The sequence below is a fragment of the Eublepharis macularius genome, chromosome 4 (genome assembly GCF_028583425.1).
Source record: "Eublepharis macularius isolate TG4126 chromosome 4, MPM_Emac_v1.0, whole genome shotgun sequence".
Taxonomy (NCBI): domain Eukaryota; kingdom Metazoa; phylum Chordata; class Lepidosauria; order Squamata; family Eublepharidae; genus Eublepharis; species Eublepharis macularius.
Window position 1 is genome coordinate 62,599,593 of NC_072793.1, and position 144,179 is coordinate 62,743,771.

General features: G+C 42.8%; 1 protein-coding gene across 1 annotated transcript; it reads left to right on the plus strand.

Moving 5' to 3' along the window:
• Positions 1-8,702: 8,702 nt before the first annotated feature.
• Positions 8,703-103,105, plus strand: CPEB4 (cytoplasmic polyadenylation element binding protein 4). Its single transcript, XM_054975216.1, has 10 exons — positions 8,703-9,160; positions 9,483-9,828; positions 10,357-11,508; positions 39,746-39,827; positions 85,229-85,402; positions 89,664-89,753; positions 90,491-90,609; positions 95,055-95,169; positions 95,424-95,605; positions 98,640-103,105. Exons 3-10 carry the CDS (start codon positions 10,384-10,386, stop codon positions 98,865-98,867), a joined length of 2,115 nt encoding a protein of 704 aa, XP_054831191.1. The 5' UTR covers positions 8,703-9,160; positions 9,483-9,828; positions 10,357-10,383; the 3' UTR covers positions 98,868-103,105.
• The last annotated feature ends 41,074 nt before the right edge of the window (positions 103,106-144,179 follow it).

Genomic DNA, 144,179 nt, shown 5'->3' on the forward strand with positions numbered 1-144,179 from the left:
CGCCGGCCCGGCCCACACTGCAGCTCATAAGTGGTGGGACCCAGCACCCTCCGAATTTGGTAAGGGCCCCTCCATGGGTCCCCCTCCTCCCGTGGGAACACCGAGTGGTGTACTAGGACCTTTTCTCCGACTTGGAAGGTCCTCATCCTTGCACCCCGGTCGTAGGCAGCTTTCTGCTGCGCCTGGGTGTGTGTTAGCCGGCGGTTTGCCTCTGCCTGGGACTTCTGCACCCGCTCGCGGAGCTGGCTCACATACTCCTGTATGAGGGGAGCAGGGCTGCTGGCGCAGGGACTCCACCGTTCTGCCAACCGAGAGAGCATCCCCCGTGGCTTGCGCCCATATAGCAGTTCAAAGGGGCTATAGCCGGTGGATGCCTGTGGAGTCTCCCGGAGGGCGAACATGAGGGGGTCAATGTACAGATCCCACTGGTGGGGCTTGTCCCGGGTCATCTTCCTCAGGGCTTCCTTGACGGTCTGGTTCAGACGCTCTGCCAAACCATCCGTCTGAGGGTGGTAAGCCGAGGTGAATACCTGCCGGATCCCCAAATTCTGGCAGAGTTGACGCATGGCTTTGGCACGGAACGGCCCCCCCCCCCGGTCCGTCAAGATTTCGTCCGGCAGGCCCACCATTGCAAACAGCTTGGACAGGGCCCGTATCATCCCCGGGGTCTGCATTGTCTTTAGTGGGATGACCTCCGGAAACCGCGTAGCATAGTCCACGATCACCAGGGCAAAGCGGTGGCCCCGGAGTGTGCGCGGCAGCGGGCCGATAAAGTCCATTGCGATGCGTTGGAAGGGTGTCTCCATGACGGGCAATGGGGAGAGGGGGGCCTTTGAGGGGCGTCGTGCAGCCACCCGCTGACAGGTGGGGCATGAGCGGCAGTGGGCCTTCACGTCCGCATTCACGGAGGGCCAGAAGAACCGCTCGAGGACCTTCTTCAGGGTCTTGTGGTGCCCCAGGTGCCCGGCCCAAGCATGCTCATGGGCCATGCGGAGAACTTCCGCCCGGTAGGCTGCCGGCACCAGTAGCTGGCGGACCTCTCCCTGGCCATTTGGGGCACGGGCCAGACGGACCCAAACCTCTCCTTGCTTCTCGATGCGGGGGAGCCGCTGGGCCCTTCTCTCATCCCGCACTTGCTCCTCCTCACGAGCTGCCGTATCTCGCAGGCGCTGCAAGGACTCGTCTGCACCTTGGGCATTGCGGAACCGGCGGTCTGCTGGAGGACCTGCGGGGTCCTCGGCCTGTGGTTCGGCCACTGGTCCAGGGGAAGGGCCCTCGCTGGGGTCAGCTGCCTCCTCTACCTGCAGAGCCACGGCAGCTTGGGGGGTTGCCAACGCCCCCATCGCCTCCCTGAGTAACCGGGAAAACTCAGGGGCATCTCTCCCTAGCAGCATGGGGAGGGGTAAGTGGGCCACCTTGACGACCTCTATGCGGCGGATCGCCCCCAGGTATTCCACCGTGACCCAGACCGCAGGATACAGCAGGGTGCGGCCCATCACATCTGTCACCGGGATCCAGCGGTGCACTGGGGTGGCAGCTGGGACAAGTTGGGTGTGGATCGCCGAGACTGCGCTCCCTGAGTCCAACAGGGCCTGCAGGCTCTGCCGGCCTATCCTCACGGTGGCGCGCAAACTCTCTATCCCCTTGCCAGCTGGCGGGTTAATTTCCCAAGCCAACGCACATACCACTGGTGAGGAGGCTGTGGGGGTACAGGCTTGCATCCGCTGCTCCACGGCCTGCATTAGCTCTGCCTGAGCTGTTTGGAAGGCTGCCTCCAGCTTCCTCCACATCCTGTCCAAGCATTCCTCTAGCCACAGTCTGAGGTCTGCTGGGGCTACAGCATTGGGATACATCCCTTCGACTGGCACCTGGTCGGAACGACTTTCCCCGTACGGGCCACCAACTTGTCAGGGCTTGCCACCGCTGCCGCTGGGTGTGGCCCTGGGCGGTCTGCTCCTGACGTCATAGGGGGGCCAGGGATGCTGCAGGACCCTGCTCTGTGGAAGGAGGGGCGGTATACCTCACCCAGACTCCCTCTCAGTCCACTCGCTGGCCTGCTCAACCTGGCCTGCTTGCCCCCTGTGTCCTTCTTCATCCCCTCCTTCCAGAACTCTCCTCCAAACCTCCACTCTTGCATTGCACCATTCTCACTCCACATCATCACTCCTCACTCACACCCACCACCTCAGGGCTCTTCCCAGCCAGCTTTTATAGGGCTTCCTTCTACTGTCCCACCCCTCTTCCAGCCTGGTCTTGGGCTGCACCAAGCAGCTGCAGCTGGGGTAGCTGATCTGGCCCCACTGACCAGCACCAGCTGTGCCTTGTTCCCTGGCTGCCCAGCCTCCCTGCCTTGGCTGATTGCTGAAGGCCTGTCCAGCTGCAGTTCCCTGGCTAGCAGCCCAGCCTCCCTGGCTGAGCTGATGGCTGAAGGTGGGTCCAGCTGCGGCTCCTTGGCTGGTTGCCCAGGGCTTCATGCCGAGTGCCTCCACTAGCCCCACCTGGAGCAGCTTGGCTTTTGGCAACTCCTGGGCCAGGCTACTATTTTCTAGCTGGGGCGTGGCTTTGGGTTGTTGGGGCTGCTGCTGCTTCTCCTCCTCAGGTAAGGCCTTTGGGTGGGTGACTGCTGGGCCCCCAATCTCTCTGCCCTTGCCCCCTTCCGCCTTGCTTAGTCCCCTTTCTTTTCCTAGGGGAGTGGGACTCGCTGGCCTCTCTCTGTCTCCCCCTGCCTCCTGAGGCCCTGGGCCTTTGCCCCTTGCCCCTGGCACTGGCAGGTTCTGGCCCCATTTGCCCATGGGAGGGGTTGGCCTGCTGTCCCCCAGCTGCCCCCTCTGCCTGCCAGTCAGACCGGTTGACCTGCTGTCAGCCGGCCGACCAGTTGACCTGCTGTCTGCTGGTTGACCAGTTGACCTGCTGGCTGCTGGCTGCCCCCTCTGTATGCCTGTCCGCCCCGTTGACCTGCTGTTCCCTCCTACCAAGTCTGGGGGCTGGGACCCAGACCCCGGACATTTAGCACTAATCCTATGAACCTAATACTTCTCAGTCCATACTTTACTATACGTGTTCCATTTTGACTGTACCTTTCCCCTATTACTAGCTATTTGACATTGCTAATTTATTTTCAGCTGGCTGCAAATAGGCATTGCGGTACAATAATCATAATTTTGGATAAATAGTTTAATGCTGCTTGACAATAATAAATATATGCACCTGTCAGTGTTCCTACTATTATTGGCATTTAAGAAGACACTGGATTGTTTGCAATGCTCTTTGCTGAATGGCAGGTTGAAGGCTTGGCTTTCTGGTCAGATGATACTCTGACAGTAGTAATCCACAAAGATATTCAAGTTTTCTGTTCCTTGGTGTAAAAGAAAAGCATGTCTTCCTTTGGAGAGTCTCTGTATTGGTTATTAAAACTGCACCTGCTGGATATTGCAATTGGATTTTCCTGCGTGGAAATGCCAACCCAGTTGTGAATTATTGCTTTAGTGCAACAATAGCATAATATCCGGTGATGTGTGGATGCAGCAGAGGTTTACAAGGAGACTGGAATCCTGAAAGGCCTAGTAAATGATGGCAGGGGCTTAGCAGCCAATTTACTATCAAGATGGACTTTTTGGTAAACATAATTATATGAATGCTTTGAAACAGAGAAGGCAATGTGGTAGACCTCCTAAGAATGTGATTGCTCTGCCTTTGAATCTCTCATAATAGCTGCCTCCTCAGAGAATATACACTATTCCAAAAAATGCTTAAAAACCAGAATCATCACAACTTGTTCGCACCTGGGAAACAATGACATGTGCAATGAGTGAGATAACCTGCCAGAATACTGTTGGTAGGCCACTAAGGACCTGTGGAAGCAGCCAAGGTCGGGCTCTTTCATCACCATCGCCCATCTCCCTTTCAAAAATTTTTAAAGCTCTGCACATGCGTGATCGCATGCAGAGAGCTTGTGGGGAGGAGCCAGTCACGGTTGGAGGTTTCCTTGGAGCGCTTTTGCCATTCACATGCCCAGGAATGAAGAAAAGGTGCTCTGTCAAGCCACGCCAAAAGTGTTTTTGTGGAAGAAACACCTAAAAATGGTTGGTAAATGCCCTGCACCAGTTTTGCTAATGGAGACATTTGAAGTGGAAAAGCCATCCATGTTATGTGAGTATGCTGTCCCTTTAAGGACACGGGGAAGTGGCCCATTTCTCCTGTTTTTGTTAAAACTAGTGCTAAAATGAGACAATAAACTGAACCTAGATTCATATTGAACTCTGCATTTCCCCAGATACACCATCCATCTATTTAGCCAACAAATCTCAGAAATCTGGTAGGTGTTCTGGTTTGAATGATTCTAGAATTGGACCTGGCATTCTCGTTAAACAATAAGTAACAACCCCGCTCCCATTAACAGTTAAGCCTCAGTTAGAACAGCAAGATTCAAGTTATTCTAGCCTCTTTCCTCCAAGGCTGCACCCCAGTTCTAGATACATTCTTGACTTTCTCATCTCCAAACTCAAACTGTGTGCTGATCTCAGGCACCATTTCTACAAGTGAACTGGCCATTCAGGAAACCATCCACCGGCAAAGAGAACCATTAGGTTATTTAGTCAAGTCCTTGTCTCCCAGTTTTGGAAAACCATTGTGAATGATCAATTCAAATAAATCAAGACAGCCCAACCAACAATATTATACATTTTATCAATACTGAAGAAAATGAATTGAAGGGATGCAGTGGACTGGAAAATTCCAGAGAATAAGGTTATAATAAAAATGTTTTAGTTTTCAGTTTATTTTACTCTTAATTTTAAAAAGTATTTTATCATCGTTATTATACATATTTTGTTTTCCCATCCGCTACCCCTACAGCCTTGGGGAGGGGTAGCAGAGCACATGCATTGCATGCATAAAGTCCCAAATTCAGTCCCTAACATCTCCAGTTAAAGGATCTCAGCAAGCATCTCTTCCTGATACAATGGAGAACAACTGCCAGCCAGAGTGGATGATACAAAGCTAGATGGACCAATTATCTGAATTGGTATAACGGAGCTTCAAGTATTCAGCTTAGACCTGCCAGCCCTTCTCCCTTTCACTGTCAGTCTGGAATTTATTACTTTTCCAGCCTCTTATGGTCTTAGCCTGAAATCATGAACACAGTTACTCGTAAATAAGCTTCATCACGTAGATAGGACCAGGGCTTTTTTTTCAGGGGGAACGTGGTGGAACGGAGTTCTGGAACCTCTGGAAAATACTTGGTAATAGTGCTCGAAAATGATATTATTTCAAAGAATCCCATGTATTTTTTCCTCATTTCCCTCTTGAGAGTTCCGCCACCTCTTTTTCCAGAAAAGACTCACCTCTAAGTAATTAATATCCAGAATATATTGCCATTTTTTAAAAAAAAATTACAGTTTGATGAAAAACTCAGTGCCATTAAATGCAGAAGCTGAATTGTTATCCAGCAATTGTCCATATAAAGGATCACTGCAACAGTATCTTCCAGCATGACTTTGAGTTAAGTGGTGATCTCTGGATACTGGAGAATTCTGTTTCTGAATTTATAAGAAAAGAGAAACTTAAAAATTGTCTGACAATCAAGGTAAAATCAAAAAGAGTCCAGTAGCACCTTTAAGACTAACCAATTTTATTGTAGCATAAGCTTTCGAGAAAGCTTATGCTACAATAAAATTGGTTAGTCTTAAAGGTGCTACTGGACTTTTTTTGATTTTGCTACTACAGACTAACACGGCTAACTCCTCTGAATCAAGGTAAAGTTTCAGTTTTGTTACATGTTTTTAAATTGATAATTGATAATTTAAAAGAGGAAAAAATCTAACAAGTGTATATGACAAATTACATATAGATCATATGCTTATTTGTAAGTCATACTATATTCAATGAGGTTGACTCTTAAAGAACTGTGCACAGAAATGCAATCTTACATGATCTTTTTTGTGCAGTGTAAGCTGATATGCAGGTTTTGAAAGCTTTTCTTAATTCTATGATTGTTAAACGCTCCTCTTTGAAGAGTCTCCTAATTTTCTTTAAGGTGAAATAAACTCTTTCATACAATTAGAAATAGTGAGCGATTCTTGGGTTGAATTCTCACATGCTATTTAAAACATTTTCAGTGCAATCCTATGAAGAGTTACTCCAGTCTAAACCCACTGAAGTCAGTGAGCTTGGACTGGGGTAACTTGAATTGGATTGCAGTGTAAGCAGTCTTTCTGCTATACTATTGGCAAGCACAGGTGAACAAAAAGCATTCCTAATGTGTGAATATTTATTTATTTAATTATTTATTTATAGTCCACCTTTCTCACTAGGACTCAAGGTGGATTACACGGTGTAAGTCAATATAATCAACAGCTGAGACATTCAATAAACAAAGGACTAGTGTATGCAAATGCAAAGTTACCAAAGTCAGAAGTAGGCAGAAATCCAATACGAAGCTCAAAACAATGCTGAAACAAGCACAAGCAATCAAACATGGCATATTAAACAATGCAGTATGCTCCTACAACAGTCAGTACCCAGCAGTACAGTCTACAGTCCCTGTTAGGGTTGCCAGGTCCCTTTACCCTCCCAGCAGCAGTGGGAGGACCCGGCACTCACCTTTAGAAAGTCTTCACATGCGTGCTTTGTGTATAGGGTTTCCAGATGCCTGCTGGTTGTGGGCAAACTTCTGGGGGTTGCCTCCTTGCTGTTGATCTGCCAGTGATTGGCGGAAGATGGCAAGCCTCCCTGAGGTCACCCACCACCAGCAGGCACCCCAGGAACATGCGCAGTATGCCCGCTCCTGAGGGACATGACAACATCACTTTTGGAAGTGATGTCATTGCACTGACCACAGGAGTGCTCCCACTCTTCATTTGGGGACAATTTTGGCCCACATGGACCAAAGGCCCACCCAGAGCGCAGAAGTGCTCATGCAGCCAGCACAATGATGTCACTTTCAGAAATGATATTGTGCATGCATCAGGAGCGCGTGTGTGGAAAGAGTGCACTTGCACACGACTAGAGACATGCTGGAGGTACAAGGTAAGTGCTAGGTCCCACCCCCCTCCCACCAGGAGGGTGGTTGGACTTGGCAACTCTATTTGTGCATGTGTGTTCCCAGTGTCAGCATAATGATGTCACTTCTGGGAGTGATGTCATTGCACAGGCTGTGGGAGGGCGGAATATGCAGAAACACAGGGATCCTCTGCTCTCAGCGGGGGACCAGCACCCTTAGTCCCTGTCCCTTTACCAAATGCATCTCTTTGACCTATTTCCTTACAGTATATCAGGGCCATTTTCACATGCCCATAGCCTCTGGAAAATTGTGCAAAACTCATGGCATAAAGGTCTTCCTAGCACAATTGCCTATCATGATCCCATTTAAAGGCACGATTTCTGACATCATCACACCATTATACAGGAAAACGCACTAGGAATCATGCTAGATGGTTGATTTCCAACTGCATTTCAATGTGTCTTTCAATGCACATGTGATTTTGGTCTTAGATATTTTAATAATCTAACTATTACAGAAAGGGCTCATTTGGATGACATAAATGCCAGTGACCAGAAAAGTGCCAGGAAACTGCTTGGTAAGTTCAGAGGCTGGAAGTTCAGTTGTTAACACACTTGCTGATATTTGATTGCCCTAATGGACTGTAAAAAGTGCCAAAATTTAAATGAGGAGCATTGGCACACATCATTTACAATTCCAAACCATTTCCCCACCAATCTCATCACGTCTTAACAGAGCTGTTTGTTAACTCTGAATCTATGATGGGTAATAATAATAGTGGCTAGAACGTCAGGAAAATATTTAAAATTCAGATAGGCTTGACTAGATGGCACAACAGTAAACAGAAGTGGAATTGCGAAGCAACTGTTAAGCCAGCCAGGGTACTTTCTACGGTGTGTCAACAGATACATTTTCATATGTGGAAACACATGGGTGTAGGCCATTGCTAGCGCCATACTTTTAATATTGTGTTCTCTGAAAAATATATCTCCATTTGACAAATAGACCCTTGCACAGGGTAAGTTCTCCCATGAGAACCATAGACATCCCTCCTCTCCTCACCAATAGATAAGAAGTGTTTTCTCGATCCTTTCTACGCTTCCTTAGAAAGGGTAATATTCTAGTTTTTTTTAAAAAAAGCAAGACTTGCCAAGGCCACTGATCTATATAATTCGTGTAAAAATGTCTGTATTTTAAATTGGCTGTCCTGTCTACACTGTAGAAAAGCCAAGCGGAAGAGATGAAAAATTAAAGCTTGATTGAACAAATGGAAGCGCGACTTTTTAAATCTCATACATTTAGCAACTTCTTAACAAGCATCTATCTGAAAGTAAGTCGTACACTGCTTTAATACCCCTCACGTGATCCCTTTACGAAGTCTTGCAATCAGCGAAAAACTCTCGCCTGCCATATTCAAAGATGGCCGTTTAAGTAAAGTCAACGAAAATGTCACCACTTCTCGCATCTTCTAGACCTAAACCAACATGTCCACCCAGGGAGAAGGGGGGATGCCCGAAACAAAAATGGAGAACACAGCGCCGGAGACCAACTTGCCCTTATGTAAAAGAGCCGCCAACTTGGCTGGCGAGGAAGAGGCTACCTAGCGGGCGGAGGGGAGGGGCAGGGCCACTGCCAGAAGAGGGAGGCGGGGTTTCCCCCGAACCGGAAGTGCCGCGCTGCTTCTCTCCAGCTGGTTGTCATTTCGATCCGAGGCTCGGTCCTGTGGAGACGGCGGCGGCGGCTGAGGCGGCCGGGCCGGAGTGGCGAAGTGATAGTACAGCCCAACGCCTCGCGACCTAATAGGAGCTTCCTCCCGCCAGATAAACGATTGTTTTACATGAGGGGCAAAGAACGACGCCGGGAGGAGCCGAGGCGGAGGAGAAGAAGTAGACGCAGCAGCGGCAGCAGCAGGCTAAACAACCCCGGAGCATCGGCAGCGGGAGGCAAGGCAGGACCCCTGGGAGCCGCCACCACCACCACCACCACCTCTTCCTCCTTCTCCTCAGAAGCCAGGCTCGGTACCGCCCCTCCCTGCTGTGTCGCCACCAAGCGATCCCTGTGACCCTCCTCCCTTGAGAAACCGGCTCCCATGGGGGAGAGAGGAGCCCGGGCCCCCGCCAGCGCCGTCCCCTCCCCGACGGAGACTGTTCCCCTCCTGAGGTAAAGTCCTTCCTATCTTTCCCTCTACGATCGAAGGCGAAACCCTTTCCCTGTCCTGCGTCCTTCTCTCCCCAAGAGAACAGGGGCGGTACCGCCCACATCTCCCCCCCCCCTTTGGAAAAAGACTCATCTGAAGAAAGCTCTCCCCCCATTTTCTCCGTACAAGGAGTTGCGCACCCCCCCTCCCGCTAAACAATACATTATTTTTGCGGTGGTTTAAAAAAATAAGCCTAATCCGTGCTTCCCAGGTATCCTGATTCTCTCCCTCTGCCCTCTAGACACTTGACTGCTGATTTTCTGAGGTGAAAATTTTCCTCTGCAGGCAGCCAGGATTCATCTGAAGGACACACAAATATCGGATCATAATAGGAGGCGAGCCTGGAAAAGCAGCAACGCAGCAACCAGGAACCCACCCTACAGCAGCAGCAAGAATCCACCCTCCTACTGCACAACTCAGTCCGTACACATACATGCAATACGTACTGAATGCTGATGTCTAGAGATTAAAAAAGAGAAAATATTCACCCTCCCTCCTGTTTATATAGAAAGGACTTGTCAGACATCCGCATAGAACATATTATACACATAATATAGTACAAGGCAAAGGCAGCAACACAGGTTGGGGGGGAAAGCTTCCTGTACAACTCGTTCCCTGTTGAAATTCTGAGGTAAAATCTTTCCATTCTCAGCAGCAAAGACTGTTAGAATAGAACACAGATATATATTAGATTATATAGAATTTATTAAATTATTCCAGATTTAAATATATTTTTTGGAACTGTGAAGGAGTGTCATGATATTGTTTTTCCATTAACCCTTACATGGACAGAGGTTGAGGCTGTTGATAAGGCAAAATCAGAATAGTTAAAAAAAAAAGGAAACTTAATTTTGTTCCCAAGAGCTTTCTTTCATCCCTATTTCATTCTTGTGCATTTCCTTTTAGGAAAAGGAAACCTCTTATTTTGTTAACCAAAGATTTACTTTCTATTCCTTCTAGCTAAAGGAAGGAAAAAAACACAGATTGACCCATGTCAATATTTTAAGTGATCTCACTTGTAAGAAACCAGGAATAACATCCAAATATTTGTGGGTGGAAAAGAAAAACAGCAGAAGATCTATAAACAAAGATATTTTCTGTTCTTTTGCTTTAGTAAAGGGAGGAAGAAACATCTATAAGAGTTTTTTTTTCTTTCCAGGTGGAATTCAAATCCTAAATATAATAAATGGGGGATTACGGGTTTGGAGTGTTAGTGCAAAACAACACCGGGAATAAGTCAGCTTTTCCAGTCAGATTTCATCCTCATCTGCAGCCTCCACACCATCATCAAAATGCAACCCCCAGTCCTGCTGCTTTTATAAATAACACAGCTGCCAATGGCAGTAGTGCTGGGTCAGCTTGGCTCTTTCCTGCTCCAGCTGCCCATAACATTCAGGATGAGATCCTGGGATCAGAAAAATCTAAAACTCAGCAACAGGAAAAGCAAGACTCTCTAGAAAAACAGCAGCTTTCCCCTAGTCAAAGCCAGGAAGCAGGCATGCTGCCCGAATCTGAGAAAGTTAAATCTGAAGAAAACCAGGGGGATAACTCTTCCGAGAATGGCAGTGGGAAAGAGAAAATAAGAATAGAGTCACCAGTGTTAACGGGATTTGATTATCAAGAAGCCACAGGGCTAGGTACTTCAAGCCAACCCTTGACATCTACTGCATCTTCTCTGACTGGTTTCAGTAACTGGTCAGCAGCTATAGCTCCTTCTTCTTCAACGATAATCAATGAAGATGCAAGTTTCTTCCACCAGGGAGGGGTACCTCCTGCTTCAGCTAATAACGGTGCTCTGCTGTTTCAGAATTTTCCACATCATGTCAGTCCTGGCTTTGGAGGTAGCTTTTCCCCTCAGATTGGACCCCTCTCTCAACACCACCCTCATCACCCCCATTTTCAGCATCATCACAATCAGCATCAACAACAAAGGAGGTCTCCTGCAAGCCCTCATCCACCACCATTTACACATAGAAATGCTGCTTTTAATCAACTGCCTCATCTTGCTAATAATCTTAACAAACCACCTTCTCCATGGAGTAGCTACCAAAGCCCATCACCTACACCATCTTCTTCATGGAGTCCTGGTGGTGGTGGTGGATATGGTGGGTGGGGAGGGTCCCAAGGCCGAGACCACCGCAGGGGACTAAATGGAGGAATAACACCCCTGAACTCCATCTCACCTTTAAAGAAGAATTTCCCAAGTAATCATATCCAGTTGCAGAAGTATGCACGACCCAGCTCTGCTTTTGCTCCAAAATCTTGGATGGAAGAGAGTTTGAACAGAACTGACAATATCTTTCCTTTTCAGGTGAGATTACTAATCTTAGATAGGAAATATAAGTGAATATGTTAAAGATTGCATAAATTTCAGGGATGTGTCTTTTACAATGTTTCCATTTTTAGAACTACGTGGGTGAGGGTTTAATTTTAAAAATGGCCATTAATATGTAGGTCATTCTTGTGACTTTTCAAGCTTCATGATTGTTCATCTGTGAATCATAGATGTTCTCTATAACATTTGTCAGAGAAAAAAAATTATAGTCAAGTAGTTCATCTGGTATTCATATAGCTCTTTTGATGTTGAATTAATGCACCTGATAAATAAAACAGTTCCAACAGCAGTTATTGCAACTATATAAGTGACGAGAATAATATACATTCCAAAACACTGAACAGCTGAAAATTTTAGACTTTTAAAAAATATTGAACCTACTGTAATTACTAGACCCTAAAAACTAGTTTATTAATACACATACGTGGCTCTGTTACAGAATTTCTCTTTGATCTAATCAGAATAAATTGGTACAATTTTCTAGTCTATTTGACATTATTGTTCTCATTACTAAATATTGAGCTGGTGTCCTCTAGCAAGGGCAGTAGATTTTGGTGGTAGATTATAAATCATTACTAAAAATAGATGTCGACTAACTTAGATGTTGGCCTGTTCTAGTTTAATCTGGCTTTATGCTTTCTGGAAATAGGTTGTTCACATCAAATTATATTGGAAGTTTTCTTCCAATTTTGTAAATAGTAATTAGGGTTAAAAATGCAAGCCAGATACAATGAAAATATTGGCAATAGCAGTGTTTGTATTTGTCAGGTGTGGTCAAGCTTGGTAGATTTAGCTGTTTATAGACAGGAACTCGAAACTCAAGGATTCATGGGTGGGGTATATAAAAGGGAAAGATTGCAAAATGATTGTTGTATTTCTAGTCATGATATAAGTGGAAACACAATGACCCAGTTTTGTTGTAATTTGGGATAGAAAAACAGGTGGATCAGAAGCAACCCATACATGTCTTAAACATTATCTTAAAGATCTAAAAATATTTTATAATCTAGTTATATGGCTCAGAGAACTGCCATTTCTTGTACTATTTGGCATGCACAGCCTATGCAGCTATCTGTTAGTGAGGTTTTTAAAGTTCATGCTGCATAGCCAGAAATCTTGAAATAATTTTAAAGACTGGAAGTCACCATGTAAAAGGTTTGTGTAGAATACCAAATGTGCTCAAACCATTAGTATGAGAAATCAATGAATTATTCTTTTTGAATTTCACTGTAGCAAGACGTAGGCTTCCTTTTAATTCATTTTGTCCTATGTAGCAGAAGTACATTATGTGACTGTGTCCTTGCCTCCCATCATTAAGGCTTCAGGTCTATGGATGTCAGTGGTAGATATTTTTTCTTGGCATATGGGAACTTAAGAATTAAACATAAATGGAACAGAGTTTCTTGTGGTTGTGATATTAGAGACTGTGCCTCTGTTCTTGATGCACAGTGCCAAACAAAAGTAAAGTATTTTAATGAAATATTTTTAAGTCGGTCAACAATTGCTTGTGTTTTGTGATGAACAAGAAAAATGCAGGGCGTCAAATGTGGAGTCTAGCATTGCCGATGAAGGAAAAATAATGAACTCCAGAATTAATTTGTGCATCTGCCTTTTGCAGAATGAGATTCATAATACCATTTTTCTTCGTACAACAGAGATGATTGTTTCACAAATACTTAAAAGCAAATGTATTTTCCTGGATTATATCTCATTGCTCAAGCAAGCATTCAACATCTATATGTAATTTGAAGCAAAATGTACAAACAAAATGTGTGTGTGAAGCTTCATGAAAAGAAGGATCCTAGGGACAGCAGTGCTATTCTGTCTCAGGAACTCTAATTGCGAGAATCTTTCTGGGTCCATATTTAGTATCATTTCGCAAGCTATCTTGGCAGCCATAATAACAGAATGGCTCACATACATGGCAATGTTACTTACTCCTGATTAACCTCTTTCTCTGATTGACCTTCTATTTTAATGTATCTCTATACAAGTAACTTTATAGGTAGCCATCTCTTCCCCTGCAGCCTTCTCTAAAAGGGGATATTTTAATGTTTATATTGATGTTACATAATCATCCTTTAGAGAAGTGATCCACCTCAAAGGATTGCATCTTGTGGCAAACGACCCCTTGCTAGCGATAGACAATATTGCATAGTGTTAATGCAAATGTTTTGTAAGAACTGATGTTACATTTATGTGCTTCTGTTTGTTATAGCATGATATATAAGATTAGAGCCTGCAGTTGCAAAGATGATGATAATTGATAAGATTATTTGTAAGTAAATGTCTGGAGGCTAGAGCATTAGACTTGGATCTTGGAGATATAGCTTCATATTATTAACTGATCCTATGAAAGTGCCAATGGATGATTGCCTGTATCATACAGAAATTATGATGATTCCATGCCTAAAAGATTGCATGAGGATAAATTGTAATCTAGTGTTAACCCAGGCACAGCAGTACATAGGATTAGTGCTAGACTACTGATATTGTGATGCTCTGTCCTACCCTAGTAGCAACTATTGGTTCTACTGCACCACTGTTTTCCCCTGGTGGGATGCTGCAGTGCTGCATGAGAGATTTTGTACTGTGTTGCTACATAGGAAACAGGATTTCCACCAGCATCTTTTCATAGTACTTGCTGGACCTTTTGGACTTGGTACAGATTTGATAGTTAGCACAATCTGATGTGAGATTGTTGGGATAAAGTGCACTGTAGTTGTTGCTGTACAAGCCAGTGTTCGGAGTGCTACATCTAAAGTACATCTGTAGGTCCAGACAAGAAAAAATGCCGTAAAACAGTTATACAGGTTCCTGCTGATCTATGTAGCTAACTGTGTAAAGGCATGAAAGACAATAATATCAGTTATTCCACTATAGATTCCCAGGCTGAAATACAACATACTGTAATAAGTACTGTACTTGTAATTCTTTTTTAAAAACGTTGTCTTAAAAAGATTAAAAAGTAGATGCTAAAGGGAGAAGAGAGCTCCAACTAGAGCTAGCGTAATCTTTATTATAGTTCACAATTGGAGATGGGCACAAACCAAAATATGAACCAAACTTCATGATGAACCGGGCCAGTTCGTGGTTCGCGAACTGGCAGTTCATCAGAGCTCATTTCTGAAGAACCACCATGAACTTTAGGCTGGTTCGTTTGGTTCATTTTTTGGTTTGTCACTGCAGACAGCCCAGCGCTGATCAATCGGTTTCCTAGGCAACTGGGGATGGACTTCCTGCAGAGCTTCTGCTGACCTGGAAGTAACCTTCTGCTGACCCAGAAGTGACGATTTGCTGACCTGGATGTGACATTTTCATGAACCAAATGAACCGGTTCGCAAACTGGGGCAGGTTCGTGAAAGTTCATGGTTTGTGGTTCATGAAATGTGATGAACCGTGAACTGCATGGTTCGTTTTTTTGCAGTTTGTGCCCATCTCTATTCACAATCAAATCTAGAAAGACAGAACAGAGCTGTGGAAGCTGAGCATATAGCTTCCTCTCTCTCTTTTGCCTTAAAGGGTCGGTGGTCCTTAAAATTTCCCAGAGCACTCATGTTGTCTAATGGAAGGTTGTTAATATTGCCAGGCCTCACTTCAGATACTAGGGCCAAGTCTTGGGATAGTACAGAGTGGCACAATGGGAGCCCATAACTATTTCTTAGCCTGTTATAAAAACAAAATTTTACTACAACAGCTCTTATGATTTGCTTGTAGATCCCCAAATATTGATACATTTACTGAGGGAAGATAGTCACATTGCTTTGAATATTTGCAAGTGCTAAGATATTTTGCATTTTTCTGTAACTTTTTAAAAAAGATGTACCAGATCAAACCAGTTAGTTGGCAGAACTTGAAACAATCATCTACTGGTTCAGCTTCATATTAGTTTCAGTTTACGTAGATTTGAAAACCTTAAATCGTTTTTAAAGTCTGATATCAGTTAGAGGTGCTGTCATTTGCTCTCCCAGGGTACAGATAATAAATCAATGAGGCAAAGGGGGAAAAAGATTGTTAAAAATAGAATTCTTCATATTTCACAATAACTATCTTTTTAGATGTCTGAGGTGGGGAGACGTTGGGATTTCTATAATAATTAGGGTTTTTAAAATCCTTATTTCCACTGTATCGCTGTTGGAGAGCAGTAGGAATTGGGATTTACTGAAGTACTGCCTTAATGATTGTGAAGACTTGCTTCCTGCTATGTACTTCCTTGTATAAGCAGAATACCCTATTATGTAATAAAGGAGGTTAAGGCTGAGAGAGGCTAGGAGGATAAGTCTGAACTGTAAATCTAGAAGTCGTTTACTTGTTACAGCACCTTGATTAAGGGTGAGTTAACTATGATGGAATCCATTAATTAAAAGATGCATCTCTTAAATGCACTCATTAATCCTTTCCTTTTAAAAAACATTATAAGTAAACTGGTGCCACTGAAATCAGTAGGACTGCTTGCATGTTAGTGGCTTTTCAGTAGTGACCAAAGCATTCACTGTGTTGTCAGTGAGGCTTTAAGATTTCCTGCTTTATCATTGAGAAACTTACTGATAAGCTTTTAATGATTTTCAGTGCAATCTTAAGCAGACCAGAGTAACTGTTTAGGATTGCACTTTCAGTGTACTAAATAATTGAATTTTAATTAGGTATTTTAAATGTTTTTTCTAAAATTTATTTTATTTGTCCTAAATCTTGTGTATACGGCCATAAATTTAAAAATCACAAAAAGGTTAATCTTATTTTGTGTTACAATTTGCAAAAATAGTAAGCAGAGGCTGGTTGAATGAAATTTATTTTCGACTGTTTTAAATTCCTATTTTGCCAACTGCTGGAAGGAAATTATACTTGGAGAGCAGATTGTATTCTGTATACCATTTCAAACCTGGTCAGGATTTCATCTACTTGTGAAATTAAAATGCTGCATAGTTTGGATTATAAATTGTGAGGACGGTTTTGTTTTAAAAGTGTGGATGTCTAATTATGACCTTTTTGCCCTGCAACATATTCTTTACTTTAGGGATTATTTTATTTTTATTTAAAACTTTTCTATGCTACTTTTCCTCTCAAGCATTCAAGTCAGTGAACATCAAAACATTAAAGCATGTCAACATTACAAGAGCGTTTAAAATGAAGTATATATAAAATAATTCACTAAAAACTTATAAACATATTACACCAAAACCCGGTGGAGGGCCGATAACAATTATTGGAGGTATGCCAAACAAAAGTCTTCACTTGCTGGCAGAAGGCAATGGTGGGGGGAGACAGATGTATCTCCCTAAGATGCATCTCTCCTAAGAAGGCCCTTTCTCAGGTTGCCACTTGTTTAGCATTAGGTATGGGGGCACCTGAAGTAGGATCTCTGAAGATGAATGGAGTGGACAGGAGGAGGTCCTGAAGATATGCTAGCCCCAAGCCATATAGAGCTTTAAAGGTCAATACCAGCACCTTGAATTGGGTCCTGATGGGAGCCAGCATAAATGCAACAAGATTGGAATGATAGGGACCCTGTTACCGACTCCAGTCAGTGTTCTGGCCATGTTCTGTACTAGGGCTGTTTTCACATGTCTTTACATAACGCAAAACTCATGGAACGAGGGCCACGATTCTGTCAGAAAATCATCAGAAATCGTGCCATGAAGACACCCTTGTTCTTTGAATTTTACACTATGTAAAGATGTGTGAAACTGGCCCAGCTGTAGTTTCTGGATAGTCTTCAAGCACAGCCCACTGTAGAACGTGTGGTAGTAGTTTAATCGATGTGGGGATACGAGGGACTGCCTTACTGTGGCTTGTCTTTTCTCCACAGTCGGGGACAGAGGGTGGCACTTGGGGAGACATAACCCCGTCACCCATTGGTGTACAGGGTCCCGCAAGGGGCAATACTCTCCCCTTTACTGTTTAACATCTACATGTGCCCGCTTGCCCAGTTGGTGCGAAGTTTTGGGCTTGGGTGTCATCAATATGCAGATGACACCCAGCTTTATCTGATGATGGGCGGCTGGCCCGGCTCAGCTCCAGATGTCCTGGAATATGTGTTTGCAGCCGTGACTGATTGGTTGAAACAGAGTTGACTGAAACTGAACCCAACAAAGATGGAGGTCCTGTACTTGAGCCACGGAGACCTGGATTTGGGACTCTGGCTCCCAGCCCTCGATGGGGCACAGCTTGTGCCAATTCCGAGGGTTAAGAGCCTGGGAGTGATCCTAGTTGCCTCCCTGAAAATGGAGGCACAGGTCACAGCGGTTGTCAGGTCTTCTTTTTTCCACCTGCGGCAGACCAGGCAACTTGTCCCTTACCTGTCTACCTGTTACTTAACTACAGTGATCCAGGAAATGGTAATCTCTAGGCTAGATTACTGTAACTTGCTCTACGCGGGCCTACCCTTGAGCCTGACCCGAAGATTACAGCTGGTGCAGAATGCAGCGGCGCACATCATTATGAAAGCACCAAATAGGATGCATATTACACCAATATTGCGCAATCTGCATTGGTTGCCAGTGGAGTATCAGATCAGATTCAAGGTCTTGGTATTGACCTATAAGGCCCTGTCCGGACTGGGGCCAGCATACCTGAGGGACCGTATCTCCCTGTATATTCCCCAGAGGACCCTCCGATCAGGAGGAAAGCAATTGTTTTCAGTCCCTGGCTCCAGGGAGGCCTGCTTGGCCTTGACTAGAGCCAGAGCTTTTTCAGTCCTGGCTCCTACCTGGTGGAACGCTCTGTCTACCGAGACCAGGGCCTGGCAGAATCTACTATCCACCGGGCCGTAAGACAAGAGTTGTTCCACCAGGCTTATGGCTGAGGCTGGGCCTCTGCTGGCTGGAGGATACAACATCCACCCCCCTCCCTTTGAAAGCTGCCCACCACTGTTTTTAAGCTGCTGCTATATTCAGTTGTACTGTTGTATTATTTGTTATTAATTGTATTGCCGCCATCAGGAAAAAGAGTGCTGCTATTTTGTATGATATTTTTGTATGATGTTTTAAATGTTTTAATATGGAATGTTTTAAATGTTCTTAATGTTGTTTTCTGCCCTGAGCCTGCTCGCGCGGAGGGCGGAATACAAATATGATATATATAAATAAACTAAATCTAACCAGGACATGCACCACAATGGCAAGATCTTTCGTACTTGGGAAGGGCCACAATTGGCTCATGAGGGGTGCTCAGGCACCCCTGGCCATTGCTGCCACATTTTTATTCAACAGGAAGCTTGAATTCAGCAGCACTCTCAAGCTATGAACCTGCTTGTTTGGGGAGAGGGGTGCAACTCCCCCCAGAACAGGACACATCCCATTTCCTGGATCACACTTCCCTCTACCAAGATTCAAGTCCAGTGGCACCTTAAAGACCAACAGGATTTCCAGGGTATACCTTCATCAGATAAAAGTAGAATGGAGATCCCTGAGTCCTTATATCCCAGTCAATGTTTCTCCCAGGGAGAACATTTTAATCTTCCAGGACACTTCATTGCTGACCTAAGAGCAGGAGTTGTCAAGCAGAGAAGCTTCAAGGGGTGATTACAATGTGAGATTATTAGAGACATAGGATTCTTATCTCCTCCCCTGCTCTAATCAAGCTAATTACATTTTGCATTGTACCTTTGCATCCTGACTTCCTTCTTTGCAACACACCCCCAACTTCTGATTGGGATATAAAGGCTCAAGGATCTCTATTTGTGCTTGACTTTTGAAAGCTAAAAATCATGTTGATTTTTAAGGTGCTACTGGACTCGAATCTTGCTTTTCTACTACAGTCCAGCATGGCTACCCGCCTGAAAATTCCCCCCACCAGTAGCACCTCTGTTTTGTCAGGATTTAAGTTTCAGTTTGTTATCCCATCTATTTCAAAACTGCCTCCAGGCAGTTTCTACAGCCTTCCTGAAATCTGTTGGAAACATGAAATAGAGCTGAGTATCACCTAAATATTGGTGACAACTCAACCCAGATCTCTGGAAAACCAATGGCTTTATGTTGATGATGAAAAGCATGGGGGGGGGGAGACACCAAGACCCTTGTGGGATACCCTAGGCTAGAGGCCAAAGGGTGGAGTAGCAGTCTCCCAGCACCCTACTCTGAAACCTACCTTCAAGATAAGAACAAAATTACCACCGAACAATGCCACCCAGTCCCAGTCTCACAAGGTTGTGTGGAAGAATACCATGATTGATTAGATCAAAAGCTGCCAAGAGGTCCCAGAGAATTAACAGGGTCATATTCCCCCTGTCATCTCCCAGTGCAGGTCATCCACCAGTGCAACGAAGGCTGTTTCAGTCCCATGACTTGGTTGGAAACCAGATTGGAACTGATCCAACAATTCACTTCTTTCCTGAAGTTGCCCAGCCACCAATAGTTTAATCATCTTGTTCAAGAATGGTACATTTGAGACTGGATGTTAGTTATTTAACTCTCCTGCCAAAGGTTTTCTGTGATAGAAGGATTTTCATCAGGGGAGCGCATCTTCTACTGGACCCCGAGAAACAGCATGATGGGGCACTCAGAGGTTTGCTGTAAGAAGGGGGAACTAGTACCCCCCCCCCCCTTTTGATCAGTGGAAATCATTTGCAAGATCCAGCCCAGACTGTGCTCAAACATACTATTCTGAGAGTGGATAAAGTTTTTCTGCTGTCTATAAAGATGTATATGCATCTTAAAATTCTTATAATTCTGCAAAGTTTTCAGCATAACAGATTGAATAAGGGAGATATGGGTAGGGGGTGCTTGTTCCCTGGCAGCTCTTATATCACCAGCCCCACTAATTTTTGGAATAGTATTACAGCTTCCTTTTAAATATGTGCAGTTGTTCTGATAAGGCTGCTGATAAATGCACATATATGAATGTTGTGTGATACTTCAAAAAACTGACAGTGCTATCTCAAGAAATGGTTGATAATTGGTATCCTGATGTATATGAGAGCCAATTTGGTGTAGTGGTTAAGAGTGACAGAGCTGGGTTTGATTCCCCACTCCGCTACTTGAAGCCAGCTGGGTGACCTTTGGTCAGTCACAGCTTCTTGGAGCTCACTCAGCCCCACCCACCTCAGCGGGTGATAGTTGTAAGGATAATAACATATGCTCTGAGTGGGCGGTATATAAATCGAACATTGTTGTTATTATGCACATTACTCAGTTTGTGATACTGGACATGAGCCATGGTCGTACTTTGGGAGAAGCACCTGCAGCTGACAGCTCTGTACATCTGCCATATATGGCCAGTGTGCTTATGAGGAAAGCAAACCATTTAACCTCAGAATAGTAGTTGCAGATAGAATCCCCGAGTTTATGCAGTAGGGAATTTCACTAAGAATTAATAGAAAGGAAAAAGAGGTTTAAATCATAATAATGAATGCTATTGCTGCAATAAGTAGGTCTGGAAAAATCTTGGCTCCTGGATGGTCTTGTCATATTTACATTTGAAGTGTTTTTTCCCCCTCCCAGCTGTTGCTATAGGGGTTCTTTAAACAATGGCAATAATTTCTAAAGTTAGTTCTTGCATATATAAGTGTAAGAGAATATAAGAGCAACATGTGATATAGTGCATAAAATGTAGTGGATGAATCCTATAAACAATGCTTCAGTTTAATTGCTTGCATCATCAGTAAACTTGATGACTGATGCTGTAAACTTCAAAGAATTCTCAGTGTAAAAGAATGGCCGCAACCTTTGCTACAAGCAAGTTTGTCACACCCAGAAAAGTGCTGTTGATTCTACAGCATTTGGCTTTTAAGTTGCCAATTTATGGGTGAAATTGCCACACCTTGGGAAATATGATGTAGAACAAGAAGGACCTTTAAATTGTAACTATTCCAGTGAGTTGGATAAAAACTGTAATGCATGCATCTTGTTTCTCTCTCTCTCTGCATGTTGCCTAAATGGAAATGGAGGAAAATAAGTTTTAGCACAGGAAGAAGAAATAGATATTGTTAGGAAGTGGGGTGCCTTGAACAACTGCAAAATCTAATGGCTGTGTTCTTGTATTATCATAGGTAATGGGAAAAATGGAAACATATACAATACGTTCCTATCATATCTGATGTATTTTATAGTTTAACACAAAATATACCATTTATAATTTAGCATATAAAATGTTACTGTTAAGTGTATTGACAGAGTTATAACCTTCTAACTTAGCCAACTTCAATGTGTGTAACTCTTACTTAGGAGCACACTGTTTTCTATAAGCAGAATTGCAAATACAGTATCCTTGTATATTGTTCTTCTAGACATTAGTGCCCAACTCAGATTGGTGAACAAAGTCAGTGTCATTATCATATATATACCCAATAATTGAGACATAGCCACAAACTGTTGCATTCTATGTTATCTTAGCACCTGTATCTTAATTTTTGCTACCTGAGAGACAGGGAAAAAGTTGAAATTGGAGAACAGTTTTCATAGTGAACAAATAAAAGTGGCCAGAAACAGTCTCATATTGTCAACCGGACTATCGGTATATTTGGATATTGTTAAAACCTTTAACATTGAACACACTGAGTTCTTTAATAATTGTTGAACATTATAGCATATTAATTGCTGCTGAAATTATTTACATTTAAACAATTTTATTTTATTTATTTCAAATTTGTATTCCGCCCTCCCTGCAGGTGGGCTCAGGGTGGATACCAACATATTAAAAATACAATTAAAATACAATAAAAATGCATGTTCATTAAAAACAACATATTTAAAACAAGATGGTGGACAGCCTTCACGGGAAGGGTTTTATACAACCCTTTTTTTCCAGGCTGGTGGAGGCCCAGCCTCAGCCATATGCCTAGCGGAACAACTCTGCCTTGCAGGCCCAGCGAAAAGATAGTAAGTCCTGCCGGGCGCTGATTTCAGCAGACAGAGCATTCCACCAGGTGGAATGCTCTAGTCGAGGCTAGGCGGGCGTCCTTGGGGCCAGGGACCACCAACAGCTGTTTGTCCCCTGATCGGAGTGTCCTCTGGGGAATATATGGGGAGAGACGGTCCCGTAGGTACGCTGGTCCCAGTCCGCACAGGGCCTTACAGGTCAATACCAGAACCTTGAATCTGATCCGGTACTCCACTGGCAACCAATGCAGCTCGCGTAAGAATGGTGTTATATGCACCTTATTTGGCACTCTCATAATAACACGTGCTGCTGCATTTTGTACCAGCTGTAACCTCCAGGTCAGGCTCAAAGGCAGCCGTGCGTAGAGTGAGCATATCCTCAAAATATGTTGTATGTCTTCAGTGTACATAGGAATTATCTTTGCTGTAATTGATGCAAAAATGTTCATACTGCACATTTTGGGAGAGTAAAACTTTATCTTAAAAAGCATTTCACTCATTCCAAAAGAGAATTTTTCATAGGAGCCTTTTTTTTTTCAGTGCTCCGAACTTTTCCCTTTTTTTTTCCAGCAGAAAATTTGGGGGCAGAAATCCTTGAGGAGGGAAAAAATGAACCCAGCTGTATTGTGGGGATAATGATAACACTGACTTTGTTAACCACTCTGAGTGGGGCACTAGTCTGAGGCACTGTTGTTATTATTTTCCATTTCTCCCCCACCTCCATCCTTTACATATCTAAAATAGGTCTTCTAATCTAAATATTTTTGTGCTTATGTGGTGCTACTGATGAAAAGATTAGAATTTTCAGATTGCAACGGGCAAGAGTCTGTAATGGGCAACCATGCCTCCTTATTCTATTTTGATATAGGCACAAACAAAGCAATCTGTCTGCTTTTTGCTGCAACTGTTAATGTTTACAATTTTGAAAGCTAAGGTGTATTATTTTTGCCTTTGTTTCTAAAATGTTCAAGAGTGTCACAACATGTTTTCTATACATTGAATCTAAGAGGTATACATTCAGAAAAAGAATCCCTTCAGGTTCCTTAACTTTCGTCTCTTTTCTAATGAGACTTTGTGCAATTTAAAATATGGTTTAGCTGATTTGTCTGGGTTTTAATATAGCTATACTCAACATGAAAAATTAGGTTTTTACCAGATTGGTGTTGTGAGTGAAACACACTCGTGCAAATTTGAGCCAGAATGAGTTGTTCAATCCATGAGTTAAAATATCTTTATCCAGGTAAGCAATGGTTACATGTTTTGAAATTTATTTATCTTAAAATGGATTGTAGTGTAGTACAGAATACTAACCATAACACCTTGCTATCTAATAAAAAGCTGCTTGTTTGTTACTACCTTAGTAGAGCTATGATCATTTCATTTTATGAAATTATTTTGAAATAGAAAAGGTTTAATGAATTTCTCTAAGGCTTTTTGTGTTGTGACTAATATACAGAGCAGCAGGATGATACTGGCGTGTCTCTGAGAAGCAGCTGCCATTTCCTTATCTGTCAGCAGCGTTCTATTCTCTAATGGGAGAATGCATTTATTTAGTAATGCATCTTTATTGGCCAGGCTCTCATTAGCACAATTACTTGCTTGTTCTTTTGTAGACTTTCCAAATCAGTATCTTTTGAATCTTCTGTTAAAGCAAAGCTTCAGATATGCTGTAGCAAACTGCTGACTATCCAAGGACTTATACTGGTATAATCATCAGACTTTAGTTCACTCATATATTTTGCAACCAGTAAAATTCAGAATAAGTTCATACACTTCTTGAGATTTTGGGTGTGTGCATGATAGAATACAAAATGAATGTACAATCTGTCAACTATAAAGAAAACATCTTTTATTTCCAGGGGGGGGGGCTGTTTACATGTAATTTAAATGGAAGAGCACCCCAAAACACACATTCACCATACTTGGTATGGTTACACAAGTATAGCACAAGTACAAACAATATTGTGAAAAGTGCCCCTAAGACTTGAGATACTTGGTTTAATTTCCAGCCTGTGCAGTTGTTCCTGGGCTGCATAGTTCCTTGTCTATAAAAAGAAATTAAACTATACCTTCAGGAACGGTCAACTGGTACCTCGTGGTACTATACTACTTTAGATTGAGTGTATGAAGCTACATTATATTGGATTGTTCTGCTTGTTTGTACTATAACTGGCAGCAGTTCTCTGTGACCTTGGCCGGGAGTTTCTCCCAATCTAAAGTAGCTGCCTTGAGCCAAGAGGAACGGCTATATTTTAATAACTAAAATAAATAATCTAAAAAGGGCTTATTGAACAAAGTATTTATTCCACCTATGATCCAAACATGGCTCAGCCCCTCCCCCCAAGAGTCTGTTTAGTATATTAACAGTGTGCAATAGAAAGTCAAAATGTGACTTGCTCATCTGTCCCCCCCCATTTTTGTTTTTGTGCAAAAAAAGCCACCCCAAGATTATTCCTGGTCCCTCCATTTTGTGCAAAAAAGCGACCCAAGGTTATTCCTGGTCCCTCTATTTTATGAGTATAGTTTTTAAAAGACATAGGGCAGTGCAATCTTCTACAGAGTAACTCTTCATAGGATTGGACATTTCCCCAAATGGAAACGTTTGTTGCATTTTGGACCTTTGTTCTTATGGCCTTCAGTGAACATTTTAAATAATAGGTTGCTTCTGTCCAAAGTACAAATTGATTTCTGTATTATTCATTTATTTAGGAAACATCTATGCCATGACTCCAGAGAACCAGCTCCAGGAAATTTACAAAGAAAAATATCATAAAAACATAACATAAAAATAATTATGTTAACAAACTATTAAAAACCCAGCCAGAGCAAAAATAGTTTTGGGGGCATGAGTTGGGTTTGTGGCTCTATGATAGAACTTCTGCTTTGTATTTAGAAGGTCCAAAAGTTCAAACCGCGGCATCTCCAGTTGAAAGGGCTGGGGTAGTAGGAGATGTGAAAGACCTTGACCTGAGAGCCTGGAGTGCAATTGCCAGTCTGAGTAGACAGTACTGATCTTCATAGACCAATGGTTCCACTTGATATAAGACAGCATTATATTAATAAAATATTTCATAACTTACAGGTCTCATAAAACTGTTCAGGCTAAAACAGTATTGTAAAAGCAAATTTAAAATATCAATCCCTTCTTAATTAAAGGCTTGGGTAAAAATAAATATCTTGTCCTGGTGTCTAAATTAGAGTAAGGTAGGCACTAGATGAGCCTTAAGGGGAAGGGTATTCCATAGGCAAGGTTTCTCCATTTGCTGAGAACTTCTGGTGCTCTAACTAAAACAATGTAAGGGTTACTTATTGTATTTTCCTTAGATTGCCTTTGTATATCATCTCCTGCCTTGGAAAGGGCTGGTTTGCTGTATAGTGCTGTTTGTCCTGTCACAATTAGTAAAATATTTTTCTGCCATTTGGAGAGAATGGTGAAACCTCCTTCAGGACAAGATAATAATATTGGTATTTATGTAGCTTTTTAAAAATTACTTAAAGCAACTCTCTAAGATAGGCCAGCATGTTTAATGCCCCCACTCCCTGTTATGACTCTGAAGCTGACAGATAAGGTGCTGTCAATGAGTTTAAGACATAGCTTGTGACTTTAACTAAAGAATTTCAAACTTTGACAAAAAGTTTAAGTTCGTGAGAAAGGAAAAGACTGCAAGAGGCTAAGAACCCTCAGGGTTGTTGTTGTTTTTTGCCATTTATTTAATTTAAGAAAGGCTTTAGATTTGCAGGAAATGTACTAATACTAAAACCAAAGAACAAACTTGAAAACTGTTAGTTTAAACCACTTCAAAGATTTCATTTTTTATCACTGGTATTTAAGCACCTTCTTGCTATGGAAGCACATGTAGAAGAACGGTTAATAATGATACTACTAGCCGCCACTGCTGTGTTCAGTCATGCAAATATTCTCTTAAGTCGTGATCTTCAGCACGCAAGTCAGAGAGTACCAGCTGGTGGCATCATCATGAACCTCCCATTTTTGCTGCTTGAAAATGTGCATGAATAGAAAGCAAGAGTATAACACTTGTTTCTGTTAATGTGCATGCCAATGAGAACCACAGGACAGTTAAGTGAGATTACTCTGCAGTGGAGAGGATTCCTCCATGACTCTGACCCTTGACTTGTTCCTCACTATAGTGGTTCTCTTAGATTGTGCTCCCTTTCCATGACTCTCTTGCAGTGCTGCCTCTGCTGGCTTATTGTTATAACACTAGTAATAACCCAACTCTGGCCTCTTTCTTTATGTTACATGATTGTGATGTCACATGGCTTCCTGTCATGTGCTTGCAGCTCAGCAGATCAATGCTGCTGCCTGCGAGTTTAAAGGTGGGTCTTGGGTCTGGAAAAGTTGAAAATCATTGCATTGTTATAGAATAGTCCCATTGTTTGAAACTAGCAATAATGGTTAAATGTTTAGGCAAGTTGTTATTCAGAATGGACATCAGAGGGCTTATTCCAGTACCCTGTATGTAGGAGGTGGTGGCCAAAGACTTCTGATGCAACTGAAGTTCATTGTAGTAATCAGGGCTTTTTTTTTCCTGGTAAAAGAGGTGATGGAACTCAGTGGTGTAGTGTGGGTTGCCAGCACCTGGGGAAACTCCTGGCAGGAGGTGGCACCCTGGTACCACATGCGTGCACAAAGTAGATGATGTCACTTCCAGGAAGTGATGTTATTGGGCAGGGTGCGGCTGCCCCCTTGGCAACGCTTCCATGCTTCAGGCCCACTCGTTTCCCCACTCCTTACCTGGCAGCCCTCCAGCACAGCCGCCCGCACCACCACTGCCACTTGGCATGCTCCTCAGCCAGCAGCCACTGCAGGAGGGCCACCTCGGTGCCCAGTAAGCGGCAGCCTCCCATGGACCAGTGCAGGCTTTCATAGGGTTGCTGGCTTCCAGGTGGTGGCTGGAGATCTTCTGGAATTATAACTGATCTCCAGACCAAAGAGATTAGTTCCCCTGGAGAAAATGGCTGCTTTGGAGTGTGGACTCCATGGCATTATACCCTGCTGTGGTCCCTCCCTTCCCCAAATCCTGTCCTCTCCATGCTCCACCCCTCAAATCCCAGGAATTTCCCATCTTGGAGCTGGCAACCTTTACTCTATGGCATGATACCTTGCTGAAGTTCCTCTCCTCCCCAAACCCCACCCTCTCCAGGCTCCCCCACCCCAACATCTCCAGGAATTTCCAGCTGGCGACCTTAACTCTATGGCATGATACCTTGCTGAAAACCCTCTCCTCCCCAAATCCCACCCTCTCCAGGCTCCTCCCCACATCTCCAGGAATTTCTCATCCTGGAGCTGGCAACCTTAACTCTATGACATTATACCTTGCTGAAGTCCCACTCCTCCTCGGACCCCACCCTTGCCCACAGGACGAGCGAGCGGGATAGAAGGCAGGCAAGCCACAGCCGGAGCAACGCCTCCAAGTGAGACCTGTGGGGAGCGCAGGAAACAAGGAAGGGATGGGTGGATTCACCATCTGACTGGCCAGGGACAGTGTCTAAAATGTCAGTTGCGCTCTGGCCCGAGCAAGCCGATAAGCTTGGGTTCATCTTCGTTCTTCTGTGCCTCCACACATGGGGACTGCGCAGGCGCAGGCCAGCCGCCGGAGAATTTTCTAGAGCTTCCATGGCTCCGAAGGGGCCGTTTGTCGCGCGCCTCAGCGACCGTTTTCCCGCCCAAACGGTCACGTGATCCTCCAGCGACCAACGCCCCCTTCCCTCAGTTCTCTTCTTGCCGCCGCTTGGAGAGAACGTGAGCTTCGTTGCTCTGTGCTTTGTGCTTTTTTCTGACTTCTGATTGATCTTTGGCTTTTGACTTTGGACTTCGGACCTCGACTACTCTTCGGCTTACTGATTTGGACTTTGACTGGACTCGGTAAATACGACCCGGATTGTTTGACCTCTCTCTAGCGTGCCCCTGAAGATGGCCTCAAAGGCTCTCTTTAAGCATTGCCTCCAATGCCACACGAAAATGGCCAAGACCGATGGCCATGAACTGTGCCTCTTTTGTTTGGGGGAGACACACAATGTGTCGGCCTGTAGGATTTGCCAGGGCTTCACCAGCAAGGCCCGGCAGGAGCGCAAGGCACGACTGAACTCCTCCCTGTGGCAGAAGGTCATGTCCGGAGGCGCCCCGTTACCTTCCCCCAAGGCCGGCCCTAGCCCCTCTGCCGAACGGCAATCAAGAGCTGGCTCAGTGGCCTCCGCGAGGTCGGGGTCGAAACCGCGTCCCCCGAGTGCCTCGGCGTCGAGAGCGGCCTCTCCAGCGCAGGGACCGGTGCGGCCGCCCCGTAGCGCATCTTCCACCAGGTCGGATCCGAGACCGACGTCGGAACCGAGGATCCGGGTACCGAGTCCCCGATCGGAACCGACGACCGGGTCGATTCCGATGAAGTCTAAGAGGTCGAAGCCGAGGTCCCCTTCGAAGGCGAGGAGCGCGTTGGTTCCGAGGTCTTCTTCGGAACCAGCGAAGAAGAAGAAGAAGACCAAGCATCATCGGTCGCCGCATCCCGCTCCCCAGGAGGAGGTCATCGTGCTTCCTCACACGCCTTCCCCTCATCTGGGTTCCCCCGAACCAGAGGACCTCGCCATGCCGGTGCCGGATCCGATGGCCTTCGAGACGGTGCCCGCAGAGTTCTCGTCGGGGCCGGAGCCGAGCCCGCGCCGTCGGAGCCGACCATCGCCTGCTCTTTGGTCGCCGAGGCTGGAACCGAGCCCGTCTCCTCGTCGGAGCCGTCCTTCCCCTGCCCGTCCATCTCCACCAGCTGCCGGTCGTGAGCGACGTCGGTCTGGGGACAGTGTCCGATCGGCCCGGTCCACTGCGTCCCAACATCGACAGGCCTCCTACCTCCCCTCGCCATACCGTTGTCAGTGGGAAGGGGCACCTGCCGGCTTCTCCATGTCGGAACCGGGGCCATCGACGTCGAGGCCGGCGTGGGCTCCCCCTCCACTCCAGGTTCCGGAATCCCAGCTCGGTTCCGATGAGGAGGATGTGGAGAGCTTTGGCGGCTACCAGTCGGAGTCCTGGTCCGAACCGTCGCCGGCTGAGGAGCTAGTGCCATCTGCGGACTCGCCATTCGAGGACCTCCGCATCTACGCCGACCAGATGGCAAGGATGGCCAAGGCTCTCGAGATGGACATCTCTTCAGCAGCCCCGAAGACCAAGGACAAGCTCCTCAAGCGTATCTATGGGGATAATCCGGCGTCCGTTGGCTTCCCCATGCTCGAGGGTATTGAGGAGATTGTGGAGAAGGTGTGGCAGGTGCCCTGTGATCAGCCTCCAACATCCAAGCGCATCGAGCAGCTTTACAAGATCAAGCAGGGTACCTGGCCGGCACTGGTGAAGCACCCTCCACCTTCCTCCTTGGTCACGGAGGAATTCAACCCCCGACGGTCGGGTCACTCCTCGGTGCCTGCCGATAAAGAGGGCAAGAAGCTGGATGCCATGGGCAGGCGCCAGTACATCGTCGCTTCGCTGGGTCTGAGGATCGCCAACTACCAGACCATCATGGCAGGGTACCAATTGTACCTCTGGGAGAAGTTGGCATCCTACACTCGAGACCTCCCACCTGAGCAGAAGGCTGTCGTCTCCCTGTTGCAGACAGAGGCTGTCCGGCTGTCTAAACAGCAAATGAATGCTGGGAGTCACGCTGCCGACACTGCTGCTCGGGGAATGGCTTCGGCGGTGGTCCTCAGGCGCCACTCCTGGTTGCGGTCTACGGCCCTGTCCCAGGAGGTGCGTTCCAGGGTGGAGAGCATGCCCTTTGAAGGGGACTCGCTGTTCTCCAAATCGACCGACGAGACCCTGAAAAAGAAAAAAGAGGACAGGCAGACGGCGCGGTCCTTGGGTCTGGCTCCAGCGGACAAGCCCTCCTCCAGGCCACGGTACGCTCCCCGGTCCGGCCCTTACCACTACCAGGGCAGATACCAACAGCAGCGACCGGGCTACCAACAGTATCCTGCCTACCAGCAGCGGCCTTACCCTCCCGCACAACAGCAGAGGAGGTGTCGGCCCTTCAAGCCTCGTCCGGCACAGCAACCGGCCCAGCAGAAAGATCAGCAGGGCGCTGGGAGGCAGTACTGACGGGTCACGCCAGCCGTATCCCCGAACTTTTCGGACAGACTGAGTCCACTCCTCTCTGAGTGGGAGTCAATAACATCTGACTCATGGGTCTTAACTATTGTTGAACTGGGATACGGGCTGGAGTTTGTTGAGCTGCCTAGATGCAGTTCACCCCTGACAGCTGTCAATAACACTATGGCCGAGCTGGATGCGGAGATCGTGTCGCTCTTGGCCAAGGGTGCTGTGGAAGAATTGCCCTATGAGGACTCTGTAAAGGGTTTCTTCTCTAGGTTCTTCCTGGTCCCTAAGAAGGATGGGGGCTTACGTCCCATTTTAGATCTGAGGGGCCTTAATGCCTTCCTCAAGGTGACCAAATTCAAAATGGTTACGTTGGCGGCTGTGATCGCCTTGCTGAAACAGGGGGATTGGTTTGCGGTTCTTGACTTAAAAGACGCATACTTTCACGTGGGCATACGGAAGGAGCACAGGAAGTACCTGAGCTTTGTTTACCGGCAAAGGGTTTTCCGGTATAAGGTGCTCCCCTTTGGCCTGTCCACTGCCCCACGAGTGTTCACTAAATGTGTGGCCCCTGTGGTTTCCTTCCTACGGGAAGAAGGCTGTACCATCTTTCCGTACCTCGATGACTGGCTCATCGTGGCTGAATCGGAGTCTAGGCTGGTGCAGGACATTGGCTTGGTACTTAGCACTTGCCAACGCCTGGGGCTCCTGGTGAACTTGGAGAAATCCAAGCTGGTGCCCAACTGCAAGGTGTCCTACATTGGTGCACTTTTAGACTCTGTGGAGGGTAAGGCCCTGCTCCCCTTGGAGAGGGCTCGGTCCCTAAGGGGTCTAGTGTCCATGTTTAAAAGGAACCGGTTCCAGTCTGTGCGCACTATCCAGTGCTTACTAGGGCATATGGCAGCGGCCACCTCTGTGGTGCCTTTCGCTAGGCTGCGTATGCGCCCTCTCCAGAACTGGTTTGTGCGGAGGTACGATGCTCTACTGCACCCTCCGTCCCTCAAATTCTCTATCCCGAGGGTCATCCTCTCCTCCTTGGACTGGTGGCTGTCTGATGACAACTTGTTTAGAGGGACCCCTTTTGGGTATCAACACCATGACATCACGGTTACCACTGATGCCTCTCTGTTGGGATGGGGGGCTTACTGTGGTGATGTGTCTGTGCAAGATGTCTGGTCTGAGAGGGAAAAGACCCTCCATATCAATGTGCTTGAACTAAGGGCCATTCGTTTCGCACTTGTGTCTCTTACAGCACTGCTGAGCAATCGTCAGGTCTTGGTGCAGACGGACAACACGACTGCCATGTACTACGTGAATCAGCAGGGGGGCACAGTGTCCATGGCCCTGTGCCGGGAAGCCACACTCACTTGGCAGTGGGCTATCAAGAACGGCATGTCGCTCCGTGCTATACACGTGGCTGGGTCAGACAATGCCCGGGCAGATGCCCTCAGCAGGGCCCCTTTACTAGACCACGAGTGGGAACTGAACGGAGAGTGCGTTGGGCCGATCTTCCAGATGTGGGGTCATCCAGTGATAGACGTGTTCGCCACTGCGGCGACCACCAAGGCCCACATGTTCTGTTCCAGGGCAGGGAGCGACCCCCTCTCTATTGGGGATGCCTTCCAGTTTACGTGGACGCAGGGCTTGCACTACATGTTTCCTCCGTTCCCCTTGATTCCCAGGGTCCTGTGCAAGATAGAGGAGGACGGGACGGACTGCATCCTAGTGGCCCCCTTCTGGCCACGGCAGGTTTGGTTCCCGAAGCTCCTGCGGATGTCCCAACGGACATATGTCAGTCTGCCCCCTCGGCAAGACCTTCTCCTGAATGGGAGCCTAGTCCACCACGATCCCAGGAAGCTGCACCTAACGGCTTGGCGGATCGTTCCTCCCCGATAGGCTTTACTGACGAGGTACAGAGGGTCCTCCTGAATGCTCGTCGGCCATCCACTAGGCGCGCTTATGCGGCCAAGTGGCGCAGGTTTGAGCTCTGGGCACTTGCCAGAGGAGTGGTGCCCGAAAGCAGTCCCTTGGGGGTTGTGTTCGAGTATTTGTGCCACTTGCGTGGCCTGGGCTTGAAGGTGTCCTCCCTCAAGGTACACTTGGCAGCGATATCAGCTGCTCACGCCCGAGTTGAGGGTGCTACGGTGTTTTCTCACCCACAATCCCGCCGGTTCCTTAAGGGCATGTACAATCTTTACCCACCTGTGTCGGCGCCAGTGCCTCAGTGGTCGCTGTCCTTGGTGCTCTCACGTCTCATGTTGCCTCCATTTGAACCTATGGCTACATGCCCCTTGGATATGCTATCCTACAAGGTAGCATTCTTGGTGGCCGTCACATCGGCCAGGAGGGTCAGTGAGCTGTCTGCACTGCGGTCTGACCCTCCCTTTCTTGTGTTTCATCCCAACAAGGTGGTCCTGCGTCCCTGCCTCGGGTTCCTGCCCAAGGTGGTGTCCGCCTTCCACCTCTCGCAGGATATCTCACTGCCTGCGTTCTTTCCTCAACCTTCCTCTAAGGGGGAAAAGGCCCTCCATTCCCTAGACTTGAAGAGGGCCCTAGCCTATTACCTGGATAGGACGAAGGAATTCCGCTCAAGTCCTCACCTGTTTGTATGTTTTGGGGCCAAGGACAGGGGTAACAGGGCTTCCTCACAGACCCTGTCTAGGTGGATTGTGACGGCCATTAGCAAGGCCTATTCCCTGGCAGGGGTGGCTTGCCCGCTTCATGTCAGAGCCCACTCCACGCGGTCCCAAGCATCCTCTTCGGCACTCCTCAGGGGGGTGCCCCTGGTTAACATTTGTAAAGCAGCCACATGGTCCTCTGCAGACACCTTTGTCAGGCATTACGCCGTTGATGTCAATGCGGAGCAGGATGTATCTGTGGCCAAGGCTGTCTTACACTCCCTTTTTTCCTGAGGGAGTTTTGGAATGACTTTCTTGGCGTACCTGCTGGGTACCCTTGAGTGAAAGTGTATATATGTACCTGGGGGTGTGTATATATGTAAATATTGAGTATTTATGTGTCCTTACACAGTATTTTTACATAGATGTATATATGCATATCTATTTATTGTTGTTCTTGTTTGCTTAATAAAATTGTGTTGGACTTCACCCCCGCCTTCCTTATTGTGTGAAGCTTGGTACACTCCCATGTGTGGAGGCACAGAAGAACGAAGATGAAAACAGGGTTAACATACCTGTAACTTATGTTCATCGAGTTCTTCTGTGCTGACACACAACCCTCCCTCCTACCCCGCTGTGAACTCCAATGCACGATTTTGTGATGGCTGTAACGGAAATTGGTGTTTTTAAGGTGTTATGGCTGAAGTGTGTTGGTCAAGTGGCGGCAAGGGAGAACTGAGGGAAGGGGCCGTTGGTCGCTGGAGGATCACGTGACCGTTTGGGCGGGAAAACGGTCGCTGAGGCGCGCGACAAACGGCCCCTTCGGAGCCATGGAAGCTCTAGAAAATTCTCCGGCGGCTGGCCTGCGCCTGCGCAGTCCCCATGTGTGTCAGCACAGAAGAACTCGATGAACATAAGTTACAGGTATGTTAACCCTGTTTTGTCTGGGCCAGGGCTGGAGTGGAGGAGCACTGGGAAAGGGAAGCACCAGCACCTGGTCACCGCGCCTGGGACAGGAAATCTTCTGCACCGACTGGCCATACCTGCTGCTTTACCACCCGGCGTGCCGGAGGCAGAAGGGAGGCTCCCTTCTGCTTCCGTCTGGGAGGAAGCACTCAAGGAAGTGCCAGTAGAGGCAGCCCCTCCCCGGCAACCTGGGGCACGGTGCCCGCTCCTGTTTTGCTGCTGCTCAGGCTCAGCGTGCCGTGAAAAAGTTGGGTGCCTTGGGGCTGCACTCGGGGAGGAAAAGGATCAGAGGGTGGGGCACCAGACACGTGATTACTTTTTCGAGAAAAAAATTATTTAATGAGAAGTTTCTGAATTCAAAAACTTGGAGGATTGGGAATTAATGGAATCCTTGAGATTAATGGGGAATTGCCTATAATGGAATTGTAAAGGTAGAGCAAAGGTAAAATCTTAAACAGATTTTATTGGTAATATTAGTGCATTCTGAACTGTGGGGTCAGGACAGGGAGCAATGTAATAAAAAGCAATATGAACTATAAATTGAAAACCAAATATGTTAGTAAAACAAATTGAAATGTCTTCAAATATCATGTTGCAGTTTATTTTACATCTTTCCTCTGAAAAATGTTGTATTGGGATTAAGTAGATGTTTGAACTGTAAATAGAGAATGGTTGTGAACATTTATACCAAAGTACATTCCAATACTTGAGCTTTCAAGGTTAAAATTGCATTATGATATATTTTTACAACTTTTATTCCCCAAAACTGGTATTTGAAGTTTTAGAGTTGTATAGCATCATTATTGTATACTAGCACAAACCCCGTTGTGTGAAAAAATACAGCGGGCTCTAGAAAACTGTTGTTGGTAATTTTTTTATTTTTCATGTTTTCATATTTGTATTCTGCTTTTCTTTCCCTCAACAGCCTCCTACTCTGACCTGGGGGCCGCTGCAAAGCATCCACTTGCTGCTGCAAGAGGGCCTGATGAATTGATGGCTTGAGCACTCCTCCCAGCAGCAAGTGGGCAGTTCACAGCAGCCCCCAGGCCAGAGTGGGAGGATGCTGAGGGGAGGCGCAGGGAGGAGTGCTCAGGCCATCGATTCTGCGGTCCCCCTCCCAGTGACAAGGGGGCTCTTTACAGTGGCCTTGAGGTCAGAGTCATTGGCAATGTGCCTGCACGAGGCTAAAAAGTGAGTCGTTACAAATATGGCTTGCCTTTTATATAGTAGGAGGTTAAACAGGGCTAGATTAAGATGTGATGAGGCTAGGGTTGCCAGTCCCCTGCTGGGATTTTTAAATTTTTAAATGTATTTTATAATTTCAAAGTGCTAAAGTGTCAACGTGCAATTTCTAATAATACACATAAATATCAATATCCTCCCATAAATATCGAATAAATATCGAGGTTTCTTCTTTGATATTGGTTGTTTCTGACTCAGAGGAGCCCTCTTGTCTACTCTAAGTCCCCTGCTGGGGGCAGGGGATCCCCTGCTCTCACCCCCACCCCTGCTTACCTGGCTGGTGGGAGAGGCATGGGCCTCAGGGCGCGCTCCCAGATGGCTGCATGGCACACTCCCATGGGCCGAAATGGGCCTGAAATGGTGAGGATCAGGCCTGAATTGGCCAGGATTGGGCCGCTGCTGTGCGGGGCCCGAAATGGCCAGGATTAGGCCATGCGGCAGTGGCCCGATCCAGGCAGATTTGGGCCGAATCGGGGCCCCTGCTAAGCGCAGGAGTGCTCCTGTGGGTGGCCGCGGCCTGTGTGATGATGTCACTTCCTGGAAGTTTGCAATATAGGGAGTGCACAGGAAAAATTAATTCAATTATTGTGGAGCACCCAGATGCCTTTGCTTAATCTTGGTGCATGGATGGAATGTCCAAGAATATTTTAATGTCTATTTCTAATTGGAATAGACAGAGGTGATATAAGCAAATGAGATTTCACCTAAAATTTTATGTAATGTTTAGATTTAAGAGATTAGAACACAGTGCTAGAAATACTGTAATCAATTGGAATAGAGGATAAGGAAACCAGTGAGGAAACTGGAAAGTTAAAGATTAGTTTTTGCCTGAATAGTAGGTGAAAACCGATTCCTGTTATTGCCCAAGAATGTAATCCTAACCATAGTAAGTAAATCATATATCACTGATATCCATAGAATTTTCTGCAGTGTAAACACATGCAGGATCATATTGCACATTTGCTTCTCTTCCTCATACATAAGCCACGCTGGGAACTGCGTTCATTATTTCTGTCATTATTTCTGTGCCACTCCAAGCTTGGAACGTCCTCAGCCATGAGCTTGCAGGAGTGGTAGGGTATAATCTTGTATCTGTAGTCCCTAGTATACAGCAGCATATACCTAAAATATTGTCCTGTAGTACCTTCTTTTACATTTTGTTTTACTAATAATCAGGCATGTTTGTACTTAATCTTGGAAAATTACGAGTTGACATCAAAGGTAAGGAGGCAAGACTTGCGAAGCAGAAAGGCTCATTGCTAATCCTGTCTCTTGAGTGAGTTCTTAATACTTTTATTTAGATGAGTTTGTTTTAGATGAGTTTTTAGGATTATTATCTGGGACTAATGTTACTATTCATTTAAACAAAGTCATTTAATGCATCTTAGAGATATGTTCATTGTATGCAGGTGGGAATCAATGTGAGGGGTAAGTGAACATGATCGGGGTTTTATTCCTCGCCTAGAATTCTTTTGCAAAAAAAAAAGTATTTGTATAACGGTATAAATATTTGTAACATTAAAAGAATGATACTACTGTGATAAATTTATCTGAGCTGTGTTTCAATAATAAAACGTAAAATATATTTTAACTTGGATAACCAGGAAAGGTAGATTTGAAAAACTGAGTGTTTGCTTTCTTGGTCAAGAAAGTATCAACGAATGTACTAAAAGATAGCCTTGACAATTACAAAGGAGAAATACTTGGAAAGTGCTATAGGTGGACTGAGATAATGAAGTGGTAATGTATACTGCAAGTAATCTTGTCTTGGTTAAATATTTATGTAAATTCCAGTGTGGGTCTAGCTGCACCAAATAGTATTTCAAAGGGTGCAACATATTATCTAGAACACTAAGCAATCTGGAATACTATTATTTGCAGTAAATAGAATTCCAAGACATGCATTTTTTATTGTGCAATATCTGAAATTACTGATTGCTGCTAGTACCAAGCAAACAGTGTCCTGTACTACTGCACTGCTATGTTAAATGTTTAGTTACCAGTTCCAGTAAATCAATGAGTTCTTTAAACTCTGAATTTTGGAGGACAGCTTTGAGCTTATTGCTCTAGGATTAGTTGGCAAAATTATTTCTTTAACTTTTTCAATGCCAATGATCTATGCTATCAGAAAGTGCAAATAAAAATCTACTTTGTTAGTGAAGTAGAAAAAAAGATTAGTTGACAAGAAAAAAGATCCCTTTTATTTTGATTGCTTTTTGTTGTACGATTATGCTGCTATTTTTAGTCTGTGACTTTTACAATGTGTGTGTTATATGCTGTCAAGTCACTTCTGACTTATGGCAATCCTATCAGTTAATGATCTCCAAAACTTTCTATCATTAATAGACTTGTTCAGATCTGGCAAACTGGAGGCTGTGGCTTTCTTAATTGAGTCAAGCCATCTCATGTTGGGTCTTCTTTTCCTGCTGCCTTCAACCTTTCCTAGCATTATTGTTTTTTCCAGTGAGTCTCATCTTCTCATGATGTGACCAAAGTGTGATAGTTTCATCATTTCTAGGAAGACTTCAGGTTTAATTTGATCCAGAACCTACTTACTTGTCTTTTATAATAACACTGTTATAACTTGTAGTGTTATACATTGGTTTTCAACTTTGCTTTTTGCTGGTCTTGTCTGTTAGATTTTATTTTTATTGATTTTTAGGTATATGAATGTTGTTGACAGACTAAATAAAAGGAATATAGTAGTAAATTAAAAGATATGATCCTCACCAAACTTACCGCTGTGTACTTTACTACTTTTAATTACTACATGTTTACTGAGCACTTTAAAGACCAACTAGATTTACAGAACATACACTTTCGAGAGTCAGAGCTCCCCTCGTCAGATATGAGACAAAGGGAGCTCTGACTCTCAAAAATTCATACCCTGAGAATCTAGTTAGTCTTTAAGGTGTTGCTGGACCTTAAAGACTACATGTTCCCTATATTTAAAATTGTATTTGAGTATCAGCCTTTCTAAATGTGCTTGTACTGAAGTTTAAAGTTACCATTCTCAATACCTCAGGACTTGGAGAGTCATGCTGAGTTCACTTGATAAGCAGGGCTTCAGAACCAACATGTTAGTATTGTGATTCAGCTTTTCAGGCAAGACTGGCTACAGCTCCTCAGTTCCTTACTTTTGCTCCATTCTGTCTTTTAAAAAAGATACTCCAAAAAGAATTTACAACAGGAATGTACTCTGGGTAGTTCATAGCAATAAATAATAAGTTAGTAATCATTAATAAATACATCTATACTAATTTTATTTATAAAATCAGCAATAAACCTATTCATGTTGGAAATGGAAAACTAAAATGTCTTGTAGAATAAAAAATGTTTTCATTTCATGTCTAAAACCAAATGTTGTATCCCAGCTAGTCTCTCTAGGAGGAATTTGATGACTATAGCATCAGGATTTAATTTATTTATTTATGTCATTTATGGTCCACCTTTCTCACTGAGACTCAAGGTGAATTACACAATGTGAGAGTAGTACAGTCAGTATCAAGGACAATTTATCAAGGGTAAATAAAAACAAGTTTACAAAGACATAACATTAGCAAGAATCCAATACAGAGTTGAAGAAATGCTCAAACAGAACATAAGCAGTTCTAAGGGTTGACATAGGAACACATATTTAAAGCAACAGATAGTACGTAAGGCAACATAGTAGCGAAGTCTATGGGTGAAGTCAGCCGGAGGGGTCAACAAGGAGCAGTGGTGTCAATAGTTTCAAGGAGCTTTGTGTTCCATACTCCTACAGTACCTACCATGGAGCATGTGTCAGGAATTCTCAAATACCCTAAGGCATTTTGGAATCTAGAAGGGTCCATGAGCCTTTGTGGGCAAATCATTTTAAAAGGACCCCCTATTTTGTGGAGTGTTGGGGCCATATTCACTTTTGCCTTCAGCAGATGATGGTCTAATCACGGTTCAGGCCGAATCTCTTAACGTTGAAACAAGACTTTCTCTCAAAGGCTCAGTGCAAAATATTAAGTCCAAGGTGTGGTCTCTTTAATGTGAACGGCCAGCCTGTCACTATTTGAGAGAGGCCTAGGTTTGCCAGGGAAGCTATAAATTCCTGAGCCAGGCCTGACTTAGGACAGTCAACAGGAAAAGCCCTATCATGTATACTTTTAAATGTAATTCTTCATGGAATGGAGGCGGGGTAGGAACAGCGTGTCTTGAATAGACCTCTGCTTGTATACTCACATGAGAGAGTTCTCTACAGCACTTGACACATTGTAAGGGTTACCTGCCATGTGACAATGGCAGATAGCTGGTCTGGTTTGACCTTAATGGTAAACTAAATTGTAATGCAATGAATTTAATGCTATATTTGAATTATTATCTAGCATATACAAGCACATCTGAAAGTGTGTGTATATGTGTGGTTTCTTATTTGAAATCTAACTCAGTGGAAGACTTTTGCTTAGCTATTATCATTATTTCTCTAAACTAGCATTTGTGTTTATCTACAGGACCGCACAAGAACTTTTGACATGCATTCACTGGAGAACTCACTAATTGATATAATGAGAGCTGAAAATGACTCACTGAAAGGTAAACTTAAATTACTATCATCTTGTAGTAAATAGTTAAGATGACATAATTGTGCAGAATATGGTATATGACTACTTTTAGAATACTTAAGGCAGCTACTTCTCCTTACTAGATACTAGTTGGTTATTTATTTTATTTTACTTATTTTAATTGAGTCCACCTTTTTCATCTGCCTTAAAAAGAAACTGTGGTGTTTGTATATATCAAATGTATTCCTTAGTGTAGGAAGTTCAAAATATAGGTCAGGTTTGTCAGTGCTTGTGGCTTAAGTGGAAGTCTTTTCTAATGAGATGTAAAATGTACCCAGCCAGCTGACAATTTCCCCTTAATAATTACTGAATTCATATACTCTTCTCAATTCTTTTTTATTATAAGTAGCAAGGGTTGTTAGAATATTGGATGTTTTGTTGTAGTGTTGAGGCGGGACACTGTTTTTTACAGCTATGTAGCTACTGCTTGTCTTATAAACTGGAGAAACAAATGGGTCAAGCCTATATCTACTACAGCAGTGATTACCTTTGGATAAAAATTCTTATCTCTGTTGTCATGAGCCATTGTGGTTTCTTTGTAAATCTAGCGTATCATGAGGTACACTATTACATGAAATATTGTCATAAAATGAAATGCCTGTAGCTCAAATAAATAATGGATATGTGAAACCTGCTGGTTCTATACTCCAGTTGATTTGCTTTGGTGTGTCTGAACATTATGAGAACATAGTTCTCATGTGCCAATAAACCTACTCCAAGATGCATATGTGTCCATGTGTGCCTGTGTTGGCAGATGAGATCTGACAGCCACAACTTCTCTATAGTTTGGTGGAAGAGGTGCCTTTTAGAACATGGTATCTACATTTCCCATAATGCTGAGTAATCCAGTTATATTTGAAATTCAGAATAAATTGAGTCTTAAATAGGAGAATTACAGCCCCCAGTTCCACTCATGTTTTGGCTTGGATCCCATAGTAATTTCCTGCTAATGGAAGGCATTTCCATTCATGAATGTAGAGGACGAATAAATGTCTTGTGTCTAACAAAGCAAAGAATGTTATTGCTACTTTTATCAACTAATTTGACATCTTTGAGGGATTTATGAAGCTACATAATTTTTCTGTTCTGAAAATGGCTTGAATCAAAACATACCAGAAACAGCATGTTATCCAATTCATTTGTTTTGTATGGGTCAGTGCTTAAGCAATAATCTTAAGTTACAAGTCTTGGGGTTTCATGTGTCTGACATTTTATTTATTCACTTTGTCCAGAGGCTTTTGTTCTAGTTTGCCACTGACCTTGGGGTGACTAGAACAGATTTATAGCCTTGCTTGAAAGTAAATTTTTTCTATTGCTAATGTTGCTGCTAGTAGTGGAATTAACTCATACTTTAATAGTGCTTCTTGTCTAGAAGAATCCCAAAATGCTTGACAGACTGGTTGGCCAGAGTTTTTCCAACCCACTTCAGGAGTGAAAAACAGCAGCTATTAATGTCATCAAATCCACACAGAGATTTAGGGTAGGGAATAAATTTTCTGGGAAAACTTGTGCAGATTAATCCTCAGTAGCAGATATTTTCCCTCAGACCAAAGTAAGTCAACCCAGACTAAGCAAGTTTCTGATGCCAAAATCCAGCTTTAAGACATATAAAGTAGAGCAGTAACATATGAGTATGTTACTTCATATTCAAGAACAACAATCTCTGATCTCCTTTCATTCTTAAGGCACATGCTGAAATCAAGCATGTAATTTACCTTCTCTGTAGGGTGCTCTTTACACAGCATCATACAATTTTTGTTATAATTAGTGTTTGATGCAGGCCCCCACTTCACTCCGTCACTGTGAGGCAGATTTTCCCGCCAAAATTCAGTATGCCTGCTTTGGCTGAGCAGCCCCCAAGTAGCATGTTAATCTTTGTGGTTTAAAAGTCTGTTTGTCCCACCCTGACAGTCAGATATAATTTTGTCTTTTTAGCCAAGCCTAGGAACTTGATGGGGAGAAGCAGGAGCCCTCTTCCTTCTCATTGGAAATGGCACTGGAAATTGTGTAACATTAAAAAAGAAATCACTTTATTTAACAGGCAGAGATTGAATAAAAGTAGTCAGGGAATGAAAGAACTGAGATAAAATTTTGTTGGTAGTACAGAATACACTTTGAGATACAGGCAAAATAGTTTTCTTGAAGCTTAGTTTCTTATGTTCTTGGTTCTTAACAGTGAGAGGTGTTTTACTTAATACTTTAGTTACAGCAATAATGTTTCTTCACAGAGTTTCCTATAACAGCTCAAGTTTCCTGGAGTTAGTTTAAAAACTGTTTTCCCTTCACAACATACCTGGGGGCCTCCTCAGAGCCAGAGCACCTTTAGAAACTGGGGAGGAATTAATCTTCTCCTAAGATGATATAATTCTTACTGTTTTGACTTGAAAGGGCGTTTCAACCTACTACCCAATCATTTTTGGCAAAACGCACTCCCAGTTCTATGGTGTCTGTATCAAGTGGGCTTCAACTTATGCTGACACTTATATTAAGAATTCTTAAATAGAATTCTTCTTTAGGACAGTGATGTTACAGTTAAGGCAAAAGATTTCTCTTCCCTCATTCCAGAAGGGAACTGGTCTGACCTTCCCAGTTGGACTCACTCACAAACTCTTCCCAAATCTTGTCAGAAAACTACTATCAGCCTGAAGGCTGGCATTAACTGACCAATCAGAGAGGAGCAGCAGCCTGTCCCTCAATCTCTCTATTCCAAGCAAGAGTTAACTCTTTCCCTCCCAGCTCTTTGATTGCTGCACTTAGGAAACCTGCTTTCAATTGCAGTCCATCACAGCATCTTACCATGGCCAGAACAGTAGCTGAATGCCTTCATTGTTTAGTTTGAGATGGATCACTGGTGCTTGTATGAGAACTTTTCTGAAGTATCTGGAATTTTAGCCTCCTATGTAGTGCTGTGACTAATGTGGCTTGAATCCAGAGATGTGGAAGTGGGAACATAAACAGACTTAGCACGGTTCTGTTTGTGCAAGATCTTGTGCAGTACCTAGTTCTTTCCTCCCTATGTGTTTATAGTGCCTAGAATTTAATGTATAAGATCTTGTGCTGGTATCAGTTTTACTTAGCACAAGTGGCTACTGGAATATTGTGTTTCTGCTTGCACAAGAGTTCTAGTGCAAATGGAAATTTTGTATTCAAGAAGCTTTTCTTACATTTGAGTTTAATTCCATGGCTTCCATTTAGCTGCAAAAATGTTCAGCATACAGTGAATGAGGCAATAGTCCAAAGTGATATTCCTTCATGGAAAATATTTATTTATTTACATTTACTTACTAACTTTATAGCCTGACTTTCTCACTGAGACTCAAGGTGTTTATACCGTGTAAGTCAATATGATCAATGGCTTAGACATTCATTAAACAATACAATAGGGTATGGATTGCAGAAATTTGAAAAAAAAACCATGCAGAAATCTGATAGAGCTGAAACAATGCTAAAACAAAATATAAGCAATTTAACATGACTTACTAAATGATGCAGGAAGTACCCAGTAGGAGCATACTTAGAGCAACAGACGGTACACAGTAGTATAGTCTACAGTCCTTATCCTTTACTAAAGTTTCCCTCTGAACCTTTTCTTTACATTCCCTTTAGGATAGAGGACAGAGGAATATTTGATATCATTTAGTTATTGTTTGTATTTAGTATGTGAATATTTTTCTCTTCTTAAAAAGGCAATATATGTTGGAATAAATAGAAAATATATGATTGATGCATACTAATTTTTGCTTGACTTGGAAGGTTAATAAAGTGTGCATGTGATTAATTAAAATTTCTTGAATGGAGGTACATGTTGGGGTATAGAAATTTTTCCTTTATTTGTTAATCAGCTGTTACTTGTGGTCATCAGTAGTTACTGCTTCTCCTTTAAGTATTCTGGCATGCAAGAGCTTGAGAAAAAAGCAGAATCTTCTCTCATTTCAACTCAGAAGTGATTCCTGTTGCTTACTGTGTCTAACTCACAATGCAAATAAGAACTCCCATGAGGGATCATCTGTGTGCTGCCAGGCACTGTGCTCACCAGAAAGCCAAGGGCACTTTCCTCTGGATGAATGGATTTGTAGATGATTGGCCACATCAATCAGATCTGTTTGGCCTTGGAAATATTCCATGTACTTTCTGTGGGTGCTTCATTCCAATAACAGCCAGAGAAAACTGACATGGTTTCCTTTCATAAACAAGCAATGTAGGTTAATTGTTGTCCCAGTAGATTTAATCTAAATTAGAATTGCTTTCAAGGTCCTTAAGAAGATGGGTTGCATGCATGGGCTAAGCATTTTAAAATGAAACACACATTACTCTTCATATGTATTATTGTTATTTAGCCAGGGCAGGTTTTAAAGCATCTATTTGTTCTGGTTCTTTGCCTTAAAAAAAAAAAAGACTATCTTGAGAATGTATGATGAAACAATAATACTCTTACTCTGCAGTCTTTGTGTAATAATTTTAAAAAGTAAAGACTATTGGGCAAATTGGATTACAAATAGTCTTTCCCCTTCACATGGGGTTTAAGTTCCCTAAAAATAACCAGGCATACGGCTTAATTGCTTGAGAGTTTTAAAAAATGGACCACATTGTAACCTTAGAAAATTTTCTGTATCATGTGAAAAGTAATTGGCACATTGAAATCCTGGCCGTGTGTTGCATTTATCATCACATCCAATATAGCCATGTGCAGGTCTGGTTCTGACTGTTGAGAATTCTGAAACTCCCCTGACACCGCCAGAAGAAGCTGGAGTGGATCACCGTGGCAAACATGAAAAGGTGAAAGGCAGCCAAAGGCTCCTGCGGAATTCGTCTTTGTTTTCCCACAGACCATTTCATCTTACTCTTACTTGTGCTCCACTTGCACTCAACTCGATCACATAGTGATCACATAGTGGTCGAGTGGAGTGCAAGTGAACAGGGATCACATCGGGATCGAGTGGAGTGCAAGTGAACAGGGAGGAATACATGTGAGTCTGTTCACTTGCCATTCAAGTGTAATTTGTCATTTCTAGCTTGGCCTACTGTCTCTGTGGGAGCTTGAGAATTCTCAGCAGAATTCTTTAGCTTGCATGTGGATCTTTTGATATGATGACTTTACTTACTGAGGAATTTTGGGACATAAGTGTCAATTTATTAGTTTACATTTTTAATCCACCACTTTTTTCAAAAAGAAAGCTATAAAATCTTTAGTTTTTGCCAAGCTACATATTTGGTTGGGAATCTGTGCTTAGCTCAAAAAAAAAAAAGTTGCTCCTAGAGGGAGGAACATGGGACCACAGAGCTGTCAAATGAGAGGCTTAAATCTTCCTGTTCATGCCACTTCCTAATCAAAACTGGCCCTTCTAGATTGGTTTTAGCCTTTGCAGGGAAGGCGGCAGATAAAGAAAGGGCACTTGTCTTTTTTCTCTACCAAGCATTTATCTCGTGTTAAGTTTTCCTCCTTTCCTATGGCCTTCAACTTTTCTAGCACTATTGTCTTTTCCGATGAGTCTTTTCATGATGTGTCCAAACTACAATAGCTTCAGTTTTATTATTTTAGCTTCTAGGGAGAATTCAGGCTTGATTTGATCTTATTTGTCTTTTTGGTAGCCCATGGTATCAAAAAAAACTACTTCAACACCATATTTCAGATTAATCAATTTTCTTTCTATCAGCTCTCTTGTCATTGTCCAACTTACACATACTGTGTATGTATGGGGAATGTATGGATTACGTGGATCTTGGTTCCCACCCAGCGACATTTCCTTACACTTAAGGATCTTTTCTAGTTCCTTCATGGCTGCCCTTCCAAGTCTCATAGTGAAATCCTAAGAATTACTCCAGCATAAGCCCAGTGACTTCAATGAATTTATACTGGAGTAACTCTTCTTAGAATTTTACTGTCGGTCTCCTAATTTCTTGGTTGGAATCTCTCTTTTGGTTAATGATTGAACCAAGGAATCTTTAACAATATCAATTTCTTCATTGTCATCTTTTAAAGTTGTCTAATTCCTCAGGAGTCATTAACTGAGAAATTTGGGAAAAGGTCAGGAGAAATTGATATGTGAGATGAAGGAAGGAATTTAAGCTATGGCACCTTTTCTCAATGTCTTACTCACGGTCAGAAGTACAGTGTCTGACTGAGTCCATGAGTTTTCATGACTGAGAAATTGTTCTGTTGGTATACTTATTTTTAATCTTTGGAGTAAGTGATCATATAAAAACTGTAGCAGAATAGTCATTATCCTGGGTATGCAGAAGAAGGTGGAGGTGAGAATTTCTGCTGTGTAGGGTGGCAATTTATGAAGAGCGGTGAGAACAATTTTCTTCCTTACATTGTCATGGGATGAGCTCTGTTTCGTTCCAGTTCCCTGTTCCAGGACTGATACCATGATAACGCCAAAATACCATGGGCATCTTGATCTGTGTACCTGGGGTCTGATATGTGTATAGTTGGGGTTTTGTTCCAAGATAGTTTATAGCAACAATTTCACATATCATTGGTCACATAGGCAAGTATTGTTCCTTGTTTTTCATGCACTGTATTCTATTTTACTAAATATTTATTTATATATTTATCAGATTTATAATCTACTATACCAGGGAACTCAGAGACAGAACAGCTTATGGGTGTGTGTGCAATTTCTCTTAGTTAAACAATTGTGCATTAACCGATTGCAAATAATAATAGAACTTATTCTTCATGAATTCTTCATGTTTGCCCATCATAAACAGCAGTCATTTTCAGCTGATATTTATATCCAGAGAAGTATGTCTGAAGGCTTTCTTTGAAGGCTTGTGTTTACTTTGAGATATTTGGCTGTCATGCTTGACCATGGAGACTTGCTTTCCTTCTTGGCCATAGTTATTTGAAATGGTAGTTTGAATATTACTAGGTTACTTGCTGAGCCAGATCGAATGCTTTCTTGTTTCTCTAGAATAAAATAGACTGTCTGTTAACTCTGATATGGGCATTGACTTCCTAAAAGTGGTTCATTTATTTATGTTATTTATAGTCTGCCTTTCTCACTGGGCCACTCACACACTTCCAGCCTGACCTGTCTCACAGGGTTGTTGCAATGATAAAATGGAGTAGAGGAGAAGGATGTAAGCCTCTTTGGATTCCCATTGGAAAGAAAGGCAGGTATAAATGAAGTAAATAAATGAATAATAAATAAATGGTAGTAGCTTGAGCCCTTGGCTCAATCAATGTTGTGTAATATTACCTGGAATCAACCAGAGCAAAATCCTGCATTGTTTTACTTCTTATTGGTATATTCCATTGTGCTGATGACATCTAATAAACAGAATGGCAAATATTTTAATATTCATAAGCATAATTTAAATATTGCAATTCCTGCTTAGTGTCAGACTGTGGCTAGATAAGGCTCTTCCTACAGGTTCCCCTTCAAAAGCAAACAAGAGTCCATTGTTTGAATAAGGAAACTTTACTGCAGAAAAGGTCCATTATAGTCCACTGTCCTGAATAGGAGACTCAGGATGGTACACGATCATTGTTACCAATGAAGGGCAAAGCATGAGGTACAGAGTAACAGTTTCCCACTGAACCAGCCTCCCCCCACAGTTCTCAAAACAATATCTTCCAGTCTTGGGAAGTTGCTCTCTCTCAAGGCCAATGCTTGGTGGAACGGCGTTAGACAAAACAATCTCCTCTGGTGAGAGATCTGCCTGGGAAGTGGTGCACCTGTGGGAAAGCACTTAAACACTAGAAGCATTAGAAAATGGAGTCAGTACAGTTTACATATACACTGGACCTGACATTCTGCCCCCCTTAAAATAGATCCCCCCCTGGCTTATATGGGTAACGAGTATGAAAAGCTTTGGTTAATCTAGGAGCATGAACATGTGCAGAGTTCACCCACTCATCATAACCAGAATCAAAGTCCTTCCACCTAATGAGGTAAAACAGCTGTTTACGTTTGAGTTTTGAGTCCAGAATTTGTTGCACCTCATAGTGTATTTGGTCGTCTATCAGAGTAGGGATGGGTGGAGCTTTGACATGCCAGTTGTCGTCTGTTGGAGCTTTCTTTAAGAGGCTGACATGGAATGTATCATGAACATGGCGCAAATTCTTGGGCAAAGTTACGGCAACAGTCACTTTATTGATTACCTTGCGCACAGGAAAAGGCCCTAGGAACTTTAACGCTAGTTTGCGGCTGGTCTGGGCTAGTTTTAGATTCTTGGTGGAAATATAGACATGATCTCCAGGTTGTAATTCCCAACCGGCCGCACGATGGCGATCTGCGTATTTTTTGTAATCCTGTTTGGCTTTCTCGAGGTGTTGTTTGATGAGAGTCCATTGTTGAGCGGCCTCCCCCCACCATGAAGATACATCTGGCGAACTAGAAGAATGGAGAGGGGGAGCGTCTAGCGGGAAAGGGTTGAAGTGTGCTCCATATACAATTTTGAAAGGAGTCTCCCCTGTGGAAGCATGCACACTGTTGTTGTATGAGTATTCCGCGAGAGGGAGAAGGTCCACCCAATTATCTTGCTGGAAATTAATATAACAACGAAGGAACTGCTCTAAAATCTGATTAGTTTTTTCGGATTGCCCGTCGGTTTGTGGGTGGTGGCTTGAGCTGATTCCTTGCTCAATATTCAACATTCGCAAAAGCTCCCGCCAGAAGTTGGCAACGAACTGTCCGCCGCGATCCGAAATCACCTTGGACGGAAAAGAATGTAATTTTACGATGTGTTTTAAGAATAAATCTGCCAATTTCCGCGCGGTGGGTACAGCAGTACATGGAATAAAATGTGCTTGTTTGGAAAACAGATCTACCACTACTAAAATGCAATTATGTCCTTTTGAATCGGGCAGATCAGTGATAAAGTCCATGGAGATTATTTCCCAAGGTCGGTTAGGTGTTTCTAACGGTTGCAGGAGGCCCGGAGGTTTTCCTTTCCGAGTTTTGGCGCTGAGGCAAATGGGGCAGGAACCAACATATTGGGAAATGTCTTTGCGCATGCCCGGCCACCAGAATTGCCGTTGTATCAGATGCAACGTTTTTAGGTACCCATAATGACCGGCCGTGGGGGCGTCGTGGCATCGCTGCAAGACCTCCCGGCGGAGGCTGCCGGGGACATAGAATTTGGTCCCGGCCAACCAGTCCCCCTGTGGGGATTGAATCAGTTTCGTTTTGGGCGCTTTATCCCCCTCCTTTTCCACTTCAGCTTTAAGTTTCGTTTTCCAGTCTTGGCTGTGTGGGAGGGGCTGGCTCGCTCGGCTGCGGGTAGTTACCACACCCCCCAACTGCTTAGGTGAGAAGACAGTGTCTATAGTCTCCTCCCGTTTGCTTTTGTGTTGGGGCATGCGCGACAGGGCGTCGGCCAGAAAATTAGTTTTGCCCGGGAGGTAATTTAGAGTGAAATTGAATTTGGAAAAGAACTCTGCCCATCGTAATTGTTTGGCATTCAGTCTGCGGGGGCTTCGAAGGGCCTCCAGATTTTTATGATCCGTCCACACCTCGAAAGGGTGCCTCGCCCCTTCTAGCCAATGTCGCCAGTTTGTGAGGGCTGCTTTGACAGCAAAGGCTTCCTTCTCCCATACATTCCAATTCCTTTCAGCCTCAGAGAACTTCCTCGAAAGGAATGCACAAGGCCGTAGCCTTTCATCCTCCCCCTTCTGCAGTAAAACCGCCCCAATGGCCGTATCGCTGGCATCGACCTGTACTATGAAGGGAGAGTTTTCGTTGGGGTGGGAGAGGACGGGTTCTGAAACGAACTGTTTTTTCAGGCATTCAAAGGCTGTTTGGCAATTGGAAGTCCATTGTATTTTGGAGGAGGGTTTCTTTGCCTGGTCCCCTTTGTTTTTGGTTCTTAATAGGTCTGTTAGGGGCAGTGTGATTTGGGCGAAATTTGCAATAAAGTCTCTGTAAAAGTTGGCAAAACCCAGGAAGGACTGTAGTTCCTTACGGGTAGTGGGAGTTTGCCATTCTTGGATCGCTTGTATTTTAGATGGATCCATCTTCAAACCCTCCGAGGAAATACAGTAACCGAGGTAGGTGAGTTCGGTTTTATGGAATTCACATTTGGCTAACTTGATGGGCAGTTTATTTTTCATTAGTACAGCCAGAACCTTTTGAACTAGTTGGATGTGGTCCTCCTCAGTGTCTGAGTAAATTAATACGTCATCAAGGTACACCACAACTCCTTTATAGAGGAACTCATGTAAGACTTCGTTTATCATGGACATAAAAACGGAAGGGGCTCCCGCCAAACCAAACGGCATAACTAAGTATTCAAACTGTCCGAGGGGCGTATTAAACGCTGTTTTCCATTCATCCCCTGCCTTTATACGAACGTGGAAGTAAGCATCTTTCAAATCTAATTTCGTAAAGATCTTACCTTGGGCCACGACGTTGAGTAGGTCTCGGATGAGCGGGATGGGATAGGCGTTGTTGGTTGACACAGCATTAAGTCCTCTAAAGTCCGTGCATAGTCGGAGTCCCCCATCTTTTTTCTTCACGAAGAGAACTGGAGCCGCATGGGGACTATTGGCCGGGCGGATGAATCCCCTTTGGAGATTGGTGTCGATGAATTTCCGGAGCTCCTCCCGTTCACGGGGATTCATGGGGTAGAGTCGGCCTTTGGGCAGGGAGGCCCCCGGTAATATCTCTACTGCGCAGTCGGTTCTTCGGTGCGGGGGCAAGGTATCTGCTTCCTTTTCGGAGAAAGCGTTCAAGAACGGCCAATAATATTCAGGAATTTGTTTTATGTCCTCCCGGGTGAGAAGAGCCTTTTCGGTGTGGGATGGATCAGCGCCCCAATTTTGGTCCCATCGATGGGTTTTACAGTTCGCGTGATTGAAGGTGACGCATCCTTCTGCCCAATTAATGTGGGGGTTGTGATCACAGAGCCACTTGCTGCCTAAGATTAACGGGTATTTGGCCGTCGAGCTAATAACGAAAGATCTCTTCTCCCAGTGTTGGCCCATGCCTGTGACCACTGGAATGGTCTCGGTGGTAACAGGGTTCATGTTAGTGCCATCCATTTGTTCAAAAATAACTGGGTTCTTCAATTCGCGGACTGGCAGGACCAATCCGTTGACTAAGGCTGGGGCGATGATATCTCTTGAACAGCCCGAGTCAATAAGGGCTTGTACACGAATGTGCATCTTCCTCTCCGGGTTCAGTAAAGTCACTGGCATGAATAGTATGGACCCAGGCGGCCTGTCCCGTGTTGGGACGGGCTTGGGGTGGATCTGTCGTTTGGGCCCTTTTACGACAGATCCATTTCGTTTCCCGACGAGGGGCTTTCTGGATTCCCCTCCACACCTGGGGAAGCGGGGTCGTATTCCATCACCTCTTCCGCCTCCAGCCCCCTTTCTGAAGCTGGTCGCTGGGAAGCGCCGCGACCTCTGTGCGCTCGTGGAGCTGGAGTCGGGCGTTGGAGAGTAGGAAATGGAGCTAGGGTTGGACGCCGTAGTTGGAGTGGAGGTCTTTGCACAGGCCGGTAGGGGCATTGTGCTGCAAAGTGACCGGCTTGTCCGCATTGCAAACACAGCCCTTGCTGCCATCTAGCATCTCTCGCTCCACGAGTAGCGTATCCAGCGCCCCGTCCTCCCCTCTGTAGAGTCAAGGGTCTCCTTTGTCCCGTTTGTTGTTGTTGTTCAACCAAACGGACTTCCAAGATGCGATTCTCAACTTCGCATGCAAGTTGGATCCAGCCTAATAGCGTAGGAGGATTGTCCTGCATAAGGGCTCTATCTAAAAGTCTCGGGTTTAGCCCTTGCTTGAATAGGATAATCTTGGTGGATTCCTCACACCTAGGGCATTTGGCAGCTAGTTGTCGGAATTTCGTAATATAGTCTCTTGCCGACATGCTGCCTTGTCTAATGGCTTGCAATTCCGTTCGGGCCCTAGTTTCCTCTAAGGGGTCCTCGTATTGTGCACGAATAGCATCCACCAACCCCTGGAGAGTATTCAGTTCTGGGGCCCCAATATTGTAGAGACCTACATACCAATCCGCAGCTTTGCCTTGCAAGCGAGAACCGAGATGCTCAATTTGGCTGGCCTCGCTACCAAAGAGGTGTCCCCACCGGTTGAAGAATTGCACCACTTGCACTAGAAAAAATCCTAGCTTGGAGGGATCTCCATCAAAAGTAGCTTCCAGTTTCACCCAGCCCATCGGGAGGTCTTGTCTCGAAGCCGGTGCAGGGTAAAAGTCCGTCGGAAGCATCAATGGCCTTTGAGGTACGAGGATGGGTCGTTGGGGACCCGGTTGTGGCAACGGTGCTGGTTGTGCTGGCGGCGGCCTCACCGGCTGAGCTGGCGGTGGCGGTCTTGGTTGGGCCGGTGGCGGTAGCGCTGGCCGAGCAGGCGGCGGCAACCGCGGCCGGGCTGGGGGTGGCACCACCGGAGGCGCCGGCAGTAGCGGTTGAGGTGCAGGTGGCCGTCGCGGTTGGGTCATGATCGGCCGCTGAGGGGTGGGTTGGTGGGGTTGTAATGGTATAGGCCCCACCGGTTGATTTGGAGGTGGTAATACGGGTTGGTCCGGTGGCAAACGTATCGGTTGCTGTAAAGGTATTAGTTGTGGTCGAAGCGGAAGGGGCCGCAGCGGCGAAGGCCTGATGGGTGGTGGACCGCGCGGGCTTGCCCCTCCCGGCGTCGTTACTCTGGGAAGCAGAGGCTGATCTTGAGGCGCCGGTAGACCTTCCCTTGGGATTTGCTGAATGGGGACAACTTCTGGCGGTTGCTGAGGCAATTCCTCCCTAGGAGGAGCCGGAGGTTCTTCTGACTGATCCGGCCGGACCGTTATTGGAGAAGCGGGAGGGGGTATCACCGGTGACGCGGGTGGACGGCTTGGCCCTTCTTCCCCGTCTCTAGGCCCCTCAGCTGGAGTCTCCTCGGGAGGTGGATTCCCGTCCTGTTTAGGGGTTTCCGTTGGGGCTTCTCCAGGTACCTCAACTGGAGTATCCCTGCGAGGCGGGACTTCGTCTAGTTTAGGAAGTTCCGCGGGGGGTTCCCCTGGTTCCCCAGGGCAGGATTCCTCCTCACCTGAAGGCGGCGGCTGCCACGGGGCGACATCCATCGGATAGGAAATAACGCTTTGGAGAGTAGCTATTTGTACAGCCATTTCTTCTGGTGATAGTCTCTCTCCTGCCCCCATCGCTGCGATTAGATGAATGGCATGAGCCAAACTTTCCTCCATGTCGATCAGTTTAGCTTCCAACTGTTGCATTCTACTTGGACCCGGTTGCCCCATCGTGGAACCTCCCTCAGTTGCAGTCACCGGGGAAAACGGCCCCCAAGGCGGAGGGTCTCCGTGATTGACTTGCGATCTCGCTGCTAGAATTCCTTTGGCTAGGCCCGTCACTGCCGAGATGCCGGAATCCACAGCATGGGTGCGACTTTGCATCTGCACCCAACTTTGTTCAGGAACTTCCGTTGGCTCTTTCCACGGGGCAAGTTCCGAATAATCCCAACTCAGGGCGCCGCGGCGGGATGTGTCCCCGTCCGTCTGTTCGGTCGTCCTGTTCCAAAACAGCCACGGTTGGCTGCTGTCCAATTCAGGGACAGTCTCTAGGCTTCGGTGCCCGTCCATGGAAGCTCGTGGATGTAGCCCACTGGCCCGGCGCTCTCTCGTTTCTCGGGGTCTGGCCCCCCACTCCGACGGCGTAGGTAACGAGATCAAGGGGAGAGCGGCAGCCGTCGGCCTTGTCCCCTCACTGCCGAGATCGATGAGAGGCGGAGTAGTGGTCGAAGCTCCGGTCCCGGCTGGCACCGGTTCCTGAGGTTCTTGGGGTTGCGCAGGTTGACTGTCGGGAGACGCATACGGATCAAACAAAGGATCCCTGTCCGGGACAACTTTGGATTCCGCTGGGCCCGACTCAGGCATGATTGGTAACAAAATGTCAGACTGTGGCTAGATAAGGCTCTTCCTACAGGTTCCCCTTCAAAAGCAAACAAGAGTCCATTGTTTGAATAAGGAAACTTTACTGCAGAAAAGGTCCATTATAGTCCACTGTCCTGAATAGGAGACTCAGGATGGTACACGATCATTGTTACCAATGAAGGGCAAAGCATGAGGTACAGAGTAACAGTTTCCCACTGAACCAGCCTCCCCCCACAGTTCTCAAAACAATATCTTCCAGTCTTGGGAAGTTGCTCTCTCTCAAGGCCAATGCTTGGTGGAACGGCGTTAGACAAAACAATCTCCTCCGGTGAGAGATCTGCCTGGGAAGTGGTGCACCTGTGGGAAAGCACTTAAACACTAGAAGCATTAGAAAATGGAGTCAGTACAGTTTACATATACACTGGACCTGACATTTAGATGGAATTATTAACATGTTGTATAAACTCTGAACATTTTGGCCTATTTATTGTGACGGGTGTTCAAGTTACGTTACCATTTTCTAGGATGGCAGAAATGGTGGTAGAATTAATGAAAGCTGTTTAAGTTATTAGGGAGACATGTTTAATGCATCAAGAATAGCCAGATACGAAATTCTGAAGTGCTAAAAGAAAAGTAATCCGTCTTGACACATATTAAGCTAATTTCTTGTCTAACAGAAACTTCATAACAATGTATTTTCCTTTCTGGTGTGAAAGTTAGATGAACAGGAAGCTAGAGAAGGACAGTCTTAAAAATATCAGTTAAATAATGTTGGTGACTTCTCATAATAGATATGTATGCATGTTTCCCAATGAAGGGGGAATGGAGAAAGGACCTGTTGGTTAATTTGTAAAGAAGAAAAAACTGTGACTGAATGGATGTTTCCCTTTCTGCTCCACAGCTGTTTTCACATTCTCTGCATTTACTGTACTATGGGCAGAGGTGGCTACTGTGGCTTGTTGTGTTGGCCAAGTAGGCAGAAGGCCAGATGATGGGTGGGAAAGAGAATCTGTCCCTGGTACTTTTGGTGCTAACATTGAAATACGCAAGAGTGCATTTCCCAGGTAACCTCAGTTGGTGGTGGGTCTGACACATTGAATACAATGTTCAAGCTCCTAGGGGAGACTTAGGGTTGCCAGGTACCCCAATCCCACGGGCGAGAGGTTGGAGGCCTGGCACCTACTTTGTGTTGTGCCTCTCTCATACGCGTGCTCCCAGCCTGCGTGATGTTATCACTTCCAGGAAGCGAGGTCATCGTGCAGGGCACATGCCACTCTCAAAGTGCTGCTGTGCTCCTCAGGAGCACAATATGCAAAAAGAGAGAGTAACGGTATAGACCACAATATCACCAAAATCACCGTTACCAACTAACTAATCAATTGTAAAAAAACTTTTAGAACACGTTATGTGCAAAATTACAAAATTTACTCACACAATATAAATATCAGCAAGTCATTCTAGCCACTTCTGTTAGGACAACTATAACAGTGTGTATATTGTCATTCCAATAAGCATCTTCAACAACTATAACAGTGTGTATATTGTCATTCCAATGAGCATCTTCACAGGGGTGGTGTAACATTCAAACCAAGCCCCTGTTGTTTGCAGAAACATCCAAGCTTATCAAAGGGCTACAAAAGCCTCTGTTATAACAGTGTGTATATTGTCATTCCGATAAGCATCCTCAGGAGGGCTGAATTGGGCCGCTGTGGAGCACGGGAACACTCATGCGCTCCACAGCAGCCCAATTCTGACCCAATCTGGCTGAATCCAGCCACTGTGGCCTGATTTCGTTGGATTCAGGCTGGATCCGGCCTGAATTGGGCTGCTGTGGTGTGCAGGAGCATGTTGTGTCACCCAGAAGCACACTCAGGGAGGTGTGTTCCCCCCACCAGCCAAGTAAGTGGGCGCGGGGGGTGGAGGATGGGAGCAGGGGATCCCCTGCCCCCAGTGGAGCACTGGCAACACTAGGGAGACTGCAGGGAGGGATGAGTTTCTCCCTTATTCTTCTGGGGAAAGGGTCATGATGATTCCATTTGCTTTGGTGATTAAAATGAATGAAAACAATGGCTTATATTGTAAGGAATCTTAAGAGAAGCTCAGAGCTCTGAAGTATCTCCTGGTTCACCCAGCATGTCATTCTGGAATCATAAAATGTGACTAAATCTATTTATGTATTTATTTGAAATATCTCTGTTTCACTTCTCTCTACATTTGGAGCAGCTTTCAAAACTCAATTAATGCAATATAGTAAAAAAAATTCAGCACCCCTCTAGAGTGGAGTTGGTGGCAATGCTCACCCCCCGCCATCACCCAGCTGGGATCAGGAATGGAGCAGGTGGAAATGCCCGCTCCCCCCTTCACCTGGCTGAAATCAGGAGTGGAATAAGTGGCAGTGCCCGCACCCCACCAGTACCTAGGTGTGATCAGAGGCAAAGCAGGTGGCAATGCCATCCCCCGCCTTCACCTAGCTGGGATGAAGAGCAAAGCAGGTGGCAGTGCCCATCCCCTGTCTTCACCCAGCTGGGATCAGGAGAGGAGCAGGTGGCAATGCCCTCTCCCCGCCTTTACCAAGTTGGGTTCAGGAGCAGAACAGGTGGCAATGCCCGCCTTCACCCAGCAAAGTATATGCAAAGTACATCTTTTACCACTAAACCATATCCCTCCCCACCAAAGTGTCTGTTATAACATGGCTTGAATTAGGAGCCTTGTGGGTCAGAGGAACTGATTCCCTACTCCATGTCAGGGAATATGACCTTGTTTTTGTGACAAGTGTGGGATACCCACCATTGTAGTAATGGGAGGCCTTTTAACTTAATCACACACAAAGCAGTGGCAAATCACATCTTCCTGTTAGATTTACTGCCAAAGAGACTGTGAGTTATGCTACAGAGGTCATATCTGGGTTCACGCCCTGTGTCAGACATAATAGAATTACACGTGAGTTGTGTGTTCTCCTCAGTTCTTGTATACATAGTGCTCAGTTAGGAGAAAGGGTTTCAGCATCTTTCTCCCAACCTGAAACAGTCTGAGGGTTGGGGTTACAGGGTGCAGAAATCCACATGTACCCCAGGGACACAGAGTGGGGACCCAGACCCAACCTGTGCCCTCTATAATGTGTGAACAAATGATAGTGCCTAATAGGAAGCCAAATTGTAAAAAGTAAGATTCATCTTGAATTGGCTGTACTGACTTTTAAAGTTGCTATTTCACAAGGTATATCCGTACATCAGGAAATTAGTTCAACTGAACATGTATTACATTAAGGATTTTAAGTCACTTGATCATTCTTAATTCAATAAAAATTTATTCTGTTTCAAAAGAGAAAATTCTGATTAGAAGACTAGAATGTTCAAGGAAAATGTTCACTCAGTTATTATATGTGCTAATTTTCAGGTGGGGGGCTTTGGCTGTGTGTGTGCATGCACCTAGAGATTCGCTCCCACACTGACTACTGGTTCTTGAAGGTCTCTTACTATAAAACTCGTAGTCTTCTGTATCTTCTAATTATCTTCTGGTCCTCCCCATACAGCTGCCATTTTCCCTTTCTCTACAGCAGCCACAGGGCAATTGTTATCTTTATATATTATTAATATGTGTATCACAGGGCTTGATAAATCTCAGGGACCAGGTCATCATGGTTCCTAGGAATTTCATTGTGGTGCTTAGTTTTTCAGCAATGCTTTTATTGTAGTTTCTGTTAGCACACCAGTTCATACAAAGTACAAAGCTTATGTCATACCAGAATGTTTTGTAGTATGACATTAAAATGTATGTGCATGAAGTTCTTGTCATGGTGGTAGATGAATTCATTTCTTAACCAGTTGCTTTCTGTTAGACATGGGCATGAACCACAAAAAAACCGAACCATGCAGTTTGTGGTTCGTGGGTTTCCATGAACCAGGAACCACGAACTTCCATGAACTGGGGCGAGTTCCTGAACCAGTTCATGGTTCGTGAGGTTTAAATGCCCCCTTTTAGCAGCAGGGAAAGAGGCATTTAATCATTTAAAGGGCCCGTTTCCTGCCACTTGAAAATGGCAGGGCCCTTTAAGTGGCCCAACCCCCCAAAGCCCAGCCCCTGTCCCCCACCCCCAGCCCCACATTTACCTTGTCTTCTCCGCTGCCTTGGCCTCCTCCCCCTCCTCCTGTGAGGGGTGGGAAGGCCATTTCCAGCCTCCTCTGCCATTGCGCAGGCCCGCAGAGTGGCGGAGGAGGCCGAAAACAGTCTTCTCGCCCCTCAAACGGCCGCCACAGGAGCTATTTGAGGGGAGGGAAAGCTGTTTTGGGCCTCCTTCGCCACCCTGTGAGCCTGCAGAGCAGCAAAGGAGGCCAAAAACGGCCTTCCCATCCCTCAAATGGCCACTGTGGCAGCCATTTGAGGGGTGGGAAGGCCGTTTTTGGCCTCATGTGCTGCCCATGGGCCCGCAAAGCATCAGAGGAGGCTGAAAACGGCCTTCCTGCCCCTTGCGGGAGAAGGCCACAGAGAAGACAATGTAAGTCTGGGGCGGGGGGGCTGGGGGGTTGGGGTTTGTGGGATTGGAGCGTTTAAAGGGCCCTACTGCTTGCAAGTGGCTGGTCCCTTTAAACTTTCAGCTGGCAGGCGGCAGGGAGGGGATCCCCACCACCACCTGCCAGCTGATAGTTTAAAGGGACCTGCCACTTGCAAGTGGCAGGAAAAGTTTAAATGGCCATTTCCCTGGGGAAATGGCCATTTAATGGCCATTTAAACTGCCCTTTAATACGACCCAAACGAACCTGTAGACCAGTTCATGGAAATGATCTTCCACGAACCACTGGTTCGCGTACCACAAACCGGGCTGGTTCATGGGGTTTTTTGGGTTCATATTCAAGTTCGTGCCCATCTCTATTTTCTGTAGTGGCTCCAATATTTAATTGATGGAGCTTTTTAAAGCAATAATGAAATTATGAGATATTGGGGAGAAGTTAGGTTATGGTTAGAACACTGGATCGTCTTCGTCCTTCTGTGCAGCCCCACATTGGGACTGCGCAGGCGCAGGCCAGCCGCGGAAAAGATTTTTCTAGCTCTAAGAGATGTGAGGGGGACGTTCGGATCCACCGCGCATGCGCGCCGGTGTTCCCGCCAATTTTGAATGCATATATATCCGAACGTCCCCGGCATTCCCTCAGTTCCTTTTTCGCCGCCGTCGAAAAGGTTCTTATTGTCTAGCGTTCGTTTCAAGCGTCTCTTCGGAGTTTTGGATCGTTTCTTCTGCTGGTCGGTATTTTCCCCTTGTCATCTGTCGGGAGATACCGTTCATTATGTCGCAGACATCTTTGTTTAAAAAGTGTCATAAATGCGGCACTAAGATGACCCATTCGGACGGCCATGAGCTCTGCCTCATCTGCCTGGGCGAGGGGCATGTTGTCGAGCGCTGCTCCATTTGTATGTCCTTCACTCCGAAGGCAAGGAGTGATCGGAAGGCCAGGCTCCGTGCCTTCTTGTGGGATGCCAACCTTCTCCCCCCCAAGCCGTCAGGCTCTTCGGGAGATAGGCCGCGCTCCGCCGCTCCGTCACCGGCGCCGTCTCGTAAGTCGCCAGAGCCGCTCCCCTCGGAACCGACGGGGCAACCCGTTCCGGAGGCCCGTCCTGATTCCGGTTCCGGGGATCGTCCTTCGAGCCGGAAGGCCAAGAAGCGTTCCGCGCCCAAGCCGAAGTCCTCCTCCAAGCCTTCGGTTCGGGAGGCTGTTTCGGAGCCCCCGTCCAAGAAGGCCAAGGCGAAGTCGAGGGCCAAGGACCGTGCATTGTCCCCAGCTCCGACTGTGCTGCCTGGTTCTCCGGCCGAACCAGTCCTGATACCCGACGATGTGGTGAGTCTCCACACCCCGTCGCCTCCTTGCACGCCTCCTCCGTCGGTTCCCGAGGAATTTGTGCCGTTTCCGCCTTTCCCGGATCCGTTCCAATCTTTTGAGCGCTCCCTGCCGTCCGCCCCGGCGCCTTCAGAGGCCTCCGTTCCACTGCCGTCTACCTCGTCGGTTCCGATGCCTCTTCGCTGGCCTGCCCCGGTGCCTGCTCCTCTGCCCCCTTGCCAGCCGGTCGCGGGGGTTGGGAACATGACCTCCTGGCAGGATTTTGTGGCGTGGTTCCAGCAGTCGCTGCCCTTCCTGCAACATCCGTCGGTTCCGATGGTCTCCGTTCCGGCTCAGCCAGTCGGGCTCCCAGCACCCGCTCCTCCACCTCCGGGCTTACCTCTGCGACCGCCGGTTCCTGCAACTTATCCGTCGGCCCCGACCGCTCACCGGTCTTCGGTTCCGACGCAAACCTCGCCGGAGTTTTCGGATTCCGAGGATGATGAAGGTCTGGCGTCACCGTCGGAGTGCTCTTCAGACGCGGCCTCGGATCCTTCCCCGGATGACACCGTGGGTGGGCCCCGCTCATCGTCCCCGAATGACGATTACAGGCTATTCTCCGAACAAATGGTGCGGATGGCCGCCGCGCTGGAGATAGACGTCTCCTCCACGACCTCCAAGCCCAAGAGTAAGCTGCTGGAGGCGCTGTATTCCGGGTCCCCCGCGTCGGTGGCGTTTCCCCCTGTGGAGGATTTTGTTGATAACGCTCTCGCGCTCTGGCAGGCGCCGGCGTCCCTGTCCGCGACGGCAAAGAAGGTGGAACGGTACTACCGTTTAAAGCAAGATGATTGCCCGTACCTCTTCAATCACCCGAAACCCTCGTCGATCGTGGCTGAGGAGGGTCAGGCTCGGTTCCGTTCCGGTTCCTCGTCGGCCCCGGCGGACCGGGAAGGCAGGAAGCTGGATGGCGTGGGCAGGAAACTCTACTCATCCGCGTCTCTGGGATTCCGTATTGCCAACTTCCAGGCCATAATGGGATCCTATAATCTATTCCTGTGGAAGAGGCTGTCTTCTTACCTCTCCGACCTCCCGGAGGATCGCCGCCACCTGGTTAAGGCCCTCCAAGCCGAGGCCGTGAAGCTGTCAAAACAGCAAATGACAGCTGGCAAGGACGCCGCCGACTCTGCAGCGCGAGCGATGGCAACTTCGGTGGTCCTGCGTCGGCACGCCTGGCTCCGGTCCACGGCCCTGCCTCCAGAGAAGAAGGCGAAGGTGGAGGACTTCCCGTTCGAGGGGCCCCAGCTCTTCTCGGAGAAGACGGATGAGTCCCTCTCCCTGATGAAGAAGAATCAGCAGACGGCCAAGTCCCTCGGGGTCGCCCCCTCAGCCCAGTCGTCGGGTCCGAGGTATCGCTATGGTCGGTTCCGATCCTACCAGACCCCTTACCAGCCTTACCAGCAGCGTCAAGGGCGCTTCTTCTCGGGCCAGTCCTACGGTCACCGATCCTACTCTGCCCAGCAGCGTCACCCTTCCAGGCGCTCCGGCCGGTCCAAGGGCAGGCAACAGCCCTCTTCGCCCAAGCCTTCGACCTCGGCGCAGAAGCCCTCGGTCTTCTGACTGCGCCTGAACGCTCCCCCGTTGGCCTCCGAGGGCGCTTCCTCTGCTGCCCAGTTTCTGGACAGGCTTCGACCTTTTTTGCCCTGTTGGCAACGTGTTACTTCTGACGCTTGGGTCCTGTCCATTGTGGCCCATGGTTACAAGTTAATGTTTACGGATGCACCCCCTCTCTCTCTCCCTCCCCGTTGTTCTCCATGTTGTGATGTTGTGTTACACAATAATGTTATGGAGTTGGTTACCAAAGGTGCTGTCCGGGTGGTCAATGTCTCTACTTCCCCATGGGGATTTTACTCCAGATACTTCCTTGTGGATAAAAAGGGTGGAGGTTCCCGGCCCATCTTAGACCTTCGAGGCCTCAATGGTTATTTGAAGGCTGAGAAGTTTCGCATGCTGACCCTGGCGCGAGTCATGGAACTCCTGGAAGTGGGCGTCTGGCTGGCCATTCTAGACCTGAAGGATGCCTACTTCCACATTTCTATATTTGAGGGCCACAGGAAATACCTGCGGTTTGTGTATGGGAATTCTGTGTATGAATATACAGTGTTGCCCTTCGGGCTAGCCTCTGCACCCAGAGTCTTCACAAAGTGCATGGCCACCGTAGTGGCGTACCTGCGGTCCCAGGGTTGCTTTATCTACCCGTACTTGGATGACTGGCTCCTGGTGGGACCCTCGCCTGACTCTCTCCAGGCCCATATTGCCCTCACTTTGTCCGTGCTGGCTAGGCTGGGCTTGGTGGTTAATGGGGATAAGTCTATCCTGACCCCAGGCATGGCCATTAGGTTTATTGGGGTCCATTTCAATTCCCTGCTGGGTAGAGCCTACCTGCCCCCTGACCGGTTGGCCAGGCTTTCCGCTTTGGCCCGGCATTTTATGCATTGCCGGTATCAGACTGCCCTTTTGGTTCAGACTCTGTTGGGCCTTATGGCCTCCACCACAGGGGTGGTTTTCTTTGCGCGCCTGCGTATGAGGCCTCTGCAAAACTGGTTTGTCCGGAGGTACAACCCCCTCACCATGGGTCAGCACCAGAGGTTTTCCATCCCCAGGGTGGTGCTGCGCTCTCTGGCCTGGTGGACTGTCCCTGGGAACCTGTCTGAAGGTTGTCCTTTCGGCCCCTTCCTAGCCGAGGTCACGGTTTATACCGATGCCTCCAACTTGGGATGGGGGGGGGCGCTGTGGACAGCTTTCGGCTCAGGGCATCTGGTCCCCATCTGAGGCATCCATGCATATCAACCTTCTTGAGCTTAGGGCGATCCGTTACTCCCTCGCTTCTTTTGCAGATGCCATTCGGAACAGGAGGGTTCAGGTCCTGTCGGACAATACCACGGCCTGCTACTACCTCAACAAGCAGGGAGGGACGGTCTCGCTCAGGCTCTGCAAGGAGGCAACAACTCTATGGAATTGGGCCATGGTCAACAACGTCCTTCCCAGAGCCGTGCACATTGCCGGGGATCTCAACACCTCGGCGGATGCGCTGAGCAGGGTGTTTCTGCCTCAGCACGAGTGGTCCCTAAACAGGGTTTACCTCGACCAGGTTTTCCGCACATGGGGCGCGCCGTTGGTCGACCTCTTCGCCACTGCCCGCAACAAACAGGCCCCGCTGTTCTGCTCCCGGGCCGGCATTGGCCGCCACTCCCTAGGGGATGCCTTCCAAATACCTTGGTCCCCAGGGCTCTTTTATGCCTTCCCGCCCTTTCCGCTCCTGTACAAGGTTCTTTCCAGGGTCAGGGCCTACCGAACCCGCTGTATCCTCGTTGCCCCTCGGTGGCCTCGCCAGGATTGGTTCCCCCTTTTGCTCTCCCTGTCCCAGGGGCGATGCCTCCCCCTGCCTCACGCCCCGGACCTCTTAACCAGGGACGGGGTGTGGCATCACGATGTGGCTGTACTGAATCTGGCTGCCTGGCTTCTGGGCAACCGGGAATGAACCTCTCTTCTGGGGTGCTTGGGGTGATCTTGAATGCCCGGAAACCGTCCACCAGGTTGTCCTACCAGAGGAAGTGGTCTCGTTTTTCCCGGTGGTTGGCCCCAAAGGGGGTTTCTCCCTTTAGTTGCCCGCTCCCTGTCATCCTGGACTACCTCCTGGATCTCTGCTCCCAGGGCCTTGCGTTTTCCAGTATTAAGGTCCACATGGCTGCAATCTCTGCCTTCCATGAGCAGATTGATGGGAAGACAGTTTTTACTCACTGGCTTTCCAAGCAGTTCCTGAAGGGCCTGTTCAAGACCTTCCCTCCTAGGGCCCATCCCATTCCACAATGGAGTCTCTCCCTGGTTCTCTCCCAGCTGATGCTCCAGCCCTTTGAGCCTCTATCTTCTTGTCCCCTGCCTTTGCTCACTCTGAAGGTGGCTTTCCTGGTGGCAATCACGTCCTCTAGGCGTGTTGGGGAGCTGTCTGCCCTGCGGTGTGACCCTCCCTTCCTGCAGTTTTTCCCTGGTACTGTCATGCTCCACACTAGCATGGAGTTTCTGCCCAAGGTAGTCTCAAGGTTTCACCTACAGCAAAAGGTGTTCCTCCCTTCCTTTTTTCCAACACCTTCATCCCCAGGGGAACGAGCACTACACACGTTGGATGTAAAGCGTGCTTTATTGTTTTATTTGCACCGCACCAAATGTTTCAGGAAGTCTCCTGCCCTGTTTGTGTGTTACTCTGGCCCTCGCAAGGGCTCACCTGCTTCTGCCCAGTCCATCTCTCGCTGGATTGTGTCTACGATTAAACTTTGCTATCAGCATGCTGGAGTCCAGTGTCCCTTGTTGGTTACCGCTCATTCCACTCGAGCGCAAGCTGCTTCTGCTGCCTTCCTACGAGGAGTGCCGCTCCGGGACGTCTGCCAAGCTGCGACCTGGTCCACTGCAGACACTTTCATCAAGCACTATTCTGTGGATGTGCATGCACGACGTGACTCGGCTGTGGGCACAGCTGTCCTGCAGTCCTTGTTCAAGTAGACACTCACACCCGCCCCCATTGGTGAGATGCTAGTTACTCTCCCAATGTGGGGCTGCACAGAAGGACGAAGACGATAAACAGGGTTTCTCACCTGTAACTGTTGATCGTCGAGTCTCTTCTGTGCAGACACACATTCCCTCCCGCCTGCCCCGCTGTGAGTGCTTGGTTTCTTCCATTGTTTCTCCGGCGGCTCAGGTGAACTGAGGGAATGCCGGGGACGTTCGGATATATATGCATTCAAAATTGGCGGGAACACCGGCGCGCATGCGCGGTGGATCCGAACGTCCCCCTCACATCTCTTAGAGCTAGAAAAATCTTTTCCGCGGCTGGCCTGCGCCTGCGCAGTCCCAATGTGTGTCTGCACAGAAGAGACTCGACGATCAACAGTTACAGGTGAGAAACCCTGTTTTTCTCAAACTTTTTTAGGCCACCACCCCCTTGGTTCCATAAACTCATTACCTGTGCCCCCTACCCTACCCTACCCTATAAAAAGCATTGTTCAGAATAGCAGTTTCCACAACCTACTAAGGAAGATAGTAACAATAAAATTCAAAACAGTAACAATTGCACATTTATTCAAAATCCAATTAAAAATTTTTGGTTTAATTATTCAGTTAATTAATTGGTATTGGCATTAATCCATTTTTCAGATACATTTTTTCTTAGATTTTTCTGTTTCCCCCATTTCTATTCTGAAACAAAAATTAATGTTTAATTACTATTATGTTAAGGACTTAACAGCAACATGGAAAATGACTGACACAAAAATACAGTGATGACAGTTTCTCAAAATGTAGTATACTGGTTTGACTAGAGCTCTGGTGGTGTGTTTACTAAAATATTTTCCACCAGATTTCAGCACCATGCAGAGGCAGAAACTTGAAGCGAGGAGGGGTTTTTGTTACAGGCTCTAGCCTGGTCAATCATAAATAAGTGAACAATATGCTCAGAGTAGAATTGCCAGGTCCCCTTACCCTCCTGGTGGGGGTGGGGTGGCCTGGCACACCTTGGTTGATCTCCTCATGTGTGTGCAAAGTGCGTGTGTGCTCCCAGCTGGCACGATGATGTCACTTGGCCCTTGTGAAGTGTAGGAGCATGCCTTCAGATGGGTGTGATGATGTCACCTAAGGAAGGAAGCCTCCCCCCTTGCTGGCCAGGTGAGTTGTGGCGGGAGGGGGCAGAGGCTAGGAGCAGCGGGTGCCCCACTCCCACCAGATAACTGGCAGCCCTAGCTTGGAGGGGCCTATCTTCAGCTCCTCTCTGCCATCCCCGTTGCCTCTTAGCACTCTCCTAGGTAATCCAACAGCCCACTTTTGAAACCACTGGGTTAGATGTAAGTTTTTTGTTGTAATGATGACAACCAGTGTTACTACACTTGTGACAATGTTTGTGTCACAAGAAAATGTGAAGAGGCTAGGATTAGGCTTTCTGGCAGCAATAATTAGAAAAATGTAGTCATTAAAATATGAAATCCTGAAAGTTGAAAAACGAGTCTGACTCCTAAATTTTCCGGTTGACTCCTCAAACCAAAGAAAATTTTTGAAGGCCTAGTATATCAGGTTCTCTGAATTCCTTTTTTCATTTTGAAGAAAGGCCTATATTTGCAATAAAATGTCCTAGAAGATTTACTTTAAAAAATAAGCTGGGAATTCAAAGAATCTGATACATGGATTGTATAGCAATATATAATTACAATAATATTCAGTTTTTGATTTAAAAAACTGGAAGAGTCTTGGTCACCCATGTGGTGGTGGTGGTGGTAGTGGTGGTGGAATGACTGCAGCTAGGGGACTGGGTCAGGATACCTATGGGAAAACCTGCCATGTGGAAACCTTGTTGACAGTGTGTTGTATCAGTGGCGGCAACAGCCAGTAAACTACACAAACCTATCCCTGTGTGATTCTGAACGTTCATTGTGAGGTTCAGAAAATGGATGGCTTATAATTATTTATTTTATTTACATTATTTATAGTCCAGCTTTCTCATGGAGACTCAAGACAAGATTACACATTGTAAATTGATACAGTCAACATCCAGTCAGAAATGTAATAGGATTAGGATTGTAGAAAACGAAAACCAAGCAGAAATCTGAAACAAAGCATGAGTATTACTGTGATATGCTAAATGATGCAGAAATTGCATAGTAAGATATCCATGTAGCAACAGACAACAGCATGTACTATACACACTTGTATAGTCAGCAGTTTCTTTCCCTTAATTAAAGCATCTTTCTGAACTAGTACTTTATAGTATGACCCTGTTATCTGCATAAAAATGCTCTCCTGAATCATTCAGTTTTGCATAGCTTACAGAAAGCCAGGACTAGTGTTTGAGCCTTTCTAACCTCATCAGGCATGCCATTTGATAAGGTGGGGGCACAACAACAAATACACGTGTACAGGCAGTTGTTGATCTTGCTCATTTGCAGCACCTGCAGAAGGTGCTGAATGAAGCTTTTGCAGCAGAACATAGGTGGAGAGGCAGATATAGAGATATGAAGGTCCAAGACCATGAAGGAATTTGTATGTGATACATGAACTGAGAAGCTTCTCACTCTCACATGCAAGTTTCTTCTGTGTATGTATTCAAAAGTTCATAAGAGTTGTTTTTACATGATGTGGGAGATGTGAGAATCAAAGGCAAGTAAGAAATAAAAGGAGTACAAAGGGTCTTGGCACCATATTATGGAAACAGTATGGTAGATAGGCTCCCAGATTTGATCAAACATTTAAAGGTACCTGAATTTGGCAACATTTGAAAGTATTTTTTCTAACATTACATTCTAAAAATATACAGTTATCCAGTCAAATGCAGTAGCAATGTTATCAGTAACACTGGCTACCTTTTGAATCTTGGATCAAAAAGGTTTGCTGTAGTATGACTTGTCTATAACAATTATTTTAAAACACCATTTTAAAGTTTCATTTCATACTGATAGGAGTGGAGCAGGTGGCAATGCCCATGTATACCCAATGCCACGTATACCCAATTACCATGTCTAGGTTTGCCAGATGTCTGGCTTTCAGTCAGACAGTCCCATTATTTGTGTAGGCTGTGTGGAGGACATGTAGTTAAAATACTGGACATATACATGTCTGGTATTTTTGTGTACTGGGGAGGAGTGGCTGGCTACTGGTGGCGGCAGTGCCAGCAGGCCTTTGTGAGCCTCCTCCGCCTCCTCCCTGCATCCAGGCAGCTCCATAGCTTGCCTGCCTGCTGCCCAGCCTCCTGAGCACTGCTGGGAGAGTGGCTGAAGCAAAGCCCCCTGCAAAAGCTGCATTTCCAATAGTGGCATCATTGAACTGTGGGTCAGGAGTGTGCACAAAGCACTCTGCAGTGAGTACTGAGTGCCCTCCCATCCAGTATTTTTTGGGAAGCCATCTGGCAATCCTAACCATATCTTTCATTGAAACTACCAAAATCGTTCATATTGCCTATTCAAAACATCAGTTCTACAGTTACAAAATAAGAATCTACTTCATATTAAATAAAATCATGCTGTGTCCCTCTCTCTATAAGGTCTTGCAGAAAATTTTCATGTTCAATTTCAGTTTCACCTGTTTATGCCTTCATACCTCTAATACACTGGTCATAGATATGAACAATATCTAGAACTGTTCATACACAAGTGTATAGAGGGAGGGGCTTTGCTAATTATTCCATACATAATTATGCATATGTTGGTATTTATTCCATTTTGTGATTGTTACCATGTAGGCTTAAATCTGCAGTTGCTTAGTTCCAACTGGGCAGAATACTTGAGTAACGGTGAAAAAAATTCCACAGGAAAGAGCTTGTGAAATAGTTAGCCCTTTCATTCAATCATGTGTATTTTAGCTGAGGCATCATAACTCAGGGTGCGTCTGTGAAACTGTTATTTGTTGCAAGTGGGATTCTCACCTGATGGTAGCATAGTTCAGTATCTGTGACTAATATTTTGTGAACATTGCTATTGAAATACCACTTGGCTATATACCAAGAGTTTTATAGGGGTTCATTTCTATATACTTATCAGAAGGGTGCTGATGATGTATTCTATAATATTTTGTTGACTTGATCCATGAATGGAGTGAAAATGGGGTCCCATGAGTTGGTTGAGCAATAACTGCTATAGCCTGTGAACTAATAAATTCCTTTTTATGATTCAAGACACTTCTTAGTTTTGTGACTGATGAATTCCACATCTCAGCCAGAGGATATTACTGTACAAAAATGGGGAACTCATTGTCAGACAATATTAAGGACGTTAGAAATGGGTGTTAGGAAACAACGTAGCTTAAGCAGCTTCCTTTTTTCTGTACTTTATAAGTTCTTCAGGTTGATCTAACTCATTTCTGGTCGACAACTAAAACTAACTGAAATTAATGCAGTTGTGTTCCTGCAAGTGGCTTCCTCAGTTGGTTTGGTGGTTGCCTAATTATTTTCTACACTGTACTGTTTTATTCAGTGGTGCTGCAGTTTCTGAGGTACTTAGTTTTCCAGTAACTGATCCTGAATACTTCATCTGTTGCTATTGTGATGACATTCGTGTAAGCACATTCTACTTACTACAAGCTTATTAATAACTAGCAACAAAGCCCGTTGTGGGAAAAAAATACAACGGGCTCTAGAAAGGGGAGGGGGGCAAGCAGGCATTCGCTCCTCCTCCGTCATTGATTCCAGCTGGTGAAGGAAGAGGGTGGGCATTGTCATCTGCTCCATGCCTGATCTGGGCCATGTGAAGGGGTGGTGGGCTTTGCTACCTGCTCCATGCCTGCTCCATGCTGGGTAAAGGGGGGGGGCATTGCCTCCTGTTCTCCGCCTGACTATGGCTGGGTGAAGGGGGGCAGGCCTTGCCACCTGCTCCAAGCCTGATCCCAGCTGGGTGAAGGGGGGTGGGCATTGCCACCTGCTCCCCGCTGGGTGAAGGGAGGAACAGGCATTGCCTCCTGATCCAAGCCTGATCCCAGCTGGGTGAAGGTGGGCAGTGGGCTTTACTACCTGCTTTGCTCCTTATCCCAGCAAGGTGAAGGGAAGAAGGGCATTGCCTCCTGCTCTGTGCTTGCTCCCAGCCAGGTGAAGGTGCGAGGTGGGCATTGCCACCTGCTCCACTCCTGAATCTGACGTTGACTGACGTTACACAACTGCAACAGACGTCGCCTGACGTTACACAACTGCGGTCCCGAACTCCTGAGCTCAAGTGATCCGCCACCCTCATCCTCCTGTGTTCAGGCTGGGATTACAGGCACGCGCCACCGTGCCCAGCTGAATCTGATCCCAAATGGGTGATGGCGGGGTGGGTATTGCCACCTGCTCCGCCACTAATGCCAGCTGGGTTAAGGCAGGGGAGGGCATTGCCACCTGCTCCGCTCCTAATACCAGAGGGTTAGGGTGGGGGATGGGCATTGCAACCTGCTCCATTCCTAATACCAGCTGGGTTAATGCCGGGGGTTGCATTGCCACCTGCTCTGCTCCTAATAACAGGTGTGTTACGGTGGGAGGGGAAATTCCACCTGCTCTGCTTCTAATACCAGCTGGATTAAGGCAGGGGGAAGGCATTGCCACCTACTCTGCTTCTAATACCAGCTTGGTTAAGGTGGGGGTGGGCATTGCCACCTGCTCCATTCCTTATACTGGCTGGGTTAAGGCGGAAGTCGGTATTGCCACCATCTCTGCTCTTTATCCCAGCTGGGTGAAGGGAAGAAGGGCATTTCCTCCTGCTCTGCGCCTGCCCCCAGCCAGGTGAAGGTGCAAGGTGGGCATTGCCACCTGCTCCACTCCTGATCCCAAATGCGTGATGGCGGGGTGGGCATTGCTTCCTGCTCCACCACTAATACCAGCTGGGTTAAGGCAGGGGAGGGCATTGCCACCTGCTCCACTCCTAATACCAGCTGGGTTAAGGTGGGAGATGGGCATTGATACCTGCTCTGCTCCTAATACTAGCTGGGTTAAGGCAGGGGGAACATTGTCACCTGCTCCACTCCTGATCCCAGTCAGGTGAAGGAGGGCAGGCATTGCCATCTGATCTGCTCCTGATCACAGCTGGGCTAAGGTGGGGGGTGCGCATTGCCATCTGCTCCGCTCCTAATACCAGCTGAGTTAAAGAAGGGGGCAGGCATTGCCAGTTGCTCCACTTCTGATCCCAGCTGGCTGAAGGCGGGTGGCCATTGCCACCTTCCCCGCTCCTAATACCAGCTGGTTTAAGGCAGGAGGTGGGCATTGTCACCTGCTCTGCTTCTAATAGCAGCTGAGTTAAGACGGGGGGTGGGCATTGCCATCTGCTCTGCTTCTATTACCAGCTGGGTTAAAGCAGGGGTGGCCATTGCCACCTGCTCTGCTTCTAATAGCAGCTGGGTTAAGGTGGGGGGCATTGCCAACTGCTCCACTCCTAACACCAGCTGGGTTAAGGTGGAGAGAGGGCATTGCCACCTGCTCCGCTCCTAATACCAACTGGGTTAAGGCGGGGGGATGGGCATTGCCACGTGCTCCGCTCCTAATACCAGCTGTGTGAAGGCAGGGGGTGGGCACTGGCACCAGCTCCACTCCTAATACCAGCTGGGTGAAAGCAGGAGGCGGGCATTGCCCTCTGCTCCCATCCTGCTCCCAGCCCGGCCTTCCCACCATGGCACATTTTCTGGAGGGACATGGTGCCTTGCCTAGGCTTCCCTCCATGGCAGCGCCCTCTGGTGGTGCACCAGGGTATAAAGTGAGTTGTCTGAAATACACTTACTCGATTATATAGTAAGATGTGTGACGCTGTGGTACAACTCCTGCTCCTGCCATTTTCAAGCTTATTGCTAATTTTAATTTTTATTCCTTCATGGCTGCTTGCTGTTCAGTACCAGAACTCCAACACTGTGTTGTTCATTCGTCAAGGTCTGAAAGGGGTGGATTTCTCCCTGTCATTAAGGAATTGTTTCTTGTAACTTTTAAAAAATGTCCTTGATGGCTGAACATTCCCTCTACCTACTAAGCTGGAGTGTTAATTAAGCCCCATAATGAACTTTTATTCCCTCTCCCCCTACTTTCTCTGAAGCATTGCTACCTTATCCATTACATAAGGACAAGATATTACACTACACATTTTGAACTAACTCTAGGGGTTGTTCTATGCTAAATATGAACAGATTCGAATATACAGTAATCACATGTATATATCACTTGATCTTTCTGATATAACTGAAAAGGTATAGAAGAGGAAAATGATGGAAGCTACTGTATACACGTTAAAAAGTACCAATAAAAGTACCTCTCCCCTACCACAAGCCTTAAGAAGCATGTTCTCTATGTTCTACAATCCATTTCCCAGGTTTGAAGTAAAGAAGAATGACAGGCTCCATGTTGAAGGATATGAAATTCCGTATCACTTCTACTTTTAACTAGAGTTGACTCAGTGAAAGGACTTCACAGCAGCTGTAAGCTGGGCCTTCATACTGAAATAGTTGCAACAGTAGGACAAAGTGCCGTTTCTATATGTTCTCCAGGCAGTTGAAAATATAGGTATGATCCTTTCATGGATTTGGCTGCAACTGAATTTGGATTTGGCCTTGCCTCTATTGGAACATGGCAAAAAAGGATAATTTTTCATCACACGGGAGATATTTTAAAAGATTTTAGGGCTTGCCAAAACCTAGTTAAAAGTATAGTTTGGAAACAAAGTGCCAAAATTTGAGATGTATCTATCGTAAGTGAATCAGCCCCCTCCTCCTATGTCTGACTTTGAAGGGTCCCTGATATGTAAGTGATAGAAAAGGGATTTTTTTTCTGGAAGCGATTTGAGTGGTATTGGTTAAATTATTTTTTAAAATACTTGACACAAATTCAGCCTTCCTGAAGAAAAAGGGACAAAGAATGGCCAATACCCTTCTATTGTTTCTTTGAGCCTGGACCAATCTCTCCTGAAAATGGCTGATCTAACATGGCCAAGCATATTTGATCAGCATTGCTTGTAAATACTATGAAAATTCCAAATTTATCTTCTGAGAACTCTGATCCAATTATTCCTGTTGCTTACCATTTGTTTCCCTGTATAGCACTTTCCTGCCTGTTGTGCTGTAACTTCAACCATGCTGAGCAATCTGTGTAGACGAGTGACAAAAGCTCATTCTTTTTGGCCATCTATGGAAGTAACGTGTGTTTCTTCATTTGGAATAGGAAGTGGCTCAGTAGGGCTGCCAGCTCTGGCTTGGAAAATTCCTGGAGATTTGGGGGGGTGGAACCTGGAAAGGGTGAGGTTTGGTGAAGGGAGGGGCCTCAGCAGGGTATAATACCTTAGACCCCACCTTCAAAACTGCTATTTTCTCCAGGGGAAGTGATCTTGGTTGGCTGGAGATCAGTTGTAATTCCGGAAGATCTCCAGCTGCCACCTGGAGGATGGCAACCCTAGGCTGTATTCAGGAGTGCTTTCTGATGTCTATATCTGAGAGGCTTTGACTTCATTTTCATCAGAGTTAGAATACAAGCCCTACTATAAATGGATTTATGGACAGGAAGGCCATGTAACTTGCCCTGTTAAGAGAGTTCATGGGTTTTGTCCTAATAAAGCAGGTAATCTGTAGATACAATCGTTTTAAAGATTTTATTTTCATTGTTGCTTACATATTAGATTCTAGTGCAGGTTTAGATTAAATTTAAGAAATAAAGAATATGAATGTTTTGTATTCAAGCCCAACTTTTCTTTTAGGCGCTCATGGGCCTTGGTTGATGGGGGTCCTATGACATTCCATATCTGTCAAATACATTTCAATTGCCAGTGCAAAGTGTTCTGAAAATTGTTATTAAATAGGTATTATTAAAAAAAAAAATTAAATCAGCATTAGTTTATGTAATAAGTTAACTTTGTTCTATTGTGGAATATAAGCTGATTATGTATTGAACATTCCATTTGACATTAGTTATATAAATAGCAGGCAACTGTTATTCAAACAATCAGAGCTGAAAGACTATAAGTAATTCTATGGGGATTTACTTGGAACAATATGTACTTGGGTGTACATGCATGCAGGTGCATTCAAAGCAGTTATGAAAGGTCACCATGGAGCTTACAGTGCTGGGCAGGTACAGTGCCGGGGGTCAAAATTCTGTATCCCACTAAACAAAGGAGAGGGTGGCAGGTGGAAGACTACAGTAAAACCTCTGAACCATAGTTTGTATAGGTAAGGGTCTCCCCCACCCCCCAATCTCCTGTGGTCATACTTCATTGCAATTGCTGCCCTCTTTACTTCCTTACTCTGGGTCTTCTTGCCGTATTGTGTGCTGAAACTGCACCAATATTGGGTGCTGATGGTTTGAATGATGTGAACTAAACTATGAAAGAGAAGTAGTGAGCTTACAGAAAACGAATGAATGCTTATTCCCTCCAGAGCGCAGTCTACCATGTGCTGCTTTGTGTCTGGAACAGGCAAAAAGGTATGGGCTGTTTTCATACATTTTCCTGTGCACCCCTCACATGCTTTACTGTAGCTCCTAACACTGTCTCATAGTGTGGAGGAGTTCTTTTTTAAGCGCTTTGCATTCGTGGTCAAACCAGCCACTTTGAGCATGTAATATCGGCTTCATGGGCCTGTTATTTGTTAAAATGGGTTTATGCTGGGAATTGATTTCGTCAAAAGTTTTGTGGTGTTTTGTAAAAGAGATTGTCTCAGTCTGATCACTTCCAAGGATGACAAAATATTAGATATAGAGCAATATAGTTTCCAGGACCATATGAGCCTCCTAAGATTGGGAGTCATGCTCTCGGCAAGGTCTGGTACTGGTTTTGCTAGAACATTAACACTGGTGGCAAGAGACAGTCTCAGGGGACAGTGGTCACTTAATGTTAGATCTAAAGCCTCGAAGTTGAAAACCCGGTTCAATAGATCAGGAGATATGGCTATGTAGTCAACAGTACTAGTACCAGACATCGCCACATATGTAAAGGACCCCCCTGTAGAATCAAAAGAGGTGCTGCGCAAAATATGCAAGTTGGACAGAGAAAGCAGATTCAGCAGTTTAAGGCCAAACTTGTTTACTACTGAATCCTTTGCTGAGCGCTCTAGGAAATGGGTATTTGTAGGAACCTGTGTGCTCATACCCATCTCTTGCCTCAAACTTGCCTGCCCCAATTCTCGCACTGAAGTCTCCTCATAGAATAACATGTGCATTTGGGTATTGAGAAGTTAACCTCCCACTCATACACTGTATTAAAAAGTTAATTATTTCAGTCCCTGCTAGAGATGGGCACAAACTGAAAAATGAACCAAAATTAAGCACGAACCAGGCCAGTTTGTGGTTCGCTAACCACGATTCGTCAGATCCCATTTCTGACGAACTGCTACGAACTTTTAGGCTGGTTCATTTGGTTCGTTTTTTGGTTCATCACTGCGGACAGCCTGGTGCTTTTGATTTCCCCATAGGTTTCTATCATTATATAAGAACCCTATCACTGGGGTTTTTATCTGCAAACTGATAATATTTCTAACTGTTATCCTTTTCTTGCTGTTGTCAAAAACGAGGCTATTTCTTTTCAAAACAAATGGGACCAAAGTAAGGTTGCCAGTTCTGGGCTAAAAAATTCCTGGAGATTTGGCTGTGGAGCCTGAAGAGGGTAGGGGCCTCAGCAAGGTAAAATGCTATAGAGTGCACCATCAAAAACAGCCATTTTCTCTAGGGGAACTGATCTATGGGAGAACTCCAGGCCCCACCTTGAGGCTGGAAATCCTAGACCAAAGATGTAGTAAGATTTTTAACTACTGTGTGGTAATTCTTTAGACAAGCAAAAAAGGATGTTTTCCATGAAGATCTTTTCCAAAAGAAATTCACACTTGTTTAAAGCTAATGACATGCTTGCATGTAAATCTAGCAATAGATTTTATCAGTGACTTGTGGTATGAACGGTGTTTTCAGTTATCAAAAGCTTGCAAAGAATTTTCCATGCATTTAAATGATTGAACTGCCATCATGGGAAGAGTTAATCATCTACCGGAGGGAAAATGTTCCTTATAAAGCATTAAGGGTTGAGCATTTCGTGGTACATTATCCTTATCTATGAATGGGTGGTTTTGTGAAGAAACATAAAAAGTTTCTTAATGTATACTTTGTAGGTTCCCAAAACAAACTAGCCTTAACTGCAGGGTTGAATCTAAACTTTCTGACTGTGGAAATCAACTTTTCAATAAGATCCCACTTTCTGCTAAAAGCTTAAGTTGTAGCTTTTCTTAGCTGTTGAACTGCAGCCAAATTGTCTCCAAAATTTTAATTTTGGAAATTAAGATAGTTTTTGAAATATCTTCAGGAAGGCAACTAGTTAGGTTATATTTAGTTGGCATGAATCCAGTTATTAAATTTTAAAATATCATTTTAACCAATATATAGTTAGGGTTATACTTTGTACACTGAAAATGGAGTGTACAAAAAAACCACTTATGTCCTCTGAACAAGAATGACTTGTGGTAGACAAAAATCTTATTTAAGGAAATGTTCTCTTATTTGAAAGCAATCTGAATATATGATGTTAACTTTTACTGAGCTGGACCATGAACTTATCCAGTCTAGTACTCTTGGAGGTAGCAGCTCTCTGATGTCTCTTGCAGGGGTTTTCCACAGTCCTTCTGCCATTTAAACAGTACCTATCAGGAGCTGACATTGGGTAAATGGGGGCAGAGGGGAGGGGACTGTTGACTAGTGGCAGTAAGTATGTTTTGAGAGTTGGTGTTGCATAATGGCTAGCATCACAGATAAGACATAATGAGATTCAAGTTCCCCTTCTGTCTTGAAGTTTACTGGAAGACTCTAGCCAGTCAGTCTTTCACAGCCTAGCCTATCTCTCAGAATTGTTCTGATGCAGGAAAAAAAGAAAAGAAAAAAGAATACCAGTTATGCCCCTTTTGTTTCTTGCAGAAACGGCACAACATAGATTAGATTTAGCAGAACACTTCATGAAAGAAGTTGGCAGAGCAGCTATTTCCTGATATTCCCCCTTCCCCAAGTGGGAATGGGAGAGCGTGGCAAGCCAAATGAGCCACAAGACAGGGTGCTGCAGCAACAAAACAGAAGATCGCCTCCTTCACTGAAGGAAGCCCTGAACAAAATTTAGAGGTGATTTTATTTGATTGTCCTATTGTTGCTGCAGAATCCTGTCATAAAATTTGCATGCAAATCTCTCCTGGAGTTCAAACCATGCATTTCACTTCTAAGTTGCAACCTCCCCACCCCCCAGTCCTCACTTCTTTCAGTGACTAACCCATGATCAGTTTATTACAGAGCCACACCTTAGCAAAATGTTCTAATTGGGTTTGTCTGTAAATTGTTTATTTATTTAAATACTTTTATCTCACCTGTTGAGTTGTGCTCTCCAAGGCAACTTACAAATCAAAATCATCATATAAAATATCATAAAAGAAGAAAACTATTGATATGTCAGAGAGCAGCAAAAGCCAGCTTTGACACACTTCAAAAACTAGCTGTCTCTGCTTCAAGTTTCCAGTGGTTGCTCTGAAAGTTGGAATATAGCCTAAGTGCTTTAGGGCTCTCTCATTCCTGATTGTGCTGAGAGCCATGTGTGTGTACACACAGATTCTCTTCTAATCTTTACACCAACGTGTTGAAGTTGAAAGCAGGAAAAGTGTGTTCTGCTGCCTCCCTTGCCTTGAAAAACGTATAAGTAGCTCAGAGTGGAGGGAAGATGCTTTTTAAAAAATAAAACAGTATGAAGTAGCAGTCTTGCTTTTAAAAGAATTTCTCTTGCTTGCCAAAGTGTTTCTTATGTACTTGTTTTGTGTACTAATTTTTAGTCTTTGAATATAAACAAGAATATTGTTAGCAATCAATATGAAAGGTAAAATATTACTGTGCATAATGGGATTAGCTTTTAAAACTCCCGCCTGCCTACCTGTGTTCACTTTGTCTTCATAGCTTTCGGAGAGTTTTTCTTGATAAATTGAATATAGAGCCAGTTATTTTGTAAAAGAAAAGCTGCATAAAAGAAAGAAAATGTATTAAATGTAATGGGGCAGTCAGTTAAGTCGCGTGTAGTAATCCATTAATTTATTCTGATGCCTTGCCTTCAAACAAGATGTGATATTTGAGAGGGCAGGCAGTAAATAAATAAATAAAATAAACAGAATTATGGGACATAATGATCTCTTAAAGATGAACACATAATCCCTGATTCCACCCATAACCAAAAATGTCTAGCATATACAGCCATATAGTATATTCTTTGATCATTAAATTAATGAAACATTATAGAATAAGGAAAAGGAGATTCAAGCAAATTAAAGCGATGCATAAGAAGGAATAAGTTTATCTCTCATCTTAAGCATTTGTTTAGCACAAGAGGCGATGGGGTGAAGGGTGCACTGCAAGTCTAACCAGGTAGAATAATTGTTTCTTGACTCCTGTTGCCAATAGGCAGTGAAATGTGTGTGAATCTCACAACGAGCAATGAGGGAATTCAGGTTCAACTTGTTCAAACTTTATAGCCAGTGTTTGTCTTTGTGACTTCATTAAATAGCACTGAAAGTCCTGGCCAGGGAGTGGTGGTGGGGGGGGGGGAAGGAGTAATGGAAAAGTCACTGGTCACCTTCATAGGAAGTTTCACTCATTTACACAATTTTAATGTTTTTATGTTCTTTGCCAACTTCATCTTATATAGTAGGAACTAGAGATGGGCACGGACCAAAATACGAACCAAAATTCATGACAAACCAGGATGGTTCATGGTTCGCAAACCACCGGTTCGTCAGATCCTATTTCTGATGAACCGCCATGAACTTTAGGCTGCTTTGTTTGGTTCGTTTTTTGGTTCGTCACTGCAGACAGCCTGGTGCCAATAAATCAGTTCCCTAGGCAACAGGGCTTGGACTTCCTGCAGACCTTCTGCTGACCCAGAAGTGACCTGCTGGCCCAGAAGTGACCTTCTGCTGGCCCGGAAGTGACAATTTTCTGACCTGGATGTGTTTTCACGAACCAAACGAACCAGTTCACAAACTGGGGGCAGGTTTGTGAAAGTTTGTGGTTTGTGAAATTTGAGGAACCACGAACCACATGGTCCGTTTTTTTCTGGTTCGTGCCCATCTCTAGTAGGGACACCATATGTCATTCGTCCCCCCCCCCCCCGAGATTTTGGGAAATTTGTGAAAATTACCCTTCTTGTTCCATTAATGGAAAATTTATTCCGGCTTCAATCTGCATTTGCCTGCTAAAATTTGAGGGGAGTCTCTGCAAGCCGAGCCAAGATCCTCCTTCCCTTCAAAGTCCCCCTCTCCCTCCTCCAGCCAGTTGGAATGAAGGAGACTTTAAAGGGGAGGATCTCGGCGTGGAAAGCCACACTGAGATCCTCCTTCCCTTCAAAGTCTTTGAGGTAGGACCACAGCTTCCTCATGATGCTTTTCTATCTCTTCAGACATTTACACAGTTGCTACAGGAAAAACTTGTGCAATATTTACAAGAAATGCAAGAGCTGCATAAAGTGTAGAGCTGCTGAAAGACTTAAGTGGGTAAAGTGCTAGACAGTGTGACAATGTTCAGATAATTGGACTTGTGAGGTCCAGCTGCTTGGTGCAGGTCTTCCTCCCCCTCACACGATAGTCCTAATTGAAGCTTAGCAGGTCAAATAGGTTTTACTGCTGACATTAAAATGCTTAGTAGAAGCAATAACTTTTCAAGCTCCACCTTCTTTGTACTTTTTTTTATTATATTTGTCTTTATTCACCATGGCTAATTTATGTAAAGATTCTCTGCATTTTAGGCTTGAGAGCTTTTCAGTTATTTCGATTACATAGGATATTAAACATGAGGCAGGTTGGAGGAAACCTCAATCCAGTTTACAGCTGACATGTGATTGCACTCACCTTCAAAATGGTATGTGTGTTGGGAGGGGGGTGGGCTCCTGAGTGCATGCAGGTGGACCAAGAGAGCTACTTCTGTCCCAACTTTTTATCCAGTGTGCTTTTGCAGATACAAAAGGGCAATGGAGGGTGGGCTATTCATCGCAGTTCCAGAGACATGTCTCCTGGTCAGATACGTAGAATGGCAGTAAAGGTAAAGGTAGTCCCCTGTGCAAGCACTGAGTCATTACTGGCCCATGGGGGAACATTGCATCATGTTTTCTTGGCAAACTTTTTATGGGGTGGTTTGCCATTGCCTTCCCCAGTCATCTACACGTTACCCAGATGTTACTTTTGCTTATCGTTTTGTTCAGTAATGGGTCCTACAAAGATTTGTTCTTATTAATGAATCTTTTTGTTTTGAAATAGTGGTTGCTTGAATTTACTAACTGAGTTTACATTATCTTGATTGCCGGCCTGCAAGTTTTTGTGAAGGAACTGAAACCCGGAAAGAAGCCTTTGGAAATTCTGTGGACTTGGGGGTGATATTGTTGAAAACCTATTTTTATAATTAAAATAATTTAATTAACTTGGGTGAGTTGTCTGTGTCTAGATTTCAAAGCTCTCATTTCTGAAATTTCCTGAATTAACATGACATTCTATAGAAATTTCTCAGGTAAAATAATCGCTTCTCTTAACATTAACAATTTCATTTCCACTGTTTTCAAATTACAAACAAATTTGAATTTATTCCTGATGAGTTTATTTCTTATTTATTGTCTGCTTGTGTACTTCCTCTCTGCTAAGCGAAGACTTCCTTCTAACTACAATTCATTACACCATACAGTTTCAGGTGGTCTAACAAACTGGGCTTTGTTTCTTCCCCATGGTGGTATAGAACCCTAGGCAAGAAACAAACCCAGTTTGTTAGGTCACCTGATGTCATATTAAATTGTGGTTAGATCAAAGACATTCATAAAGCAGAAAATCTTCAGTTTCTGCTCTGCGCACAAGGTAAGGGGAGTACACAAGCCTGGGAATAAACTAGCCAGTGCAGCATAAATGAACTTGAACCAGAATGTTTCCCTTAGTGCAGATAATAAAGTGCTTTTTGTCAAGGATGGTGGATGATGTTAACATTCAGTGTAACCAGTTGCAATTTTCTGGCACAATGAGAGGAGTTAAGGATGAAAACTGTGCTCCTACCTCAAAGATAAGCTGTATAGTGGCTTTCCTTTTGTATTAACTGGAAGCATGTTTTTTCTCCAAGACTTTGGAGCCAAAGCTTCCCCAATTTTAGGTCACTTATGTGACAAAGGGCATCTTTGAACCTAATCTGAATTGGGAAACTTGTAGAACAGCATACTTCTCTCAGGTAAATAATTAAAGTACTGGAAAGAGCTTCAGCAAATATTGTGGGTGTTCTCCTACATTGTTAAAATCCTTCTTGTATATATTGTGATAGAGTAGCAGTATTTGAGCCAGCAATTGAAACTGGATTTGGATTGGAAAAGCTTATTGAAATATTTCAAACACGGATATTCATACACACACACACACACACACACGCACACACCCATTTTTCAGATAGCCTGGCCTTAATAGCATCCAGACAGTATGGCCTTAATTTTATTAACTGGATAAATTAGATGCCACAATATAAAACTGTGTCAAGTATGATAGTTTGGCTCTAGTTTCCCTAAAATATCTGGATTTCAGTCAGCTTGGAAAAATCCAGTAAGAACACCTTTATGCTTGTATTTTCTTCGTACAGTTTGTCAGAAACAGAGTTGTAGTGGCACACAAGTGACAGGGTAGTGAGTCTACCAATTTAACCTCATTTTCATGGGCCTCAGTAAGAGTTGCAGCTATGTTGACCAGTTCCATCAGTGTACCAAACATGGAAAGTTGTATGTTATTTGATGTATTGTCGAAGGCTTTCACGGCTGGAGAACGATGGTTGTTGTGGGTTTTCCGGGCTGTATTGCCGTGGTCTTGGCATTGGAATTCCTGACGTTTCGCCAGCAGCTGTGGCTGGCATCTTCAGAGGTGTAGCACCAAAAGACAGAGATCTCTCAGACTGAGAGATCTCTGTCTTTTGGTGCTACACCTCTGAAGATGCCAGCCACAGCTGCTGGCGAAACGTCAGGAACTACAACGCCAAGACCACGGCAATACAGCCCGGAAAACCCACAACAACGATGTATGTTGTTTGTTTGCTGTTATAGACAAGAGAGATTTTATAACTTTTTAGGCAGGAAACTCTTTGGCAGCACTTGAGTTCTCTGTCAAGTGCACACCAAGGCAGAATAGTGTGGCTGTTTTTTTACTTCAAAAATTATAGAAGCACCTTAACTCTAATATTTAGAGCTTGAGAGAATCAACCTTTGAGATTTTAAACTCAACGTGTCACCCACCAGTGTTATTTATCCCCAACCCCAGCATACAGTTAATTTTGCCCCATCTGCTTTTACGCCAAAAGTGTAACAGGGACATTTTAAAGGAGAGTAAATGGCCTATGTGAGGAAGTAGGTGATAGAGCAAGCCTCACCAGGTCTACTTAGAATCCTAACAAGGTCTCTTCAATGGGACCTTCTTCAAGGAAAATGTTCTTAGGGTAAGGCATGTACTTGATTCAGTGGCTAGCCTCTAAAGCTGTGTCCTATGTGGAGATGGATTATTGAAAACATTGGGGCTTGCAGTGTTGAGACCAAGGAGAATAAACCATTACAAATACATATTTTCTTTTTTAAAATATGCACATATCAGTCTCAGAAATAATGCAGGTGATACTTAAATGGTCAACTGCAAACCTTTTTGGATGGCTTCCAATAGTGACTGTTGAGGAAAATGTCATGAGCTAAAAAGGTGCTGTTGTAGGGGGTGGGGTATGGGACAGTGTTATTCTTATCCCTTGTTCTGGAATGGAGAATAAAATCTTGTTAGAGGGTATCTTGTGTAAGAGTAACATTGCCAGCAGTTGCTTTGAACATAAAGTGTGTGCTGATGCTTGAAAGCTTTTTAACTTACAGCCCAGCATATCTGTATTCCCCTCCTCCTTGATTTGGGGTGTGTTTTTTGGGGGGGGGGGGTAAGCAACTTATTCTCCATAGCCAGTCAAAACGGAGGAGTAACAAACAAGAAGGAACTGGAAAGCATCCTTCTTTAGTACCCCTTTCCTAGTTTTCAGAGCTCTTCAATGATTTAGCTACATGGTTAATGTGCTTACAAAACTAATTGCTAGCTGCTGGCTTGTGCTGAGAGTAGCAGGCCCCTAAATGTTAACTGTTCTATCTTTGGATGCAGAGTAACCTTATAGTCCTGTCAGTTTCTCTTGTGTAAACTGAACAGATTGATACATTGAAATAAATGTGCATGATGATTAAGAAACTGAGAGGTTTATAACATCAAAGTCAAGCTCCTCATATTATCTAGATGAGGGAAACAGTCGTTACTAATAAATTTGCTGATCCTTAAGATGGTGTACTAGTGAGCAGAAAGTAGCTAAAGTTGGAGTATTTTGAATCAGACTTCTTTGCTGTCTGCTGTCATGCTGCTGTATGCCCAGAACCAAAAGATGTGGGAATGGGTGGAAGGTTTCTGATGTGGTCTTCCTCTGTACTGTGCTAAGGCTTGAGAACCACAGGAGCTAGCGTGAAGGAGATGAAGCAGTATCTTTTTAACAATGTTTGAAAGGTTGTTTTTCTTCTCATTTGACATGCAGCAAGGACATATGGGAGAAGGCGAGGTAACAACATTCCTCTTTAATTTCCTAATGTTTAAAATTGTCTCATCATAGCACAGCTAATGCACAACTTGCTTCTATATAGAAGGCTGGAAGCTGTTTTAAGCCAGGCTTCCTCAATTTGCATGCTGTGGTAACCTTTAATAACTGAATGTAGTGTCTCCCCAAAAAAGACTGTCTAGGCAGAATAAGTGTAATTATATCAAGTTATGGGAGGGGTGGGTGGATCACATGGTGGTTCTATGTAGGTTTGAAAATAATAGATGGTAGTTTTGACTGTGTGTGAGGAGGAGAGAGGGAGACTAGGGAGGGGAGAGTTTAACTAGGGAAGTACTTAAATGACTAATTCCCAGGTCTCTTTTTCAAAGGTGACTTTAGTCATGATTCACTACAAGTGTGGTTTTGATCCATATCACTTCAGCAAGAGCAGGGGCTTTTACTATATCTTTCATAACCAATGGGTTGCTTGAACAGTCTAATATAAGCTGTATAATGCTGCCTAAGAAATGTATTCTTGTGTAATCTGTTCACTCACTGATCTAGCTCTCTCCACATCAGATTTTTCTAGAGACACCTAGAGCCCAAAGAGCTGACCTTGTTTGTGCGAGTGCTTACTTTAGGGAAATCTTTTTTTGGGGTAGTGCTTGTTTCAGAGAAATAGCAGGGTCATGCTTTGAGGTTTTTAGGAGTTTTAGTTCACTTGTGAAAATAGCACTTGGCAACTAATAATGCCATCCTAAGTAGAGTTGCACCTTTCTAAGTCCGCTGACTTCACTGGACTTATTAGAAGGTTGCAGTTCTGCTTAGGTCTGCACTGTAGGTCATGGTAGGTGCTTTTAAAAATTCCCATGGAATGAGAGGCCTGCATTTCTGTAAGCATACATGTTTGATAGATGATCTTAGTATTTGTAACTTTTCTAAGTCTCAGCACTACTGAGGTGGGCAAGATTTGCTGTTCAAAATCTTTCCACGATAACATGGGGTGATTAGACAAGTTAATACTGGACTTAGTGCAATTAAAAAAGAAAAACAGCCCTGAAAGCAACTAGGTGGAAAAAAATGTAATTAAAAGGGACTGATCCCTCTTAGCAGTTTTCAAAGAATTTCTTTAGGGAAAAAGCCATTCTAGAACATAGATGACGAAATTGTGAATGGTATTATTGTATTTGTTCTAAACAGGATGTTTTTGTAAGTTTAGTGGTAGATTTAAAAGACCAGTTTATCAATGACTAATATTTTGCTGTCAGGTTAGATTGGTGGGTCTTCCTTTTGGTGATGGTAGTAGCTTGATTCAAGGGCTGAAAAATAGGAAGATGTTTTCTCTGCCACGTCCCCCAACCATTTGCCATTCTTACAATCTGAATTTTATAGCTGACTGTATATTTTTCTACTAACTGTTAGCTTATTCAATTTTCCATATTCAGTATAAAGAAAGATTTCCAAACCCCCACTATTTAAATTCTTCTTTGTATTTTTTTCAGCAGTCTTGATAATCTCTGGACAAAACTATATTGTAATAACTCATATCAAAATATTGAAGGGATTTTAACACTGTTTTCTTTTATTGTGAACTTAATCTAAAATGATCTAAAAAACTAGTTAGAAGTGCAAGTTTTCCCAGTCTGTCTTGAACAGATAGAGGAAGGCTAAAGGAATCAGTTTTGTTCTTACATCTGCTAAGTAGTGAAAAAAAAGAGCACTTTCCCCAGTAATGTACAGAATAAGTATTGTAGCCAAAAGACATCTATAGAATCAATAGAAGAGTGCTTTCTGTATTACTTTCCTAAAGAAACCATGAATTAATCGTGTGTAACATCCAAAGCGACATTTACTACGAAGTGACAAAATCATCTAAGGCCTTGTTCTCACTGAAGTGGTAAACCTGTATTTGTTTGCACCACACAGACTGTAAATGGGGCGTCCTTCACATAAAAAATTCCATGCACATAGAAAACTACCATGTCTGAAGGTATTCCTCAGCCATGCCAGTTTTCTCGGTATGTTTTTTTAATGAGGAAGAACATTTCATCATGTCAGCTCCCATCTGCAGCACGTGCAGATTGAAGTAGTATGACTGGTTACCATCTTGGTGAGAATTGGGCCTAAGAGCTTTCATGATTTTTGTTGTTGTCGTTTTAGGCGCTGATAGGTTATTTTTCTGTCTCACCTGCTTTTGTCAGATGATAGTAGGTTTGTGAGATCTTAATGTATCTTCAGTAAAGGATATTTCATTTGAACTATGCTATCATGGATGTGACTGAAAACCTTCAGTTCCACAACAGTTTCTCATACAACTGAGGAAAGGGCACTTTAATAAATTTTATATGGATTTCTTCTGAGGCTTATTAGTTTCTTTGCTGATTAGTAGCAATATTATGTGACATCTGAGTAGAGATTTTAGGAGTGCTGTTTAATAATGTAAGAATACAGTTTTGCTGTAATTTAGTGGGTAGTGGGGTAATATTATGCATCTGTGTAATTAATGAATCTTTGTCTATGAAGATGTGAGACTACCAGAATAAGAAAGAACGGATTAATATTAATTGTTTTATGGTAGCAGTAGAAAAATATGCTGCTACTAATTGCTATTGAAGTAGAATATTCTTCTGCTAGTATGCTTTGCATTTGTTGTTGTTGTTGTAGGTCAGTCCTCACTGTTCCCAATGGAAGATGGGTTTCTGGATGATGGGCGTGGAGATCAGACTCTCCATAGTGGTTTAGGATCACCACACTGCTTCTCACACCAGAATGGCGAACGAGTGGAACGGTATTCCCGCAAGGTGTTCGTAGGTGGCTTGCCACCTGATATTGATGAAGGTATACCAATGTAATGAAAAATTCTCACAATAACCAAGTGTCAGACACGTTTGAAAAACTGAAATGCTGTGTGTGTGTAAAAATGGAGAGTTTTGCTTGCAATACTGAACATGTGCACCAATCTCGTGTCCTGAATGTATGTAGCTTTTAAGATTGTGAAAATTGTTACCTAAATAACAACATGCCAAATATACAAGTTAATAGGTTATAAACTGTGAGGAGGAGTAATGAGCAGCACTGCTGATGCAATAATCTTTGGCCTGGTTCAGACATAACGTGAAATTGTGCTTTATTTGATCAGTGGTCAGTTTGTAAAACTAAATTCCAGGTTACAGATGATCTCTCAGTGATAGTTCATCTTGACAAATCCTAGCATTTGACCTTTCCTGCTCTCTTAAAAAATGCTGTTACTATCCCAACCTGCATTATGGAACCCGACTTTAAAGGTGTCACCAGTTGCTTCCTATTGGCCAGAGTTACTTTAGGTCTTTTCTGTTTCCCTGACATTGATCCCTTTCCTCAAAGTCAAATCAGAAAACATCTTGATTGAACTGAACAATAAACACATCCAACTTTGAAGAATCTAACCCCCTGCCAGTTTCATTATTGGCTAGAGTTCACTTTGCATGGTAGAGAGGCAGATATGGAGGTCAATACACTTCCCAGATTCAGCTGGTGGTGGCATAGGTGACATGGAAGAAGCATGCAGCTTCCTTACTTGTGCCTGTAGCACTCCAGCTGCTTCTGAGCTTGCAGTCTTGGTAACTGCCAGTGTGATATAAGTGATAGGCTTGGATTGGGCAAGACATTTCTTCCCTCATTCACCTTCTTCCTTTGCTGCCCTGAACAGATCAGGCAGGATGCAGAAGCCAAATCTCGGCAGCCTACTTTGGAGCCCAGCTAGGTGGCAGTGACATAAATGTGATAGGTGAGGGGGAAATGCATCTTTCAGACATGCTGTGCCAAAGCATGGAAGAGCCAATCTTGTACCACAGTGCAATGAGACAGAGCAGGGCAGGGGCATGACTCACTTCCCAGACCTGCTTTGCCATAACTAGGGAGTGCTCCTAAAAAACCCTGATGTTTTTCAGATTTGGATTTTGAGAAAGGTATAAATACCAGTATGTGATGCTATTTTGATCCCCTGGGAATTATTCAGGTTCTAGTATTCCCTGGCAGGGGAAATCTTTCTGGGGGTGGGGTGGAGTGGCTGATTTGCAACCACATAAACCTAAACTTCAGGGAACCTAGTTGTGCCTGATTGATCAACTTTCAAGTGAATTGGATCAAGGGATCCAGTTATACAGGTCCTTGAATAAGGTTCCACCAGCCATCCTACTTGTCCCATTGTTTCCATGCTTTCTCCAGGGCAAAACAGCCAATAGCTAATCATGCAAGAGCAACCACTAGCCAAAAGCCTCCTAATACAACATCAAACCAGAGAATCCCAGCAGAACCATGGGTCAATGTGGCAATCTCAACACAACCAATGTCAAACTAGAGAATCTAAGCCAAAGCAACCCGACAAGCCAGAAACAAGACAGCTAACCAGACCTGGCAAGAAACTAACACATATATGCAATAACAACACTACCCCAAGGAAGGCCTCAGAAAGTGAGAGGAAGGGGGTTGGGGGCACTGGAGTTCTCTTCTGTCTGCAGCCTATACTGTCAGTGGCTTGGAGGAGCATAGAGCCTGAGCTGCAGCTGGCCATCACTGGTGCACTGTTCCCTCCACCCCTCTAAACATATGCAGTACAGCACACATGAGCTTCATGTGTGCACAGGAAACTTCATGAGCTTCATGTTGCACAGGAAACTTGTTAAATGGAGGTGGAGAGGGGGGGACCTAGGATTCTTAATGTTCTAGGTATTCCTCGATATTTCCGAAAATTTTCAGGACCTGAATACCGGTATTCTTGAGAATCTTGTATATCATCTGGATACTCAAATATACTCAAAAAATTCCAATAAGGCATTTGGTATATATTTCAACCAGATATATATGAGTACGCATCCCTAGGCATAACCTTGCTTTTGGTGGTGAAATAAATAAAGCTCTTTTTGATGAGCTTGCCAGTGTTCCTGTACCTTTAATATAGGAAGAGATAGGTGTTAATGGAAGAACTGTTTGCAGAAGGTGGTAAAGCTATTTTGATATCGAGCTGCTGTAGCCAGGTGTCTGTGAGGTGGGCACAGTGCTGGTGGGAAACAAGGCACAATATTGCATTTGTGTGACCATAGTTAAGAGGAACTGGGTTAATAAACCAATTTCATATTTGTCTTCAGAACCTTCTTTATCATACCTGATCAGAAGATCTTATAACTATTGTTAGTTTAATTAAACCATGGTTCCTTCCACATTTTGCCTGAACCAGGCCTTCTTTGATTCAGCTAATTTCATATTATGTTGAATAATATCATAAAGCTCTTTGGAAAGGTCTTGAAATTCTTGAATTAGTTATGCTAACACTTCATGTTAAAGGCATTAATATAGGTACAAATCTGAGTACGTATTAGAATTCTTTGCTTCAGATATAAGGTGCTGCCTTTGTGCAACCATCATTTATTTCATTGGTAAATGACTTCTGCTTCCATAATTTTTCTAAAAGCTTCTTTTAAGCAAAGTAAGTGCTCCTTGGGAGTATGACCAATCTGATATCCGAGATCCCTAGTTTTGGCAATATATACCTTTGTTTAAAATCATCATAAATAGACAGCCTTAGTTCCCTCAAAACAACTAGCTGGAAGAGTACAGCAAAGCTTCCTTTATTATAATGTTATAATTTAAAGGAACAGTCACACCTATAGTAATTTTCAGATGCTGATGATTTGGTAAACTGTTTCCATTAAATTACGAGCAAGTGAAATATCTGATTTTAAGTGTGTGGTACAGACTAGAGAAGAGAACAAATTCTGTGAAAGAACTTAACTCCTGCTGTTAGTATGAGGGCCAGATAATTTATATATTTTTATTTTGCAGAGAGCCAAATATGGTACAAAATTTCTGCTGATCTAATACTAATTATGAAATTCTGTATAGTTTCTCATTACTACATAGCTTAGCAATATCATGCCTGCATTCATTGTAGTTGGGGTGTGGAGCATGGCATTGTGCCATTATAAATGAATCTATGTAAGCTTTTCACAACCATATGCCCATCTAGGAAGAGTGCCAGATTTTCAAGGATCCAACACTGGTCTCAATGTGCTACCTGCCTTTTAAATACACAGGTGTTGTCTTGTACAAAAAGAGAAACTGTTTTTCCCAAGCCGAGTGCTTCTGCTGCATGTAAATAAAGGAATATGAGAAGAATGTGGCTATATTAATAATAATTAAAAACCACTGTCTTGCAAGTACTTGAGAAAAGGAAATCATTGTAAGACTATATACAAAATTTAGAGACTGGCATGAAGATTTAAGTAAAATAAGAAATATTTGAAGGAGGATACATCAAGGATTTTTAAATTGTCCTGATACTGTGTTGCATGCAAATTCTACATTTTTCCTGTCCTTAAAATAGCTGTAAGTTTGACCTCTTTAAAAATGAGTGGAGGCATTCTGTTCTGCCCTTTAAAAAGCTGAGCAGTAGCTGAATATTTGTAGCATTAACTGGTATGCAAGTCACCTGAGCTGTATTTTGAAATGGAAGGAGGCTTTGAAATGGCTGCAGCAAAGGCTTCCTGCTAATCCAGTGTGTACGCACTGTCTGCATCCTTTTCTGTTAAGCTATTACATAACTGCTTTCTGCAAGCACTGCTGAAGTTAGTCTGAGGTCAAGCTCAGATAATGTGTGCAGATGTGGCATATGCATGTGATGTGAGCGGGCATGACTAGATCGTGTGATATTCTTTTCTCCTTCTCCTACCCTTTTGCAAGACAGCTTGCAGAGCAGACTGTTCTGCATTCTGATTTGGACTCTGTATGCTATCTGTGGGAGAATGCCTGAAGCTAGGAGCTGTTCAGAGTCTGTGATTTCATTTCTTTGAGTGGGCTGTTGCAAATCTTTATTTGTAACCTGAAAGAGACAGCTTTGATACCTGTACTGTTTTCTTCATTGGTTAAACATATGTTTTGACATGTCAAGCCCCTTCTTTCAACAGTTAAAATATTATCAACTATCTTGATCTGTTGAGATTGCAGAGCATGTGTGTAGAATAGACCCAAGGTATTAGCAAATCATTTGAAATCTTGTTCCGGAATTTTCTGATCAGTGCATGAAAACTTTTTCCTGCTTGTCCCCCCCACCCCCAACCCACAGATGAGATCACAGCTAGCTTTCGTCGCTTTGGCCCTTTGATTGTGGACTGGCCTCACAAGGCTGAAAGCAAGTCGTATTTTCCTCCAAAAGGTAATATTTATTTTCTATCCTTCCCTTCCTCCAGATAATTCAGGGCAATTAACCATCACCCCTTGAGGTAGTCTAGACTAAGCGATGGTGACTTGCCCAAGTTCATCTAGTGGAGGGTGTATATAAATCCAGGTTTAAGTCTAACCATCTATTCGGTGCTCCACATAGGTTGAACTCAGTAGTGCTGAAGGTTATGTAGTATTTCCAAGCCTTGTTCTTTGTTGTTTGAAACTCTTCTTTCATTGCTGCTGTTGCAGTTGGGTCCTCCAGACCTTTACATGGGCTTTAGAAACTGTGACCTATTTAACAACAGTTAAATTTTTTCTTTTACTTCCTGTCTTTATTCTCAATAACTTATGTATCTTGTCTCTTCTGTTCCTTGTTCTATTCAAAATCTTAAGAACAATTGGATTTTTAAAAATGAATTATAGGATGTACTGTGTAGGTAGCATACTAATGAAATTGTTTTGAAATAATGGTCAATTATAGGCAAGAAATGGGGGAAGCCTTGGCTATTGCAGTTACTTCCTGACTTCCTAACAATAGCTATTTGTTTAAATCTGACCTTTTCCTACTGCCTTTCTAAAGAGGCTTCATCCTTTCCAAGTGTGTTACAAGGATTTACTCTTCACACTTTCTATGGTCCTGCAGAGTCTAGGTACTCACATTTTTGTAAACAAAATAGGATGTTAAAAATCCTTCAGAATCCTTGCAAGGCTGTCTATTTCTTTATGTAGGGTACGCATTCTTGCTGTTTCAAGATGAAAGCTCTGTACAAGCTTTGATTGATGCATGCATTGAAGAGGATGGAAAACTCTACCTGTGTGTTTCTAGTCCCACAATTAAAGACAAACCGGTAGGTGGAATTGTCACATACTAATTGTTTGGCAAAAAAAAATACATAAAAACTGGGTGCTTAAGTCAGGTCCAGATGCTAATTTTTTTAGAGACTGAACCTGGCAACATCTCAGTAATACTTGCTCTCTTTCTCCATAATTGTGTTTTTACTTTTTTTTTTTTTACAAAAGGTGCGATGGTACCTGCTCTTAGGGTTAATAAAGCGTAGGTTAGAAGCTGTTTGTCCCAAAGTATGGGTTACAACACACTGTGCCAAACCTGGGTAGTGTTTGCTGAAGAGATGTAACTGAAAGCAACTTTGCATTTTCCCCACTGCATAGTATCTGGATACTCCATGCTGTTATGCACTTTAGCCATTTTCCCTCAAGTTGAGATACAAGCAAAGGGCTCTTTAAAGCCCACCATCACCACCACCAGGGTGAACAGCAATGAAAGTGATGACAAAATTCTGCTCTTTAAGGACTTCAGTTGCTCCCTCTCATTTTCCATGTCTTTGCATGTGCATAGAAGTGAGCAGCTGAGGCACATAAATCTGGCCTCTCTATTGAAGTCTCTTTGCTCTTCATGCCTGGGAGAGGGTGTAAGAAAGAGCCCTTTGCCTGTGTCTTGGCTCATGTAGGAACAGGTCAGTGGGGACAGAATGTTACTGGACCTTAACCTTTTACTAAACCCAATATATTGTCCATTAAAATTGGTTGGTGACCATTGCTTTACTGAAAATATGTTTTTCCTTGGGCAAGCCCTATGATACACACTAACCAATTAGCCCTGTGAGATGTGCCTGTGGGAAGGTGCCATTTGTACATGTCCCAAGTGCACTCAAGTGGGAGCCTTTGGCTAAATGTGAGCCAGTCTCCTGATTCCTGTCTTTTTTTTTTTTTTTGAAAAATTTTTATTGGGTTAGAATCCATTATTTCCACATTTACATTCAATTTTCCCCAATTTTTTCATCTCTAACCCCCTCCCTTTCCCCCCCTTTTTGTTGACTTCCAACAGCTTTCCAACCCTTTGTCCCCTTTCCCTTACTTTTATTAGCTTCCTCTATCTAAAACAAATATATATTCTCCATTATTCTAAGCAGTACATCCTTAACTATTTTTAACATTATATGCCCAAACTGTAAGCCTTTGTTTCCATCTTAGATAAACAATTTATCCCAATTTTTCAATTTCAGGTATTTCTATATATCATAAACCATATAGATCATACATTCGTTTATATCAAACAATTTGACTTATTCTCTATATATATTACTCATTCTATCTTTTTATAATAGTTCTATATATCTCTCCTCACGTAGTCAATCAATTTGACCCATCTATATCTTCAGACATTCAGTTTGGTACAAAACTTGTCAGAAAAAAAAAGAAAATATTGTTAGTTAATCGCTCCTTATATTTAGTCCTTATAATTAATTATTTTCTCTATGTTCTGTTTGTTAACCTATATATATCTATATATATGTCAATCTATTAATCTGACTGCTTATTAATTCACATTTATCTCTTCTCCCCCCGGTAAAGTCTCCCCCCTCTACTTCAATACTTCAGTAGTTCTCAAACTGCCACAGTTTTCCTCCCACCTCCCATTTCTTCTCCAGGTATTGTTTCAGCTTCTCCCAGTCTGTGTTGAACTGCCCTGAGTCCAGATCTCTCAATTTTCTTGTCATCTTGTCCATTTCAGCCATATACAGCAATTTATAAGTCCAATCTTCAATAGTTGGCACTTCTTGTACTTTCCTGATTCCTGTCTTGATAGTGCTTCTGGGTAATTCAGCATATGAACAGAGCTTTGATTTGATGGCTGAGCTGTGTTTTGACTAGATCTACAGAAACAATTAATAGAGAAGCCCAAACACTTGTCCATAATTTGTCAAAAATATGTGTAATAAACTCACTTTAGCCGCAAGTTGCAGCTGATAAAAATATTATAGAATTGTATTGAGAAGTTAGCATTACATATCCTAGGTTCCTTTTCGAACATATAACCGTACCCAAGAAACATTATGCAGTAATGCATCAAAAGTTTATGCTACAGTATTTATATTTTGTAGAGTTGGATCAGGCCTTGTTTACAAAAGAAGCATGATTGCTTAATTTGACAGATATTTGTGTATGACTTGTTGAGATAGGAAATAGTCTGGTTCCACTAGCACAAAAATAGAATTTAGATTCTTGTGCAGATTATGATAATGGTCTTCTGGAAAACAGGAGGCTTAAAAAATGTACTAACAAATAAGGGAGAAGAGAACTTGAATACGTCCTAGCTGCTGTTTGTAGAATTCAAGTCTTAACTGCCATATTTGGTGCTTGGAAGGAAAGAATATTCTTGGTAAGATTGGCAAATGATTTGTTCATGATCTTGCCATGTACTACATGGGAAAGCTCACTTGAACCATCTAGGTTAGATTGCTTTTCTAGTTTTTATTGTATTGTGTTATAGTCAAATTACCTTACAATTCAGGTCAGTTAAACTGTTAGGTTGGTCTTTAAACTGGGTAAAAATCTTGTACGATCATTCTGGTTGCTTTGTAGCGCACTCTAATCCAGATAAAGCACCTGGGCTTTTAGTCTTCAGGTGCTTTTCTGCCTTCTGATTTTATGGTTGATGTGGCTCCAATTTAGAAGATATCCAAACAACCAAGAGTGCCAAAGAAGTTTTTATCATTTTAAAAACCTGATTTGGGATCAGAATTAAGGCAAGTAATGGTAGGAAAAGTATACAATAGTATATCTGACAAAACTAGCTTTGATTCAAAAAAGCTTTATACCATGGAAAATTTTGTTGGGATTTAGGATTGTTTCTGCTGCTACAAATTAACGCAGCTACCTACCTGAAACTATATAATAGTTTTATGATTCAGTGAGAAAGAATCCTGGATGTAATTGTTCTCCTCCTCCCCCAGAGATGAAATTCCCAGGGATTTTACCTCTTACCCATGGATCCTTCCTCCCAGATTTCAGGTAGATAGGAAAAAGCACCCAGTTCTAAAGCAATTTAAATTCTTCTTTGAAGAGTGACTATAGGGAGGAAAGACTAGGCATTTTGATGGTTTCCCCCCCTCCTTTCTCTGGATCTTCAAGCAAGGAGTTGAGGGAGTATTGCTTGTTTTGTCTTTTTTAAATACAGAACTGGAATGTGTGGATGAGGGGAGCTAAAACCTGCAACTTCTACACATTACTGTGCTCCATTTCTTTCAGTATTTTTCTCCCTGCTCCACTGATTTCCTGTATTAGGGCCTGGCCAGGAGAAAATATGCCTCAGACAGCAGAGAGCAGCAACATGAAGCAGCAGGGGGGAGGATTAATACCCCCCGTGTGTTTTGCTTTCATAAAATTGTTAACCATGAATGGACACCTTTCCAATACAATACTAGGCAAGATTTGCAGTTTCAAAGTTGTAATGTCTTCCTCCACCCCAGCCAGCTGATTATCTCTAAGAATTGTGTGAGAGAGTAGGTGAATGTTTCATTGATTTGTTAACAGTCAGGGAAAGATCTGTTCCATGAGCAGTGTTGTTCTGCCTATGGTTTGTTGGATCCCACCCTCTTCTGCCTAGAAAATATAGTATCAGAATGAAATAGATGCGTTCAAGAAGCCCTAAAAACCTATGAAATGGTGCAGTGGTTGGTGGAATGCAATTGGGCTCATTCTGTTTGGGAAAGTATGCTAGCTGTTCTACTTAAAGTATGTACCTGTCAAGCACATATCTGCTTTCTCCCTCCCCACCCTGTTTGCCTCCTCCCCCCAATTCCTGGGAAACAGAAAGTAGGCAGCACAGTGCTAGAACAACAGTCAGATTAGTATAGTTCTGCTCAGTCCTGGATGTCTGAAATAATTGTTTGTATTGAAAGCATTTACTATATTGATGACTTGATCTGGCTTGGTTCAAATCATGATTAGTAGAGTTCTCAGTGCATGTGCTAGTAATGGAGCACTTGGATTTCACCTGATGACTCTCTGCCCCAACTAATAGATTAGTGGTGTAACAAGTTTCTCATTGACTGATCATCCATTACCCAGGAAGGAACAAATTTCATGGACTGAGTCCAAGCACTCTTCTCCCACACTGCCTAACAGCTGAATAGGGCTGTGCGAGGCATTGCTCAGAAGCTTCTTATAGTACTGGTCTTGCTATTTAAGGGTGAGGAACATGAAGGCTGCAAAAACAAGTTGCTTGATGTGTTCTCTTCCCCCACTGCAATAGCTTATTGTGTTCCTGCAGCAGCAATTTTCACATGTGGGAACCTGACTGTAGTATTGCTTGACTGGTTAGAATGAGTGTTAAGAAAGCAAACTGTAAAAGGCAATGGAGGAGTGCCATAAAGGGATACAAAATTCCTTCCTTCCATGTGCAGACTCTGTTAGTGTAAACAGTATGCCAAAAAATCAGTCTTAACTGTGTTTAAATTGTGAATGGCACTGTCTTGTTTTTTGGTTTTAGGTTCAGATTCGGCCTTGGAATCTTAGTGACAGTGACTTTGTGATGGATGGCTCACAGCCTCTGGATCCACGGAAAACAATTTTTGTAGGAGGAGTTCCCCGACCCTTACGAGCAGGTATGATATCCAGAGAACAAGGGAAATAGTTTGTTGATGCTGTCCAAGCAGCCTTACTGCTGTGAGGGAACATTGTGTCCTTATTTCAGCCATAGTTATATGCCAGTGCTTGCTAAATTTAACTTTGCTGACATGCCAATTATTTCCAGATAGAAAAGTACTAATAAAAACATGCATGCCCGGGGTTTAGAAAGAGAGGAGATTTGTATGTAATAAAGTACATAGTACATAAATTGTTTACTACTTTATTTTAGTGGAGCTTGCAATGATAATGGACCGGCTGTATGGAGGAGTTTGCTATGCTGGAATTGACACAGACCCTGAGCTGAAGTACCCCAAAGGAGCTGGGCGTGTTGCATTTTCTAATCAACAGAGTTATATAGCTGCTATCAGTGCCCGCTTTGTTCAGCTGCAGCATGGAGAGATAGATAAACGGGTAAGGGCTAAATGAACACATTCTGTTTATTACTCAGCGATCTGTTGCTGGCTTATTTCCATATAAGTGTCGGGGTTTGTGGCAGTAGAAAAGGCTTTATTAAATCCAGAGTGGTTTTTTTCTCCCTGTTTCTAAATTACATGCTTAAACACCATCCCCACCCCCTCAGTTATACCATAGGTTGAGGAATCTAATTTTAAAATTGACTTTTTAATACTTTCTAGCACCTTCTAAACTGGCTGCTCCCTCCAGAGATATTTCCTGCAGCACACATAAGCCTGTGTTCCTAATGTTATCCTGTTACCTCTGCATGACTTGCTTGCTATTGGCCTCTTCTTCACCCTGCCTGTGTATTAGAAGTAGACCAGTCAACTAGTTCAGCAGTGTGGAAGTACTGCTGCTCTACTGTCTCCATTGCTTTTTACAGGACTTGTTTGAAGCTCTTGCACAAGTTGTATTTTAAATGAATGTAGGGTACATAGCAACAATACTTAAAACAGTGCTGTTGTGCCATCTGCAATGCACTTGTTGCAGCAGTTATTTATCGATCAGGCTCTCCTTTTTGCCTCAGACACAAACAAGTACCTGCTCTAACACAGTAGCTACAATTCAACACAATCTTTGTACAGACCCCTTCTGAATAGCATCTCCTGGGCACAGAATTGTATTGCAGAGGCAGATCTTCTTGTTGCATCTTGGTATCTGGAACCTGAAATTGTGTGTGTTTGTATGTGTTGTTACTCATGGTGAATAAGATCACAGCTGCAAGACCATGCAGATGATTAGCATTGTCAAAGCTGACAGTACCAATCATGTGGCTTTTTAATATGAGTAGAGATTGAAACTAGTTTCCCCCCCATCTGGTAGAAATCTACACTGTTCGAGTTGACAGATAAGCATGTGTTTGGCAATTGTGCATGCAGAGAATCTTGCACGTAGCAGGGTATACGCAATGTGCTGCTGTGCATAGAAGTGGTGCATATGCTGGTTCAGTGTTTCACACAACACGGCCTAGTTGCCACTGTTACACATTTTTAAAAAATCTACCTACCTACTTGCAGATCAAGCTCTTCTTGTGTAAATGGGTCTTTGGAAATTCATTTAATTCTTGGATACATGTATAAATTCCTAGGAATTAATCTGCAAATATTGACTTGCGTGCATACACACACGTTTTATTAAATTCAGTTTAAAGCAAATCCTATTGCAGCCTCTAAAATAAATCCCTCCATATATCATGTCAAATGGAATGAGTTGATTCACCATTTTCACACTGACAGCTTACTCAGAAGTAGTGTTGTTCAACAGCTCTTTTTATAAATTGCTCAATAAGAGCTCTCCCCACTAGTGAGACATAGAAATATCCTAGATTTTAAAGCAATTCTTCCTTCAGGAAAAAACTGAATATCCTATTCTTATGTGGATCTTCAGAAATTATAATTAAAATTGTTTCTACTTTCACTTAACAGTTTCCTCCCCCTTCCTCCCAAGTTTCTACTATATACATCAATTATTGTGTAATTCAAAGCCAATTCTTGCCGCCTTCAAGCAGTACAGTAGGAGGACTTCGAAGTATATTCTTCCTGGCATGTAGCCACAGGATATAGGGGCCATTTTCACACTGCCAGGCGCCGGAAAGATCACGCGAAACTCACGCCATAAAAGTGTCTTTCTAACGCAATTTCTCAGCACGATCCCGTTTAATGGCCCTTTTTCTGACCAGCGGGTCATTAAAGGGGATCTTCCCGGGAGATCGTGCTAGGAAGACACTTCATGCTGTGAGTTTGTGCAATCTCCCAGGGCGCGTGTGAAAATGACAAGGGGTCAAATCCACATTACTCATTCTAAGTCGCATGTTCCCCGCATTCCCCACGCAATCCCGAGTGCCGGTCACATTACCTCATTAAACAGACGCATTTCATTCGCATTTCTCCTGAATATGTGGTCACAGGTTTTCAACGGGAGTTTCACGGTGGCCGTGAACGGGCCAATGCGCAATTTACGTGGTTTTTTTAAAAACCACCCCCCTTCCTGTCTCTCCGGCCGTTCCGAGAGTTCCTATTGGCTGATTCAACTTGCAAGTGCTCTGTAATCTGCAAAAGACTGTTTTTGACTTCATAGCATTGGATTTATTGATTATGCTGTTTCTGAATCAAATCTGGTAGTTTGAAAAATCATTTTGGGGTGAATCCATCCTCAGAACGGACTCGCGAAACTTCCTTTTTAACTGTTTTTTATGTTTTTTATTTTATATTACTGTAATGTCGAAATTACGAAATATCAAAATAATGACACTCCAAGGAAGTGAAACTTCAATAAAATTCAGGCACTGAATTGTCCTGCATAGGAAATGCCCACGAAAGCTTCCCACATGCTTCCAAATTTCCAAAAAAGAAACGGGAGAGAGCCATCAGTGCTGTCAGTGAGGGAAAGAGAGGCATCATTATCTTCAATGATGTTTTTTTATAAGGCAAGATCGAAATAACGGAAAAGTGCGCTCAAAAAAATAAAAAAAGGGCGGGAAAAAAAGGTCCTGCCCAAAAAAGTGGTTTTCGAGTGGCCGTGTGACTGGAGGGATGCACGAGAAAGACGGATTGGAAGCAGGAATGTGAACGAAGAGGAAAAAATCACGGATTGGAGGCAAACAGAAGATATCCAATAAACATGCGGGTAATGGGTGAATGTGGATTTGACCAGGGATGGCTTTTTGAAAAGATTTTAAAAAATGGAAGATTGGTATATCTATGGTTATTAGACTGGCTAACCAAATGCAGTCTTCAAGTTCAGCGGCCATATAGTGTCTATCTTTGAATGCCAGATTCTGGGGACATACTAACAGGAAAAGCTTCCTGAGACCATTCAATTGGCTGTTGTCAAAAACAGAATGACAGACTAAATAGGCCTATGGTTTGATCCAGCACACCTCTTCGTGTGTTCTTAGCCCAGTTCATTGAAACATCTCTATTACATAATACCTATAGAACAAGAATTGTTAAAAGAAATAAAAAATTTTTCTCTCCCTCTTTCAACACAGGTGGAAGTTAAGCCATATGTCTTGGATGATCAGCTGTGCGATGAATGTCAGGGGGCCCGTTGTGGTGGAAAATTTGCTCCATTTTTCTGTGCTAACGTTACCTGTCTGCAGTATTACTGTGAATATTGCTGGGCTGCTATCCATTCACGCGCTGGCAGGGAATTCCACAAGCCCCTGGTGAAAGAGGGAGGAGATCGTCCGAGACATATTTCATTCCGCTGGAACTAAGCGTTACTGCAGCGTGTTCATATGCAGGCCTCAAAATAAGTGCACTCTTCTGTTATCCTGATTTCCTGGCCCTGCCCTCCTCTTCTCTCTTACTCAAGATCGCATGTCCTTCTGTTGTAGTCTGTAATTTAACAATAGCATAATGAAAGAATGGCCTATAATCATATAGGTATTTTGTAGAATCTTGTCATTAAACTGTATTGGGAACTCCTTTTCATATGGATAACACAGTGCATGGAAGCCAGGTTCTCTTACCTTTATTTACCCAGAGGACACTGCTTTCTTGCTATCTTTTCTTAGAGAAGAGAGAACAATATTAAGAGAAGAGAAATGAAACAATAGAGTATTTTGTTTTTTAATTAAATTATTGCTAATAACAAAATCAATAGAATACTTTTATTAAAGTAACCATGAGATAGGAAGGAACACTATGAATCTATTCTGACACTTTGTCCAGCCCTCCCTGTCCCGTCCTTCTCCCCTTCCCCACCTAAACCTTTGGGAAGCCTGTTTTCTTGCCGCCTATGATTTTATAGCAATGGAAACAGTTAGCCGTTAACCTAGTAACAGGAAAGAGCATGTTTAAAGCAACAAAAATGCATGAGCAAGGTTTAAAGCAGCATTAATTTAATTTTTTATTTAAGGGTTCCAAAGCTAAATTTTTAGCACAGTATGTGTGTCTCACCGTGCCTCCGACTTCCCACCACATTCAGACTTTTACTAATTGAGTAGGCGGAGCTTAGATCTGTGTTCTTCATCCAAGCAATCACATTTTAAAAGTTCCCGAATGTAAATCCTGGGTCAATTTACTACTGGGGGTGGGTGGGGAGTGCACTTACTAATTTTTTTAATTATTTTTATTTTTTAAAAAAAGAATCTTCATTATCAGAATACAGCCCTAGAAATTCTACCAAAGCTAAAGTAATGACAACTAGTGAACTGGCATGTCCTCTCCTGAAGAACAAATGTATAGATTTTATTTTTGATGGTTATATAGAACTCTATATCCTAATTTACTAATGTTAATCAGGGGCCAGCTTTTGTTCTCCATTTTGACATGAAAAATATGAAATACAAGAACCTAAAGATATACCTCAAGATTATTGACACCTGCCCCTGCCCCCCCCCCCAAGTGCTAATAATCCAATTTTAGGACAGAAATCAAAATTTGGCTGCTTATTGGGTTTACTCTGGGATGTGAAATCTGTTTAAATAAAGCTGTATCATAGGAAGCTTAAGAGGGACAAAGTGAAGTTTGTTTCCAGGGATGTTTTGCACTGTTGGCTGAATGATTAGGCATGCATGTTTGCAAAGAAGAATATGCTTGTCTTCCAGCAGACAGCAAGTGAGTAAGGAAATCTTAGTATAGCAAGTAAAAAAATTACAGGGCTTTGAAATACCAACTTGCAGAGTATTGCACATGGGTTGTTAAGGATATATAAGCGGGAACACTGTACATGTTAAAGCTAAGTCACAGGATGGTGGTGGTGGTTAGGTTGAAATAGTCACTTGATGCTCTGTAAATCTGAGACAATTGGTAGGAGTGAATGTGCTCAGCTCTTAATAGATGATCTTGTAGCAGTGTGCAAAACAAACCAGTCCACTGGCAATCAGAACTGGCATGGTACCACCATAGACTCTTAAACCAAAGACTTGCCTTAGCACAGCTACAGAAAAACATCTCTTCTGTAAGTCCTCTCCCTTCCCCATCTCCAGTTATCTTTGAGAAGCAGTTTTGATTTTCAATACAGAAAACATACCTTGTTATTTTCCAAAGGTCAAAATGGAGACATTTGCTGTCTACTCGTCAAATAGAGGAAGAGAGCTGCTTTTAATGAAATCCCTGCAAATATTGACAACAGTAAATGCAAATGGAGAGTGCTCTTTTGTAGACTGTCAGGGACCTTTTTCTCTGAAGTACATAATTATAGTTGGAATATTCCTTTTAATTTTTTAAAATGCTTGTAGGTGGCTTGGGGTGTCTTATTGTGCCGATCCTACCCAGTGAACAGGTGAGAGATGGGTTACCATTACAAGAAATAACACTGTTTGAGAAGTAGCTTTGAAGAATAATTTTTTCCCTTTGTACATGACCTGCTGAATTTCGGTACAGTGTTTTTGTAGCTAACTTATTTTGTCATGCACATAATGTATATTTGTTATGCACTACTTTTGTATATCTTGTTTTTCCAACAGTGAGCATTTTTAGGCACACTTTTCACTGACGGGATATCTCTTTATGCAATACCTCAATTTTTCATATTGCAAAGAGTAGCTTTTTGTACTTTTATTACTGAGAGATCTTCATATACTTCATTTTTTAATATAAATAATTTTAATAAATTTTATTTTCTTATATTCTGCTTTTTATACATTTCAGTGCTCTGCATACATTTTGAATTATGGATGTTGTGCACTGGCAATGCTATTTTAGAATTTGCAGAGAAAAGAAAGCATGTTGCTTAAACATCTTTAGCCCAGCACCAGGTATTTGGTGTACATATAATTTAAGAAATACTTATATGTAAAGTTGAGACTTAAAAAAAATTTTTTTTAAGCATGAAAGCGACAAATGAGTTTGTCTTTAGACCCTTGAAATTTAATGCATAAGCATAGCGTAGAAGTTTAAAAGTAACATCCCAAATTGTCTACCGCTTCTTAATAGGTTTTTAAAAGTAATACACAAATGCAGATGTTTTGGTGAATGTTTAGCCATTTTTAATCTTAACAAATTGATGTTAGGTGTTTGCAGAGATGTCTGCTCTTTTAAATCATATTTAAGGAAATAAACCCAAGCCTGCCCATTGGTGGGCATGTAATGTTAGTATGCATGACTAATATTAAGAAAAATGTTATTCTACTAATATTCACTTGTGGTGATTGTGTGAAAAGCGTGTTTACAGATTATTTGGTTACACTTCAATTTACAGGGCATAAATGATTATCTATATTACTCTGTACTCTAAGTAGTGTTAATATAATCTGTCCTTCTGAATATGTGGGAGGTGGAGTTGCCATGTCACTCCAAGCATAACTAATGTCATTAGTTTAAAAATCTTAGGGTCTCACTTTAGTTAAAGGGGTGTAAACAAGCATGTCATTTTCTCTCACAAGCATGGCATTGGCCATGTACTTACAGTGTAGTTACAGAGTAATTACATGGTTATTTTTGCAATGTAAAATAAAGTGTTTCTGATTATTTTATATGTAAAGGAACCCCCACTGCCCCGTGCTTTTTTGGTATATAGTATCTACTTCTCCATACACAGACCTCTGCAGAAAGCAAATCTAAAACTTGCAGTGAATGACTTTAGTGTTTTATAAGGATGCTGTTGGAAAGACTTGATAATTCACCCCTTTTTGTTTCTTGAAGAGTTAAAGCCTTCTGTTTTAAAAGGTGATTTAAAACTTGAATGTGATGAATTGTGGCAAGTTAACTTCAAGTTATGTGCAATACTTATTTCAGACTTCTGGAAGATCTTTGCAGTGTAATTCTTTGTTTTTAATTGCAGACATTTAAAAATGTCATTTTCTACTGTTCTAGTAAATCCTCTTTCTTGCTGGTGTTTCTAAAGAAAAGAATCAGAAATCAATCTTTCTACTAATGTAAATTTGAGATTATTTTTTAAAAAAAGGAATAAAAGAGGTTTTGGTCATTTGCTTTATTTTATTATCTTATTTTAAAGCTACTGTGATTGATAGCATTGTAAGAATTGGGACAATATTGTATTCAACTGTTTTATTTTTTATATTTTTAAAATTTAAAGTATAATTAGTTTTTATAATTTTCATCAGATTCTTTTGTTATATTTTTTGGAAGTGAAACTTTTAGCAAGTGGGTGTCTAGTTTTTACTAATCCCTAATATGTTTTCCCCCAATGTAATGCTCATATTATCAGAAGGAAAAGTTATTTAAGTATGTCAGTTACTTGTACTACTTGGCTGAATTTCCATATAGTTTTTACTGTGTATGGGGAGGTTGTAGTATTTATTATAGCATTTTAAATAAGGGTAATTCATTTTTTATTAAAGTCATTTTCACATTTTAAGTTCATATTTTTGTATGTTCTACTCTAAGTTATAACACAAGTTTCTTTTTTAAGAGAGTTCATTTGTTGAAGTGCTAGTGGAAAATTAATGTTATTAAATAGTTTGCAAATGACTATTTATACCAGTATGCATATAATTTTTAAATATTTGTAATGTGAGATGTTGAATGAATAAAACTTTTAACTCAATGATTATTCAGCTTGTTGCTTTGAACTCTTGAGGGAAAGAACATAGTAACTACTGAAACACTTTGCGCACTGAATAACGAAGTTTAGCAGTGTGGGATTCCCATCAGATACATTCTCATCAGATGCATAAAACAGCATGCGTCAGTGCAGCACAGCAGATAATGTTGGCTTAAACCAGAGAGATTCACATTATTAATTAATTTATTTACTTAGAATCTATTTTATGCTGCTTTTCCATGCAGCTTGGAGCCTCCAAGGCAGCAAACAATCAAAGCCATTAAAACAAGCTTTAAAATGTGTATACATATGTGTGTGTGTATATATATATAAATTAAAATAAAAGAAAACAAACAAAAAGAGATCTTTTTTAGTCACGAAATATCTTTGAGGTAACCTTGGGGCAGTCACTTTCCCATATACTCAACAAGGTGGTTGTGACAGCCAAAATGGGATGGTCAGGAAATTTGTAAAATAGGTTGGACAACTTGGAAGAAAAGCAAAACAACCCCTAGTATTTAGAAACACCCTGGCATGAAAATGCAATCTCCAGCTGTTTTCCTTAAAAGTTGTTTGTTACTGTCGAAGGCTTTCACGGCTGGAGAACGATGGTTGTTGTGGTTTTTCCGGGCTGTATCGCCATGGTCATGGCATTGTAGTTCCTGACGTTTCGCCAGCAGCTGTGACTGGCAGCTTCAGAGGTGTAGCACTGAAAGACAGAGATTTATCAGTGTGTCTTTCGGTGCTACACGTCTGAAGATGCCAGTCACAGCTGCTGGTGAAACGTCAGGAACTACAATGCCAAGACCACGGCGATACAGCCCGGAAAATCCACAACAACCATTGTTTGTTACTCTCGTGACATTCCAGGTCTTTATTTAATACTGTATTAAAATATGCCATTACCCTTGGGGCCTTTGGTGAGATGAAACTTGAATGGTGTTGGCTTTGATTTGTTCAAGGTTGTAAGCAAAATCTTCCCTCTTTAATCATGTCACTTTTCCTGTAGTAGTTTGCCAAATATCCCTGGGATGGTGATAAGCATTTGCTCTGCCAATGAGGAGGGTGCATCAGTCCTGCACTGATTCAAGCCCAACAATAGGGATATCCCTAAAGAACTTTTTTCACATGTTGATGATCCTAGATCGTATGCTGTGAGGATAAGCCCTCAGCTGTCTGCTGAAATGTCACCCTGGGGGAAGAGCCAAATACTGACTATTTATATTTTGTGAATTTGGTACTTGGGGAGATCTGCTATCTCTGTCTGGAGTCTCATGTGACTTCGGCATGAATCTTCAGCAAACTCAGCATCATAGGATCTATTTTTAAACACACAGCCTTCTGTTTGTCAGCGAAGCCAAAAACGAGCAGCCAAGTGTTCAGTCACCTGCTTCCACTTACTGCTCTTCTGCTATTTAATTATCAGGGGCAAAGGGGAAGCCTCATATGATGCTCCAACAATGGAATGTTGGATGAGCAGCAAGACTACTGGGATGGCAATGTGTCTGCAAGAAGAAGAATGCAAAGCACTGGCAGCTATTCTGCAAACTGTTCAAAAAACCTGACCAGATTTGCTAAGCTTGGGTGGGGCAGCCACAGGTTCCTGCAGATTTCTCCTGTATCTCCAAAGCATACTTGGAAGCTATTTCAGAGGAGAAACTGGAAGGCGTTTATCTAATGTTCACACTGATTTTTAATTAATTATATAAACCATGGCCTTTTTTGCGCTGTTGATTTTTGTTAATCATCATGTTAATCAAGCAGGGCCTCTAATTTCTATACTCTCTGCTTCCTAAAATACATTCAAACGATGCTGCTGGTATAAAGGACTCAGATCAATATCTGGCAATATGGATTTTGTTTGAAGCTGAAAGGATTTAAACTGGCTGACACAGCAACAGTTTTACTTCTGGCGCTATACAACGAACATTTCCAAACAGCTGGCTTATTGTTACCCTATATAGCAACTAACAGGTTTTGTTACCATATGTACATTTGACAGGGAGACATATCTCAATTCCATGTCAGAGGCATGCATACTTATTTAATAAGCACGATCAAGTATGTTACATCAACATGTCTACATTTTCAGATATACACATGAAATCTTCCAGTATTAAAAAAAATAATGAGGAAAGTGGACCATTATCAACACATGAAGGAAAGATATATCATTTGCACTTTGCATTTGTTCCCTATGATCTGTTTCCAATACAGTTGCCTCATTGCAACATGGACACCAGGCCAATATCTTTACATTCCATCATGCAGAAGGAAAGGAGGCACGAACTGCATCTTTTACCCATTTGTTCCCTAGTCCTGCTGTCTGCCTTCCTCACCTTCACAGCGCTGGGTTTTCCACATAGAGGGTTTAGGGAAAAGAGAGATGACAAGAGTGTGGAAAGGAAGGAATGTGTGAGAGAATTTTCCTACCATTTTCCCACCAAGTCAAGGGATTTAATGATGTGTATGATCAATGTACAGATTGTGAAGTTTCAACCCAATCTTCTCGCTCAAATGTAAGGTGTGATTGCTGTGCCAACTGAAATCCTATTAGATTAGCCAAGCCATTTAGTAGTCCACAACCACCTTCCTGGACTGAGCGGAATTCTTGGGCTACTTGGGCTGAATGAATTGTAGACTGCAGCTTTTCTTGTCAGGTCCCAGTGTTACTGCCTTTCTCTGTTGGTGTTAACAGAACACATGAGTTATAACATGGGGTGGAAATTGGGTACTTTATGTGAGTATGATAGTACTTTGGGTGTCTGCACTAATAGTTTGTGCACATATAACTTTAAAAGGGATGTGAATTATTCAGTGTACAATCAAAGCAGGCCACATTTGGCTTGAGAAATCTTGGGGATTTTTTTTTGTGGGGGTAAAATATGCTTGGGTATCTTGAAAGCACAGTGCAGTGTGCCCCAAAGGCACAAAGAAGAGAAGGCAAACAACGTTAACCTTTGTTTCTGAAAAGGTGCTATAGACAGCTTCAAGAGGGGATTGGATAAACATATGAAGCAGAGGTCCATCAGTGGCTATTAGCCACAAGGTATAGATGGAACTCTCTGTCTAGGGCAGTGACGCTCTGTATTCTTGGTGTTTGAGGGGGAGAGGCAATCAGTGGGAGGGATTCTAGTGTCCCTTCCCCACTGGCAGACCTCCTGAGGACACCTGGTTTTTGGCCACTGTGTGACACAGTGTTGGACTGGATGGGCCATTGGCCTGATCCAACATGGCTTCTCTTATGTTCTTGTTTGCTTTCATCTTAGAGATCTCATGGATTTGGCTGTTGTCCTGGTGGCTCTGGGGGGCTGCTGGGTTTTCTTTGATACTTCAGCATGTAACCACTGTGGGGATCCCAAATCCGTGGGTTAGTTTCTTGCAATGTAGGTGTCTAGAAATCAATATGGTGACAACATAAATACCTCTATCTTACTCGTTTCCTGGCTTGGTTTGAAACACATCTGACTCTGAACTAATAATGGCATATGAAAGCTCAATTGTGTTTCTTCTACTAATTCAAAATGTGCTGTCCTGTAAACAAATCACTTTGTTTCTAACACCATCAAAATAGGTAGCCTTACAAAAATGACTTGCCATTCAGCCAGATCTTCAATTTAATTAAAATGACACCTCGGTAGTATATCTCAAATCTTCGCCCTTTGCCTCCCCACCAGAGTAAAGCCCATAATGTTTTTCCTTTTGTACATGTATGAAAAAGAGACACATGCCTCTCAGCTTGCTTTTCCTGGGCTCCTGAAGGCAGCCCCCCCTTCAGACAAAGGAGAGGAAAGATAAAGGAATGGGTGGGAGAGCTGGGCAGGAAGTACAACTTCTATCTTTGGAGTTTTCAAAGGGATAGGATGTATAGGCTGCATGTGGCAACCCTATTTTCTAGCTCTGTCTCTGCTAAAGTGACCCACTTGTTCTTGATCTTACATTTTGAACATCAGTGATTAAAGGTATTTGGCTGCCAGCAGGGTCTGTGATTTGGTGGCAGAACATGTCCTTTGCATGTGGAAGATTTCAGGTTCAGATCCTGGTATCTGTAGGTGACATGCCTTAAGAAGAAAATCCTGGAAAGTTGCTCCCTGAAACAGTTGAACTAAATCGTCCAAGGGCCTCAGTCAGTATATGGCAGCTACCTATGGGTAATGAAGCATGGTTGGTGATTTTTTTCTGACTAATTCAGAATGCACTTCCACTTTGTGTCCCCAGGGATTCATTGTGGGAAGTCAGGTAAGTGTGTCAAAAGAATGGCATGTAGTGCTGGTGGTGATCCTCTGAAAGATCATACATTGTCACAAGGAATTGATTTGGAATGGATACTGAACAAATTCTGTTCAAATAACTTATCTAAGGGCAGTTTACATAGTGAAGACATGCATCATTCTATTTACTGCACCTCCATCTTTGAATATTTTGATTTTGTTCTAATTATCAGAATGTATGAAAAACATCATTTTTGGGGGTTGTTGTGATTTTCAGGTGACTGATCTTCCATTTCAGGCCTGCATATGCATGCCCTTTCATTTTGGGAGTGGAAGCCAAGCAGATCTAAATGAAGGGGTGTCTTTTCTCATGGCTTCAAATGGATTGCTCAATAGCAATTGCCCAGCAAATGCCTATGAGGCGATTCCTCAGCTGCTCTTTATTCATTATTATGAAAGCCTGCTCAGACAACAGTTCCAAAAGGCCCATTGCCTGCCTACAGGAAATTGGAGACAAATAATGGCCTTGGAAAGGGTAGCTGAGGAGAAAACATTGACATCTCTTCTTCTCAGTAAAATAAGCCAATTCAGTCCATCAGTATGAAAAACAGCCTCTGGGATGAGGCAGCTGCCTTTTAAGGAATAAAATTTAATTAAACATTCAAGTGGCTTAGGTGAAAACACCTTTCATTTATAATACTACAGTGTGTTATAATGATCACTTTTGTGTAGTCAAGGAAGTATTACCTGTTTTTAAAGGTAAGCTGCTGAGTGACTGTTTTTACTAGTGAGTGAGAGAGGTGTTTTTCTCTGTTTCTAGTACTCAAGAGAACCAGCCTCTTCCTCTGTATATGAAATTAACACTGTGCTCCCTCTGCTGGACGTATTGTAGAGTTCCATTGGTACTTAGTCATGCAGCCAGGCATTTTAAAGGCAAGAGGCTCCTTAAAATAACAACAGCAACAACAACAACAACAACAACAACAACAACAACAACAACAACAACAACAACAACAACAACAACAAAAGGCCAGTGGAGCTGTAGAAGCAGGGCCACCAGATTTGGGGAGGGGGGGAGTACACTTTACTGGGGCCTGCAGGTCCAGAGGGACCCAGCCAGGCTGCGACCCCTATTACTATGAAGAAAAAATGCAGGATAAACTGTGGCTTATGCATGAGTATATTTATAGAAACTGATTTCCTTGTATCTTTCTATCTATCGTCCAAATATTGTGAGATTTGTTGAAGCCAATCAAGCTGTGTTCAAGCAGAAAACCCAAGCAACAAAGTGAAATGCTGGATCTCCTGAGTCTATCGTATCAAGAATTATCAGTACCAGAGTTCCTTGTGCCCAGACAGGAGGGATTAACATCTGGTGGGAAGGGAAAAGCAGAGCACCATAAGACAGTGGGAGCAAGTGCTGCTGCATCTTCTAGCAGGCATTGCAGGCCCGAAATATATGTAAGCGCCTAATTCACTCACAGTTAAAACACTTATGTTCCCTGCTGCCATATCTGGTGGTGGCTATACATACAAATCAGGCAGCCAGAAATGTAAGGAAGTAAAAAAATGGAACAAAAAGAAACTAAAGAAAATTAGTTTACACTCCAATTTTTTAAGTCAGTTGAGGCCTTTCTATAGTCAGGCAACAATACAGTAACTAAGGAAGCAGATGAACAAATGTTCAGTGAAATGAGCAAAGCCCTATGGATTCTTTGCACATTGCCTGTGATTGTGGAAGAAGCTGAAAGAAGTTTCAGCAACCAAACATTAATCAAAAACTGCAGGCTAAAATGTGGCATTTTTCAAAAGTATAGAATATATAACAGTAATTTCATAACTAACCTCCCCCCCCTTTTTTATGCTTCATTAGATTGTATGTATGGGATGAGGGATTGTGGTGGTGTGTATGTGTGGCAGGGTGGCGTTTAAAAAGTTTGAACTCAGCCTGAAAAACTAAAGCTTGTGCTCTACCCAAACAACACACAATTCCGAGGGAGTAAGATTCGGGTCCAGTAGCACCTTAAGATATGGACTAGATTTCCAGGGTATGAGCTTTTGAGAGTCAAAGCTCCCCTCGTCAGACACATGGAGTGGAAAAGGGTAGGAGTCTTTAAAATCCATGTGGAGGCTCTCTCCACGTGTCTGACAAAGGGAGCTTTGACTCTTGAAAGCTCACACCCTGGAAATCTAGTTGGTCTTTAAGGTGCTACTGGACCCAAATCTTGCTCTTCAACTACAGACCAACAGGGCTACCCACCTGAAACTAATTCCAAGGGAGTGTAGCAGGGCCCACAATTTTGCGTAAAGAATTTTCTGTTTGGGTAACAAGACAACTCTTCTGTTCTCAACTCTGGTTGATTCCAGATTTCTACAATACACATCCTATTGCATTGTTTATTGGATATCCCATCCTGTTGATTGTAGTGACTCTCTCTGTGTAATCCCCTTTGAGTCCCAGTGAGAAAACTGGACTATAATAAATAAGTAATGAATAGTTTTGGATTGAAAGATAATGACAGAATAGAATGATGAATTTACTGTTTACTGCAGGGCTTTGTGTTGTGTAATGTTGCATGTGATAGCTGAAAAATAATCATTCATAAAGATTTAGTGGTGATATTAGACTGATGAGCTCCTAAATTACCTGAAAGTAGTAGTTGGTTGTTGTGGGTTTTCCGGGCTGTATTGCCGTGGTCTTGGCATTGTAGTTCCTGACGTTTCGCCAGCAGCTGTGGCTGGCATCTTCAGAGGTGTAGCACCAAAAGACAGAGATCTCTCAGTGTCACAGTGTGGAAAAGATGTAGGTCATTTGTATCTACTCAGGAGGGGTGGGGTTGAGCTGAGTCATCCTGTAAGAGTTTCCCAGGGTGTGGAATGCTAATGGCGGGAGGCTTCACTGTATCCTGAGGAGGTTCTTTTGCATATGGATTGGTACTTGATGTGCTAATCTTCTCTGCAGGGCTATTGTCGGGGATAGAAAGTTTTGTTAGCCTGGTGTTTTTCAGAACTGGTAACCATGCTCTGTTCATTCTTAAGGTTTCTTCTTTCCTGTTGAAGTTTTGCTTGTGCTTGTGAATTTCAATGGCTTCCCTGTGCAGTCTGACAAAGTAGTTGGAAGTGTTGTCCAGTATTTTGGTGTCCTGGAATAAGATACTGTGCCCTGTTTGCGTTAGGCTATGTTCAGCCACTGCTGATTTTTCAGGTTGTCCAAGTCTGCAGTGTCTTTCATGTTCTTTTATTCTTGTCTGGATGCTACGCTTTGTGGTCCCGATGTAAACTTGTCCACAGCTGCAGGGTATGCGGTATACTCCTGCAGAGGTGAGGGGGTCTCTACTGTCTTTTGCTGATCGTAGCATCTGTTGTATTTTTCGGGTGGGTCTGAACACTGCTTGAAGGTTATGCTTTTTCATAAGCTTTCCCATCTGATCTGTAATTCCTTTGATATATGGCAAAAACACTTTTCCTGTAGGAGACTGTTTTTCCTTGGTTGTTTGATTCATCCTGGGTTTGATTGCTCTTCGGATTTCATTTCTGGAGTAGCCATTGGCCTGAAGTGCGTGGTTTAGATGATTAATTTCCTCAGTGAGAAAGTGCAGCTCACATATCCGTCTTGCACGATCCACTAATGTTTTCATTATGCCTCTTTTCTGTCGGGGGTGGTGATTGGAGTTTTTGTGTAAGTACCGATCAGTGTGAGTTGGTTTCCTGTACCTGATACCTTGCATACCTTGGTCATCCGCAAAGCAAACTTTCAGTTAGGTCACAAGGTCTACAGGAAACCAACTCACACTGATCGGTACTTACACAAAAACTCCAATCACCACCCCCAACAGAAAAGAGGCATAATGAAAACATTAGTGGATCGTGCAAGACGGATATGTGAGCCGCACTTTCTCACTGAGGAAATTAATCATCTAAACCACGCACTTCAGGCCAATGGCTACTCCAGAAATGAAATCCGAAGAGCAATCAAACCCAGGATGAATCAAACAACCAAGGAAAAACAGTCTCCTACAGGAAAAGTGTTTTTGCCATATATCAAAGGAATTACGGATCAGATGGGAAAGCTTATGAAAAAGCATAACCTTCAAGCAGTGTTCAGACCCACCCGAAAAATACAACAGATGCTACGATCAGCAAAAGACAGTAGAGACCCCCTCACCTCTGCAGGAGTATACCGCATACCCTGCAGCTGTGGACAAGTTTACATCGGGACCACAAAGCGTAGCATCCAGACAAGAATAAAAGAACATGAAAGACACTGCAGACTTGGACAACCTGAAAAATCAGCAGTGGCTGAACATAGCCTAACGCAAACAGGGCACAGTATCTTATTCCAGGACACCAAAATACTGGACAACACTTCCAACTACTTTGTCAGACTGCACAGGGAAGCCATTGAAATTCACAAGCACAAGCAAAACTTCAACAGGAAAGAAGAAACCTTAAGAATGAACAGAGCATGGTTACTAGTTCTGAAAAACACCAGGCTAACAAAACTTTCTATCCCCGACAATAGCCCTGCAGAGAAGATTAGCACATCAAGTACCAATCCATATGCAAAAGAACCTCCTCAGGATACAGTGAAGCCTCCCGCCATTAGCATTCCACACCCTGGGAAACTCTTACAGGATGACTCAGCTCAACCCCACCCCTCCTGAGTAGATACAAATGACCTACATCTTTTCCACACTGTGACACTGAGAGATCTCTGTCTTTTGGTGCTACACCTCTGAAGATGCCAGCCACAGCTGCTGGCGAAACGTCAGGAACTACAATGCCAAGACCACGGCAATACAGCCCGGAAAACCCACAACAACCATCGTTCTCCGGCCGTGAAAGCCTTCGACAATACATTGAAAGTAGTAGCTCTGGACAACTTTGTATTCTTAAACTCCACAGATCTACTTATGGAGATCGGTAGTTTCCAAGAGCAAAAATAAAATTGTAGGAGTTCCCTTTAAAAAAATGACCCAACTTTAAATCTTAAAAGTAAGTATGAAGTTTGAAATCGCTGCTTTTGAGGATGGTTAAATTAGAACACTGCTGTCTATATATTCGTTGATCTATATAATTTACAGAACTAAGTCTGCAATCTCGAAGGTCACTTTCCTGGAATTAAACCCGACTGAATAACATGGGATTTACTTCTGAGTAGACCTACTTAGGATTGCCTCCTATATGTGACCACTAATTCTACTAAGTAATAGCACTTTTGGCTTGCAGTTTTTCTGTAGCACATATGGCATAACTAGTGGCCATTTATTTGACAATGCTGCTTAAAAACATAACCCTGTGGTTTGTGTGTCTTGATGATATGTTTGTTCAAGAGTTTTATCAAACCAACAATACTCATGGAGACATAGCCAGCAAGGAAACAGTTCTTCTGAAAGTCAGCTCAAACTGTCTTTCTTCCACATGCTCACATATAGGACCATAAGCAAAAAGCTCACGTGAACTTGGCTGTATGTGTGGGGAACTGGCAGGCTTTTCTGCGACCCTAGCAGCTGTAGTTTATACCCAGCATCTTAGGACTGCAGAAATGGTTGCTCGCCCTTCCTGATTTATACTGATCCTTTTTCAGTCAACTGTGTACTCCACATGCACAAAAATGTGAACATATTCAATAAGATGAACTGGTTCTTCATTCCATTCCCTGGCTGGTAGAATGCAACTGCTTCCAAAACATACAGCCATTTGAACAGTACCAGATAAATTCTAATTTAGGATTTGAGCATAGGTATGTCTTTTGAGACCCCCTAGCTTGTAGGAAATACTTTTCTATCAAGGTGGGAGAGAGACTCTGACTCTTGCTAAAGTTCTGCCTTGTTCTAGACCTTAATTTGGGGAAGCAGTACTGTTTCAGAAGCTGTGGAATCCCCTTTCACAAAGTTTCTCACGAGTCAAGGAGTAGGATCTGGGGCACTAATGATTTCCTGTTCTGATCACAGGATCTCTTATCAGATGCCATTTTGGAGGCCAGATTCCATCTATTTCAGGAGTTGCTTGTTAAAGAATGTGGGGGGACCTAGATAGATGGGGGGTTCTGAATCTTCTTGAGCAAGTGGAGGATTCCTGTTTGGTATTCTGGATAAGCATTGATCAAAGGTGTCTACAGAATTTGGTTACAGTGGAGGGTACTCGAGACTGTCATCACGTCTCTCAGCATGCTGGCTGTGAAGGTGAATCATCTGTTCTAGCTTGCTATGCTATCTCAGTAAAGCATCTCTGCAATGACTCAAGAAAAGATTTTAATTCCTACATCTGTGATACTGTAACCAGAGAGGCTCATTTGTTAACTAGCTTAGAACCAAGCTCCAAAATATCTATTAAGGGAGATATAAAAGTACTTTGGTGGTTTTGTAGTCTGAAATCACAACTTGGCATCTGCATGCTTATTAACTACTATGTGTTGTCAGACTTCTACCACATCAGAGATGGCATGAGCACTTCACTGGATTTGTAAGGAAATATCATAGGATGAGAGGAGCTGCAAGTTAATCACTAAATTTGCAAGCAACGTCAATTCTGTACTAGCTGATTCCTTCACTGTAGTTTAATCAACCCCCACCCCCCGCTGTGATCACATCACTTTATTCCTTGAGATTCTGCAGAGTCCTGCTGTCACAATCCAGATTAGTCTCTTCAGCTTCTAGTTCTTAGTGTAAAGCACCTCTCCAACTGGATCACTTTTTGTGTCTCCCTTTGTACCTTTTGTGATTCTCTCAATTTTGCACAAAGTTGTTGGCTATTTGCCTTGTTTTGTTATCATCTTCAATTATATCTTCTTCGCTTCAGGCCAAACTGCTCCCTGCCCACCTGAATACTCTCAATTTGGCCTTTAAAGTCCTTTCTCTTTCTGTAAGTTCTCCGACAAAGAAGTCCTTGAGCCACTCTAGCCTCCCCTTTCTTGTATGTGTATTGGTCTCTCTCCTATTCTGGTACTCATTTACAGGTAATTTTACTGCATGTTCCTCCTACCTTGCCTATCTATTGCACACTCGGAGTCATCCAGGAAGGCACTGTCAATTCTGTCCGTGATATGTAATTGCTGTTAGTTAAAAATATTATAATTGTCAAGCTATATCTGTCATGCAAAATGAAAAAGGAACTACATTCACCATTGAGGAAGGTGAATGAGAATGTGAATAATCTGTTTATTTTAAAAATGTGTGTCCTACCTCTATCTTAGATAAAGGCTGCTTACAACAATGAAAAAAACCCCAAAGAATATAAATAAAACAAAAGTTAGCATTTAAATAAAGTACAAGATACAATGCTCAGAAATAGATCCTGTTCAAATTTAGCCAAAATTAAAACAGCAATCACTTCCCGCAAATCAAAAACAGGGCAGTGACTCAGAAGATCAACAGGAGGCTCACTAAAATAGTGTGGCTTTGCACAATCTGTGAAATTTAGTTGCAGGAAGTGCTCTTTGCTCCTCTTCTGAAAGTCTGAAAGGGGGAGTTGCTGCCGCTGAGAATAATTCTTATAGAGGCTGAACAGAAGATAGGGGGATCTTTCAAAGAATGTGTTGTGTGGACCTAAGACGGTAAGCAGGTCTGAATATCAACTGATTCAGCGATCAGAGGCAAGAAGCCCTGTGGTCTTTTTTTATGCCTGTTCACCTTGGAATGTGGTAGAAGTCATGAGGACTAGTGATGTGGTAATAAGCAAGATATTTATACTTTGGTTGTTGAGGGTTTTCCGGGCTGTATTGCCGTGGTCTTGGCATTGTAGTTCCTGACGTTTCGCCAGCAGCTGTGGCTGGCATCTTCAGAGGTATAGCACCAAAAGACAGAGATCTCTCAGTGTCACAGTGTGGAAAAGATGTAGGTCATTTGTATCTACTCAGGAGGGGTGGGGTTGAGCTGAGTCATTCTGTAAGAGTTTCCCAGGGTGTGGAATGCTAATGGCGGGAGGCTTCACTGTATCCTGAGGAGGTTCTTTTGCATATGGATTGGTGCTTGATGTGCTAATCTTCTCTGCAGGGCTATTGTTGGGTGTGGAGTGTTTTGTTGGCCTGGTGTTTTTCAGAACTGGAGCCCATGCTCTGTTCATTCTTAAGGTTTCTTCTTTCCTGTTGAAGTTTTGCTTATGCTTGTGAATTTCAATGGCTTCCCTGTGCAGTCTGACAAAGTAGTTGGAAGTGTTGTCCAGTATTTTGGTGTCCTGGAATAAGATACTGTGCCCTGTTTGAGTTAGGCTATGTTCAGCCACTGCTGATTTTTCAGGCTGTCCAAGTCTGCAGTGTCTTTCATGTTCTTTTATTCTTGTCTGGATGCTACGCTTTGTGGTCCCGATGTAAACTTGTCCACAGCTGCAGGGTATACGGTATACTCCTGCAGAGGTGAGGGGGTCTCTGCTGTCTTTTGCTGATCGTAGCATCTGTTGTATTTTTCGGGTGGGTCTGAATACTGCTTGAAGGTTATGCTTTTTCATAAGCTTTCCCATTTATACTTTTTATATTAGTTCCTAGAGGGGAACCCTTGAAAAAACAGCATATACTATTTGTTTGAAGTTTGCTGCATTTGAAGATTGGATTGCCTACTCTGGCTTGGGAATTTCCTGGAGATTTAGAGCTGGAATCTGTGGAGAGCAGGGTTGAGCAAGGAGAGGGACCACTGAGTCCACCTTCCACCATCCATTTTCTCCAGAGAAACTGAACTCTGTAGTCTGGACAATTACAGGAGATCTTTAGGCACCACCTGGATATTGGCAATGCTAGTAGCGTGTGAACTAATTCTGCTTTGAGATTATCACTGTTTAGACTAAATATTACACCTCTGTCATGTCTTCTCAATCTGTACAAAAAGTTTTGGGGGGAGTTACCTAGATGTTGCCATTTTTCTATGCTTTCTTCTTCACCGGAAACTAGTTCTGTAATATTGAGCTTCCCATAGTTTAGGGAAGGTACTAAAACAGGGATAGGCAATCCCCAGCATATATGCCAAATGGCAGTGTGCCAGAACATTTGCTTGCTACAGCACCTTCCTTGCTCCACCCCCAAAACAGGGGTGGAGTTAAGATATGATGGGCTGCAACATAGTTCCAGAGTGTTTTTGAACATGAAGTGGTGATGTCATCAAATGGAGTTCCTTCTGGCCAGGCCCTCAGCAAGAGTTGGCAGCACTACCCCTACAGTTGCTTGTATACTGCACACATGTGTAGTAGTGTTGCTTTAGTGTGCTCAGACTGTGAGGTGGGTGCAGGATGTTGCTAGCTGTACATATGTAGTGCCTCTCCGAGAGGCAGAAGCAATCCTCCCCAGTTTGTGGAGCTGTCTCTAAGGTCTGCACAACTTCCCAGGCAGATGTTACATTTCATTGGGCATTTGTACTAAAACAATATTGGGGAGAGGAGTGGAGACTACAAACCTTGGAATGGAGTTTCCAATGATGATAATGATGTTTTTTTTAATGTATAGCAGAGCTTGACTGTACTTTATTAAAGTTGTAAGAGAGTTTTCACAATGCAATCTTGAGCAGAGTTAGACCCTTCTAAGCCCAGTCAAATGAACAAGGTGTAACTCTGTTTAGGACTGTACTGTCAAAGGGCTGTCATTTCAAAGCACCTTCCCCATTTACTCAGTGTAATGGAAGAATGTAATATAATCAGATATTTGCAGGCTTCTTCCCACTAGGGTGATATGTTTGTGCTGCAGATGAGAGAATGACTTCTTTTCTCAGTTGGCTGAATTACTGGTTTGTTAACTTCCAGGGTAGCGAACAAGCTCTACCTGTTTGGGTGTTTCTTATTTCTTCCCAACCTTTCCCACAGGGAAAGGGTTGTTCTGAGCCTGTTTGAAAATGCTGGAAAGTAATTTTATTTTCATTTCATTGGCAGTAATGCTACGTGTATGTAATCTCGTTTTTATTTGAATGAGCATCTTGAGATTACAATAAATTCATTTTAGTTGGTGGGAAACAAATTATTATCCCTCATAGTAAACCATCATGCTTTGTTCTGCAACTTGTGCTTATGCAAACAAAACACATTACCTGCAACATAAAAATATATACACCTTAGGGGTTGGCTTGTTATAATGGCTTCTTTCTCATTCTTACTCTGAAGCTTTGTTTAAACAGCAAGAGTAATGTGAGAGGTTTTTTGACAGCTAAGACTGCCATCTTATGGTTTGTATCTGAAAAACATTTTGAATGCTTTTATGTAGCTGTTTTGTGACAATGAAAAACTATTTACATATAAAGGAGTACTTTAAATCAAATACATGTATATATTTTGATTTTGTTAAATTATATCACCAAATAATGTTGTGAATGACAGATCCCATTCTCTTGTCATGAAATGCTCAATGTGCATGGGACTGCAGAGGTTAATTCCCTAAATGTAAAAATTAAAAAAAATGGATTAAACTGATGATTTGAGTGCTGCTCAGCAAGTAGTCAGGAGGACTGCTTTGAATTTAGCAATAGTGAATATTTATCTGATAATCACATTTGTCTTCCCTCTCTCTGGCATTTTTCTCCATCACAAAATTGGCTTTAGGAGCCCTGGGTATGGGCAGTGCAGAGGAGAGTATAATACATGAACACTTAGATATGATAGAAACATCAGACAGTAATTGTTAAGGAGATGTCTGATTTGGGCTTTATAGATGTAGTTTGTGGAAAGCAGTAAAACTCCAATATGCTCCAAGAATTATTTCATGAGATTCACTGCCTCTCTTTCTCCAGTCTTTAGTATTTATAGCAGCCATATTGTGATAGTTCACTGCAACGACTGCTAGTGCCCAAGAATTCTCAACCAATGCACACATGAACAGCAAACCAAACATTTATGTTATGGAGAAATGCCTGAAGCCCTCAGGAACTCAGGGGCACTTAATTTTTTTTATAATGCAATCCTAAGCAGAGTTATACCCTTCTAAGGCCCCTTTCACATTTTTGTAAGTCAGTAACTGGCTTCTTCCCTTGTGGCGATAAAAGAAAAAAAGCATATTTCTACAAAGAAAGAGGCTAGAGTTACTTTTTTCAAAAAATGGGAATTCAGAGAAACTGTTACACCTATCATTACAATGCTATTGAACTAAACTCTTCTGTTAAAAAAAATAGAATGTGCTGGGAAAATAAAAAAGGTGGCACTGCTGAAAGTACCGTTGACATTTCAGACAGTGCACTGCAGTGAATCAGAAGCTCACAGAACACTTGAGAATGGAAGAAGAGTGTTTAAAAAGAACCGGCTCAACTCTGTATTGCAAAAGGTATACAAGAGGCTTTGATTGAAAAGATTTTTTTAAAAATCCACTAGCAACCAGCAGCCAAAATGGTTTACAAAGGCTGTGTGAAACGGGCCTCAGTCCATGAAAATCAATGGTATTAGACTCGTGTAAATTGGTTTAGGTTTGCACTATTAATGATTTTTTTTTATATCTTTCTCTCAATGCCAAGTTTTTTTTAATGAAATGTTTTATTATGAATTCCACACATCCATGAAAAAGAAAACTAATCTGGTATATGTGTAGAGTTGCCAACTCTGGGTTTGGAAATTCCTGGAGATTTTGGGAGGTGGAGCCTGGAGAGGGTTGGTTTTGGGAAGGGGAGGGACCAGCTGACTGTGCACCCCCCTCAAAGCAGCCATTTTCTCCAGGGGAACAGATCTCTGTAGTTTGGAGTTTGGCAGCCCTAGCTGGGTTATAAGGTAGGCATTGTGAGAATAAGACAAATACAGGATGGAAGATCTGGTGTGAGTAAGGTGTTTTTTTTTAATGGATTGGATAAAGATATTGGAAGCACTGCAGATGTACTATTGTCTGAGGTGTGGCAAGTGGTGGTGCGTTTATTTACCCATTCTTTGTAACTGAATGTGTCTCCTGAGCAATGACAGAGAGGTTGAACCAATATTAAAGCAAGATTCTGAAGTATTTGAGGGTTTGGGGGGGGGGCGGTTTGGCAAAGAAGGTTACCTCAGAAGTTGGCTGCTCCTGTGGACTTACTGTAGGGCCTCTGTTGTGAAGAGAGCTGCTTTCTGAAACCCTGAATGGTCAGGTTGATGAACCTATGTACTCCTCCTTTCTTCACTGCAAGAAGCTGGAATATTTTTAACTAAGGCCTCCCCCTCTGGGAACAGACTGCTTACTCACTGCTGCTGCTGCTGCATTATGATGTGGCTTCACTCAGGCAGAAACATAGCATTTTTTTTCATCTACCTATTGTTGGAATGTATTGTGTGGTTTTCAAGAAGCTCCCTGATTCTTCCCCCCTCCATATTCCAACTTTGGCCTCATCCAGAGCTCCCTGTTTTGTGCTTTGGTCCATCCCAGACTCCTCCCATGTCTGTGAGGGGAAAGTGTCTTTCATTCACACCTCTGTAGGACCAAGTAGGCTGCTGCCATTATGAAGTTCAGTTTTGGTTCTGGCTCTCGCTTTGGACGAGATAAATTCCAGACAGTTTATGTGAACAGTTTTGGGAGCCACCGCTGTGGTACTGTGATTCATTATGGGGGCAGGGGCCACCTCAGGCACCACAAGAAAAAGGCAGTATCAGATGCCCACGTATGTGTTTCTGACAGAAAAATCTCAGGAAGTACAGCTTATACTTCCCTTAGTAGAGAAAGGAGACCATGCCTTACGCCTGGAGCCCCTCTTAGCACAGGTGCTAAAGGACCACAAAGCAGAGGAAATGAGGTCACTGAGTTCAAGTCCCTGAAATGGCCTAAAGCCAGAAAGGTGATGACTGAGTCGCTATCCTCAATGAAAGACAGCAGTAGCAAGAAAAAATCATTAAGTTCTATGTCCTACGGCAGTCGGAAACCAATTGGTATGACCAGAGCATACAATATTACATTGGGTTACTGATGTGGTGCGTAATGATATGGATAACAAACTGAATGTAGTAATTTATTATGATTTTTAAATGAGCGAGGGTAGGGGCTTTTCCTCATGTTGTTCCACTGTTCTGAGCTGCATTAAACAGCAGCTCCTTTAATACACAACAGCATCTTATAATTTGAGGAGGGCAATACCAAGGCTTGTCCGCTAAATTGATGCCATTATGAAATCTCAGCTTTCCGTTTTTAAAGAAAGGTTCTAGAACTTAGGAAAAACTGACAGGTTTCAGCAAGGTCCTGTGATCCCACATAAATAAATAAAAAGTTTCTTCTCAAGAATTGCTAAATTCACACAAACGCATGCCCATCTTGTGACTTTAATGGTGAAAGAGAGAATTTTGACAGTTTCTCCTCTCAGTGTAGCACTAGAAGAAGGAATTACATCTACTGAAATTCTACCAGGAATACAATTATGAATGATAACAGAGCTCTGACACATGATGAATCAAGGTCTACACACACTCCAATTTGTTTTAAACCTATTTCAAAATGATGTTTTAGTTCACTACCAGAGTGAATATGAACACTAGATATGTGTATGTATGTTGATACTTAAATCACTCAGAGCTTATTGCAGTGTAAGGGATCGTAATAAATTTTGTAAAAGTATTGATCTTACAACAGGTTAATTTCTGTTTTCCAAACTAAACCTTAATATGCAGTATGAAATAACTGTACAGTCTAAAGTAAAATGAATATATTTTTATGAGTGGAGGACCAGCAGATTTGTAGAGAAGTCCCTCCCTAGCTCCATCTTGTGGAGCTGGTTCAGAATCAAATATATAGTATTAATCACTAGTTCTAGTCGAGTGCTTATTCACATGTATGACAGCACCAATGTCTATAGTTTTCTATATGGGAGGCCAAATGGGTATGCACTTGTATGAGAGGTATGGAAGCCTCAAGCATGAGGGGGAAAATAAGATTTTGGGGCATATTTAAAGGTAGATATGAATTTTTTAAATTACCTGACATATATTGCAGTCAAAAAGCCTTATCACAGTAGCAGCTGGCAAGATATTGGATCCCCAAAAGTCATCCATTTCTGATTGCATCTTCCCTTTAGTTCCAGCTGCTATATCAAGAACAAGATAAATTACACAAGGCAGCTTTGTCCAGTGCCCTATGGGAGGTTGATATTCATGCTTCCCAGTGATATGGGGTATTGATCTTTTAAAAGTAGTTTGTGAGAGACCAGCTTCTAAACTTGCGCTATGATTGCAATGGGGTGGACATAAATAAGATTGTAATCAGAATTGTGTGATCAGCTTTTAAAACCTGTGATCTCTCACAGCTGCGAGGTACCATGTTGATGTCAGTAATTTACATGGGAATACACAGTAAATACAGCTCAATTGTTTTAACAGGTAGCCAGCAGGAGACTCAAGGAGATGCATTTGAATTCTCTTCTCCCTTGGAAAATACTAATAATCGTGTGAACAGGCAGCAAAAGAGAAAGGTAGAACAGCAGTGTAATGACTCATGAAGATGCTTTGCGTAGCTGTTGCAAAGCTGGTTAACCCTGACTAACTTATGTCTTACTTACCGTTCTGAATACTATTTTCACCATTCTGAATAATACCATCTGCAAACTTGGCCTCTATGCTGCTTGCTTACTCCCAATTCTAAATTATTTATGAATAGCACCAGTCCAAATACTGATCCTTTTGGGACCTGTTCACTTCCCTCCCTTGCAAGAACTGTCCATTTACTTCTACTCTCTTCCTGTTATTAACCAACTTTTAATCCATAACCTGGCCTGTTATCCTATGACTGCTAACTAAGTTTACTCAGAAATCTTTGGTGACATATCTTGTCAAAAGTCTTTTGGAAGTCCAAGTAGATAATATCTATCAGATCACATTTATCCACATGCTTGATAACCTGCTTGAAGAACTCCAAAAGACTGGCAAGACAGGATTTCTCTTTGCAAATACCATGCTGATTTCCCCTTATGTTTAATTAGTAGAGTGTTTTCCTGTGAAATGTATTTTGTTGCCTACTTTGTGTGCTGCTTCAGAGCACAGGCACATATCATACATCTACTTGTGGACACATTTAAAATGCCACTCAGGATGAAATGCCAAAGTTTAATACAGGGTTGCTCTAAGCAGTGGACAAAAGGGGCGGTTGCTGGAGGCCCACAACCAGATTCATAGTCTTTCTCCTTGCTACCACCTCTTCCAGCTGCTCACTTATTCCTCTCACTCTGCAGAGATGGGGGATAGACAACAAGCATAAACCACCACTATGACCCACCAATATGAGTTGGGGTGTGTGTGAGATGCTCTTAAAATGGCCTGCCTCTATATTCTTGGTAATTTTGTGAGGCATCCCTGTGGCTAGGAACTGGACCAAGGCGTGGGGTGATGGCTGATTGGGGAGGTATACAGTGGCAGTCAACAGGGCTGAAGCACGTTAGTGGTTAATTGCTCAAAAGTTCAGTGGCTTCTGGTAGGACCAAGGCAATGAGGCTCCTGTGGTGTCAAGATGTGCTACAGTGGCTCAGGCTGTGTCTCACTACCTGAGTCCTGCAGCTGGCTCTGAAAGTGTTGTCTTCCCTCAGCTAGCTAGAGCTGGGAAGCCCCACTTCAGGGAGTAGAGGAACTTTTGGGTTTGCGGGAAGTTGCATCTGAGATGACTTGGTGAGAGGATGATATAGACATCACTACCTAGGCAGGCAATTTCTGTGCAGGAGAGAAATTGTTTATGAAGTGGCTCTTGAAAGTATGGCGAAAACTGCAAGCAGCAGTTGAAAGAAGGACATGCTGCATTCTATCATTCCATTTTAATGCATGAAGCAGTTTGGTAGGTCTTATTGCTAGGAAAATAAATGAGGTTGATGAAGTTGAGTAGAAAGAAGTAATGGTCATGCTAAAATTGTCTGTAATATCCATTCATCCTGACATACAGCAGTGGAACACCAGACATTGTGCATGAGAATTGCCATGTACTCACCTGCTAAATATATGGTTGATGCATGTTTTATAATGGAGAGGAGATCCCAGAGGGTCAAGCAAATTCAGAGTGAAGTTTCATTTCAAAAAGACTGGGAAATACTGAGCTTACCTGATAGCGGGGATTACACATGTATAATAAAAAAGTGTTTGCAACCTATGTGCTATGTGCCAGCTGGGTTCCATCAAATGATTTACAGACACTTCTCATTTGGTTGAAATGGCCAGAACTTTATTGATTACTGCCCTTTGGAGCATTGGCAAGGCATATGGGCAGCGGATCCCCTCACATTGAAAGGCCTTTCGCTGTTCGATGCATTGTTCCCCAGCCCAGATGCTGGCTACTGCGGGATGGAAACTGGTGTTCTGCTGCCAACAGCTGCTGGACGGCCCCTGCCTCCCTATTGACTGCAGGGGTGAGCCGCCTGTTCTGCCCTGCTTACCCCTTAGGGATCCAGCCCAATGTTTCAAAACTGCCTAACATCTAAAGTTGTGACTGGCCCACTGACTGCCCATTAGTGAGCGGTGGGTGGATGGTTGGGAAAGCATCCTGCTCCTGCCATGGATCCTTTGGAATGGTGCTGAACACATTCCAGCTTGCAGAAGAGGATCTCCTTATGTGCTCCTCCTCTTCGTGAGCTGACCCTTGTCTCCATCTCACCCTTGCCCCTGGTTGCAACACAGCCCATGGTGAGTCTGTGAGCTTCCTCTGTTCTCAATAAAGATTTTTACCAAGTGCTTCCAGGTAAAATTCATATTTGTTTATTAAATTGACAAGTCATTGTTAGTCTTGCTTTACTTTACACATAATAATGTGCTCAAATGTAATATGTTGAAATGTTGCAAATGCATGATTTAGAGTAAGGAGAACTGCTGCTGCTCCCTATGGAATATTTTAATAGTTTACTATATGATCAGTGCAATCCTAAGCAGAGTTACCCCAATCTAAGCTCATTTGATTTTAGTGGGCTTAGATGGGTGTAACTCTTCGCACTGGGTATCACTGACAATCGATTAACATTTTGGGAAGAAGAGCAAGAAATAAGCCTCATAGTTTTGCCTTGAAAAACACTAAAGCTGTAGTTTCTTATTTTCATTAAGTTTCAACCACTTTCTCTGCTGATGATTCAAAGTACATCATCAAATATATACAGGAGCAACATTGATGGGATATATATATTAGTTTATGTGAATTTAGTTTCCACATTTGATGGCCATATTGGGTTTGGATACAAATGTGCAAATTGGTGTTGGGACAGTGAAAGACAAAAGGAAATGAGGTATAACAAGCACTAGCCTGCAAGGTTGAAACCATCAGTATTTGATAGATCAGTACTGACTGCGGTTGTTGCCAGGCCAGAGTTTGAAAATGGATTCTAAATAGTTCTGGTTAGGAAGACTGTTTCTTTCATATGTGAGAGAAAGAAAGTTATCTCAAAAGATATTACTATCCCTATAGAGATCAGCATCTAGATCTGACCTTGCATAACAGTTTCAGAGATGGCAGTGCCCAAATGTATCAACTTTTGTTGAGAATGGGAACAGAAGAAGAACAGGTAAAAGTATGTATGCTAAAGTGGGCAAGGAATTTTGGTTATAATATACAACTTGAACAATGGGAGAATATGTGGTTGAGAGGTCTTAAATTTACTTTAAATTCTGGTTTGAAAGAAAACTTATATAAAATGATGCATAGATGGTATATGTCACCAGAGAAATTAGCAAAATTGTATAAAAATGTTTCAGACAGATGTTGGAGATACGGGTGTGTGCTTCGGGTTTCTGATTCGAGAAAAATACCTGAATCAGACCCGATCTGTAAAGATTCGGGATTTACGAATAGGAGCCAGCATGCTGGCTGTGATTCGGATATCCCAAATCAAAGCTTCCCAAATCATTTGGGTTGCTTCAGGAAGCTTTAGCCCGGGGATGGCTTCAGTTGGCAGGCTGGGGGATCCACCCCGCCTGCCAGCTGAAGTTTAAAGGGCCCTTTCCCTGCCCCTTGCAAGCGAGAGGGCCCTTTAAACTTCAGCTGGCAGGCGGGGGAATCCCCCTGCCTGTCAGCTGAAGTTTAAAGGGCCCTTTCCCTGCCCTTTGCAAGAGGCAGGGCCCTTTAAACTTTAAATAGCCACTGCAGTGGCTATTTGAGGGCCAGGAAGGGCTGGAGGTGGTGACTCTGGCTTTTCCCACTGCCCAGCTGGCTGCTGTGGCCCCGGAGGCAGCAGCAGAGGAGCCGGCTCCGGGCAGTCCTGCCCCTCAAATGGCTGCTGCGGCAGCTATGTGAGTGGCAGAAAGGGCCAGAGGAGGTGGATCCAGCCTTCCCTGCCACCTAGCTGGCTGCTGCGGGCCCCAGAGGTGGTGGCGTAGTAACAGAGGAGCCGGCTCTGGGCCACCCCGCCCCTCTAATGGCCACAGTGGTGGTGGAGGTGGCAGAGGAGGTCCTTCCTTCCCCTCAAATGGCTGCTGAGGCAGCTATTTGAGGGGCAGGAAGAGCCGGAGGAGGTGGCTCCAGCCTTCCCCGCCACCCAGCTGGCTGCTGTGGGTCTTCCAGGTAAGTGGGGGGAGGGGAGAATAAGTGGGTAGTGGGTGGGGGGCAGGGAGGCTAAGTGGGGGTGGGTGGGGCTGGGACAAAACTTCCCCCCTCACTTTAGTATGCTCTGAATCTTTACGGAGCATACTGAAGTGATTGAAATCCGAGTTCCCCCTAATACACAATAAATGCTATACACTAATCATTTAACTGAAATGGAAGTGGCAGATAAATGGGAACTTGGTTGTTTGCACTCCAGTCTTCACAACCCTAGAAACTCTCAGTCATATTAAAGAAAAGGTAATGTGCTTGTGTCAACATACGTCATGTGTCTGTCTTTCTAGTCTACAGCCTGGCTTGGAGTCTCAAAAGTAATTTCTAAAATGGTAGAAGAAAATGAATGCTTAAGAAATAGATTGATGTCCTGCAGCCAATCTTCACGAGAAGGTAGGCAGTATGTATTTATTTATTTGTTTGTTTGTTTATTCAACTTACATACCACCTCACCACCATATTTGGTGCTGTCCCTTGGTGGTGTTCCTGGTATCATTGTGGTGTCTACCTGGACTACCAAGTTGTAGTGATAAACTGGCATACTTTTGCCTACTCCATCTAACTAGATTTGTTTCATCTGTTTGTATCCTTGGGACCTGAACACTCCACTTACCTACGTAGGACTTTTCTTTAGCAATTTACCAGAATATTTGTCAGAAAAGAGAATGTTCACTTTACGTATGTTGGCTGGAATGTCTTAAATTACTGCTTTTCATATTGTTTACAACGAGACGCTGTCCATTACCCTGGTAAGGAATGTAATGCACACCTAAGTAAACAAACTAAAAACAAAACAACAAAAGCATAAAGACAATGAAAAAATAGATGTATCCTTCCTGCCCAAGAACTGGTAAATTCAATAAGGGACTACCTACCTCAGATGCCTGAGATTATTGATACAAAGTCCATGTTGTCATACTGAGTAATAATGTCTCCTCCCCAAAAGGCTTAGCAGAGGGTAACATGCATGTTTCTGCTGTGCCGCTATACTGGACAACTGAAAGCCTTTTCTTCCCTTCATACTGCTTTTATAGCAAAATTTCATTGTGCTTTGAATATATTCTCCTGCCTTTCCCCTCTTCCTAACATTTTTGAACAAAAAGTTTTAATGACTTGTTTTTATATTGATAATTTATTATTCTAATTGTATGCCACCTTGACCAGGACTCTGAATAAATGGCATAGAAATCTACTAAATAAATAAAACTTGAAGAATGAGGCAATTGCTGCTTAGGATGTTACTAAGTACTACACAAATCCAACGATCCAAGCATGATTCTGCAAATCACATTATAACAGACATACTTGAAGTTACTCATAAGCTAGTTGCAAAAAAAGGAGAGAATTTCAGAAAATACAGGAAAATCAAAAAGAGTCCAGTAGCACCTTTAAGACTAACCAATTTTATTGTAGCATAAGCTTTCGAGAATCAAGTTCTCTTCGTCAGATGCATGATGCTTCTGACGAAGAGAACTTGATTCTCGAAAGCTTATGCTACAATAAAATTGGTTAGTCTTAAAGGTGCTACTGGACTCTTTTTGATTTTGCTACTACAGACTAACACGGCTAACTCCTCCAGAAAATACAGGGTTTTTAAAAAACTTATGCGTGACAAAACCTGCTCAAATTCCCTCTTGTATACAGCTGGTAAAGGTAACTTTTGCCTCTTACTACCTTATTAAGTGGTAGTACTTAGAATTAGAATCAGAATGAAATATACTGGGCCTGTATATTAGAAGCAGAAGAAGTTAACAGAGAATTCTGGGGTTCTTTCACAATATGAATGAGCTATCCTCTGAAGCACATTCTTCTATGTACATGAAAGAGTCTGTTTTCATCCCAAAATGTCATGAGTTTCTTCATCTGTAAAATCAGAAAGAAGTCAAGGAGATAATTTCTTAGAGTACATGTATAAGCCATAAATAAACTAGCCCCCATGTATGCTGACTGTGAGTTATAGTAATATAATTTTAGAATATTTTTCCTCCAATTTTGGTCAGGATGCACCAATTTCATTACATGAAAATGAAGCATGAATTAAAACTGACATTCTGTTGATGCAGTTTCCATTAGAGCTTTGTAGCTCCTGCACAATTCAAAGTAACACAATATTATGCTTACAAACATAATTGGAATTTCTGCCTTCACAGTTTAATTAGTTCTAGGAAACAGATTTACCAATCCATTAAGCATTATCTGTTAAATTTAAAGTGACATTCTTTCCTTCAGTATGCCTGCTTAGCTCACAATAATGTTAATAGAAATTTGCAAGGGTAGAATATATTCCAAGGTTCTGTTGGTAGGTTCAGTTAGTAATGCTTTATATTTCTCATTATATACCCCATACTTCATTATATACCCCATTCAGCCAAACTGCAATTATCTGAAGTTCCTAATTATCTGTTTAAAAAGTCCAATCTTGTAGATATGCAGTTAAAACCTTAGCTTGAGCAATAGCCTGCACCCCTGCAGTGATGCTATGCCAGTACAAGCACCAAGATTGGATTAGAGTATTAAACTTACATTTAACTTCCTCAGACTAATCCAAGTAATTTTGACCTAATGGTTGAAATTCTGTAAAAGTTATTGGCAACTAGGTGCCAGTCAAATCAATTGGGGCACAGCCTAGCCCTAAACATATTTAATTGGAAGTAAATTCCATTGATTTCAGTGGTTTGATTTGTAGAGCTAAGCTAGAAGTGACGCCTGACACAGGTTGGACACTTGTCAGCTTCCCTCAAGTTTTGATGGGAAATGTAAGCATCCTGGTCTTGCAGCTGTAATGGAAAGCCAAGTTGTAAAACCAGGATGCCTACATTTCCCATCAAGACTTGAGGGAAGCTGACAAGTGTCCAACCTGTGTAAGGCGTCACTTCTAGCTTGGCTCTTAGTCTCAAACCATACTATATGCTTTAGCTGTATTGATTTCAGTGGTATTGGGTCACAACAAACTTTTGCTAGGTTTCACACTCTTCTGATTCACTACTTACTGGTCTCCGTCCTGTTGTAAATTCTGTATGCGAGAAGTGAAACTAGCTTGTGGGCTTTGTAACAAAGCTGCTGCATGCAACTGTGGTACATAATGTGGTTCAGAGTGCATGAAATGGGATTTCTCTAGACTTTTCCTGCCTTGCCTTCTTGCTAGATATCAGTAAAAAATAGAGTTTTTTTTTAGGGTGCCTGTGGGTTTTATTTGAAAAAACACATACCCCTCTGAATTCATGTAGACGAGAAGATCTTAAAAATGGCAGAAAAGGATAAATGATTTTGTATGGAATGGGAAGAAACTAAGAATAAGATTTAAAATATTACAAGATGAAAAAAGCCGAGGAGGGTTAAGCAAGGATATCTGGATTATAAATCCAAACATAATATAAAACTGGAGATAATTGATACTAAAGAAGAAGGAATTCATAATTATTTATGGATCAAAAAATCATTAAAAATTATTCAAAAACAAGTCAGCATTCATATTTTAAGGCAAGGGCTACTAAGAATATGGTTTCAATGCAGAAATAGATTAAGTCCGCCAACTTTGCCATTGACATCCCTAATTGATGCCTACTATGATATTCTTATAGGAAATAAAACTGATTATATGAATTATGAATATATGATGGACAAACAAGGAAAAATAAAAACATGGCAAGAAATTCAAGTGCAGGGAAAAAAACATTTCATGGCTGATATATTATCAAATGGTGTCTAAGCTTAAAGATCAACTATCCAAAGAATGTGGCCAGTTGAGAGAGAAAACAGTGTTTGAACAACTAATCACTGGAGATTCAAAACACCTATTAGGAAAAGTATATAAAATCTTACTGCAATATACCACAGACTCAGAACAAGTAAAAAATGTATGATAAAATGGATGCAAAACTTCGAAGAAAGTATATGTATGTGCCAGTGGGAAAATGTATGGACTAAAGGAATGACATTTACAGAACGTCAAATATTAATGGAGAATTAGTTCAGAATGTTCTTCAGATGGTATATTACTCCTAAGGACACTGCAAAAGTTAATAAGGGTTACAGTGGAAAGTGCTTTAAATGTCAAAAGACAGATCCAACATTCTATCACATGTGGTGGACATGCAAGAAAGTGAGGAAATACTGGATAGAAATACACGAAAAAATGCAAAAGATACTAAAGTTTTGCTTTGTGTTGAACTCTAAAAATATGCTATTAAATAACTTACCTAGTAAGATTTTAAAAATACATAGTGAACTATTTAAATATATGGTAACAGCAGCAATAGTAGTATATGAAGCAAAATGGAAGGCAGAATGCTGTCCGGAATTGAAAGAATGGATGAATAAGCTATATTAATATGTGTCAATGGTAAAATTATTTATTTATTTTATTCAATTTTTATCCTGCCCTCCCTGCAAATGTGCTCAGGGCGGGTTACATAAAAAATAAATACAAGTTAAAATCACAAAATCAACTATCATAATATCCATAAAATATACAATCTGCAATCCTCAAGAGGGCAGGTCCTCAACATTCACCCCTTTTTATAGTAAACAGGGGAATGAAGGGAAGGGAAGGAGGGGGCAACATTTGAGTTGGACTGATTTGTAAGGGGGGCCAAGATGATAACACAACCCCCTCCCAACAGAAGACTGGTAGGGAGGCTCACCAGATAGCACAGAATGGCCTCAACCATGTGCTTGGTGGAACATCTCTATCTTACAGGCCCTACCATCCCCTCTGTTAAATTTCTTAAAACACTTTCTGTGAGATTCAATGGTACTTACTTATATTGAGATACATTTATATTCAACATTTTAATTACAAATCTGATAATTAATCTATTTTACTGATAGCTGTTCTTAATTATTCTTAATTTTCTGCTAGGTACCTACCTAGCTAGCTGAAAATTAAGAATAACTAAGAACAACTATCAGTAAAATAGATTAATTATCAAATTGTAATTAAAATGTTGAATATAAATGTATCTCAATATAAGTATCATTGTATCTCATAGAAAGTGTCCTAAGAAATTTAACGGAGGGGATGGTAGAGAGAAATACTTTGTGTTTTATATATTTTGTTATATGTAACTATCTCTGATTTAAACAACTGTGTTATACAATCCTTTTTTTTTCTTTTTGTATCCCCTCTTACTATTATTTTGTTTTTCAAAATACAATTAAATTATATTGCAAAAAAGGAAACACACATGCTCCCAAACCTAAAATCCTCTCTTGAATCCCATTAGCAAACCAAAATAGTTCTGCTATTGTGCTTTAACGCATGTGCAGCACTTTTACTTAGAAATGTGTCCCATGGGTGACAGTCTTGTTCGCAAATCAGGCAAGGATGGGCATAAGTAATCCCCCCTCCCTTACACACGTGTTTTTTGAAGCCCATTTCAGTTTATCATCCATTAGGAATTACATAGTGGTGATTATCTTAGGCTATAATTTGCATCTTTTTGAAAGAAACCATTACGTTACCCTCAATACTAATAGTAGTTCATTTTTTCCAGAGCTTTAATTGTGGCTCACTTATTAAATTCTATTTAGCTGAAAGCCCTGGAATCTAATGCCTTATTTCTAATTAGCAGATTTATGCACAATATTGCACCAAGGAGATAAGTCTCCTATTGATCTTAGTTTTTATCAGATAAGTAGTGAAATACATCAGAGTAATCCTGGTAGGACTATAGATGTGGATTAACAAATGAAGAATCAACAAGCTCCCTTTTTGGCACTGAGGTGGTTGCATGATTAATATAAAGTAGCAAATTAAGTCCACAATATTGTTATCTGGGTAAAGTTCTTTTTTCTTGAATGGTGATGATATATTGCAGTTTTAATCCTAATGAGAATTAGTTTCAGTACAAATGAAAGTGATTATATGATTCCTTCACATTACATTCTTCCATAGGCCCTGCTACAAATCAGAATCCACAAAGGGAAGGTTCTCGCATTGACACAGTGAGTGAATCAGCTTGTTTGGGTGACAAAACCAGGAGCATGCAGAGTTCTATTTTTATTTTATTTTACAAAATTTATACCTTGCCGTTCTCCTTTTGTCAGGGCCATCAAGGTGGCTAACAAATTAAAACATAAACAGTAAAATCATATCTTCAAAATTATTAAAACTAACAAGAACGCATCATTAGGACTACTAAAACCAGAACTAAAATACACACAAAAACATAAAAATAACAATTAAAACATTGTAAGAAAGGAGCGATTGCTGAAGGAACAAACAAAACAACAATCTGTTTGTTTTCAGAAGCCAAAGCAGGTAAAAGAGCCCATATATGAAACGGACCTTAAACACTTCATTTTTCCAAAAAAACCCAAGTATGGAATAATAAGATTTATTTTATCACATGGAGACATTTTCCTGTACAAATATATTGTACAGAGAGCAATCCTATGCATGTCTTCACAGAATCCAATCAAGTCTATTAATTGGGGCTTACTCTCAGTAAAGAGTAGACATGGGCACGAACAGAAAAAAACGAACATGGTGTTCGTTGTTCGTTGCCATCCACGAACAACAAACAACGAACATTGACGAACATGACCTGTTCATGAACATGTTCATTGTTCGTGGGGGCCAGCAGGCTCTCCTCCAGCCCTCAAGATCCCTACCACACTACTCCCAGAAACCCTACCTGAGCAGGCAGCAGGAAATGTACCAATAATAAATAATAGCTTGGGTGTAGAGCCTGGCGGCAGCCCTGGAACCTGAAGGAGTAGATCCCTACTGCACCACTCTCAGAAACCTTACCTGAGCAGGCAGCAGGAAAGGTACCAGTAATAAATAATAGCTTGGCCCAGAGCCTGACAGCAGCCCTGGAACTTGAAGAGGTAGATCCCTATCCCACCACACACAAGGAAAAGTCAAGCTCCAATGCACTCTCCCTGTCTCTCTCTCAAAATGCCAACAGCAACTGTCTCGCGCTCACTGTCTGCAAAACCAGAGCTGGGAGCCCCCCTCCCCCCTGCTCTTTGCTTCCTTGTAACAAATTTGGAGCTCCACACTTGAAAGGAAGACCTGCCTATCAAGCTAAATTGGGCTTAGATTGGGGTTTCCAGGGCAACAGCAGGAGTTCAGACAGTTCAGGCAGTCCCTGCCTCAGGTTGCCAAGGGAATTGATTGCAGGTGCCAGATTGTCTGGCTTGACAAACAGCAACCAGAAAGGAGGCTTGCAATGACCACCTGTTCGTTTAGAATGAGGCCTCACAAACAGCTTGTTCGCAAACAGATGGTTGGGCTGTTCCTGGCTTTTTTAAAGTTCCTATTGCTGTTCCTGCCCATCTCTAGTAAAGAGTACTTGGGATTACAGTGATGAGAGACTCACCTTTGCTTAATGTAGACATGCCATTATAGAACTGAAGTTCCTCAGTGTGCACATCTATAAAAGGAAAATGTTGAAACCAGCCCTTTAGTCTTTTTAAAAAGAAATGTTAGTAGCTATTCTGTAATCTTGCTTATTAGAAATTCACAAGTGGGAGGCTTACAGGGTGTATCTCATCCCCCCTTCCCCACTATTTCTCTTCCCTGAAGCCCCCATAGGCACTCTTCTTTCCTGCTTCCTTCTGTCATTCCTACCCACCATCAGATTTTTTTTTTTGCAAATTTGGGGCATTTTTCAGGTTTGTAGAAAGGTCTGCCTTGTCTGTTCATGGCTCCAGTCTCCAGATTTAAGTATCCTCAGATCTGGCCAAAATGAGAATTAGATATATTGATAACCAAACTTTTATCTTCTTTTTCCATTAGGAAGAAGCCATTTTTGGATGGGTGTAGCAAACAAAGCCAAAAGAAAATGAGAATTCTTTGTCAGAGTTTTGTGCTAGATTGTTTCTGTTCAAATGTCTATCCAATAAGCTGTTAACTGTACAAAAGGAAAATGATTCTTGATGTTGAGCTGTGCATGGGTTATATGGAATATGTTTCTTATTTGTCTGTGTAGTATAACAACTTAATTGTAAAGTATGTTTGATTAAAATTGTAGGTATTTTGCTGAAAGACTGTTAAATAAATCAGCACTGCACTTGTGACTATTCAGCCGGACTACTATGGTGTTTGCAAAGGAATACAATGAGATATGAACATAGAACAATGGAAACATTTTAATGTTGATTGCACATTTATTGTTCTAATCTGCTTTTCAGAATAAAATATGGATCTATAAAAGTAAATGCTCAAGCCTAAAGCGTTTGCGTAACTTAACTGATTTTCATTCCTATTGCATTAAAATGCTGAATAATAATCTTTGCATATATTTTGAAAAATACATGGTGGACATCATCAAGCACAGCTGACTTGCAAAATCTGGTTTTTAAAATTGATCATCTTAATAATATGAGTTTTAAATAAGTAGTGTACAAAAAACTGAAACAAATGGCAAGATTTTTTCATATTTATCTCTTTAGATGAATGCATACTTGCATCTTTAATCTATTTAAACATTGAAGAGAAGTGGCTTAGTTATGAGATTTCCAACTTCAGCCCTGGGTTATGACAACACAGTAGTGAGCATGGCACAGGGGATAGATTTAAATTTATACTTTGCAACAAGGAAAAACTGCATATAACTGTTTATAGTTCAACTAGGCCAAGCTGCTCTCAGAAGTAAATACTTTTATAGCAAACAGATGTGTGGTAGAGTAATCTTCATGTTTAAAATAGTTAACTGTTCAACTCACATCAGCAAAGTACTGAACTAAACATGCAAAGCTGCTTTATACTGAGGCAAACCATTGGTCTGTCTAGCTTACTACTATGTACACCACTGCTCTTTAACCTCAGGTGAGTTGCAGCAGGTGAGTACAGCTCCTGCTTCTCTTGGCACACATACTGAGAGGATCGCCAAGGCAGGATAGCAAAGGTGAGTGGATTCTTCCAGACTCTGCCACTGGCTTGTTCCTCATTACCATATATTTCCTAATGCTCAGATTTTCTATCCCAAGCTCTTTTGGTCTGCTGCCTACGTTCTTGACTTTTACAACAGTGAGGTAACTCTGCCCAATCTTCTTCTGTAACGATATTCCATCTTCTTGTCATGTGACTCTGATGTCATGTGCTTGCAGCTCAGTGGGTCTGGCTGTAGACCACTGGTCTACTCTGACTGGCAGCAACTACAGAAAACTAACACGGCTAACTCCTTTGGATCTAGTCACAAAAAGTCATAGATCCAGAGGAGTTAGCCGTGTTAGTCTGTAGTAGCAAAATCAAAAAGAGTCCAGTAGCACCTTTAAGACTAACCAATTTTATTGTAGCATAAGCTTTCGAGAATCACAGTTCTCTTTGTCAGATGCATGGAGGGCAAAAAAAACCTGGTCAGATATAGAGGAGGAGAGGGGAGGGCGGAGTAGATGCAAACAGCTCCTTCTGATATGGAGATCAGTTTGCTTCTGTTGAGGAAATCAGTTACCTCTGATAATGAGATAACCATTCATAGTCCCTATTCAGTCCCAGCTTGACAGAGTCAAATTTACATATGAATTCCAATTCAGCAGCTTCCCGTTGGATTTTGTTTTTGAAAGGTTTCTGTTGAACTACAGCGACCTTTAAGTCTTCGATGGAATGTCCTGGTAGACTGAAGTGTTCTCCCACTGGTTTCTGGATGTTGCCTTTTCTAATGTCAGATTTGTGTCCATTTATTCTTTTGCATAGAGGTTGGCTGGTTTGTCCAATGTACAGAGCAGATGGATATTGTTGGCACATGAGGGCATATATCACATTGGAGGATGAGCAGCTGTAAGAGCCAGAGACAGTGTAGTTGATGCCATTGGGTCCTGTAATTGTATTCCCTGGGTAGATATAAGGGCAGAGCTGGCATCTGGATCTGTTGCAGGGCCTGGTACCTGTGCTGGTGACTCTGCTAGCCGATTCATGATCGTAAATGAGAAGTTGTTTAAGGTTGGGGGGCTGTCTGTAGGCAAGGAGAGGTCTTCCACCCAGGGCTTCTGAGAGAGAGGTATCATTTTCCAGGATGGGTTGTAGCTCACTGATGATACGTTGGATGGGTTTGAGCTGGGAACTATAGGTGACAACCAGTGGTGTTCTGTTGTTAGTTCCTTTAAGTTTGTCCTGGAGCAGGCTGTTTCTGGGTACTAGTCTGGCCCTGTTGATTTGTTTCCTCACTTCATTTGGTGGGTACTGTAGCCCCAAAAATGCTTGTTGTAAATCTCTTAAGTGGGAGTCCCAATCAAGAGCATTGTAGCAGATACGGTTGTAATGTAAGGCTTGGCTGTAGACAATTGACCGAGTGGTATGTTTAGGGTGGTAGCTGGAGGCTTGTAGATATGAGTATCAGTCTGTGGGTTTCCGGTATAAGGTGGTATTTATCCGTCCATTATGTAGTTGTACAGTGGTGTCCAGGAAGTGTACGTGTTGTGTAGAGTGGTCCAGGCTCAGGTTGATAGTAGGGTGAAATTTGTTGAAGTCCTGATGAAATCTCTCAAGGGCTTCCTTCCCATGGGTCCAAATGATGAAGATGTCATCCAAGAATCTTAAGTATAGTAGTGGTTCCAGTGGATGGGAGCTGAGGAAGCGTTGCTCCAAGTCCGCCATGAATATGTTAGCATATTGTGGTGCCATGCGTGTGCCCATGGCTGTGCCATTAACCTGTAGATATAAGCTGTCACCAAATTTGAAGTAATTGTGAGTGAGTACGAAGTGACAAAGTTCAGTGGCAAGGTGTGCTGTGGTTTTGTCTGGGATAATATTCCTTATGGCTTGCAATCCATCTGCATGTGGGATATTGGTGTATAAAGCCTCCACATAGCATGGTTGCTAGGATGGTGTCATCTGGTAGGTTGTCAATGGACTGTATTTTTCTGAGGAAGTCAGTGGTGTCCCGTAAATAGCTGGGTGTGCTGGTGGCATAGGGCCTGAGGATAGAGTCCATGTATCCTGAGACTCCTACTGTGACAGTGCCTATTCCTGAAACAATAACATTATCAGAGGTAACTGATTTCCCTAACAGAAGCAAACTGATCTCCATATTAGAAGGAGCTGTTTGCATCTACTCCGCCCTCCCCTCTCCTCTATATCTGACCAGTTTCTTTTTGCCCTCCATGCATCTGACGAAGAGAACTGTGATTCTCGAAAGCTTATGCTACAATAAAATTGGTTAGTCTTAAAGGTGCTACTGGACTCTTTGATTTTAGTCACAAAAAGGTATTTCTTCACAATGTGTGACAACACTGCAATGTACTTACTTGATTCACACTGATGTACATTTAGAGGCAAAACCAAATAGGCTTCTTTTCAGCTGCAATGAAGTTTAAATCACTGGCTCATATATCTTTCTAGTTCAAGGAATGGTCTTAAAAGTGCAGGCCCTGTGAAGACAGGAAGGGGAGCAGAAAATCTGGCACTGCACTCTTCTAGCCCCTCAACCATATTGCATTGATGAGATAACTCCTTCTGTAGAAGACTCCCATTGTGTACTGCCTCCTTATTCACAAAAAACACAGACGATCTCTTCCAAACCATAGCACTGTTCCATTAGTGGATTCAGAGCATGTGTGAATGTTCAGGGTTGGATAGGGTGGATTCAGACAAATTGTCAGGGGATCCAATCACACCCAAGCATTTTGAATTATATGTGGCAAGATATTGCCATGGCTCTTGAACTTCCATTTTGTTGCTTTTTGTCATTACCTTCTTTCATGAGAGCCAGTTTGGTATAGTGGTTAAGAGCACAGGACTCTGATCTGGAGAGCCGGGTTTGATTCCCCACTCCGCCACTTGAAGCCAGCTGGGGGACCTTGGGCTAGTCACAGCTCTCTGGAGCTCTCTCAGCCCCACCCACCTCACAGGGTGTTTTATTGTGGGGATAATAACTGCACTGAGTGGGCATTAAGTTGTCCTGAAGGGCAGTATATAAATTAAATGTTGTTATCATCATCATCATCATCTTGGGTCTGTGAGAATGTTCACGTAAACAGGAGAAATTGAATTTGTATCTCTGTCTGGATATTCTAAAGTAAAATGGGATTAAAGAATTAATCATTTGCACATTCACAGTATTTGGGGGCAATGATCTCCTCCTTAGAACAATTGCTAATCTTTCCTTTAGAGATAAACACAGGGGGTGCTTTTTCTTATTGTAGTTTCTGGCTAGAATCTGGATTAGTGTTTTGTTTGTCTTTTCAAATAGTAAGTTATTATTTATAATAGTAAGTAATATATTTTTAAAAATATAAATATGTAATTAGTAGGGGGATCTTTATAAAAATAATCTTCAACGGTCTATTTCATTTTCAGGTCCTCACAGAAACAAAAGGTTAGTTAAAATGGGTGGTGATGGAGCAAATCTTTTCCCCTCCCACCTTCATTATATACATACTACACAGTTCACACAACAAAATAATCTGATTAGCATAAAACTGGGCTTTGATTAAAAATGTCATTAAAACAAAGTATCGCTAGAATAAATGTATTTATTTTAAAAGTTTTGAAATTTTGGTGTACTAGCCATTTTCTTACAATGGAGAATTGTTAATGTCAGCCAGGGCTTTTTTTCAGGGGGAACGCGGGGAAACGGAGTTCTGGAACCTCTTGAAAATGGTCACATAGCTGGTGGCCCCGCCCCCTGATCTCCAGACAGAGGAGAGTTGAGATTGTCTGGAGATCAGGGGGTGGGGCCACCAGCCATGTGACCATTTTCTCTGAGGGCAACCCACTGAGTTCCACCACCTCTTTTCCCAGAAAAAAGCCCTGATGTCAGCAATTAACTTTCAGAAATGCATTAGTAAATAAGAACTAAAATGCATTTTTGCTTCTAATCCCACAATTTCAACTGAAATGTCGTCATTCTAAGGGCCTCAATAAAGATTTGGCATTTAGGATGAGGAAGGAGTAAAATAGTCTGTGGAAATTCTTTCCAGCTAGAAGGATTTTTCAGTGACTTAGCTGCAGAAAGGCTACAAGGTTACATACAACAAGCAGCATGTAAGAAAAATGATCAGGAACCTTGGGAGCAACATTTCAACAGAGCCAAGGGACACAGAGGCATCTATGTTACTGCATGCATTGTTTGCTATACTGCTATGATGTGCATGTCACTACACATCGGTTATGGGGATCTCATCATAATCCCCCCACCACATGTTAATTATTACATTTTCTGACTATTTTTCAACAATGTACCAATGAACATTTCAATTCTCATTTTATATCATGAAACTTTATTAGAAAAAATATCAAAATACAATAATTGCATATGACATTACAAAATCCCTTATAATATACCTCCACAATTTCAAATACTTGCTACTATCATACATAAGCAACTAAATTCTTCATATGCCATGGCACAGGGAACCAGTTTTTATTCAGTTTCTCCGAATCTCTGAACTGCTGTCAGTTTGACTAGTTATACAAGTCTACTTTTTTTTCTGAATTCTAGTATACACTATCCTTGCAGCCACTAATAAATTTAATACATGTTCCTGATATACATAAATTTAATACATGTTCCTGATGTTGTTTTGCAGTTAATGCTAAGTAATTTAACAAGTTTAAAGATACAAAATGGAGGTCAACTTTGACATCTTTATTACAGTATCGCCATCTATTTTTCAAAATTTTTGAAGTCACCTTTCTCTTTCATCTTTCTTTTTGAAGTCACCTTTCTCTTTCAAATCAGTGCTCTCCAGAAGGTTTTTTTTTGAAGATCCTTGCTTGCTTCTAAGTTATAAGATGTCTCAGGCTGGCTATCTAAAAAGCAATTTTCTCAAATCTGTAGCCTGAGAACAATGATCCATTTGTATACAAACATTTCTATACTTGTAGATTAGTTTAATGCCAGAAATAAAACTATTTATTGTCTGTTTAGACAGAACATTAGCCTTGTATTGCATAAATATGGAAAAATATCTGAGTCTAACACAATATTTTTATGATCATTTTATTCTACAGCACCATTAATCTTCTTGATGTTTTGCAAAGTAATATAAGCAAAACCAAAATAAAACAATTTCAACTTTGATAGTAGGAGAGGGATGAGAAACAGAAGAACCAAAAATAATAGGGGATGGGGATGCAGAAATGTAGTTAGGCATGGTGAAGATTAAATTTCTGTTTGGTCCTGCTCAAGTTTTTTGGATAAATAATAATAACATTCGATTTATATACTGCCCTTCAGGACAACTTAACACCCACTCAGAGCGGTTAACAAAGTATGTTATTATTATCTCCACAACAATCATCATGTGAAGTGGGTGGGGCCAAGAGAGCTCCAAGAAGCTGTGTCTGATCCAAGGCTACCCAGCTGGCTTCAAGTGGAGGAGTGGGGAATCAAACCTGGTTCTCCAGATTAGAGTCCCACCACTCAACCACTATGCTAAACAATATGAATGTCTCCCCCCACCCCCGGGCATGTTTTCAGACAGGCATTCCATGCAGGCAGAACAATATATCAGAAGAAGTTTTCATAACAAGAACAGGATAATAATATCCTAATCCACACCTACCCCTACTAAATATATTTTCAGACTCCCAATACCATTATGGACCTGTCTGTCTGAACAGAATGGACATTCTGACACTTGGTCACATTAATGTGTGTCGAAGAAGCAGAACTCAAGGTGGGGCTATATAAACAGGAACAGGCTTTTTGGCCTAGCTTCCATTAATAAGGCCCATATGTAGTGAATGTAATGCTGCTTGGTGTCTCTCCTGGTGGGTAATATAGATGTCTTCCACACACTGCCCATTATAATGATGAGAAGAACTTTGCTCATTGTAATGGGAGAGTTTAATGCCAGATGAGGATGAAACATTTCACTTCTAGTGAGCAGCTGCAAAAAAGAATTGTGAACAGGTAAAAAACCGATATGAAAACATTTGTACTTCGCACTTGAGGATTTCTCATAACAATTCTTCTTGACGTGCGTAGGAGTTAGTTCATAGTCAGCTGATTGTCCACACACTGGACAAGTATGCTTGCCATCTTGCCAAACTTATTCTCAATCATCTTAGGGAGCCTGAATTTGGAAACATCTTCATCCATCAGACCCATTTAAAAGGAAAAATGTTCATCTTCCTCCAAGGTCTTTGAGACATTGTACTTGTATCTGAAAGAGATTTCACAATACCACCTGCAGTCCCTGTGAAAATAGTTCCGTCAGTAGAGCTGCGAACTCCTGGTTGGGAAATACCTGAAGATTTGAGGGTGAAATCTGGGAACGGCAGAAATTATGGAAGGGAGGGACTTCAATGGGGTATAATTCCATAGAGTCAACCCTCCAAAGCCACTATTTTCTCCAGAACTGATTTCTGAAGTCTGGAGATAGTTTTAATTCTGGGACATTTCCAGGACCCACCTGGAGGTTGGTAACCCTATCAGGGATGAGTCTAAATCATGCAGAAAAGATTTATGTGGAAAATACATGTGATATATCTTTGACTATTGAGATACAATCTTCTACAAATGTAACTCACACCTAACTGAATTCAGTGAAATTTACCAGTGAGGTTCTTATGTGCTTTTATGCTCTGGGTTTTTATTGATTGTTTTTTTGTTAATTTTAATTTTTAAATATTTTAATGATTTTATATTATTTTATGTTGTGAGTTGCCTTGAAGAGGTCTTTGAAGAGGTGGCATTTTCTAAATAAATAAAACCCAGTTCCATCTGGGCTGTGCATCTTTCTCAAATGATTTGCAAACTGCTATATGCTTATGAGTTCAGTGCAATAAGTGGCTAGTAGCCAGAACTGAATTTTTTTAAAAATAGTGTCCATATCAAGAGATTTAAAAAGAAATATAACCGGGCAGAGTAGCAGTTTTTCCCCTCTGGTCCTGATCGACTCCTTCCCTTGCTGCTGCTTGAGTGTGTCTATGTCATTTGCAATGGGGTGAGCAGATCTGAGGAAATTTCCTTTTAAAGTCCCTTTTAAAAAATTGAGGAGCTAGACCTCTGTGTATACATCATAAAGCTCAGGTGGGTCTCTGGCCTGGGGCAATGGTATCTTCCAGTAATCAATAATTTGCAGATTCAGATTTTGGTCATTTCACACATCTCGGCATAGCACTAAGCTCACGGAACGAGGGCCACTTCATGGCGCGATTTCTGATGTCATTGCACCACAAAAACAGAATCATGGCATGATGACCTCAGAAATCGCGCCATGAAGACACCCTCATTCTGTGAGTTTAGCGCTATGCCGAGACGTGTGAAAACAGTCAGGAGCAGTAAAGGACAAGGAAAAAAAATAAAATTAGATTAATCCAAATGCACTTTGTAAGAGATGTTGATTGCTTTTGTCTCTCCTTGATTTCTGTTTTTTTTTTTTAATAAATTTTTTATTTTTCATAGCTACAAAACACTACACAAAACTATCACAAGGAAAGGGGAGAGGGAAGGGACAAAGGGGGGGTGGAAAAAGAAAAGGGGGGGAATGAACTACAAACACTAAACACTACACTTCAATGTTTCCCTTCATACTGTCATAATACAAAAATAGCTCCATAAAATAATGATGGAGTGGTTAATCATACAGAGAATAAACATTTCAAATTCTGATTAAACTTTCCTCCCCCTTCTAGGTCCCGGACGCAATTCTCTCTGTGCAACTGCTGTTGCGATGCTCTCCTCCTCCCCCCCCCTCCGGCTCCTCCTTTTCTTCGTTCTTGGTGCAGCAGAGTTCTGGGTTTTTATTCTCAAAATCCTTTAGTTGATCTTCTGATAATATCTTATAGGCCTGATCTTTATATCTGAACCATATTCCTTCCGGGAATAACCATTTGTACTTTATTCCATGGTCCCTCAGAAGTGCTGCAAACTTTTTATATTTAAAATGCCGTTTCCGGACTAGAAATGGAACGTCCTTCAAAATCTTGACTTTCAAACCCATAAAGTCCAAATCCGCATTGTATGAGTTATATAGGATGGTGTCCCGAATCTTTTTAGATGAAAAGTCAATAATGATCTCACGAGGCAACTGTCGCTTTGTTGCATATTTTGAAGAAGCCCGACGGACCTCCAAAATGGCGCTTTTGACCTCTTCTTTAGTCGTCCTCGCGGGTGTCGCCAGTAGTTCCGAGACCAAATCCCACAGATCCTCATTTTCCTCCTCTTTCACGTTTTGGAGACGCAAAATTGTCTGCGTTCGTTCCACCTGTAGCCCGATCAGCTGGTTCTCCACCAACTTCAGCTTCTTTTTTGTAGCCTTCACAAGTGACGCACTTTCCAGAGCAGACTTTTCTGCCCCCCCCCCGCTGCTGCCTTAATGGTTTTCACCTCGCTTTCAATTAAGCCCACCCTTTGATCAGTTTCGTTCAGCTTGTCAACAAAGGGTTTTATAGCTTCCACCACCGCCCTGCGTACCAACTCTTCGAGCGACTCCCCCTTCTGCAAGGTAGCCGAGATTGACTTACCGAGAGCGGGACTTTGCTTCTTTGCTGCCATTTGGGGGGGGGGGGCGCCAACAAAATTCTGGAACTCAACGAAGGGGAAGAGCGAGTCTTCTTCAGATCAACCTCTCCTTCACAAACGCTTGTAGAACAGAAGGGATTCGCTTGTTTACAGGCTTCCGCCTGTTTCTTTTACTTGCCGTTTCTCGTTGCCCGGCGGCACTCGAGGCGCCGCGCACATCTGCCGGCCTCCATAGGGACAAACGGGCAATTCCCCCCCCCGCATTGATTTCGGGGAGTTCTTCCCGCCGCGTCCCGGACCCTGGCTCCCTCCCTGGGAGTCCTGGGGGCTAATCCTTGCGGGTCAGCCGCCCGGTCAGGGTGCCCGGTCGTTTCCTCCCGGACCAGCCGAGAGGAGCGTCCGGCATGGCTGAGAAAACGAAACCGAAATCGTCTCTCCTTGATTTCTGCATCTCAGGATTGGGATTTTTTGCTCTTTATATATTACATGTGTCATGTAAATGAAATTCAGTGTACTACAACCTATGGTTTAAGTCAAACCTGGAAAAAAGAAGCTTTTCTGAAATAGGGATGTTAGTGCATTTGATGATGAACATGCCTGATTTGTATGGTAGAGATGAATTATGATGGGGATGAATTAGTTTTGTTCTGTGCACACGTTTGGAATTCTTGAACAGATAAACAACAGAGGGAGAGCACAAATGCAGAGCCACTATTCGAATGTCCACAGGGAAATGTGTATACTTCAGCCAGCATTTTATCATTCCTCTCTTTTACGTTTAAAAAAAGGCATTTACATATTTTGGTATTCTTTTGTAAAAGTTTCCCTTCAGTCATTGTAAGCTTGCTTGGATAATAGAGTTTGGGATCTTACTCTGCAATCCTATGCAGAGTTACTCTAGTTTAAGTCAATTATTTCAGTGGGCTGAGATTGCATAGGGATTGCAGTGCAGGAGAGCACTTGTATTAAAGGGAATAAGGATGTAATAAGAAACTCTGATTTTTTAAGGCAGCTTTCATTGCTTTATTCCTTCTATATATTAAACTAGGCCTTTTAAAATGCATTGTTCTATTTTTGTAATTCAGCTCTGTTGCACTGTTTGTTGTATG

What these genes read in the sequence shown, in the direction of transcription:
- CPEB4 (XM_054975216.1), top strand. Translation starts at nt 10,384, where the DNA reads ATGGGGGATTACGGGTTTGGAGTGTTAGTGCAAAACAACACCGGGAAT. An exon ending in ACAATATCTTTCCTTTTCAG is followed by an intron (nt 11,509 to 39,745) that starts GTGAGATTACTA and finishes GTTTATCTACAG; the next exon opens with GACCGCACAAGAACTTTTGA. An exon ending in GCCACCTGATATTGATGAAG is followed by an intron (nt 85,403 to 89,663) that starts GTATACCAATGT and finishes CCCAACCCACAG; the next exon opens with ATGAGATCACAGCTAGCTTT.